General features: G+C 40.6%; 1 protein-coding gene and 1 pseudogene across 2 annotated transcripts; both read left to right on the top strand.

Moving 5' to 3' along the window:
* Window positions 11339-17103, top strand: LOC100622881 (annotated as a pseudogene).
* On the top strand, window positions 30313-95472 carry MAL2 (mal, T-cell differentiation protein 2). Of its 2 annotated transcripts, XM_005662876.3 has the most exons (6): window positions 30313-30399; window positions 46367-46434; window positions 47768-47846; window positions 85811-85981; window positions 90211-90366; window positions 93198-95472. In XM_005662876.3, the coding sequence occupies exons 3-6, from the start codon at window positions 47820-47822 to the stop codon at window positions 93267-93269; spliced, it is 426 nt and encodes a 141-aa protein (XP_005662933.1). In that variant the 5' UTR covers window positions 30313-30399; window positions 46367-46434; window positions 47768-47819; the 3' UTR covers window positions 93270-95472.

Raw genomic sequence — 143667 nt, 5'->3', positions numbered from 1 at the left:
CACATTACCATTTCTTGAAGAGCAACACTGACACATCTCTTCAAATAAATTTATACATTCCTGTAGGCTGACTAATTTTGATGTGAACAAGAAGTTCTCATGTCAGTGTGTGTTCTCACCCACACCACTTCCTCACAGGACAGAATATATCCCTGCGGTCGTGCATGGATGAGCGCTGACACCTAGTAAATGTTCCTTTGCCTTCTTTTTTTTCTGGCGCCCTACACCTGACATTCAGTGAAACCCAGATTTGCCATGGGTTGTCACTTTCACTTTCACAGGACAGGTAGGAGGAAGACAGAAGTGAATCAGATGTTTTATAATTTATTAAAATGTGAGAACGGGAGTTCCCGTTGTGGCACAGTGGTTAACGAATCTGACTAGGAACCATGAGGTTGCGGGTTTGATCCCTGGCCTTGCTCAGTGGGTTAAGGATCCGGCGTTGCCGTGAGCTGTGGTGTAGGTCGCAGGCATGGCTCAGATCCTGTGTTGCTGTGGCTCTGGCGTAGGCTGGCAGCTACAGCTCTGATTAGACCCCTAGCCTGGGAACCTCCATATGCCGCGGGAGCAGCCCAAGGAATGGCAAAAAGACACACACACAAAAAAAAAAGTGAGAATGATGGCCTTAAATTAATCACTGCGTTAGCATCTGATTAATCATGCAGATTAATGTGTGTCCACACAATGCTAAAGCTATATAATGCTTCGGCATATGTCTTTTTCACTTTGGAACCCTCGAATAGACTAATTCATCAAGAAGTAAGCCTTATCCTTTGTGTAAACCCCGTTAGTGGGCTTTGGGGGGAGGCGATAGAGATGAGAATGGTCTACAATGCACCTCTCGATGTATTGAAAGAATCTCAGGTGGGAAGAGTACTCATGAGCTTTGTCATAATAGGTGAAAAGCAAAAGCAGACACAGAAACATTTCTGAGGTCCTGAGAATATAAGGAATAAGACAAGATGGTTCTGGAGGAAGCTAACTGGGAGAAGCATATGTGTTTCATAAATACATGCTTTCTGGGAATATGTTTAAACTAATAAGATGTTTAAAACCATATTTCCCCAAACTCCCTGATTTTTGTGATCTTTTCTTTGATTCTGCTGACCTGGATACTTGGCAGGGACTCAACCTCCAGGAAGGATGAGGGATTTTCATACTGGCACTTAAAAGGCATCACAGTTCTCTCTTCCACAAAATAGGGATATTATCTTAGCCCTAAAGGACCTTAGGACTTAAAGAATAGAGTGAAGAAACAGGAAACTATTTCCAATAGAGTCCAAAATTTTGGCTTCTACATTTGAGAAAAAAAAGAGATCCAAAAATACCTTTTGAGACACTGGAATGAAATCTCAAAAAGCACCGTTTTTTTAAGAATCTTGAAAATATTCCATCTGGGTTTTCTAACCCTAAACACCCTTGCACAGAGGGATTTTATAAATAGAGTAGGGCAGAGGGTAAATATACATATATATGTTTGTGCCTCCTTCTTGAAAGTGCAAAAGAAGAAATACCTAAGCTCTTCTTTCCTCAGGTAAAATCTATGTTACTGAGGACAGGATGGGGCATTTCACTACTGCTCCTTTTAAAAAGTTATAAGTTTTCCTCATTCTTACATTTTCAAAAATTCGGTAGCTTAATGTGCATTAGTGTCCAGGCCTCATCGGCTCCTGTCTCTATGAATCATCAAGATAATATCTGCAAGTGAAATTAGACATGACAAAAGGATGTGTTTTAGGGATCACCACAAACAAGCCCACGGTTCCATGGGGACAGAAATAACATGATATCTGGGTCCTGGTGTGTAAACTCCTTACGCTGAAAATCTTTGGTGTCAGAGTGTCTGCGGGTACTCCTCATAATTTGCATTCTTGGGATTCTGAAACATCCTTGCATTTAGTGTAATCATTAGGCCCATTATGAGAATCCCTGATATAGTAGTTGGAAAATATCCTCACCCTTTAGAAAAGTATCATTATCCCATAGTTTATCGGTATTATTCCTTTAGTCTTAACATGGCTTCTTTCATTGGCACCTCATCATGAAGCATAAAAGACTGTTTCACTTTGTGCAAAGATCACTGGAAGTAACCCCACCCTCATTTAGGTTTATGTGCTCAATGGTCATAGAAATCTTTGGCTAAGCCTTTGATCTAAAGAATGTCCTTCCTCTCAGGTTCAGTAAAGTCCATTTAAACTCACCAAAACCAGTCAAATTGATTAACTGGTATCCCAGCATCTGGAAATATTTTTCCCTAGAAGAATGCCATTCCCACAGGTATACTGACTACCTTGGGTATCAAACACTTCTCTCCATTCTCCTACTGGATGACCTTGGCTGAAGCTGCTGTTTGTGGTAAAGAATAATGGGAAAAATATTCAGACGCCATAAGGAGGAGAAACTGGAACACCTACTGGACCTAGAAATCCCAGGGGATTAAACTTCGAGATCTTGTCGTATTTGATCATTTTCTGTATCCCATTCTGGCCATGGCCATCACCTCTGTGATCAGCAACTCCATGCGCTCTCTTGGTTTACTATGTGCTCTGGGGTGAGGTAGGTTTCTGCTCTCTGCTTCCACATTGACATTCTCGGCGTCCCACCTTTCCGCTAAACCTGATCGCTCTAACTGTTCTAAGACAATACAGAAGAGTTAGTCTCTAATCTACCTCCTTTTGAATCCATCCACATAAATTCCTCTTTTTTTCTCATTAATGGAATATGACCAATAAGACCTTGAATCTTTTACCACCAGAGGCCAGGCTGAGCGTTAGCCTACTCTGACGTGAGGAGAGTGCTGTATTATCCTTGCTTCTCTTCCTCGCATTGAAGCTCTTAGATAGTTTTTACCATCCAGCTTATGATGCTAAACACCTTAGACTTACATCAGGGAAATCAAGGATGAACTCAAGGACTGAAGAAATAAAAGCCATTGATAGTTCATGAATGACCAAGAGTGATATCTACCAAATTATACATCTGAGGAAGTTTCCTTTCTATTTATCACTAAGATTCACTCAAAACAAGGGCAATAATCAGCACCCCACGTGAGATGAGTCATACATTACGTCCAAGAAGTCCTGAGCAATCAAGCTTCCTTCTCTTCAAAAGACCTTGTCAGAAACAATTTATCATTATATACTACATATATTGTTATATATTAGCTATTACATTAGATGATAATTCTTCAACTCAATAAGCCATGCCATATGTGCCTAAAGACCAGGTTCCAGAACTTGAATTACTGTGTTAGCAACTTTATCATTTCACTTTACTTGAGTCTGTGTCATAGCATGGGAGACATTTCCCATTCATTTTATTTTAGAGACTTTCCATGAACAGTCCTGGCTGTAGAGTCCCACAGAAACTCTGGGCGTAGAGATAGGGTTTGAAGGTACCAAAAAAAAATGGGTGAGAATGTTGCTTAGGGTCAGATTGTTGAGTTAGGAGAGCAGATATCCTATCCTTGAGATCTGAGTTATTGTAATATTTGAAGGTTGGGAAAAATAGGAGTACGGTTCTTAAGGTACTTTGATAAAGAGTGGGAAGAGAATAATAATAGAATCAAGAACATTTCAAGAAGAAGAGAGCAGCAACTTTATTAAAAGTATCCTAAAGGAACTTAAAAGAAGTCTCAATGGTATGAGGAAGTCAGGGCACAAAGTAGAGTTGGGTTGATGGGGAAATAGCTGCAAAGATGTTGAGATTTTATATATATGTAATATTTTCAGAAAGCGGTTCTGTGAAGGAGAGTTGAAGCAATACAATCAAGAATGGAAGTTGGACATTGTCAATCAAATAACAGTAATAACTAATATGATCTGGGTGCTATGTTAAGCATTTGATATGGTTTCACTTTAATTCACAAGTTAACCCATGTGGCAGGCACTGGTATTATCTCCATTTTACCCGTGAGTAAATTGAGGCACAGAGATTAAATCACCCTGCTGATATTCCAGCGCATGCAGTTCAGTCCAGTGCTTTCATTGTTAAACCACTGCACTACCCTGTCTTACCATATGATAATCGGCACATTTGGAAAGTCCAGAGTTTCTGCGATGGCTTTGCTGCTTAGATTCTAGATGACTTCTCAAAACTCATGTTACCTCTTCTAGGCATGTTATCAGTGTGCACAACACACGTTTTGATGGATGTATGGAAAAGAGGAAAAAATATACAAAAACATTCCTGTTTCACAGCACCTCCATCAGTCACAAAGAGATTTGAAACTTAGGAACATAACGCCCACCATTCAAAAGCAACACATATATATTCCAAAAATTCTGAAGACCACTCTTTTCTTTCTGTCCCTCAGAAGGCAAAGAAAATTACAGTTTCACATAAAGGAAGTGACTAACAGAGACAGAGTGTTCCAGGGGGATCTGGTAGAAAATACTTAAAGTCCAACATGATAAAGTTCCTGAAAAGAACCTTGAGAAGCAACTGCTCTGACCGAGAGAAGGAAAAATGGCATAATTGAGGCTCCCCGGGCTAGTGATATGATCCCTGGGTTGGAGAGTGGCAGGAAGATGGAGAGCGTAGGGGTCCTCCAAGGACACGGTGGTGCCGCTGGAGTGAAGTAGGGCCATGTGGTCCCCTGTAGTGACAACACTGAGTCCATTGTTTGGGATTCTGGAAGTGTTCAGGTCCCTCTGCTGTAGAAATACTACTCTAGCCTAGAAAACGACTCCCTGGCATTTTTTAATGACTGCTATCTCCCTCTCTTACTACTGCGATGTATATAGTGGGATATGCTATTTTCATTTAATTTTAAGAATGAAATATCAGTTGTTCCATGATGGCAATGATGTTCTAGCCTTGGCAGTTAGACATCACAGAAATCTTGCCTCCAATCTTGTCTCCTACTCTTTTAGTCCTACATAAAGCCAAAAATTAATAATATACTACAAAACTTAGATACCTGATGAGCGAATATGCACTCTCTGTAATATGACTTCTGCCTAAACTTCCAGCCTTTCCGTTTGCCACCCCTTCTAGGTATACATCTCTAAATCTACACATGTACTAGAAGTTTCTGTGGCATTTTCAGCTCTTCTGTTTGTGTATGTTGCCTTTGGGTATTTTTCCCTGCTGTCTGCTTAGTAATTCTAATAAAAACCCAACACATACGTTGATTCAAAATTTTATTTTCTGTCTCTCTCTTTTTTTCTTTTTACTCCTGTACCTGCAGCATATGGACATTCCTAAGCCATAGCCGCAGGCCTACACCACAGTCACAGCAATGCCAGATCCAAGCCCCATATGTGACCTACTCAGCAGCTCATGACAACGCCAGATTCTTAACCCACTGAGCAAGGCCAGGGATCTAACCTGCATCCTCACGGAGACTAAGCAGGTTCTTAACCTGCCGAGCTACAACAGGAACTCCCCAAACTCTTGTTGTCAGTTGCAATCAGCTCAATCAAGAAAAAATCATTTGTGCAAGTAGTAGTAGTGGGTTCCCCATTTCGTCTCCAGAACTGCTTCTGGGCTCATAGCTCTCCCTTTGTACTGCTTCAGGCTAGAATATTTTAATGACATGCAAGAGAAGCTCAACTCAGACTAACTGAGCTGGGAAGGGAAGTGAGAAACAGAGGGCTATGGATTATGGCTCATGTGTATCCAGGACCTGAAAGGGCTCTGCCTTCTCTTGAGTTCTCTTTGTCTCCTTCTTACAGACTCTCATCCCATCAAGGAATGATGGTCACCTGGAATCCTCACACAGATTCTCATTCTTCCTTTTTACCAACCTCAGAGAAAATACAGTTTGTCCTTCTGGCTGTGACACAATGTCCTGTTGTTGTCTCCAAGTAGCTCAGGTTGCTTTTGTACCCACTACTCCATCACGAGAACATGTAGGATGGGGAAGGATTGAGTGTCAATTCCAAGTGACAACTCTTGGAATTTCTCTCTTTCTCTGGGTCTCTTTTTTCTTTCTCTATTTCAATCTATCTATCATCTATCCACCTAATTAGAAATACATCTATCTCTGTACAGAGATAGTGTTTTGAATTATGTTGATTTCAATTGAACTGAAAGGCTGAATGTGAAGAAGGGAAAGAAATGAAAAGGGATGAAAGACGTAGATGTGCCATTACTCCTCCTTAATTTTGCCGAGGAGACAGTGCACATCACAGTAAACCACAATGACTTCTAAGGAACACTCATCCTTCAAAGTCCTAGACCTGGATTTTGTTCTTCTATCCAGTGACTTAAGACCAGTGGGATTTTTAGATATAAATATCTTAAGGAGGCACCAATATCCATCCTGTTAAATTGTAAAATTCCTCCTACACTCCTCCTTTCCTTCTGTTCTCTCTCACCCCCCAGGGTCTCAGTTAGGCAGGCAGACTTGTCTCTGCCAAGTGACTCAGCCCAGGGATGCTGTAGTTTGCCAGTGCTGCAAAAATAAATTTATTTGCAGTTCTGTATCTCATCTCAAAAATTCATCTAAATGTCGCAATCTAATCTACAATATAATGTGTTCATTGTAATATAAAACAACATGCCTGCCGGCCATTTCAGGAAAACTGGCAGTAGAAAAATGCAGGCTGTATTTCTCCTTTGCACTTCTCTTTGTCACGGGGCTTGGAGTACCCCAGTCCAATAAGGAAGGACATGCTACTGCCTCCCATAGACACCCAACTTGGGTAAGAGCGTGGGGCTATGACTGCCAGCTGGAAATCAGTCCTGTTGTGCAGTATCACTTTCACATGCACCAAAATGTTTGTTTCTCTGGATGTTTTGATACTTCCTGGAAATTTCCCAAATGAGGAACAAGCAATTATGGCCATGGCCATGAGATATTTCGAATTGTTATAATGCTCATAATGATCTTATTATCTTTTTTTTAAAACCAAGTTGATACTTCTGAGGTGAAAAAAAAAAAAAAAAAGGCTTTTTCAATGCCTTTAAAGCAGCATATGGCTGTTAAATTGACACATTACACCCGGCAGCTTGACAGGGCCATCAGCCAGTTTGAGGATGGAAAGTTGTTCAGGCTGCAGGAATAAATGCATGTGTGCTCTTTTCTTCTGCTGACCTACCACTCTCATTCTACTCCTGGGACGGTTGAGGGGAGGGTGCAATGCACTTGACCATTGTTCTTTTCCACCCTTGGTTCCATCTGAGGGGAAGCTCCTCTTTGTTCATTATTTTTCTCTACCAGCTCCGATGTGGGTGTTAGAGACCACACTGTCTTTAGGGTTGAATAGCCTTTGAAGCTTGGCTCTTCCTCAGAAGTTTGAGACCTAAGGATTTCTTTAGGTCTCAACAGTCAAAGGACTTCTTAAGCAAGAGTATGGTTTCTTTAGCAATGCGACCCCTTCAAAAATTAGCAGCCTTCTGATCTTCATGCTTTAGGGTCCATGTGCCAGCACCCTGGCACATGGAACCTAAATTCTTGGACAGGAAGAATTGTCAACCTTGATGTACTTCTCTGCTTCCTTGCTCTGTGCCTGCCCCATCCCTTCGCAAGTCAATGGGTATTTCTTTGAGGAACTCTTGAGCTATGTGCAGAAAGTCTGCAGTCTTCATCTGATCTTCGCCTAGATTAATTACTCAACTGAGATGTTTCATTAGACCTTGCCCTTGAATGTCCTCTAACATCTCCTATTTAATTATTTGACATCTCCTGACATAGCAACACCCCAATTTCTGCACTCTATTATTCTCTTGCAAGTCTACTCATATATTGGCTCGTTCTTTTCCGACTGTTTTTGCAATAACTTTGCCAAAGGCAGCTAACAATAGCCAACAGACACTAGTGCTCTCATTCATCCATTTCTCCTAAGACTCCAAGTTAAAGGTACCTATTCTGTCTTTTCAGTTATTTCCACTTGCTCTTCCACAGTATAAAATAATGAATAGCTAGTTTCTCATATATCCTAGTCTCTGATATAGGCCTTCTTGATTCCTAACAAAGAAACCAATGCTATATATTACAACTTATTTTAAAGCAATCTCTTTCAAAATACCAATTTCTTTATTATTCAGGATACATCAAGGCATGTGTAAATGAGAACCTACTGTATAGCACAGGAAAATCTACTCAGTAGTTTCTAATTACCTACATGGGGGAAAAGAATGGATATATTTATAGGTATGACTGATTCACTTTGCTATACACTTGAAACTAATACAGTGTTGTAAGTGAACTATACTCCAATAAAATTAAATTCCAAAAAAAAAAAGTATGTGCAGGTGTTCCCGTTGTGGCTCAGGGGAAATGAATCTGACTAGCATCTGTGAGAACACAGGTTCGATCCCTGGCCTCAGTCAGTGGGTTAAGGATCCGGTGTTGCTGTGACATGGGGTGTAGGTCGCAGACATGGCTCAGATATGGTATTGGTGTGTCTGTGGCATAGGCCAGCCGCCACAGCTCCAACTTGACCCCTAGCCTGGAAACATCCATATGCCATGGGTACAGTCCTGAAAAGAAACAAAAAAAGATAAAAAAATAATAAATATTTTTTAAAAGTACGTGTAAGTAAATGTACTCTCAAATAATAGTTGTTTAATGCAATGAAAATTTATTTCTCTTTCGTATCACCATTGGAAACAAGCCAGGGACTCCTCCATCTCATAGTGGTCCCACATGGAACCCCTGGCTCCCTAGATTGTCACAGAAGAGAAAGAGAAATTTGGAGGGTTGATTTTTTTTAATGCTTCAATGGGTTTTATTATATTTATAGTTGTACAAGCCTCATCACAACCTAATTTTAGGATATTTCCATCCCAACCCCCCAGTCTACCTCTCCCTACCCCCACCTGTCCCCTTTGGTAACTGTAAGTTTTTCAAAGTCCATGGGTCAGTTTCTGTTCTGCAAATAAGTCCATTTGTACCTTTTTTTAGATTCCACATATAAGTGATATCATAGGATGTTTGTCTCTCACTGTCTGATTAAATTCACTTAGTATGATAACTTCTAGGTCCATCCATGTTGCTGCAGATGGCATTATTTCATTCTTTTTTATGGCTGAGTAATATTTCATTGTATACATGTACCACATCTTCTGTATCCATTCCTCTGTCAATGGACATTCAGGTTAATTTGTAAAGGCTAAGCCTAGAAAGAGGTCTACCTCATTATTACATACATTCCTCTGGCCAGAACTGAGTCATCAGACCCTATCTAGTTGCTGGGAAATTTAGGAAATGTAGCCTTTCAATGTGATCTTTAAGAGGAACATGGATATAATAAACACAGGTCATTGTCTCTGCTACCTACAACTATAAGCTGGTGATTAAGTGTACTGATTCTGATTTTACTATGTATTGGCCATGGGACATTAAGCAAGTTACTTAACCTCTGTGTGCTTCAGCGTCTTTCCCTGTAAAATTGGGATCATAAAAGGGTCACTACATCGAGGGTAATAAGTTTCAAGTAATTAGAACAAGCCTGGCACTAGTAAGTGTTCTATAAGATTACATAAGGGTTATAGAGCAAATTGTTGAAATGTCAGTACAGAGCACACCAGGATAATTAGCAAATGCACCAATTTATAATGTGTATTTGGCTAAAAAGACAGATATTTTAAAATCCAGTCCATGTGGCTCTAAAACCAAAATAATGCATACCTCTCATTCTGTGTTCTTTTATTTTAGCTCATTTCAATTTTGCATGATTTATTTTAGATTATGTGTTAGACCAATGGGCCAAGAAACCAGTGAAAGTTCTTCAGATTAGACTAATCTGGAACTTGCTCAAGAGATATTCTTCCTAAAGGCTGTAGAGTAATAATCTTATTAATAACTGCTAATTTTTCCAGGAATTGAATCAGTATGAGAAAATATTCTTTCATTCTTAAAACAATTTATTCATTTATCAAAACTTAGCTAAGTGTTCCATATGTGCCAAACACTGAGTTAAGCAAAAAAGGTATAAATAATGGATTTTCCCTATGGTGGTAGAAGCAGATTGGATGCCTATAGAGTAGAAGTCATTGTTAGGAACATTTTTATGAATAAGAAATTGGAGTGTTAAAAGGTACCATAGATGCTCTACTTTCTCCAGTTAGTACAGGAAATGATAGAGTCAAGATTTGCACCCAGGACTCTCTCACACAAGCATCCACATTCTTTTTCTTTAATGATTTTTATTTTTTCCATTATAGTTGTTTTACAGTGTTTTGTCAATTTTCTACTGTACAACAAAGTGACCCAGTCATATGTGTATATAAATGTGTGTTTATATATATATATATACACACACACACACATACATACATTCTTTTTCCCATGTTATCCTCCATCATAAGTGACTAGATATAGCTCCCTGTGCTATACAGCAGGATCTCATCGCTTATCCATTCCAAATGCAATAGTTTGCATCTATTAACCCCAGATTTCCAGTCCATCCCACTCCCTCCCCATCCCCCTTGGCACCCATAAGTCTATTTTCCAAGTCCATGATTTTCTTTTCTGTGGAAAGGTTCATTTGTGCTGTATATTAGATTCCAGATATAAGTGATATCATATGGTATTTGTCTTTCTCTTTCTGACTTACTTCACTCAGGATGAGAGTCTCTAGTTCCCTCCATGTTGCTGCAAATGGCATTATTTTGTTCTTTGTTATGGCTGAGTAGTAGATATATATATATATATATATATATATATATATATATATATATATCACATATTCTTAATCCAGTCATCTGTCAGTGGACATTTGGGTTGTTTCCATATCTTGGCTATTGTGAATAGTGTTGTAATGAACATACATGTGCATGTGTCCTTTTTAAGGAAAGTTTTATCTGGATATATGCCCAAGAGTGGGATTTCTGGGTCATATGGTAGTTCTGTGTATAGTTTTCTAAGGTACCTCCATACTGTTTTCCATAGTGGTTGTACCAATTTACATGCCCACCAACAGTGTAGGAGGGTTCCCTTTTCTCCACACCCCCTCCAGCATTTGTTCTTTGTGGACTTATTAATGATGGCCATTCTGACAGGTATGAGGTGGTACCTCATAGTAATTTGGATTTGCATTTCTCTAATAATCAGTGATGTTGAGCATTTTTTCATGTGTTTGTTGGTCATCTGCATATCTTCTTTGGAGAACTGTCTATTCAGGTCTTTTGCCCATTTTTCAATTGGGTTTTTTTTTGTTGTTGTTGTTGTTTTTGCTGTTGAGTTGTATAAGTTGTTTGTATATTTTAGAGATTAAGTCCTTGTCAGTTGCATCATTTGAAACAATTTTCTCCCATTCCGTAGTTTGTCTCTCTCCCACCCCCCAATGGTTTCATTTGCTGTGCAAAAGTTTGTCAGTTTGATTAGGTCTCATTGGCTTATTTTTGCTTTTATTTCTGTTGCCTTGGGAGATTGATCTAAGAAAACATTTTTAAGGTTGATGTCAAGAATGTTTCGCCTATGCTCTCTTCTAGGAGTTTGATGGTGTCTTGTCTTATGTTTAAGTCTTTAAGCCACTTTGAGTTTATTTTTAGCACCCACATTCTTTATCCTCTTCCAGCATATCAACCAAGGTGCTGGCAGAAAACAGCTGGTACACTCAAAATAAGTAAGTCAAGGTGAGTTTTAGAAAGGAACTGCAAACAAAAATGTGGGCAAACTATGGAGAAACACAAGGGATAATGTAGTACATTAGAGCTGGTAAAATCTGGGCCCAGTTCCCACCTAGGTGTGAAAGGAGAGAAGAAAGAATGACTACCAGAAGCCAGAGAGAGGAGGCTACCTGTCAGAAAATGAGAATTTAGGTCTAGGGATGTAGCCAGCCTAATGCAACCCCACAGGGAATGAACTAGGGCAATAAACATTCAATAAATACTCCCTTGGATCTCCTGCCAGTGTTTCTCATTGGTCCAAATCAAATGGAAGCCAGGGAGACTCCATTCAGCCTGAAAAGAAGGTGGAAAAAGGAGAAAGAGAATGAATTAGAGGGGAGCATTAGAAGGTACCCAAGGTAGTAATTGGGGAAGAATGAATCTAACATGGCAAACAAGATGGTCATCACAACCACTTTTATAAAGGATGCACTTACCCAATTTTACAGTCTTTTTTTTTTTCTTTTTGGAAAGTGGTATTAGTCAGGATTTTACAGTGGATTTAACTTAATCTTCACAGAAACAACCCTCTTTTACTGTAAATATTACCTCTGTTCATTAATATTTAATTATTATCATAATAAGTGAACTGGCAAAAACAGGTTTTGGAATGAACACGTTTGACTCAGCGAGCACACGTATCAATGGGTCATAGCTGGAGCATGCAGGTATAACCCTGATGCCCATTCTCTGCAAGCATTCAGTGGCAAGTAGAATGGATCATTGTGATTTATCAAATAATGAAATACATCAGTGATACCAGCAAATTGGATTTCAAAGGCAGAAAAGGAGTTCTGACTGTGGCGCAGTGGGTTAAGGATTTGGCATTGCCACAGCTGCAGCTTGGGTTTGATCCCTGTCCTGGGAACTTCCAAATGCAGTGGGTGCAGCTGGAGAAGAAAAATAAATAAATAAATAAATAAATAAATAAATAAATAAATAAAAGGCAGGAAAGAGAGCTTCTCATGTCCTATGCTGAGCATTTGGTGGTTTTGCTTGATACCTTAAATGGAGATGTATTTGTCATGCTAGGATATATCAAGTCATTTTTCCTTTGAGTATCAAGAATCTTCAATTTCTTATTGAAGTTGTCATTGGTGTTTAATTCCTGTGCAGTCCTTATGTCTGAAAATTTCATGAATTGGCATCCCCTCCCCGGCGTGCTTGATCCATTTCAACAGACCAGTTTCTCAGGCAACATCAATGATTAATGAACTTTGTGTGGTGAACCAGCAGCTTGCTTGGTGTTTCTGACCTAGGTGCTTTAAAACTCATTACTGGTACCTATTGAAGCTTTTCTAATGGATTTAAAATGGATTATACTGCTGTTAACATGATTCTACTCTTATGCAATCTTGATTTTTATGTTCGTTGTTTATGTGTTGTAACTTGTCATTGTTAGGCACTATTAACAGACTCGCATTAAAAAAAAGTCAATCTACAATCAGGGTAACAGTTTACCATGTACCATTTAGCAAAGAAAGGCATTTACTACAAAGTTACAGTGGCATTTACTACAAAGTTACAGTGGCATTTACTACAAAGTTACAGTGGCCATTTGACACAAGATAGCATTTCTTTAATGTAGAATTTGTGTGTTTAATATTACAAATAAAGCCAGGTCTAAGTCAGATGAGCAGGGAGATGCTTCTGGAAGTGACATTACAATGGCTGCCCAAGAACCCCAAGTTCACTTCAACTTGTGTTGGTTGGTAATGGTGGTACTGGGAAAACTGCATTCGTGAAACATCATCTGACTGGTGAATTTGAGAAGTATGTAGCTACCTTGGGTGTTGAGGTCCATTCCTTTGTGTTCCATACCAACAGAGGACCCATTAAGTTGGATGTATGGGACACAGCTGCTCAGGAGAAATTGGGTGGACTGAAAGGTGGCTGTTATATCCAAGCTCAGTGTGCTGTTATAAAGTTTGATATGACATCAAGAGTTACTTACAAGAACATACCTAACTGGAATAGAGATCTGGTACGAGTGTGTGAAAACATCCCCATCGCGTTGTGCGGTAATAAAGTGGATTTTAAGGACAAAGTTTTAAGTCAAAGTTGATTGTCTTCCACCAAAAGAAGAACCTTCAGTACTATGCTATTTCTGTAGAAAGTAACTACAGTTTTGAAAAGCCCTTCGTCTGGCTTACTAGAAAACTGATTAGAGATCCTAACGTGGAGTTCATCGCCATGCCTGCTCTTGCCCCACCAGAGGTGGTCATGGATCCAGCCTTGGCAGTGCAGTACAAGCATGATCTAGAGGTTGCTCAGACAACTGCTCTCCTGGACGAAGATGACGACCTGTGAGAAAACCAAGCTTGAGTCCAGCATCAGAAGTCTGGCTTTATAGGCAGCTGTCCTGTGATGTCAGTGGTGCAGCATGTTTTCCACTTTATTATATAGCTAGGCAGAATATGTACTTAATCTTTGGAATGCTGAAGGAGATGAATGGCTTCAAAGTGAATGTGGCAGTTAAAAAAAAATACCTTCATTTTTTGGACCTGTGTATTCAGCTGTTTTGTACCACAGTTGTTTCCTTCTTGGGTTTCAAATATAAGATTGCTATAGTTGTATCATACACACAAAAAAAGCCAGGTCTATACTAAAATAGTGTCTTGGAATACTCCCTATAACAGCTACTGGTCATTTGCTCAATCTTTCTTCTTCCATGTGGTTGTGTTGGAACCACACACTCTGTCTCTCTCCCTCCATGGCCAAGCAGATTAACTTCTTTCCCTGGCCACTGTGACCGGTTCAAGAACGTGACTCCAGCACAAGGCCAAGCACTTTTTGTCAAGGTTTAACATATGGATGATGGGAGATATGATGTATCTCTGTTTCTCTGGGATTACAAGCAATAAAGGTGTTGGAAACTAGAGCCGCCATGGACATCTTTCATTCTTGAATAAAAGGAAGTCATCTGTATGTGGAAAGAGTGGGAATAACTCAGAAAGATAATCACCTAATTTAGTGCATAAAAATACTTTCTCACCAATTCTTTCTCTGATGTAAATCATAAAATCTAGAATCTCTCTACCTTCCTACATGACTCATTTCTGCTAATTTAGACTTTGGTCTTTAGGGCTTTAGATACCTCTTGGCTTAAAGAAAGAAAATTGGGGTTAACAGGAGAAAGAAGAATGAATGTGAATAAATGCGAATGACCAGGAAGAAAACAAAGAAGAAGAAAAAAAAAATTATAAGCCATAGGCAATAAGCCACCAAATCCAAATTGAAAACCAAAACCAAAATGTGATCAGATTTGGTGGTTTCTTAAAGAAGTAAAATAGAACCATTTTAAATCAATTATAATTAAAAAAAAAAACTTTAAAAAAACTGTACTTCAATAAAGCTTTTAAAAAAGAAGTAAAACAGTTGAAATTGTGGCTTTTATATATGTGATTTATTAAGTCTTGTGCTGTTAAGTTTAAGATTCCAGAATGACCGATGATATCAACAGCCAAGATATATTTTATTCATTCAGAGAAACTGGTTGCATTTGCAAAATAGCTACAATGGAGCTGCACAGGGCAAATGGAAGATGGTAGGTTCTACTCCTATTCTGGACTGTGGAGCAACTTTGAAAATACAATATTATGGTAATAACTTCTAAAAACTTTGTCACTCAAGATGACAGAGAATGGCAAACTTAGAGCAATACTCAACTGCACAGTGGAGGAAAAACTTCCTGCTTCTTGATACTTAGGACATTTCATTTGTAGAAGGAAATCTCCTTATCCGAGGGAAACAATTAAATGCAGAAGATCCAGAAAGAAAGAAATGCATAGGATTAGATCTCTGGAAAATGAGTGACTGTCTTATTTACACAATTATTGGGGAATAAATTATTTCACAGAACAGTGTCTGGATTGATGGAACTTTGCCAATTTAGTGGTCAAACTCTTAAACAGTGTTATCTATTTTGAAGGAAAACTTATATACACGGAATTGTTACAATTGCATTCCTTCTTCAAAAGAACGTGAAAAGTAAAAACACTCTTGATAACTGAAGTGGTTATTATGAATATGAATTATGGTATTGTATTATAAAATAAAAATGCCTTGAGGACTTATAAGGTGTTTGGAGATTATACTAATTCAGATGTCTGCACTTTCAGAATTTTGGTGTCTAGATTTTAATATGATTAAAATCACTATTATTGAAAGTAATAGGAAGTTACTATTTATCCCTTTCTATTATTGCTTGAATACTTTCATGATCTCATTGGCTGGTCACTACATTTTGGTGCCCTTATTTACTACAGAAGAGGAATTGTGTATAAGCTAGAGACAATAAGTGCAGATTTTAAAATCATTCTTAGTAAATTTCATTGGCTTTCTAAGCTGTGCTATTTGCCAGCTATTTTAGAATCTCAGCAAATAGAACCCCTTCCCCACAACCTCACCCACTCATTCACTTTTACTCATTTTTGTGTATTTCACTGTGCCCTACATACAGAGGTGCCTCATGTTTGATGTTAAAATAATACTAGTGTGTGTGGTACGTAAGCACACACAGGAACACGCAGAGAATACGGTATAAAGAAGAAAAGATGTTGCTAATGACTTGGTAGTAGAAAATTGTAACTCTGTACTTAAAGATGTAGCAATGTGAGTGAGAGTAAGAAAGAAATCAAGATAAAGACTTTGTGACATGGACATTTTAGGCTGATGGCAATCCTGAAATTCAAATTCTAACATGTCAACTATAACGGAATTTCAGGGTAAAGACTGAAAATTATTTTAAGGAATATTCAGCCCACCCTGTATTCTGAGGTACTTCCAAATTACATGAACCAAATGGTTTCAGTCAAGAAAATTTTGTGTCTTTGAGCAAACGAGTGACTAACATAATATATGATACTTACATGATCTTTAGATAATAACTGTGAGCCGTTCAAAGCCAGGAACGAGTCTTGTTCATTTTGGTCTCTCTTTAACATCTAGACTAGCACTGCACACAGCAGATGCTCAAAAAAGGCTTATTGAAAGAGTGACTGTTACCTTTGCAAAAACTTAAAACAAATGGCTGACTTTCTGGCTACATAGGTGCACCTATGCATGAATATATAGATAAATGTAGTAGGAAACAATTGTTCATTGGTTGTTTAATTATAAACAAAAGCCCTTCATTCCTTGCAAAGGTTTTATTGTCTTTAAGTTAATCTTTAAATTTAATTAACTTTAATTTAATTTAATTAACTAATTGTCTTTAAGTTAATCAGATCACTGTCTCCCTCGAAGAAGACTGTCGTTTCTTTGAAAAATACAGTGTACATTGTTATATCTAAGACTTGTTTATTTCTACAATATTTGTCAGCATAGCTCTTCTAAATATCAAATAAAACTAAAATTTATAAAATTTTATAATGTTATTTTCACATGTATTACCTACTTTTATTCAAAGTAGTTCATGTAGTTTGTAAACTCTAACATATACAAATTTACTTCTCTTAATTTTCTGTTTCAAAAGGACAAAATCTTTGTAAAAGAGATAGAATATGGCTTGCCAAAGTTTATAAAGTCAATCTGGAGGTCAATCTGAAACTAAAGAATATATTTCAGAATTCTTTTTTTTTTTTTTTTTTTAGTTTTATGACCTCACCCACAGCATATGGAAGTTCCCAGGCCAAGGATGAAATCCAAGTCACAGCTGTGACCTACACCACAACTACAGGGCAACAATAGATCCTTTAACCCACTATACCAAGCAGGGGATCAAACCCACGCCTCCACAATGACTTGAGCCAGGAGCCACTGCAGTCGGAGTCTTAACCCACTGTGCCATGGCGGGAATTCCTATTTTAAGATTTTATATTCAGAATTAAATTTCTATTCTGCTTACTAAACTCATTTATCCATTCATTAAGTGCACTAGTCATTCCAGGGTATTACTTGCTGATGAGGAATTGAGTCTAAATTTCCTTCGTTAATGTTGTACATCCTGATTCTGTGACTAACTTGGTTCAAAACCTTTGTTCATTATTTCTCAGCTGTTAAATGTCTGATTACCAGAAGAAGTCCATGGGTCACAAGGATCTGTTTTTAGAATAATTTAGGCAAAACGAGCAAAAGTTTACTTATTTGGGATATTATTTCTGAGAAACGATTATCAAAAGGAATTAACTTATTCTATTTGTTACCTAGAAATTAATAAATCAATGGATGACAGTATTGCCCCAAACATAGTGTAATAAGTGTATTCGCTGCTAGACTCTAAACCCTACAGGAGCAGAGATGTATTAGTATTATCTGCCACTGGATGCCCAATGTCACGCAGAAGTATCTGACACATAATAATCAATCCAATAAATATCAGGTGATTGGAACAAAACTGAACAGGTAAAGTAATACAGAAGTTCTTCCAATCATTTATTGAAAATATAATGAGACATTTCTACATGCAAAGGAAGTTAAAACTACATCAAAGGAAATTAACTAAAACCTTTCTTATATTTCATATAGATGTTGTGTTTCATTCTAATATTGATATGTAAGTATGTATGTGTATGTGTCCATTTTGTTTTGTTTGTTTTGACCACACCCATGGCACACAGCGGTTCCCAGGCCAAGGATAGTACCTGCCCTATAGCAGTGACAACACCAGATCTTTTACTTGCTGAGCTACCAGGGAACCCCCTATGTGTCCATCTTGATATCATCTCCAGATGGTCATAGAGTTTGAATGCTGAGAATGCAATAATGGTAATAATAATAGCAATAATAAATAATATAAACATTTATCAAGTCCTTATCGTGTGCCAGGAACTATGTGCATGTATTTATTCATGTATTAATTCTTTTAATTCTCACAGCTGTTTACCTAGTAAGGCAAATGCAGTTTTATCTCTTTTTACAGAGAAAGAAACAGCCAAATTCTAGAGGTACTAAAAGATATATGGAAAGCAATGACACCCTTACAGTTTGACCAGCTTGTCATATGACTACAGGAAAAAAAAAAAAAAAAAAAAAAAAAAAAGAAGAAGAAGAAGAAGCGAGAGAAGAAAGAAGGTAATTAATTCATTAGTTCCTAATCAGAACCTGTGAAATACGTATCAATACACATGACTCAGCTAGAAATTAGGTGATGTCACATGTAGTAGAAAGAAAAGGCCGTTTAATTGGGTGTGGTTCTGCAGTGTATAGACAGCAGTACTTTTTATAGGTCACTGATTCTTTTTTTAAAAAACTTTTTTATTAATCCTACCCTTCACCTGTGACCACTTGTACTGGTCACCTTTTGTTGTAACAGAAACTCCCCACTGATTTCTTTTCATTGTTTTTGTTTTTATTTTTTGGCCACCCTGTGGCATATGGGAGCCTGGGATCCATCAAACCTGTGGCTGAGCACTCCAGAGATGCCACCAACCCCATTGCACCACAGTAGGAACTCCCTCGCTGATTCTTTTAAACTTCAGACTGGCTTTTTTTTTTTTTTTTTAACAGCTTTTTTTTTTTTTACACTATAGCTGGTTTACATTGTTCTGTCAATTTCCTACAGTACAGCAAGGTGACCCAGTTACACATACATGGATACATTCCTTTTTCTCACATTATCATGCTCCATCATAAGTGACTAGATATAGTTCCCAGTGCTATACAGCTGGATCTCATTGCTTATCCATTCCAAATGCAATAGTTTGCATCTATTAACCCCAAATTCCCTGTCTATCCCATTCCCTCTCCCTCCCCCTTGGCAACCACAAGTCTGTTCTTCAAATCCATGAGTTTCTTTCTGTGGAAAGGCTCATTTGTGCCATATATTAGATTCTAGATATAAGTGATATCATATGGTATTTGACTTTCTCTTTCTGACTTACTTCACTTAGTATGAGAATCTCTAGTTCCATCCATGTTGCTGCAAATGGCATTATTTTGGTTTTTTTTTTATGGCTGAGTAGTATTCCATTGTGTATACATACCACATCTTAATCCATTCATCCAGACTGGCTTTTTGTATTGTGCAGAGTAGACAGAAATAACTAAGTAGTTAGTAGCCTTCCCCCTGTTATACAGATTAAGTGGTGAGCTTCATCTGAATGAAGCCCTTCCCCATAACCTCAGCTTTAGCTCCTCTCTGAAGGACCTAGATAATAGTATCTGATGCACATTTCCGGAGTTACAAATGTGAAAATCCTCTCCCCCAGGAGGAAGATGTTAACTACTTGATGACTATGAGCATGTAGCCCCCAGGCCTCCTGGGGCCTAAGGATTGATAATGTGAACCCCTATGACACTGCCCTGTTACCACCAGCTAATCAGAGAATTGTGCACGAGCTGACCACTTACCTTGCAACCATCACCTACCTCACCTGGCTTTTAAAATGCTTTACACTTCTGTTCTGGGAGTTTGAGCTTTTGAGGGGGCATGAGCCACCTGTCTCCTTACATGGCCTGCAGTAACCTTCCTCTGCTCCAAACTCCTACATTTTGGTGTGTCAGGCCTCACTGTGCATAGGCCAGTGGCACAATGCACTAATTTGCACTAACACTTTAATCAAGATATGGAAAGGCTGCATCACCCTAGAAATTTTCCATATGCTTCTTTCCAAGTAGTACTTCCAACCCATGGAAATCTCTTTTGATTTCTATGACTATAGATTTGTTTTGCCTGTTCTAGAACTTTATATAAATGGAAGCCCACAGAATGTGTTCTGTTTTGTCCTGCTTCTTTTTAAGGCACACTGTCTTGGAGATTTACTCATATAGCTAATGTGTTTCGATACTCTACATTGCTTAGGAGTATCACAATTTGTTTATCCATTCACCTACTGGTATATATCTGGGTGTTTTTAGTTTGGGGCTATTCCAAAAAAAAAAAAAAAGCAACAACAACAACAACAAAAAAACACAAACTTCTCTAATCATGTTTTTCCAAATTCCATGAACATATGTTTTCACTTGGCTTTTAGAACTCTAAGATAATAAATTTATATTCTGTCATGCCACTGCATTTAATTTGTTACAGCAGTATTAGCAAACTAACACTTTTTAAAAAAAAATTATGTTCAGAACTGGCTTATTGTTATAGCCCATTGGTAGACACAGCACATCAAAACCTCTCTATATTCATTCTAAATTACCACTAAAATTCATGTTAATTTAACTAAAATTCCCAAAGATGAGTTACCTTGACTCAGATATCCCTTCTAAATGTAGTCTTCTGAAATTAAAAGGGCAAAACAGATGTGTCTGTGCATACATGCTTTAGAGGCAGGCATAAAAAACTACTAACGTGTATATTTTTGCTTTAAAACCAACACCTATTATTGACACAATTTTTCCAATAATCTGATGACACCTTGTGCTCTCGCACGTGAGTGGAAAAAGAATTTTTCAGATTCAAAGCAAGGTAAAGAAAATACAAGTTTATTGAGGCAAGAGACACTGGTAACATAGTGGGCCAACCTCCTGGCAATCAGGGAGAGTTGACCTTGGGCACATGGTCCTGACTGTTTTTATAGCCCAGAGCCAAAGAGAGAGAGGAGAGGTCTTACCATACACCTGTTGATCTGCTAATTGGTTGGGGAAGGATGGGGTCTTTTGATATACTTGCTGTTTGCTGGGGAAGGATAAGGTCTTTTGATATACCTACTGGTTGGTTGGAGGCATATATTGCCCCTATAGGTGCCGGGTAAGGAGTGGGCCACATACCTTTCCTAGTAGTGGGCAGGAAGGGGTATGCCAAGTTGCTGGGGTGGGCAGGTCCTGAGGAACATTGTAACAGTTACAGTGAGACAGTTGGGATGATAAGGGTCTGGTAATTCTTATCTGGGCTGGAGGCTTTTTGAGTTTTATCTCCTTGGAGAGGCCTTGGAATCCCACATATTTGCCATTGTGAAATATGCTCAATTTTGCAAAAGTTAGGGTACAGTTGACATGATGAGAAAATTGTTTGCTTTTTCCCCTGCTCTTCATGCAAATTTAAGCAACATGGGAAACTTCCCCTTCCACTGGCAATAAACACTGCACCTGTTACTTGGCATCCTATACGTAATTCTCTTGTGCGACAGTTTTCATCTATTCCCACTCTTACACAACGTAAAGAGATAACCCACAAACATTTCTGAATTGCTCCTTTTCTCATTTACAATAAAACTTTAACAGTGTTCACAGGTATAACTAGCATCTCCACTGAATCTCTATGTGGCTGATGAAAGAATATGGAAGATTAAAGAGGGAGTTTTTTGATCTTTGATCTCAAATACCAACATAAGCAGTAAGGCATATGGCCTTGATCCAAAACTTCTTTATATATATTATGTATTTTTACTTCCTTGTGTCAAGAAACAGGTAATGCTTTACCAAGAATGTAGACTAACTGGTTTGATTAGTTTTATTTATTTTTAAAACATTTAATGAAAAGGAACAGAAAGCAAATATTTTCTTTAAGTTTGGGTCTCATTAAAACCTGCATATCGAATGCTTCAGTTAAACAGTAAAAAATACATTCAAGAATGGTTAAAAAGAAAAAAGGTGGGCTTAAAATTTGACTTGGTTATAGCAACACAGCAAACTCTAGCTTAGATTAAGAATTGTTTTATTACCAAGCAATCACATTCTGATTCATAAAACTTTCTGGGTCAGTCTTGGAACTGAAAATTTCTCATACCTTTTTCTCCCAAAATAAATTTAATAAAGCATTTTCCATTGTCATGTAAATCTGAAAGTCAGGGGCCTGGAGGAAGGAAAAGCAGCTCTTACATTGTTCCATAGTTCTTCTTTTTTATTTTCTTGACAAATCACCATCCTATTAGATCATCATAAAGCGCCTATGGTGGACATTATTCTGAAATTTCAAGCATATAAAGAGGACAAGACACAGTCCTAGCTTGAAATGTGCCTTAAAAAGGACAAATAAAATCTATTTTTCAGATTTTTTTTTTTCTTCTTCAGGCCCTACCCAGGGCATATGGAAGTTCCCAAGCTAGAGGTTGAATTGGAGCTGCAGCTGTCAGCCTGCACCACAGCCACAGCAAGGCCAGGGATCGAACCTGCATACTCAGGGACACGGTACAGAGTTCTTAACCTGCGAAGCCACAGCTAGAATTCCCAGACCTATTTTTTAATCTTAGAACCAACAGATTCAACTTTAATGATTTTTAATGATCTTTTTTTATCTCCCTCTGGGGAAAATATACATATGTAAAGATAATACTCCCCCCAGGCCCCCGTTCAAGGGCCATAATTAACTAGACTCATTAAAGTGTAAACAACTCCTCCAGATTTGCCCGAAGAAGTCCCAGTTTTAAAATTTAAATGTCATGTGCTGAGAACCCTCTCAGTCCCAAACAAGTTGGGACAAGTGGTCATCCTACTTATACAAGACCAGATTCAAGCTAGTCAAATTTTAAAAGTATTCATTGGTTTCCTCCTGTGTGCCTAGCACTCTGCAAGGGATAACATATAAACTAATTATTGCTTAACCCAAGAGTTGGGTCTTTTGATAGGGTTAAGTAGGATGCATTAGCTTTATTTTTCTATTTGAAAAAGCAATAAGAAAATTCATTGCCTTTTATTATTTAAATAATAGGGAAAAGGAAACCGTCAAATCATCCAGTTCTCAGTTACAACCCCTCTAGCAATCATTTTACTCCCGTAGTTTCACATTCTACCTTAATTGTACTAGAAACATCAGCTGAACAGAAGCAACTTATAATTGCTGAGGGAACAATAACTTTGAGTTATTTCACTTTGGGGTCTTGTATCTATATTTTTAAGTGACAGTGTGAATGAGTATCTGTTTTTAAACTGATTTAGATTAAATGTTTTAGGACATGAGGCAAAAGTATTATATCATTTGCTTTTTCAAAAACGATACTATTAAGGTACTTTGGAACCTAAAACAAACACATTAACTAAATCCGAGAAGGATATATTTTCGTTTCTTATAGCTAAGATGAAAACTGAGACACTATCATTTGGCTTTCAAAATTGTACAGTTTTATTGACTAATATTATTAACTGGCTGGACTTAGCTCTCCATTTCAGTTTGGCCACACAGGATTTCATATTCACACTTTTTTTAACTTGCATGTTTTTGTAAATCATGGTTTTCAAAAATTAACAGATTTTGACATTATTTAGGACCCTGAATTTAATTTTGACAAAATTATATTAGCCAAAATAGAATCCCCAAATCTTTGAATAGTCACTTAAGATTATCATAGGTTCTCAATAATTGCTGAGGGGGAAGTTCCCATTGTGGCTCAGCAGCAATGAGCCCGGCTGGTATCCAGAAGGACACAGGTTCGATCCCTGGCCTCGCTCAGTGGATTAAGGATCTGGTGTTGCTGTGAGCTGTGGTGCAGGTCACAGATGCGGCTCAGAACTGAGGTTGCTGTGGCATCAGCCAGCAGCTGCAGCTCTGATTTGACCCTATCCTGGGAACTTCCATATGTTGCAGGTGTGGCCCTAAAAAGACAAAAAAAAAAAAAAATTGCTGAGGGGAATTTCCTGGTGGTCTAGTGGTTAGGACTTAGTGCTTTCACTGCTGCAGCCAATCCCTGGTCTTGCAAGTGAGATGCCACATCAAGCCATCGCATGCCATGACAAGGAAGGAAGGGGAAAGAAAAGAAAGAAGGAAAGAAGGAAGGAAGGAAGAAAGGAAGGAAGGAAGGAGGGAGGGAGGAAGGAAGGAAAGAAAGGGAAAGAAAGAAGGAGAGGAGAGAAAGAAAGAAAGAAAGGGAAAGGAAGAAAGAAAAATAACTTTACCACTTAAAAAAAAAAGGATTGCCAAGGAAACATTCTTTGCAAACTAATTTTATTCACTAAAGATATTAAGGTTATTATTAAAAATTAAAGATGATACTTGTTTAGTCCCATGTTGGTTTAGAGTATATGCTTGACTGTCCTATAGACATCTCAAATTTAACCTGTCTTAAAAAGAACTGCTGATTCGACTTGGTTGTTTCCCAAGTCAGTGCCCCTTCCTCCTCCTGTCCTCTCAACTCTGGAAATGGTGTGACCACCCCACTCAACGAATTAGCCAGATCCTAGATGATATTCACGACTCCAGTTTCTCCTCTTCATTCCCTCCCACCAACTGCCATCCGGGCCTCTCTATTCCGCCATAAATACGTGTGGAATCCACGTCCTTCCCCATCTTCACTTCGGCTCCCTTAGACCAGACCACCGCTGGTTCTTCCCGGGATCACTCCGCAGCTTTCTCACCACGCACACTCTCACTCTTACCCGCTCTCATCTCACTCTAAAGCCAAACAACATTCAAAGTATGATTTAAACACACCTCAGGGTCACTTAACTTATCCTTTTCAAAGCCGTGCAAGAGTTTCCTATTGCACTTGGAACAAAATCCACATTTCTAACCCTGGCCTAAAATATCCTTTATAAGCTGGCTTTGCATATCATTTCAAGCTCATTTTCTGCTGCTCATTGACACACTGCTGGCTTTATCCCCATGGATTCTGTCATAGTCTATTCAGGCTGCTGTAATAAAAACACCATGAATTGGGTAGCATGTGAACAGGAACTTATTTCTCACAGTTCTGGAAGCTGGCAAGGCCAAGGCCAAGGCTCCATCTGATTCCATGTCTGGTGAGAGCCCACGTCCTTGTTCAAATACGGCTTCTTTTCACCCTGACCTTATATGGCAGAGGAATGAGCAAGCTCTCTGGGGCCTCTTTTATAAGGGCCCAGCGCCACTCCCACGGGCCCCACCCTCATGACCTAATTACCCCCAAGGCCCCATCTCTTAATACCATCACATTGAAGGTTAATTCATTAATTATGTTAATTCTTTTTAATATAAGCATTTGGGGACAGACACATTTTAAGCTATAGCAGATTCCCCAAAGAAGACAGAACTCTTCCCAACTTTAGGATCCTCACACAAACATTCATGTCCCACCCAAAAAGTCCCCCTCTCTGAGTCTTCTTTATTTTTTTTAATTTTTTTTATTTATTTTTTTTTTGTCTTTTTGTCCTTTGTTGTTGTTGTTGTTGCTGCTATCTCTTGGGCCGCTTCCGCGGCATATGGAGGTTTCCAGGCTAGGGGTCCAATCGGAGCTGTAGCCACCAGCCTACGCCAGAGCCACAGCAACGCTGGATCCGAGCCGCGTCTGCAACCTACACCACAGCTCACAGCAACGCCGGATCGTCAACCCACTGAGCAAGGGCAGGGACCGAACCCACAACCTCATGGTTCCTAGTCGGATTCGTTAACCACTGCGCCACGACGGGAACTCCCCTCTGAGTCTTCTTTAAATAGCACCTCCTGAGAGGTGCCTTTCCTGACCATTCCGCTCAGAATGGGACACTTTCCTTCTGGTATTTATGAGGACTAGTAATCATCTGCTTATTTGCCTCTGCTCTGTGTTTGGTATTTTCCCACCGCAAAAATGTAAGATCCGTGAAGCCAGAGGCTGGGTGTCTTATCCACTGTCTATTTCTAGCACCTTGAACAGGGTCTATAATAAAACGAGTGTTAAGTTAGTGTCTGTACCAGAGTAGCTAATTAGTGCCTTTTTGTTAATGAATGTTAAACACTTTAGATCTTCTATAATTTCATCCTAGGGAGTGAGAAATACTATTCACAGCAACATTTTAAGGATAAGAAAATTAACACTTTTTTTAATACTTAATGAATTTTATTACATTTATAGGTGTACAACAATCATCACAACCAAATGTTACAGCCTGTCCATCCCAAACCGGCAGTGCCTTCCCCCCACCCCCCAATCCTGTCTCATTTGGACACCATAAGTTTTGCAAAGTCTGTGAGTCAGTATCTGTTCTGCAAAGAAGTTCATTGTGTCCTTTGTTTAGATTCCACATGTCAGTGATAGCATTGGATGTGGGTGTCTCATTGTCCGACTGACTTCACTTAGCATGATAATTTCTAAGTCCATCCATGTCGATAAAAATGCCTTTCTTTCATTCCTTTTAATGGCTGAGTAATGTTCCATTGCGTATATGTACCACATCTTGTCCATCGACAGAAGAGTGGATAAAGAAAATTAAAACTTAAATGTTCTAGCTCACAAGTAGAAAGTGGTGACACTGGATTTGAACCGCATCATTCATTTCCATTACCCAGGTTATTCTTGGCCCTAGAATGCTGTGGGAAGGAACTATAGGCTCTGAGGAGCTGGGGCAAGTCAAATGTGAGCCCTAAAGGCCCTTCTGCCTAATTAGGAATTAGAAAATTGTCATTTCTCTAATTTTACTGTTTTTCTTTATTTCTTAGTGGAAATTCTTCTGTTAAAAAGGGGGCTTGATACTGCATATGTTTCATGTACATCTTATTGTAACTAAAATTACTAAATAATGTGGATTCCAAAACTCAGATAGGAATTTTGAATACACATAACGAAAACTATTTTGAGAGTGACAGAAGGGTAAAAAAAAATGGCTACTTCTTCTAGTTTCCTTCCCTGCCATTGTGATCCAGGACTCTTATCTAGGCAATAAAGCAATTAATATCATCTCATGAGCTCAGTAATAAGAGAGATCATGCATTTTCTTTTAAAACAAATCATGATTATTAGAAATCTCCCTTCGGAACTATTGTATTGAAATATCATACATTTTCATGTTTAAGTCTCAGGAGCAATGGGTTTAAGGTGATTTTAGCATCATTGGTAGAATCACCACACCCTAAAACATCCCAAAATACCAAAAAAATGATTCATTCACTCACCCACCCAACTTTCCACTCTCTCCTTCATACCCTTTCTGGATGGTCTGCAAAAAGAAATTTGGGGGCAATAGTCTAGAGAAAGAAATAAGGGGGAGGTTTCTTTCCTATCTAAATCCTATTAGCATATCCATAAATTAAGTATAAAAAGAAGCAGCAATAGCAATGCAAATAAAGACTGATGTACCAGAGAAGCAGATGAGCCTATGGGCCTCAAACCATGGATCAGGGAGTGGGTGAAAACCAGAAATCACTCAGGATAGAGACAAGGAACAATAGCCAGAAGAAAAGGCTCAGGATTTAGAAAGAAGCACATACAATAGCTGCCTCTACTGCATTGGTTTGGGATTGGTGTCTGCTTATAGGGGGACTTAAGCAGATATGATTGGAAAGAACCGGGCATATAAGGGAAGTGCTGATTCTTCCGGTTAGTGAGTGGATATGAAGAGAGATATTGGGTAAATCCTAGATTTGGGGTTTTTTAAGTTTTCTTGTGTCTATTTCATATTACACAGAAATACGTATAGAAGACAAGTAATATAGGAGAATAAATAAGATAGAGTGTGTGTGTGTGTATTTTCTGAAGGGAAATAAATCAAGGACTCCACCTTTCCTGGTGTCATCTTCTTTCTTTAATTTTATTCCTATTCATTTTGATCATATAGTATCCCTTGCTCTTTTGTCCTTTCATTGCTTCTCCCTGGTAGATAACCAACCAATTGCCAAGAATCCAGCTATCCATATTTCTTACACTGATAAGTACAGCTGGGGAAACTCCCATTATTGGGTAAATTGACATCACTATGAATATGTGCTCAGCATTCTCACTGAGCCCTTAGAATGGATTGAAAGAACTACCTTATCATGATAGTCATTGTGCATGCTTCCTCACAATAATCATTTTTCTATTTTCCTCCAAAACTTCATGTCTCCTTACCCCCATTCCCTCTCAGCAGATCACCTCAGGTAACCCTCCAAATTCTCAGGAAAACAGAAGCCTTCAGATGAAATTGGTCTCAACTTCCAGTCTTGAAATCTACAAAAATACTCAGTTTTCTCTTTTCATCATTTTAACGACCTGCTTAGGAACTTAGCATGCTTAGTTATCTTTCTTCTCCATCATCAGTCAAATATGTGCACCTGTTCTTTACATGTATGTAGCAGATATGTATGCATGCATGCATGTATTATGTATGTATTCCTCCTTCAAGACTAACTACCCTTCCAATTACTACCCTAATGCTTTTCCTTTCCGCACCAAAATTTCACAGGTTTGTTCATAATCATTTCCTGTGGTTTCTCCCTTTTCATTCCTTATTTAACCTTCTTTTACCATTTCACTAAAATAGTTCTCACCAAATCACTATTAATTTAAACATTACTAACAAGTACACTTTTAAAAGTAAATATTACTAAAGTGTATTTTTTCAGTCCTCATTTCATTGTTATCTCTTAGCCTCATTCCACAGAAAGGTTTTGGTTTTGGTTTTTCTTGAAACAATCATTTCATTTGGCCTTCCTCTTGTTTTTGATTTTTTTTCTTGTATTTCTCTGACCACACTAGTTTCCAGTTTGGGGTCACGCTCCTCCAAACAGCAACAGGGAATTGGAGTTTCTTGGGCCTCTGTCCAGTAGTCTTTTTCTGCTCGCCTCCTGAACAAGCCCTAACATTCTCGAATCTTCCATTACTATGTGTATCTCCAGCCTAAAGCTATGTCCAAGTTCACAACGTCTAGATTTAACTGCCCATTCAGCCTTCCCATTTGGATTTCTTACAGCACCCAGAACTCTACTTTCCCAGGGAAGAATCCCTGATCCTCCTCTGTTTCTCGTGGGCATTCCTGAGAACATGTGTTCATCCTTGACCCCCACTGTCTCTTTATCAAATTGCACATCCAGTCACCCAGTCCCACTAATTCTACATCTAAAAGTCCCCATGGTTCCATCTCCTCCCTTCCTTCTCTGGTGGCACCACCTTGGTATATGTCTCCATCATCTTTTGTCTGGAATAATACAATCAATACACAATAGTCTTATAATTGGTCTCCTACATCTAATATTGCCTCTCTCCTGTCACCTTTGATCCATTATCCTCCTAGTAGTAGAATCTCTTGAAAACCTAATTATGAGTTACAAAGTTCCTCAACTAGGGCCCTTTATTAATTTTCTATTGTCCTTAGGATAAATCCCAAACTTCTTAATATTCTTTTAAGACCTAGTAAGAATTAGCCTAGACTTACTTCTTGTTCCTCTCATATCATAGTCTTCTTTTTGGCCCAATTAAGCTTTCTAGAGACCCTTGAACACACAAAGCCCTTTTCCTTGAGTCATCACACAGTTGCTCCGCCTACCAGGCTTCTGCTCTTTTTGGCACCAACACACTCTTCCTTCCTCAGATTAACAGTCTCCTCCTCAGGGAAGTTCTTCTTCACCATCACTACTCCCCAGGCATTATGTTCCCCTGGATCATAGCCTGGGTGTATAATCAGGGCTCAAAAATATTTGTTCACTGACTTTTTAACTCTTTCCCAGTTCATGAAAGCTCCTCAAACTTGATGTGATTCGGAAGCAGTAGAGGACTATTCACCTTAGCATTTGTCCACAGTCAGTTTTATTAAAAAGAGACATGAGGAGTTCCCATTGTGGCCCAGCAGTATTGAACCCAACTAGGTTCCATGAGGATGTGGGTTCGATCCCAGGCCCCACTCAGTGGATTAAGGATCTGGCATTGCTGTGAGCTATGGTGTAGGTTGCATGTGTGGCTCAGATCCTGTGTTGCTGTGTATGTGGTGTAGGCTAGGGCCTACAGCTTAAATTTGACCCCTAGCCAGGGAGCCCTAAAAAGAAAAAAAAAAGAAAAAGAGAGAGAGAGAGAGAGAGAGACATGGTAGGTGAAAATGGAAAACTCCCTACCACCCAGCTGTTGAGAAAGGCCCTGGTAATTTGCTTAGTGGCCAATTGCTGTCAAAATTCTCAGCTTCTCCCTCTCTTGAGACGTGGTAGCCAGGCAACTTTAATAACATTTGGATTCTAACCCATAAATATCTCACTCTAGACAGGACAAAGTGCCAAAACTGGTTGGTTTCTCTGAAGAGACAGTTTCCTTAATGCCGTGAATATGGGCCAAATGTCTGAGAAGAATTTTTTACGAATACCTATACCTCAAGCATGCACAGGTATGATGTTTTATTGACTTAATTATGTGACATAGACAGAGTGTCTGATTCAATACATGGAAGGCCTGGCTTTTCCTACTGTATGAAGTCCATATGGAAATAATTATCCTGTTAATATAGCATTTAGTTGAAAAACTGACTGCATATTGCAACACTGTAAATTAAGCAAAACGGTTATTCGAACGGACTTTTCCAAGCATGAAATCTTTGCTGCAAGGTTTGTCCTGTAAATAACAAATTTAAATGAAGTAATAAATCATATGTCCTATGCATACATACTTAGACTGAAGAAAAAGACCACAGCAGGCAAACTTACCAGAAAATGATTTTTAAGATGGAAGCAACTATTGCAACAGTATTATTCAGATAGGCCTTTATCTTTTCACAAATTCAAATCAGCAGAAGTTTGAACATTTCCACTAAGGGAGTCTCTGAATGTCACTATCATTAATATGATTGAGTTATCACAAATTTTAAAGATTAATGATGGCTACTTAATGTTCTACCCCTCAAAATTCTCTAGTGTGAAGTGACTAACAGCTGCCTTTTTTTTTAAACTTGTAAATGTGTATATAGAACCATAATGAGAAAATGTTAAGCCTAATGATATTCATTTTCTGATGCAAACAGTGTTTTAATACATAATTAAAATTTCTAATTTGGAAAAAAGAAGTGATATGGTATAACTGATTGACTAGAGAAGAATCATTTTCTTCTAGCTGGTTATTAAGCAGCCCGGCTAATCAACTATTTTTTTTTCTCTTTGCCAATGTTTTTCTTGACTGAAATTATAAGCACGTTTTAAATTTCCTTAATACTTCTGATTAATCCCAAAAAGCATTTTAGTTCTACCATGGGTATAGTATTTTGTTCTTTCCCAAATCTATCCATCAGTTAAACAAAGCAGTCTCATTATCTCTTGTGACTATCCATTCACTCTAATGAATTTTTAGCCTTGGATTTGTCCACAATGCAAACACATTGCTGTAAAAATGGCTATGTATCTCTCAGATTCACAAAAATAGATATTCATGGTTAATATATAAACCTCTGAAAGTGTAATAAAACCTCTAAAATGTAATAAAATATTCAAATATTTAAATACAAATTAAATTGTTACACCTTATTCTTCAACTTATTCATACAAAATTAAAAACCAAAAGTTTTCCTCTACCTTAGCATACTTCCACTGATTGAAGGATAAATATATTTTGCTAAATCAGTTTAACACTGACAAACAGTAGTCGTTAATTTACCAGTTAGAAACTGGGGCGTGTCTATCTGTTATTTGACAGCAGAATCAGAGTCAAGAAAATTTGATGCCAGGTAACTGAGAAACTCCCTGATTTTGATTTTGCCCTTTAATTTCTGAACAATTCTCAAGATATTCTGTCCTGGGCCAATTATGCAGTATCATGTTTAGAAACCAGGAATCTGCCTTCAGAGGAAGTTGTTACTGTCATTTGTAAGGTATCTCAGACAGCTCATTCAAGGGCAGATAAGGTATTCTGCTATAAAGCAGCTGTGTGGTACTGGAAAGCTAAATAGTCACAAGAAACAAAGCAAATGAAACAAAACAAAATGACAACAGATTCTTAGAAAACAAATTGATGATTGCCAGGGGGAGGGGTTTGGGGAGTTTGGCGAAATATGCAAAGGGGATCAAGAGGTACAATCTTCTAGTTATAAAATTCCTAAGTCAAAGGATGTAATGTGCAACTTAGAGAATGTGGTCGATAATCCTGAAATAACTTTGTAGGGGACAGGTGACTATTAGACTTATCATGGCATCATAATACATTTAAACGTCAAATCACTATGTTGTACACTTGCAACAAACACAAACTGTATGTCAACTATAATTTATAAAAAAGAAGAACAGATATGGATCCTGGCTCTTCCATGTACTACCTCCATGTGTAATCTTGGGCACGACATTTAATCTTCTAGTCTCAATTTTATCATCCTTTAAAAGGCTATAAACCTGCTTCAAAGGATTGCAGTAAGGCTCAAGTAAGATTATAAATGGAAAAATGCATTCCATTCTAAAAGGCACTCATCTAAGAGATGGTGGTTACTATTTTCCATACCATAGTCCTTACCATAGTATTAATGAATCTTTGTTGTGTTGTGTTCTAAAGAACCATCTAAATATGCCACAACCTTTTCCTCTTGATAGTAGGTATGAATGAGTCTGAGACCTGTTCAAAAGGTGAAGTATATTTAACTTATCTGCAATGAGATGAGTTGTGTCTAACCTTTGAATTCTTACATCATCTATAACAGATGATTATAGATGATGCAAGATTAAATATATCAGGCAGGCAATTTATTGTTCTTATAGGTTTGTCTTTCTTCATGTAAGAGATATATATCCAAGAATGTTACATACAAACTGGATCATATTTTACTATATTGGAAAGAAATTATTTATTTATTTATCTGTTTGTTTGTTTGTTTGTTTGTTTTTAGGGCCACATCAGCAACATATGCAAGTTCCCAGGCTCGGGTCAAATTGGAGCTAGGTACAGCTGCCGCCCTACACCACAACCACTGCAACGTGGGAGCCAAGCTGCATCTGCAACCTGCAACACAGCTCATGGCAGCGTCAGATCCCCAACCCACTGAGCGAGGGCCAGGGACTGAACCCGCATCCTCTTGGATACTAGTCAGATTTGTTTCTGCTGCGCCACAACGGGAGCTCTGAAATTTTTTATTTGGGTTAGAGAAAGGCTGTGGTAAGTTTTTGGAGAGTAAAATAACCCCTACAGTGTAGGAAAATGATGGTCTTGTAAATTTAGATTTTTACATATGCCTAATATCTAAAAGCGGGAATACAACTTCACTAGAATTTTTTCCTTGACTTAGGAGCCTCTGTCATGATCTAGAAGTACATGTATTGATCCAAGAGACAATACAAATGAGGAATTAAAACTCTATTATTTGAACAGTCTCCTATTGAAATTATTGACTTAGGTAGGATAACATTCTGTCCATATCCATATTATCCATTTACCAGCAAGCCCTCTGTGCTTCTGCAAGTGGAGTCACAGTCACCCTTTAATTGGAGGACTGGCCTCTGTCTCAGTACCTGAACATCAGCATTCATAGAAGAGATACGACCTCTATTATGATTATGTCCAGTCATAGGCTCTGGCTTTGGACTCCCTTTGTTTGTTGCGTATGTTTGATATTTTCCTTGTTTACTCTGTGATCAGGATCATAACTTTAGAAGATTCACTTCTTCTCTAAGTCCCCAACTTCTCCTTTGCCCCAGTCTCGGATCCATTGCAATTTAGTTCTTCTTGGACTCAGGAAGGGCAACACCTCAGGATCTCCTGGCTGGGAAGATTCTCAGACCTACTGGCCCTGGAGTGAAGTTTTATGTAGTCTTGATTTTTAAAAAAGAATTCCCTAAGTCAGGTTTATTTCTGGTAGAAAATGACAGCAAGCCAAAAAAATGACTAGTTAAGTCCAAAAAGGAAAATTTTTTGGAAGACTTACAACCACCAAAAGAGCAAATATGGCCCAGGGACCAATGGGGAATAGAAGTTCTGAGGTCTCCAGAATGTACTATACATCATTTATTCACTTGTTGGCTTCATTTTCTTAGGAAAGTTTTTCCCACCAGCAGGAAACATAGAATCTGGCAGCAACTCCATCTTCGGTCTTCTATTATCATCACCAGAAAATGACTGACTCCCGCTGTCTCTTTGCCCAAATCAAAAAATCAGGGAGAAGACCTCTAGTTGGTCCAGTCTGAGTGAAGAGTTCTTTCCTAGACCAGTCAGCGCAAGTCTGTGAGTGCTGTCACTCACGATTTATTATTTCACGTTGGGCATTCTGTGTGGCTGGGAATGGCAGCTCCCATCTAAACCAGGTGGCTCCAACAAGAGAAATGCCATTTCCCAGGCGGGAATAAGGATGGAGAAACAATTTCCAGAAGGAAGGAAGGAAGGATGACTGGACAGAAAAGGCAACGAGTGTTCACTAGAGTAGATATCCAGTTGGTATATTATCTTGAGATCTTCTGGTTTTCCTATATGCCCCATTAACCCCTGCCTTTTGTTTTATATCAAAATTTTCTTAAGCTTAAGGTGACTATAGGAAGAGGACATTAATCTGAAAAGGTTTTCATAGGAGAATTAACACTTTTCAAGTACTGGCTAAGCTCCAAAAATGTCTTCTATAATCTTTTATTCCCGCCGCCCCAAACAACCTAGATCTCCATTCCCAGATAAACAAATTAATTCTGAGGGATAATATAACTGCTTCAAAACTAGTAAGGACTAAGCTGAATTGAAGACCTACAATATATTCAGTTGGAAAGGGGAAAATGCATATTCAATTCATGATGACAGTTACAAGGAAGTAGCATTTCGTGTTCAGGGCTCACCTTTACACATCTACCCTACAAAAGATTTGTTGCTTTACAGGGATCAAGTCCAAGAACAACTAGGCCATATTGCTGGATTATTAGTACAAGAAATATGAATAAATCATTGCTTTCCTTTCTTTTCTTTGGGATCTGTTTTACTCATCATCACAACATTAAGATGGAAAGCTGAGATTAGGGTGTAGACCTAGAGAAATGAAGCCAAGCAGACCAGCTGTCCTGCTGACTACAGCCCATGCTAAAGGCTTTCTCACGGCATTGTATGATAAGACTCTATTGGGATTTGGTGGAAAGTCTTTAAAAATAAACAATGGTATTTTTCCTAGAATATCCCTTTGGCATAATGCCTTCTTGAATCCATGGAGGTGTTAGCCAGCTCTTGCAGGATTCCTGGATCTTGGGTTCTTATCAAATGTTATTATATTCCAAATAAGAATTGCTAAGAGATGACTATACATACAGAGTATGAAAGATGATAGGTGAGGCACTCTGTATCCACAGAATATGGTTTAAATTCTTCTTTACATCTGACTACACTGAATACTCACTACTATGTATAGGTCTTGACACCAAGTGTGCAAAGACAGATCTCTTCCCTCAAACTTGCAGTGCTGTGAATGCACTTTGATGCATTTCTGAGCTCAAAAATTTTAATTATCAAGATTATTTTGTGATGTAAGTACCAACTGGATCATAGTCTATTCAAACAACAGATTTATAAGGTAGCCGACTAATATTACTTCCATGTTGTAGACAAAGGAAGCATCTAAAAACCTGGAAGACATGGAGTTCCCATTGTGGCTCAGTGGTAATCAACACAATTAGTATCCATGAGGACACGGGTTCAATCCCTGGCCCTGCTCAGTGGGTTAAGGATCTGGTGTTGCCTTGTGCTATGGTGTAGGTCGCAGATGCAGCTCATGTCTGGCGCAGCTGTGGCTATGGCTGTAGGCTGGCAGCTACAGCTCTGATTCGACCCCTAGACTGGGAACTTCCACATGCCACACATGCAGCCCTAAGAAGACAAAAAATAAAAATAAATAAAAGGCTGAAAGATACATGCAACCAATGATTGATCAAGGCAGGATTTGGGTCCATCTGCTTGGCTCTGGAGCTCAAATCTGTATCCCATTTCTCCACGTTCCTATGCTGAACCTGTAAGTTGGTGATTAAGTCTTGTTTTTCTCTTTTCCCCTGTTCTCCTCTTATACATTTGGCAGAAAACTAGGAAATAATTCTGGGAATGTGCTTGCTGATCTGAGCACTAACACCTAATAGAATTAACTTGCTCTTGACACTGTACTCCATGTATGTTCAAGTATATAGTTAATTTAGGATAAAATTGGAAAAAGGCGTGGTCTGGAAAATTGGGATGAAATCAGAAAGTTTTTCCCTACCTAATTGCCAAACCTAGAATTCCAACCAAATCTAAAGAGTCCATTTGGTTATTAAAAGACTCTTAGATGGAAAAATACTGCTCAATTAAACAGTAATATGCAAAGAAATGGCTCTGATATGAGACCATTTCCTAATTTTATTCTTGAACTTGAAGACATTCTATTTTAACAGAGAACTCAAATTACACTGACTAGGTTTTCATTTTACCTTCCAATGTTTTTTATTACATATTTTCCATCTCTGGCTATCATTTAGTCAGGCAAAATGCCATCTACAGCCAATATCATCTTAGTTATAGTCTAAACCCTAACCAAAATAATACTTACTGAACGAACATATAATGAATAGAGGGACATTTGGGGAAACTTTGACTTTATGTTCACATTATTAAATTATCTTATTTAATCCTCGCTGAGACTATTTGGGTGAGTCATATTATTGACACAATTATACAAATGAGGAAATGAAGTGGTTGAGGCACCTGGTCAAGGAAGACAACCTTCAAAATGTGGGGCAGGAAAGTGGACCGAGAAGCCTGTCTCTTTCCCACGCTTCACTGATTTTACTGCCAGTCATCCTGGTCCACTGGAAATATGAAGCAGTTTCTTCCCCATCCTCTGTGCAATACTTTTCACCGTTCATTGATCTGGAAATTGTTTAATATTCAGTAATTATTATTTGAACTCCTATTTCATGAAAGGCTCAAAGTCAGGTATTGCTGGTACCAGAGACCAATAAGACCCAACAAGCTCTGCCCTTGTGGAGTTTAAACTCTAGTCTGTGAACAAATGCAAATACTCCAAGAGGCAGAATTCCAGGAAATAGACCATTTAAAAAGTGCCATGTGAGAGGCATGTCTTAAATGCCATGGGATTTAACAGAAGAGGGTGGTCATGTCTGGGAATGGTAGTGAGATGATATCGTGGAGGACTGGCACCTGGACAGCTTTTTGAGCCCTCAAGGATGGAGAGGATTTCCGAAGGAAGGAGTGGGAATCCCAGAAGGGGATGTTACAGGACCAGGGGCATAAACATAAGAATGTACTGGGGCTCTTGAGGAACAGTGAGGTGTCCAGTTCAATTTGAAATGTATAAGAAGATGGTGAGAAATAAAATAGAGCTTGCCATATCAGTAAAGAAAAGATGTCACCATCGCCAGAGATTGCAGCCACCTCCAAGGGTAAGCTGGTGAGCCCTGAGGGAACTCAGAAAGGAAACAAAGAATACCTGCCATCTAGCAGCCATCATATCTCAGCCACTTCCTAAGGTGAGCCCTGAGGAAAGTCAGGATGCAAAAACACAAGATACTGGCTCCAGACAGCTGAGGTGCACATCAAAGGAATGATTTCAGTGAGCCCAGACTTTTGCATCTTCCCATATGGAGAAAAGTGCTAAATTCCTTAACTTGAGGTATCTTGTTTTCCATTATTAACAGTAATCGTTTGTTTCTACTACCTGCCCTTTGTTGCAAAACTCCTGTATATCCTAGCTCCCCCCTCGCCTCCTCCGAGCATTTTTCTCAGGGTTCCTTGAGAAGCTGCCTCGAGGGCTTAAGTCCACAGTTTTGTCCATCTGATAAAACGTAACTCTCAACTTTGAGGTTGTGCATATATTTTCTTAGTACGTGATTGCGAAAGGTAAAATCCAAAGACTGAATTAGAAGTCAGATAACATGGGACTGGTATTTCGGTCTAAGAAGCCCCCTGTTGGGTCCATGTCTTTTCTATGTTAACTAAATTGCTAAGTTCATTCTTCATGAGCGCTGATATATGCAGCCAAAGTTACTGAATTTAGAACAATCTGCTGGCTGTTTAAAAAAACATAAAAATAAGAAGGAAATCAGTATAAAGAGCTGCTGCTGCACTGATGGTTACTTGTCATGAAATATTCCCATAATTACTTACCTAAAAATGATCTAGGTCTTTTGTTGCCATCAGGTTAATCTTTAATTCTTTGCCTACTCAGGAGACAAGGATGATGTACCCTTGGAAGAAATTTCTTTTTGTATTACCAGTCTCCTCAGATATAATATTACTCTGAAATAAAATGCAAAGGTTTTAATATATGGTGCTAAGTAAAAAAAAAGCATGTGAACAGACACAATAAACTCCAAAAGCATTGTGATTATTTGCTTTAGATATAGTGATTTATTTAGCATTTTAACCTTCAGTCTTTAGGACTGAAAGATTCACCTCCTAGACAATTCTAAGTTTGTTAGTAGCTTTCATGACATCCTTAGTCATAAAACAGAAGTCAGTGAGGAGCACATCAGAAAGAGGTCTGTGTCACATAGAGAGCAGACTTGTGGTTGCCACGGTGGAGGGGAAGGGGGTGGGATGGACTGAGAGTTTGGGGTTGGTGGATGCAAATTATTACCTTTAGAATACATGGGCAATGAGGTGCTGTTGTATAGCATGGAGAACTATTTCCAATCTCCCGGAATAGACCATCATGGAAAAAAAAAAATATATATATATATATATATGACTGAGTTACTTTGCTGTGCAGCAGAAATTGGCACAACATTGTAAATCAACTATACTTTAATTTAAAAAAATAATAAAGTGCTCAAAAGAAAGAAGTTTCTGTCAATGGCAGAAGTTACCTAGAGCATACCTTTATTGGGAACAAATATTAAGAGAGATGAGACTATGGCCTTGATTCATTAAAACTCTCCTAATATGTTGTTAATTAGCATCATTTATCTCAAATAAACTGAATAATCTAGAAAAGAACAGAAGGTCACAGAATATGAATTACTTAGAAAAGAATAGATGTAGATCTAGATTATGAGAAAAAACCTTAGATTTATATGGGACTCTGCCATATCAACAAGGTGATAGACATGGGACCATGCAGGGGTGAGGAGGAGGCAAAAATAGGAATAAGCAATTCAGAAGAGGATCCCCAAAGGGACCATAAGCATATAAAGAGATACTTCAGTTCACCTGTAGGATGAGTGATGCAACTTAAAATAAAATGGAACTACTTTATGTCCACTGGGTTGGTGGCAATAAGAAAGTTGGATAATTCCAAGTGAAGCTGTAGACCTGGAGAAAAGAAACAGGGACTCTTAGGCACTACTTATAAGAGTACATTGTTTTATAGCTTCTTTGAAGAGAAATCTGACAACACAGAGGAATTACATTTGCAATTTCATTTGTCGGCACCCTCCCCAGAGACAAAAGTCATCCATAGTTCCATAAGAAAACATGACAAGGATATTAATTGTAGCAGGGAGTTGAAGGCAACGTGAGTATCCATCATCAGATGCAAGGGTATACCATGCAACAGTTAAAAGTAATGCCCTAGAGACATATCCAGCAACATGAAAATATGTTGAAAAACATAATGCGGAGTGAAAAATAGAAGAAAAAAATGTATCTCACCAACAACATTATGCATTTTTACAGACACCTATATATCTGAAAACATAAGCCAGTGTATTTGAAAAGGCACCAAGCAGAGCAGGGAGGAACCAGTAATGGAGATCAAAAATAATGGGAAAATGTTAAAAAAAAATATTTTTAAAAGTAGCATCTTCCCCAGACCAACAATGAGAGGGTGCCGTGAATTGTGCAAAAGCTCAAGGGGAGAGAGGGAAGGAAAGAAGAAAGGATGGAAGGTAGTGTGTAGCCGAAACCCAGCCTCTGTACGCCAGTGCCGATTAAGTCACAGAGTCAGAGTTTTGGGTGGAGCAGAAAGAACAGCTTTGTTGCTCCGCCAGGCCAAGCAGGCTGATGCCCTCAAAACCGTGTCCTCCCGTGAGCTGGAATAGCAAGGGGTCTACAGGTTTAGCTCAAAAAACAGGGTTATCAGAGTTCCCATTGTGGCTCAGTGGTTAACGAATCCGGCTAGGAGCCATGAGGTTGCGGATTTGATCCCTGGCCTTGCTCAGTGGGCTAAGGATCCGGCGTTGCCGTGAGCTGTGCTGTAGGTTGTAGACACGGCTTGGATCCCGCGTTGCTGTGGCTCTGGTGTAGGCCGGCGCTACAGGTTCTGATTCGACCTCTAGCCTGGGAACCTGCTGCTGGAGCCAAGAAAAGGCAAAAAGACAAAAAAACAAAACAAACAAACAAAAAACGGGTTATTGATAAAACTCAGGTGTCTACATTCTTTTCCCCCATAGATCATTTCAAAGTCATCAAGGCTGGCCTCAGGTGGGCTGGTGATGGTTTCTGGCGTCTTTGGGCTTATGTTCCATGAACTTTTCTCTGGAATAAAGACTGGTTACCAAGGAAAGGGGGCGTTGGGGACTGTTTCAAGGGGAAAGAAAACACCAGGTACAATGTAACTCTAAGTAATCATTAGTAAAAGAAAGCCATGAAACAAGAAAGAGATCATTTGCGAAAAGCCGGTTAAAGTTACTGGGCCGAGGCAGGAAGAAAGGAAAGAAGGAAGCGAGAGGGAAAAGGAGGGAGGGAGGGGAAAGCTGAGGTATAATTATAAGAAATTATACTTTCATTTCATTCAACTAGTTTGTATTGAATGTTTACCAAATATCAGGCCCTGTGCAGTACCATTTATTCAACCATCAGGGTAGAAACTCAAGATTCGAAAGATTGCTATTCTTCAGAAAATCACCTTGGGAAACTATATGCTCATTTTTTCAAGCTGTCATTGTTCAGAATTGCCATACTTTGATGATTTCCAAGCCTATCTGAGTGTCATCAGGAAAAAAAATATAGTTACCTTGTTAACTTTGTAATCACACATTGTTTATATATGTGTGTGTATTTATGAGTGCATGCATAAACACATATATAAAATATACCTATTGTACTACCTACTTTGATCATTCACCTTCCATACAAAAGGTGATTCTGCATAACTTTTAGCAATTTCACAAAAAGGAAATCCTTCCCCAAAGGACTTAAGAGAATGTGTGGCTGACTCTGAAAGGGATATACAAACGCAGTAGCATTGCTGAAACGTCTTTGCCCTCTACTCACCCCATCCCCAAGGTGATTACATTAAGGAAAAACACTCATTTATCTGGAAACATTCTTGTACATTTACTTAAAAATAAAAGTGCGCAGAAATACAGAGAGCTACCCTAGTTTACTCTTCTCTGTTCTTATTCTTTTTGTCATAAATTTACTCATTCATTAAAAATGGTCCCTGAGTCTTGATGTTAGGGTCTGAGCACTGCCCTGAAGACGAAACAAAATACAAATAACAGCTCATGCCTAAGGTGATTCAAAGCCTGATGGGTTTGCTTAATAGTTTGTGGATTTGTATAAATATCCATGCGGATTAAAGTGCCTTAAGCCAGATTTCTGGCAAAAGTTTAACTCCTCTGTTTGAATTAAACTGCTTTATATTCTAGCGAGCTTCAACTCTCCACTGAAGGAAAACAATAGAAAAGGAAGATAAGCATGTTTCCCACACTGTTTTGTGTTCATATTCAGGAGTACGTCAGGGCCAGGGCCCCTCAGCATGTCTGGGGTAGACTCCCCCACCCCACCCCACCCCCAGGAGGGGCCAAAAGAAGACATTAGGTGCTGGGTGCCTCCCTATGCCCAGCTCTTCCCAGAGCAATTTAAGAAGGCATCTTTTTTTAGCCACCCTGTATTGTCAAATTCCAGCTATCCTTCAAGCATGCAGCCTAGTTACACACCTCATACCTTTACCAAATGTATTCTTTTATTTTAGAGAAAACCACACCGTTCCGGATGGTCTTTTCTAATCCTGTATATTTGGATGGTATTTAAGACCTTCACACGCTGCTTCAGCTGTATGAAGCACTGCTATGCTGCAAATTAACCTCCAAACTTCAGAGGCTTAACCCAACAATGGTTCACTGTAGGTCAGCAGAAGGCTCTGCCTCACCTGGTAATTCAGGGACTGTACCATCTTGGGTGTCAGAGGCTCATAGGGAGACATCTATGAATAGAGGAAGAAAGAAACATTTATAAATGTCAGTAGGGCGAGGGAAAGCCCAAGATACCACAGTATCTCACAGCTTGTAACAGTCAGCTGAACCCTAAGGCTTAATTAAGCTCGATCAGAGAGTAGTTACTGGAATTTAGAAATTAGAACTTTAAATCATCACCTGATAGAAACTGTGCAATTTTTGCTCAGCCAGCCTGCAGTAACCTCCCAGGGCAGAAGATGGGGATAAGTATCTTAACCTCTTTGTGCTCCTTTCTTCAATCTTCTACTCCAACCACAGCATGAAGGGAAAGGAAGGCCATCAAGGAGCAATTACAGACCTGCCTCCTGGAGGCAGAGCAGGGTGAAGGGAGAAACAGAGTTTGGAGAAGCAAATGAAAATAACCAGTGTTGAACATCGAGTTGACCAAGCCTCTGTAGTCTGGTATCTGCTTCTTTGTTGACTTTATTTTGTTGTCACATCTTTCTGCACTGGTTGTCATATGCATTTTTTGAAGCAGACTCCATTCCTGTGAATTGACTTCCCTATGCTCACCAGTGCCTGGTATATGACAGAAATTCTATAAATACGCATTGCATGCCCACTGAATTAAGTATGTGGCACTTGTGTCTCGAGACAGGCACAGAATAGTTACACAATAAATATTTACCAACTCACTCATTCGAGTGAATTCCTGAGCATGAACTCAGGCCCAGAGAAGCATACCTCCATTCACGATCCCAACCTCCAGGTATAAATGTTCACAGCCTGTCCTTTCTACTTTTGATGTGATCTAGAAGAGGTGGAATAGCCATCAATCAACAGCTTTTGCCATGTGTAGTGGCTCTCAATGTGTCTTGTAAAGAGCTGACTTTCAACAAATACTGTGCTTGACAAAATTGAATCAGAAATTCCACTTGCACAGTTATGCATATAGTAAACATGGGTCCTGAGTGCCCTTCACCCCCTGTCTCATTTCTGGAGTGATAAGGAAGGGAATGGCAAGTGAGTATTGCAATGAGAGTCTAAACATCAGTGCTTCCCTCAAAAAGAAAAAGGAAATTACTCCGTGAGAAAGCACACAGCAGGAGATGAGACACAGATTCCCTTACCTGTGGCATCATTCATTTGCCTTGTAAACGTGGTCTCTTGATGTTTAGAAACTTAACTAAATACACTATAGGAAAACATCTTAGGCATTTCTGTCTTCAAATGTTTACAAGGAGAAATGTACTGGTGTCAAGTTTTCAGTCTCATGAGACTAGAACAACAGCCTTAGAACAAAAGCCCTGAGTTCTCAATCAGCGCATTCAAGTTGCAAGTAAGACAGGGCTACATCTACCACTGCTACTGTTCAAAACCCACCAGGCATATTTTTGCTAAACCTTGTTTGATTTTGCAAAATGATAGAGCTCAAGAAATTATAATGTAAAAATAGGAAAACATTTATCATAAGTCAAAATGTATTTATCATAAGACAAAGAAAGACAAACACTGTGCAGTGTCACTTGTGGAATCTAAAAAGTCAAAGTCATGGAAACAAAAGCTAGAATGGTAGCTGCCAGGGGCTGAAGGTGGGGGAAATGAAGAGGTGTTGGTCAAAGGATACAGATTAACAGTTATACAGTGAAGAAGCTCTAGGGATCTAATGTATAGCATGAAAACTAGAGTTAATAATACTCTACACTTGAGATTTGCTAAGAGAGTCGATCTTAGGTGTTGTCACAACAAAAGTAAAAAAGGTAAGAGTGTGAAGTGATGGATGTTTTAATTAATTTGATTGTGGTAGTCATTTCACAATTACATGTATATCAAATCATCACATTGCACACCTTAAATATATGCAGTTTCATTTGTCAGTTATACCGTAATAAATCTGAGGGGGAAAATATCCTGAACTCAATGTTGGCACAATAATAGTTTAAATCCTTAGATGTACTCTAATAATGTATTAGGACTCCAAGAAGCTTTGTATACAGTTACTTTATCTTCAGACAGACCCATTCTCTTTGCCTCTTGTTTCCTGTGGCCTTTCTAAACTGTTTAAACTTACAGGTCTTATAAAATGTGCATTTTCTGGCAAGAAATATTAGCTTCAATGCTTGCAGAAAACATGATTTATTGCATTGCAGGAGAAAGAGTTATCAGCAGACCTGTGTCTTTTCCACAAAGAACGGGGTTCACTCTGCTCAGATGTGGTAGGTAATCCTTTCATGAACTTCAAGATATTAACCCCCCTAGCGTTCTGTGTCCCAGAGTCACCCACTGAGGAAAGGAAAGTCACACACACGTTTCTCATATGTCACCTTGTGCTGCTAATGCTTCTGCCACAACATGTGCTTCTCAAAGACAGTGGAGGGTACGGTTTGGAGTCATACTGAATCCCTGCACTGTCACTAGCAAGAAACATGACCCTGGGCAAGCTACTTCAACTCTTGTCTCAATTTCCTTGTCTATAAAGTGAGAATAAAACAGCGTTGACTTGCAAGGCTGTTGCCAGGATTAATGAGCTAATTCCTGCAAAACACTTTATATGACAAAGACCAGACTCCAGATCTTTGTCTTAGGGCTCTGGATTTGCTCATGTTCAGTAATTGGTTGTTGCTTTAATAGTTACAGAGCAAGAAGTCACAGGAGAAGTGGCTTCTAGCGGTGGAACTCCCTCACCCACATGATCTTTCTAGCTTCCCCCATTAGGGAACTGCAAGAGGAGGCAGTGGGGCTCAGCACCAGCCCCTGAGACTGAAAATCTCATTTAGTTAGTTGCATGTATTCAACACATCTTTATTAAGAATCTCTTAGGTTGAATCACATGCGATTGTCAATGGTCCAACATGGGTAATTTTATAGAACTCATTACAATAGTATGGCCCCAGGCAAAGGGTTAAAGATGCCAAGATTAACAAGACAAACATGAGCCCTGTCCTCACAAAGCTGTTGATTGTGGTAGTGAGGCAGAAAAATAATGTCTTAAGAGGAAAGGGAACATGAAGAGTGTAGGGCAGAAAAGAGTTCATGAGTTCTACTCATGGACCAAACTCAAAGATAAGGGTTGAACAAGAGGCCAGGAGCTTTCAAGAAAAATCTCTTCTCATGGAGACCAGAGGACTTGGCAGGAAGTGGATTTGGAATGTTTTAGTTTCTTATGGCTACTGTAAAAAATTAGCATAACCCCAGTAACAAAACATATTTATTCTCTTAGAGTTCTGGAGGTCAGAAGTCCAAAATCCATGTCACTGGGCAAAATCAAGGTGTAGATAGGGTCCAGCTCTGACTGGAGACTCTGGACAGGAATATATTTCTTGCCTTTTTCAGCTTCAAGAGTACAGTACTTATATCCTTGGCTCATGGACTTCTTCCTCTATCTTCAAAGCCAGCTGTACCTCATCTTGCTTCAGTAATCACCTGCCTTCTTCTTCTGTTTGTCAAATCTCCTTCTGCCTCCTTAAAAGGATGCTAATGATCGCATTTAGAATCCTCTGGATAATCCAGAATACTCTCCCCACCTCAAGATTCCGAATTAAACATCTGTAAAGTCTTTCACCATGTAAGGCCACAGTCACACGTTCAAGACATTAGGACCTGGGCGTCTTTGGGGACATTATTCAGCATATTGTACAGGGGCTGAAAGGTAATCAACTGCAGAAAAAAGCAGTTCAGAGTTGTGGCTATAGGACAAATGAAGATTCAGTCTCAGGGGCTCAGCAAAGAGATTTGGGAGAATATGACAACCTAAACTGAGATCAGCCAAATGAAAAGCAAGGACAGGTACTGCCAAGGCCACTGGTTCAGCTGGTGTGAAGGCAGAGAACATGCATATCTAAAGACCTAAAAAAGGTATTACCTGACTTGAGCATAGAGCTTAATAATGGTGGGAAAGGAGGTAAAAGATGAGTTGTGAGAGTGAGCAGGGGTTAGCTTACAAAGGACCTTTAAATTATGTTAAGTAGACTTAATCCTATGAGAATTAGAAGTCAACCATCGAAAGGCTAAAAGCAGGAAAAGAACTTGGTCAGTTCTATGTTTTAGGAACTTCTTTCTATTTGTCATGTAGAGACAACAATCAGAGGAGGACAAGATGGAAGATGGAAAAACCAGCTCAGGGGTAAAGGCTATCTTTGGCATCTGCACAACTTTAAATTAGTTCTATTCAAAAGTCGTTGATATTTCAGTATGTGCTTTATTACCACCAAAACTGCTTTGGGTTATTTTTGCGGTTATTGGGAAACTTTTTGTTCAAACTCAGTTCATTCTTTTATGTATGTAACAAATATTTATTGGAGATCTACTGTCTTTCAGATGCTCATGCTATGGAGCTGACCAGGGAGTTCTTGTCCCTTAAACATCCAGTTTTGTGGGAGAAAAAGGTTAGTAATTAGGTAATTTCTACACAGTGTGATTTTTTTTTTCTGCTTCAATATTACTAAGTACGGGTCCTGTAGATGCACATGGTGAAAAGGACAGTTGGCCTAGACTTAGATGATTCAGGGGAGACTTCCTGGAAGAAGTGACTTCCAAACCAGGATGTAAAGCACAAGTAGAAGTTTAAAGATAAACTGGGTGCAGGAAGAAAAATATAACAGGTAGGGTGAATACTACTTACAAAGATGCAGTGAGAACACGGGATACTATTGGGACCTTATTTAAATGGTTTAGTTTAGCTTCTGGCTAGTGCGGGAAGAGTGGAGAAGTGACCAATGCATGATAAGGGTAGATCATGAAGGTTTATCTGTCATGTTAAGGAGTCTGGGTTTTATCCTTGGGCACTACTGTGTGGAGGAGGGGCCGTGGGATCACTGAGGGTTCAAGGGAATAGCATTATCAGAATTTATTAGAACAACTTTTGTAGTGGAAAGTTATCTTCCTCAACCACCCCTTTAAAACCCACCCAGGGAGTGCCCATAGTGGCTCAGCCATAACAAACACAACTAGTATGCATGGGGACACAGGTTCTATCCCTGGCCTCACTCAGTGGGTTAAAGGATCCAAGTTGCCATGAGCTGTGGTATAGGTCACAGATTCAGCTAGGATCTAGCCTTGCTGTGACTGTGGTGTACGTCGGCAGCTGCAGCTCTGATTTGACCCCAGGCTGGGAACTTCCATATGCTGCACCTGCGGCCCTAAAAAGACAAAAAAAAAAAAAGAAAAAAAGAAGGAAGGAGGGAAGGAAGGAAGGAAGGAAGGAAGGAAGGAAGGAAGGAAAGAGAGAGAGAGAAAGAAAGGAAAAGGAAGGAAGAAAGGGGAAAAAATAAAAAGCAGAAAAACCAAGCCACAACACATGTAAAGACAGTATACTTGCTTTGCAAACACGTCTTCAAGACAATTCCTCTGTCTCTGCATCCTGTCCATTGCCTACGTATATAGATGCACTTCCCACCAGACTGTCATCCCCTCCTAAAGGAAACTTCATTGACAAAATAAAGTCAAGGGACCACAAACAGAAACTGACCCGGATTTTTTTTTAAGCAGGAGGTTATTTTAGTTCAAAATAGAAAACATTTTATAATCCTGTTCTAACAGGAATGTCCAGCTGGAAGTTGCTTCTGAAAGGTACCAACAATTTAAATATATCCCCCAAACCAAGCAAATTCCCATCCTTGGATCAGTATTAATCATTCTCTCTTGCTTTTCACTTCCCTTTCACTCCACGTGAACCACTTGCCTTTACCTGTTATCATTTTTTGTCACCCGCCCCAGCAGAAAGCAAATATGGAAGATCATTACTGAACAGAAGAAAGAGGAACTGGAATTTATGGAGCATCTGTTCCAGGCATGTAAGGTATTTCCTGATACCTTTCCTACGTTCATCTTGTTCTTGTAGCAACCCTGTGAAACAGGTACAATCCCTACTCTGCACATAAAAACTGGGTTCCAGCATGATTCATCTCTTCTTTCTCTATACCAGGCATCAGGGCACTGGGCTAGAAGTTCAGGGTCACAGGGTATGGTCAGGGAGGGATCTGAGGTCAGATTCTTTGGGCTCATGCCTTTCCAACGACATCATAAACAGGGCTTGGCCCCTGTTATCAAGGTGTGTAGTTACCGATGCCTGTGCTCACAGAGCTTGCCAAGTTTCTGGTGCCTGGTTTTCCATCCCCATGGCAGTCTCAGTTTATGACTACCTGCCCACCCAGACTTTGGAGTCCTATATTACTCTGCCTGTGGCTGTCTGTAGTCTCCTGATTCCTGACTGCTCACGGGTTTAACCTGTGTCCTCTTTGGCTTGTGCCCAGCTCCAGGCTACTTAGGCTCCAGCATCCCAGCTCCACTCTGTCCTCCCCAAGACCCGATCAGCCAAGCACCACCCGGGCAGAACCCAATTTTCTCTGTTTCCAAGCACCTATAACATTGTTCTCCAATCCAAGGCCTGCTGGTCCTTCTTATACCACCTCCCCCCCCCTTTTTTTTTTTGACTTTCTGATTAATTTTATTTTTAAATTATAAAATAATGATACTTTTCTGGCAGCAACAGGAGAGGGAGCCTGTGAAAGAAAAATAGAATGTCCTCCATCAATCTCCCCAGAGCATATTTAACATGTGTTTTGTTTATGAATAGCATACCTACAGAAAAGACCTAAGTCATGAATCTGTAATTTGATGAACTTTCACAAAATGAACACCAAGAAGTCAAGTCCCAGTTCAAAAAACAGTGCATTAACAGCAAACAGACAGCCTCTTATTTTTTCTCAGGTCACTTTCCCCCAAGGGTGATCACTACCCTGATTTCTATTGGATTACTTGGGCCTCTTCTGAGTTTTTTGGAATCATGCATTATTGTCTTAAGCCTTAACAGGAGACATCTTTAGACACTGTTTCTCCTAGCTCCTACGATGAGTGTTTATTTAAAAAGTGGCTTTATTTTTCTAAATTGAGTCATAAAGAACTTCATGATGAGATATTAATGCCTTCTGTTTTGATTAAAGCCTGAGGATCCAATTAGACCCAGTTATCTCTTACAGACTGAATGTAGACAGTAAAATCAAGCCTAGGAGTAGATTTGGTCCAAGGATATAGTTACAGAATCACAAGGTTATGAGATTTCCCAATGGCCATCTACCTTTTATCCTCAGGTAAGAGTGTGGCTAAGGTTTGGGAGAAAGATGGGGATGGGGGAGGGTGGTAGAAAGGAAAAAGAAAAGAAAGAAAGGAAGAAAGGAAGAAAGAAAGGAAGAAAGAAAGAAAGAAAGAAAGAAAGAAAAAGAAAGAAAGAAAGAAAGAAAGAAAGAAAGAAAGAAAGAAAGAAAGAAAGAAAGAAAGAAAGAAAGAAAAGAAAGAAAGAAAAAGAAAAGAAAGAAAGAAAGAAAGAAAGAGGAAGGAAGGAAGAGAGAGAAAGGGAGAAAGGGAGAGGGGAGAAAAGAGAAAGAATGAAAGAAGGAAAGAAAGAAAGAGAATGACAATCACGTTTTTATAAAAAAAAAAAACAAACTTGAGGGAATCATTTACTCAGGACATCCTTCAACTACGGCCATTCATACTGGAGATTTAGGACACCAGATTTAAAAAGATTCTTAGCTACAAAGTCTTAGTTTAAATAATGTTTAGAAAGGGAGAGAGTCTTTCCAGTGGCAGTTACCAAGGTGTAAAATTCAGTATGTAATGACCAAAACTATAGGGCATAGTTCTGGTTCGCTTTTTTTTTTTTAAGATGGATAACCTTTTAACTAATAATCATGTGTTTTCTGATCCAAGGTAAGCTATTAATGATCAAATCTCATGCTTCAGGCTACAGAGTAATTACTGCAGAGAACAGCTTCTCTTGCCTGTGTTTTGAACAAAACACAGAGAGACGGGGAGAGAATAGAGAGGGAGGGAGAAGGCAGGAGACAGAGGGAGGGAGAGAGAGAGGGAGAGAGAGCAGCACAATTCCACTGTGTAAACCCATCTGCCCCCCTGGAGCCCTCACTAAACACTCCAATTTCCCAACCATTGTGCCCTGACTTTGAAACAGAGGTGATCTAACTTGAGCTACAGTATACATAGCTATAATTCCTGCCAATCCTTTCAAAGTCTTCCCTTTACCTACCAAGATTAACCTCCTCTCTCTAAGTAAAATGCAAGTATTGTTTTGCTAGTTAATATAAAGAAAATGACACAATACCTGTGTTAGTGCATGACTCTCAGGTAATGGACGCTTGATACAGAGGTTCTTGCTTAAAATTGGCTGTATTGAACTCCTGGTAACGCATGCCCTCTGTCAGGTGGCTTTGCTTGGAACGCATGTTAACCTTAGATTTGTTATATTAATCGTGGTAATCCAATATATAGAAACTGTACTCAGACTAAAATACTGAAGCAAAACAACAAACACAAACACTGTAGGATCAAGATTTGAATTGGACAGACCCAGATTGATTGATTGATTGATTGGTTGATTTAAGTTGAGACTTTGCCTATGATTAGCTGGATAGCATGCCACAAGTAATTTAATCTGAGTTTTGTTGGCGAGATTAAAATAGGAAATATAAAAAGTAAAAATGATGATACTGACCTCCTACGATTAGTGTTAGGATTTAAAGAATTAGGCAGTGTCTAGTATATAAAATTCTTTTCAGCAAATGCCATTTTATCCTTCTGCCTAGTTCTAATGCTTTTCTCACACATGGATTTAGAAATTAAAAGAAATTCTTACATATTTCCACCTAAAATACATATTTTTTATGGGAAACATAGCAAGTAAGGCTCCTCTTTGTAGCCTCAATATAAAAATTAAAGAATGGGAATGGGTCTGCTTATTATTACGCAATTACTCTTTTTTTTTTCCAGCATTCCCAGGCCAGGAATCAAACCCGCCACAACAGTGAACCGGGGAGCCAATCCTTAGCCAGCTGAGCCACAGGGAAGCTCCATTACACACTCACTTTAAAAAGAAATATTCGGAGTTCCCGTCATGGCACAGTGGTTAACGAATCCGACTAGGAACCATGAGGTTTCGGGTTTGGTCCCTGCCCTTGCTCAGTGGGTTAACGATCCGGTGTTGCCACGAGCTGTGGTGTAGGTTGCAGACGTGGCTCGGATCCAGCGTTGCTGTGGCTCTGGCGTAGGCTGGTGGCTGCAGCTCTGATTCAACCCCTAGCCTGGGAACCTCCATATGCCGCAGGAGCATCCCAAGAAATAGCAAAAAGACCAAAAAAAAAAAAAAGAAATATTCCTGTACCGTTGAAATCATACTCCTTGGCTTGAAAGTAAGCTTTCTAGGGCCTTAGTTATTCAAATGAGGTCAGAGGTTTAGCAGCAATACCAGTACCTAGGAGCTTGTCAAAAATTTATAACTTCGGACATCATCCAGACTACTGAATCAGAAAATGCACTGAGAAGGACTGCTCTTATACAGTGATTCTCAGACATTAGCATGTGTCCGAGTACTTATTAAAACACAAATAGTCCCTGTTGTGGCTCAGCAGTAACGAACCTGGCTAGTATCCATGAGGACACAGGTTCGATCCCTGACCTCACTCATTGGGTTAAGGATCTGGCATTGCCGTGAGCTGTGGCATAGGTCACAGACTTGGCTCAGATCTGGCGTTGCTGTGGCTGTGATGTAGGCTGGCAGCTGCAGCTCCAATTTGACCCCTAGCCTGGGAACTTCCATATGCCGCAGATGCGGCCCTAAAAAGAAAAAAAGCAAAAACAAATAAACCCACACAAAAAGCCGGGCTCCAACCCAACCCCAGAGTTGCTGATTCAGTAGGCCTAGAGTGAGCCTGAGATTTTGGCATTACTAATAAGATGGTGCCCAGTTGCTAGTCCAAGGGACCACACTTGATGATGACTAGGGCACTCAGTAGAGCCTCCAGAAGGATCATATTTAAGTTGTAAGGACTAAAGCAGAGTAAAGACTACTCTAGGCCCACTCTAGCAAGACTTAACCATAAGCCTGAAAAGTATCAGATCCACCACAAATAACAAAACTACCTGTCACCACACCCTCCCCCCCCCACACACACACAAACCCAAACACTGCTTAAAGGCAAAGAACATCTAGCTAACGATATAACATTTAAAACGTCAACCATCCAGTCGAAAATTACTAGCTGTGCAAAGAAGCAGGAAAATGGAAGCCATAAGCAAGTGTCCATCAGCTGAAACAAACATAGAAATGAAAAAGATAATGAAATTAGCAGATAAGAGCATCGAATAGCTGCTGTATCCTCGGGGCTGCCTGTGCAGGCTGGAGACTGATGCATGCCTTGTAATTCAAAAGCCAAAATTGCAGGAGTTTGCATTTACTGAGCTCCCGTTCAGCATGAGGATGAGCTCAGCACTCTGGGTACAACCTTATTTCGGGCTTATTGAAGCCCCTAGGAGGAAGTCACTGTCATTATGCCCATATTACAGCTGAGGAAACTGAGGCCCAGAGGGGGGTGGTTAACAAGCTCGTGATGTGTGCCTCCCCCCTCCCAAAAAAGGAGAGTGACTTTACCATCAGGTATGCATTCTTAGCGCTACTTGAAATGTAGACTATTGTGGCACCTGAAGATAAAGAAACTTACCAAAGATACATAGTTTGGAAGTTGGTAGCATGGGCTTTTGCAGCCAGGCACTCTGCCTAGCAGCTCATGCTCTCAACCATGAAGTTATATTCCTTTCCTGAATGATTCATAAACAAGGAAGTGGGGCAGGCCTATGGTGACAGAAGGGTACAGGGCCACACCGAAGGCAGCAGCCATTCCTTACGTACAACCTACTCCTAATAGGCAAAAATGTGCACTTAGTGTTCCCAGATCATAGGACTTTTTTTTTTTTTTTTTAAGGGGAAGCTGAAATCTGAACTTGTAAGTAAAAACTCAATCTTTAAGCATGAATGATTTAAAAGTTGATGTATTTCATGACAAACTTGTCTATGGGCCAGTTATGGCCCATGATGAACTAGCGGGTGACCTCTGCTTTACAGAAAACTATAGGTTTCTAAGGTATCCAAGAGAAAGAGGGAGATACAAGCAAAATATGACGTTTGATAAGTTCAGAAGTTTGATATGTCTACAAATGGCTTTGTTAAATGTACAGTGTAAAGGGGAAATATGCACACATTAAGAAACAGGCAGTCCACGAGTTCCCATCATGGCTCAGAAGTAATGAACCCAACTAGTATCCACGAGGACGCGGATTCAATCCCTAGTCTCTCTCAGTGGGTTAAGGACCTGGCATTGCTGCAAGCTGCGGAGTAGGTTGAAGATGCAGCTGGGATCTGGTGTTGCTGTGGTTATGGCATAGGCGTGCAGCTGCAGCTCTGATTCAGCCCCTGGCCTGGGAACTTCCATATGCTGCAGGTGCAGTGGTAAAAAGAAAAAAAAAAAAATTGACGCGTAGGTGCTGCTTTAAGACATCAGTGTATTATCTCATTTACTGCACAATGTGGGGTTTTGTACTGGTCGATTTAGCTGGATATCAAAACATCACCTGTGTGTAACTGAAAATTGTGTGTATATATATATATTCTCGACTCTACACATTTGGTATCCATTAGTGACAACAGTTAAAAAACCAGTTTTTATAAAACTGTAGAGCTAAATTATCATTTTAAAAAATGGGTGAAACTGCTTCTTTGGGTAATATGGTGAATACTTGTGACTCTAAAAAACAAAAGACTCAGCTCATTAATGTTTGAACGAGGATGCTTTTGAATTGAGGTTAGTAAGTACTCGGGAGGCGTGGGAGGATTCCTGAGACAATTTAAGGCTGTGAAACAAATTCAATGTTTAGAAGAAAATGATAGCTAATTCTACTTAATGAGTACACAGCAGACTAATTACTGAAATGGAATATATTTAATTAAAAAGAAGTCTCTTTTCTAATGATTACACTGATGTCAACCAGTTTGGAAAACCCTAAAGATTGCTAAGGACAATCCATATAAAGCCTGGAGGGAAAGTTTACACAAGGAAGGTAAATATGTATATTTAGGATTGTGGTTTAAAGTTAGCATTCTGAGATAATAAGGTTCTACTGTATAGCATAGGGAACTATATTCCATATCCTGTGATAAACCATAATGGAAAAGAATATTAAAAAAGAATGTGGAGTTTCCTGGTGGCTCAACCGGTTAAGGATCTGGCCTTGTCACTGCTGTGACACGGGTTCAATCCCTGGACAAAAATAAAGTTTAGAAAAAAAGTATGTATATATATTCGCACATGCACATATTATATAGTAATGTATTATATACACATATGCACGTATGTGTATGTATGTGTATAATGTATATATACAATATGATTATAATATTATATATGTATTTATGCACCACATATACATGTATGTGTGTGTGTGTGTGTATGTGTGTGTGTATAACTGAATCACTTTGCTGTACAGCAGAAATTAACACACCATTGTAAATCAACTCTACTTCAATAAAAAAAAAAATTAGTTAGCATTGTAGCACTCCTGGGCTCTTTTAATATAATGTTCTTGGATTCCTTAAGACAACACTCAGTTGAACAGAGAAGAGAGTACTTGGAAATGAAAAGAAAGTCGTAGGGAAGTCATTCTCTACATTTTAATATGAATTTGGAGAAAATAAATTTTCATGCAAATTTGTAGAAAAATGTGAAATTCTAAGAAGTTTTGTTCCGGATATTGGCTCTAAAATCCATTTATGGAATCCAAAGATCACCCAGCCCATACAGCTCCAGTCAGTGGAACTTAGGAATGACATGAAAATCACATTTTCTTGCCTACCTGAGACCCACCACCACTGCTGGCTCAGTTGGACAGGGAGCACTTAAAGCAACTGGGGGAGAGTCGAACTTGTGGGGTTTTAATCCAGAGCTGCAAAAACGGAACCCTTTCCCCCATGAGTCCTATGAGTTAATAATAGTGTGTGAGTGAGGTATTGGTAGTGTTATCAGACATAGCTTCAGGAAAATTTTAATATGAGGGGCATTCCATCATGATTCATTTCCTGAGCGTTTTCTGCCCTTGAACCACCCCCTTTTTCTATGTCTTCCTGAATCATTGGGTAGAAGCAGTAGTGTTCTGAAAGCAGTGTGTTTGGGTCAGCCTATGATTGCTCATCAGAGCTGACTGTCAAATTTTTAAGAAACTTGCAGGCTGCTTATTACACACAGCTGTTATTAAAATTTAACCTAGATCAGAGTTCCCTTGTGGCTTAGCGGGTTAAAGATACAGCGTTGTCACTGCTACGGCTCTGGTTATAGCTGTGGGGTGAGTTCAATCCCTGGCCTGGGAACTTCTGCCCGCCTCAGATGCAGCTGAAAAAAAAAAAAATCTAACTTAAATAAACTTACAAGTCATACATTATATTGGACATACAGATAACAAATACTGAACATTTCCTAATTATTTTGCTATTTTTATTATCTATACTCTTGAGGTTATCTCCACCTATTATACATGCCATAGGTATGCTATCTACTGCTACACGCCTCTTTATAACCCCACTTCCAATGACTTCATCCTGGTAGCTTGAAATTGACCACAGTGGACCTATTTGCACCAGGGAAATCAGTATGTGCTACAAATCAGAGCTCCCCTGTGCCCTGGATGGTTGTTAAACCCTTACCAGCACACCACTGGATAGAGGCCGTTCCAGGAACTGAGTCATGCTGAAAAGAGCCTCGGTTTGGAAGATGGCACTTGAGCTCTGGCTGCTGGGCAGAGCAGCAGAAAGTGATAATAGGAGAGTCTGCAGAAGAAACCAACTGTGATCTAAATAGGTTGTCGTTCTGCAAAAGCTAGACAGAGAGAAATTGAGATTCTGGCTAGGAGCTGTTGAGATGAGAACTAAGAAAAGCAAAAAAGTCTAAAGAATTGGGTGGGTGGTGAAACCACAGAAAAATGATGAAACTAAGTCAGTTAGCAGGTTTTATAAGGTGAATCCTAGGCGCGGACAGGGAAGAAGCGTTTAAAAGCAGGGACATTGATTTCCACATTTACCCTAAATCATCTCACACAAAACCCTATTTTTCTAAAATTCTCTTCTTCCTGTATCAGAGCTCTTAAATGTTCAGTGTTTGATCTCACATGAAAAAAGAAAGAAGCAGAGTTCCTGCTGTGGCTTCGTGGGCTAAAGAACCCAACATAGTCGCTGTGAGGATGTAAGTTCAATCCCTGGCCCACTCAGTGGGTTAAGGATCCTGCATTGCTGCAGGTTGCAGTGTAGGTCACAGATGAGGCTGGGATCTGGTGTTGCTGTGGCTGTTGTATAGGCCGGCAGCCGTAGCTCCAACTCAACCTCTAGTCCAGGTACTTCCATATGCCGCCAACTGTGGCCAGCAAAAGTAAAAATATATATATTTGATAGGAAAAAAGAAGCTAGATTAAAACAATTTATGTGAAGGTATGATTATCATTCTTTAATATTAGAGCAGATGTTACACACACATACACACACACTCTTGAGTGGGGACACACACACACACCCCTACTCACACATACCTCATATATAGGTCAGTTAGACAGCATTCATTGGGGCAAATTATTGGAGATAGACTTAGCAAATGGGTAAGTTCCCAGTTGCTCATTCATTGCAACTAGGCCAGATATAAGACCCAGAAGACCCCAAACTTAAGCTATGAAATTTTTTTTTGGTCTTGCCCGGGGCATGCAGAATTTCCCAGACCAGAGATCAAATTGGAGCCACAGCAGGGACAACACTGGATCCTTAACTGCTAGGCCACCAGGGAATTCCCTGAGCTATGAACTTTTAAGCTGCATGAATAGCATTGATTGTATACATTTTACACATTTTTAACTGTTAAGCGCTGGTCCTTCCTGGTCTGATTCCCTGCTGTAATGTGGCAGAAATGGGCTTCAGCTGCGTCCTGCCAGTGTAGTATTCACTAGCGGTGTGGGCAACAGTCTCTGCCTCAGGTGCTAGAGTCCAGACCTTATAGTTCCAATTACATGGTACCCCTAACTAGCAGTAGGAGCTGCAATGTCAGGGGTTTTGACTGGGGAAGCATTGGTCCTTCATGAAAGCAGAAGAGCAGCTCCTTTGCTGAGAGGTAGCTCAGGGTACTGCTCTTAGACACGCCGTTTGTTTGTTTGTTTGTTTGTTCTTAGGGCTATACCAGCAGCTTATGGAAGTTCCCAGGCTAGGGGTCAAATCAGAGCTACACCTGCCAGCCTATGCCACAGCAAGATGGGATCCAAGCTCCATCTGTGACCTATACCACAGCTCATGGCAACGCCAGATCCCCAACCCATGCAGTGAGGCCAGGGATAGAACCCACATCCTCATGGATTCTAGTCAGATTCATTTCTGCTGCACCACAGGAGGAACTCCCTAGACTCTTTATTCTCCTTTCTCATGAACATATAGCCTGGATCCTCCAAGAGGTTCCAGGAGTGTAAAAGATGAGTTTATCAACACATTACTTAGTCTCTATCTGATGGAAATTTCAAGAAGTTTTTTGAAAGCAGAAAGGTCTTCTACCTGTTTCCTAGTTTTTCTAGAATAGCTCGTTCTCCTACCTAAAGAACAATTTTTAGCAAATCAATAACCCTTTCATGAACCCCTAGAACAAGAATAAAATAAAATGTTTCCCCAAGTGCCAACTGCTCCAGAGGGAAGAGTGCTGATTTATCATGGATATCTGTCATGGTACCGAGTAATAGGTAATGCAGCATATGCCAAATATTTGTCATGTTACCTAATGTTTCTGCCAATTACTTTTCTCATCTCAAGAAATGTATTTTTGTAGGCATCTGTCTGACTGCTTAAAAACCACAAGCTGCTGATTTCTGTTATGATCTTTCGAAAGGCTATGCCTTCATATGTGCATCAATTAGAGAAAAATGAGCTCGATAGGCTATATCTATCCTTGGATAATTTTCTAGTAAGGTCAGATCTGATTATAAGGTTGAAGAACATTGATGGTACAAATACCCTGGGGAAAGATTTCTTTCCCCCTTCTGGTGTGATGAGGTGCTCAATGCAAAATGGCCATCCAAAATGGGTTTTTTTTTTTCAATAAAATATTGGCAACATCTGTTCTCTCTTGCCTTTGTAAACACCAAACCATTTCTCTACTTTATGGATTGTAAAGTCACTTTCTTTTGGATATATTTAAACAATTACCAAAATGAAGAGCCAACATTATACATATTTCAGAAATAATTTCTATGATGCATATATTACTACTAATGATGTTTAATACTTATTAGGTACTACAACAAATGCACTGTATACCTGTACCAGACAGTCTGCAGAATAACTCTGCCTTCCCATAGAAGTATAATTAAAAATATAGAGACCAGGAACTCACAATAATAAATGATATTCTGTGAAACATAGAATATTTTCCTGTACATTTAAAAAATGTGTATATCCTCTACTATGCATAGCAAAATAATTGGCTCTCCCTAAATATTTATTACAGTATCGTATTTGTGAGCATTCTATAATTAGAAATCACATTTTCGATATCATCTTCCCTTATAATAACCTTGAAGGTGGATCAATAAGGGAAAATAATCCCCATTTTATGGATGAGGAATGAGCCTCAGGAAAGTTAATTGATTTGTTCAAGATAAGCAAGTCTCTTCACTCCAAAGTTTCTCATTTTACCCCCTCAACACAATGCTTTTCCCTTCACTGTTGCACGGTTTCAACATTTGAGTGTCAATATATTCTTCACCTAGAGCCCTGAGTTAGCTCTTTAAATCTTGCGCTTTCTAAGTTTATTCCCATGCTCTGACTTGCACTATCCTTATAGAGTTATTAGGATAAAGTTCATAGACTTAAGCATGACACAGAAGGCCCTGGAAAGAAGCCAAACATTTTCTTAACTCCCTGGCTTCATCTCAAAGTCCATGGATTTCACTCCATTTCTTAACACCAAGTTCCATCTTGAATAAGGGTCTTCATTTATGCTCTTCCCTTTGTTTATAGCAGCCTTTCCCCCTTCACGCTTCAGTCGGGCCAGCCTTTCGGGTTTATGATTAAGCCACTTACTCATCAAAAGTTTCCCCAACGTCCTACATTAGGTAAAGACTCTGTCATTTACTTGCATACACTCTATATTTAGAGAAAATATTTGCCAAGGGCTTTTTGGCTGTGCTGCAGATGAACCAGTTCCCACTTTGGTCAATTTCCCCAAGTGTGAGTTAGAATAAGAGGGCGAGCAAGAGAGAGTGCACCCCCCGTGGTCGAGGGCTAAAGGTGGAGACTTAGGTTCTCAGATTTCCTTTCGGCTACTGTGCACATGAGTGGGTTAGGCCTAGCAAATTAGATACACCTGCTTCCAGATTCAAATGAGACACTAACAACTCAAAGAAGCATCAACAAAAGAGGAGTTATTCCCAAAGTGTTGAGAGTGGCTGTGCTGACATCCAGTTCTGAGGGATCACAGAGGCATCAGCAGCATTCGTGCTGATGGCAGAATCCTTGATCAGGTTCTGGCAGTGGAAGGAGTGCCCAGTCAGGGATTCCAGTGACTAATGGAGTGGCAAATAGTGCCCTCACTAGACTAGTTCTGCAGCTTAATTTTGGGCATGGCTTTGGCTCTGCATCCGCTTTTAGTCCCATCCACTTCCTGAGCTTGGTTTCCCAAACCTCCTGCCAAATTTATCAACTATCACACGTCTTTTTGGTAAATTATATTTCTGTTTAAGCCACCCAGGTTCATTTCTGTTGCTTGAACTTAGAACGCTAGAAAAAACATCCTTGCTCTGTATGGAGTTATGTTTTAAGTACTTATTTCAGTGATGTCTGCCTCCTCCTCCTCCACTGAACTAGAAGTTTGAAGAAGACTTATACTGTCTATTGTATGTGCCACTCTATCTCTAATGCCTAGTAAATGTCGATCACATAGTAAATAGAAAATAAATCTGCTGAATAAAAGAATGAATTAACATATGCAAAGCACTGTTCCTAGAAGATGGAGAGGGTAAGGGACAAAAGAGCATTGAAAGGAAAATCACAAACATGATCCTCAATAGGAAAGATAGGTTTATAATGAATTAATGTGTGTGCGTACACAGACATATATATATATGAGTGTGCATGTGTATATATGCATATGTATATGAACTAATGAATGACTATTAGGTCAGATAGAATATGGAAGCTGTTGGAAAGGTAGAAAGGTCAAAAGGAGAGCTGAAGGCACTGTGAAAGAGGTGAGTATAGGAAGAACCTTGAAGCATAGGTTGAAAGGCTGTAGAGGGATTATTCAGAGGACTGGATAATTAGAGGTGTGAACAAGGCACAGAGTTTTGAATATACGGAATTATGAGCAATTTGATATTTACCTAAATCTTTTTTTTTTTGCTTTTTAGTGGTACACTTGCAGCATATGGAAGTTTCCAGGCGAGGGGTTGAATTGGAGCTGCAGCTGCCGGCCTGTGCCACAGTCATAGCAACTCAGGGTCTGAGCTGCATCTGCAACCTACACTGTAGCTCTGGCAACGCTGGACCTTAACCCACTGAGCAAGGCCAGGGATCGAAGCCACATCATCATGGATGCTAGCCTGGTTCATTACCACTAAGCCACAAAGGGAACTGCCCGTTTACCTAGAATTTAATAGGCAGCCGTCAAATGCTATTTGGCAGGAAAATGATATGTCTAGGCTGGGCCATGAGAAAGTCCACCTCATGGGATTATTTAAATTTTACTTACGGATAGGGAGTTCCCGTCGTGGCTCAGTGGGTTAAGAGCCCTAGTATTCGTGAGGATGTGGGATTGATTCCTGCCTTGCTCAGTGGGTTAAGGATCCAGCATTGCCAGGAGCTGTGGTGTAGGTTGCCGATGTGGCTCGGATCTGGCATTGCTGTGGCTGCGGCATAGGCCAGCAGCTGCAGCTCCCATTCAACCCCTAGCCTGGGAATTTCCATATGCTTCAGGAGTGTCCCTAAAAACAACAAAAAATAAAAATAAATAAATACATAAATAAATATTTTTAAGTCACTTAAAACCTTTAACTACGGGACAGAAAGTCTAGACATATAAGAAAAGTCTATTAGAAACTATTCATATAACTCAAAGGAGAGATAAAAGGACATTGTCCTGAATGGTGGAAATAAGTGAACAGGACAGATGATGAGCTATCAGAGAGGTGGGACTACAAAGATTTCAAAATTCACTGGATATGGGAAGCATACTAGAAGAAAAGTTTTTTTAAAAGTGAAGCTAAAGCCTGAATAACTGGGAAATTGATGGCACCAAGAACAGAAGGAAGAAGCCAAACAGAAAAGCAGCATTTTTAGAGAAAAAGAGGAAGTTCCTCATGGGATATTTTGAGCATAAATTACAGGTGCCTCCAACAGACAATTGGAAGTAGAGGTCTGGATTTCAAGAGAGATACCAGAGATAGGGTCTAGATCAGGAGGTGAAGCAGATGGTGTCAGCACTCTCCCAGGGCCCCTCAAATCCCCTTATGCCATTTCTGTGCACCCTTCTCCCCACTTTGGTGTGGGTTCAATCCAGCAGCACCCGTGGCCCATTTTTGGAAAACAACCGTGAACTACAGGAGGCCCAGCCTGTGCAGATTGCTGGAAAAGTCTGGAGTTTCTGTGCCCTGCTTGCTTCTCTCCTTGGCCTTTCCTGGGGGTGGGCAGCTGAAGAAGCAAGAGAGCCTTGCCTCGAATTGTACAAGGCTGAGATGTAACTTACTCGCCAGTGGTTCTGCCAGGTCAGGCTGACCTGCGCCTGTGGTCCTACCCTTGCCAGGCTTCCTTGCTGTCCCTGTTCTGCTAGACTCACTCCTCTCCCAGCCTCCCTGCAAATGCTTCACAGAATCACCTGCACAGGAATCCATATCAGTGGGTCTGCCTCTCAGGAACTAGACAGAAAACAGGAGGGGTTTTTATGTTGTTTTATCTTTTCTTTTCTTTTTTCTTTTCTTTTCTTTTTTTTCTTTTTTTTTTTTTTTTTTTTGGATGCCCCGGGGGCTTGTGGGTTCCCTGGGCCAGGGATTAGATCCAGGTGCAGGTGTACCCTGCAGCACAGGTGCTGCAAAGCTGGATCCTGTAACCCACCGTGCCAGGCTGGGGATTGGACCTGCCTGCCAGCGCTGCAGAGACACCACAATCCTGTTGCACCACAGTGGGAACTCTAGGAGTTGTTTGACAGCATTGCAAGGTCTTCTGAATTGTCACTGATTTTCTTTCCACAACCTTTCATCCATTACTGAGAGAGGGGTGAAGAAATATCTGACTCGTCTTTTTGTCCTTGTATTTTATTTTTGTACCACTGTTATGACGTGCACAGATATTTAGGAGTTTTAAGTCCTCTTGATAAATGGACCTGTCTCTCATTACAGAATAACCATCTTCTGATAACTTTTTTGGCATGAAACCTATTTAGTCTGATGTTAATGTAGCTCCTCAGGCTTTCCTCTGCTTACTCTTATCATGAGATGCTTATATTTGTTTTTATATTTAAAGTAAGCTTTTTTTTGTAGACAGGGCGCATATAGTTAGATCTTGCTTTATATCAGATCGGATAACCCTTGCCTTTTAATGAAGATTTTAAGGAATTTACTGTGATTATTGCTGTCATTGAATGTAATTCTACCATCTCTCTATTTGTTTTCTATTTGTTCCATATATTCTTTGTTTTCTTTTTCCTCTTTGCATGATTTCTCTCTTTCTCTTTCGTTCTTTCTTTCTTTTTTTTTGCTACACCCACGCATATGGAAGTTTCTGGGCCAGGGATCAAACCACCTACAGGGGTGACAACCTGGGATACTTAACTGCTGGGCCACAAGGGAATTCCATTTGCCTGAGATCTTTTGGATTAATTGTGTATCTTTTAAATCACCTGTATTGACTTTTAGTTGTAATTCTTTTTTGTTTTTTGTGATTTCTGTAGGGTTTATGTATACATATTTATTTTTCCATAGTTAACGTCACATAATATTACACCACTCCAAGAGGCGTATAAGGACTTTATAACATTATGCTTGACATTTCCCTCTCACGACCTTTGTGCTGTTATTGTCATACTTTTTATTTTTACCGACAGTATAAACGCTAAAATACAGTTACAATTTTCACTTTAAAAATCATGATAATTTAACATATCTTAAAAGCAAACTTTGTCTTTACCCATATATTTATCCTTTCTGGCCATTTTCATTTTGTGCACTGATACAAATTTCCTACTGGCATCAATCTCCTGTTTGAAAGACCTCCTTTTTCATTTCCTGTACTGTATTTTCTGCTGCTATCAAATGTTTCCAGCTTTACCATATCTGAAAAAGCCTATATTTACAACAAAAGAGACACAATCCATGAAGGAAATAATTGAGAAGCTAGACTTCATTGAAAGTAAAAACTTCTGTTCTGTGAAAGACACTATCAAAAGGGTTAGAAGACAAGCCACAGACGGAAAAAATAGTTGTAAAAGCCACATTAGATAAAAGACTGTTATCCAAAACATACAAAGAACACTTAAAATTCAAGCATAAAAAAAGCAATTCAATTAAAAACAGGGCCAAAGACCTGAACAGACAGACCAAAGAAAATGGACTGATGGTAAATAAGCTTGTGAAAAGAGACTCCACATCCTTTGTCATTATGGAAATGCAAATTAAAACAACAATGAAATACCACTACACACCTATTAGAATGGCCCAAATCTGGAACATTGGCATCAACAAATGCTGACAAAGATGCAGAGTAACAAAAACCTTCTTTCATTGCTGGTGGGAACACGTGGTGGTACGGCCACTTTAACAAACAATCTGATGGTTTTCTTATGAAACTAAATATGCTCTTACCATATAATCCAGCAATCGTGCTCCTCGATATTTACCCAAAGGATTTGAAAACTTACATCCACACACAAACACCTGAATGCACATGAGTGTTTATAGCAGTTTTACTCATAATTACCAAAACGCCACCAAGACACCTTGGGGTACATGAATGGATAAACTGTGGTGCATTCATACAATGGACTATTATTTAGTGTGAAAAGAAATGAGTGATCAAGCCATGAAAAGACCTGGAGGAACACATTTTTCCCTTTTGGTTGCACCCTCGTCATGTGGAAGTTCCTAGGCCAGGGATTGAACCTGTGCCGCAGCTGCAGCAATGCCAGAGCCTTAACCTGCTTGCAGCACGCGGGAACTTCCTAGAGGAACACTAAATGCATACGACTAAAGGAAAGGAGCCAATCTGAAGAGGCTATGTACTATATGATTCCAACCAACTAAATGACATTCTGGAAAATTATGAAGACAATAAAATGACTGATTGTTCCAAGGGTAAGAGTTGGGAGGAGAGATGAATAGGCAGAGCAGAGAGGATTCTTAGGACAGTGAAAATGCTTTGTATAATTTTATAATGATGGACCTACATCATTATACGTTTGTCCAAACCCATTGAATGTACAACACCAAGGATGCCAACTATGGACTTTGGGTAACTGCATGTTCCAATGTAGGTTCCCCCTTGCTGTAAAATGTACCATTCTAGTGAGTGACATTGAAAATGGAAGAGACTGTGCCTGTGTCTTTTATGCTGGTTACTTTGAAGATTTTTCTCTTTATTATTAAGAATTTTGATTATGATGTGTTTCGCTGTAGATTTTTTTTTCATGTTTCCAAGTCCTGGGGGTCATTGAATTTATAGATCTATATGTATAATTTAGATAAAATTTAGAAGTTTTTCAACCATAATTTTTTCAAAAGGTGTTTCTCTCACTCTCTTCCCCCTGAAACTCTAATTACAAATGTATTAAAACATTGCAAAGTATTCTGCTGCTCATTATGCTATTCATTTGGGGGCCCTTTTTTCCTCTATGCGTTTCATTTTAGTTTCTATTTCTGTCTTCATATTAATTGATATGATCTTCTGTGTCTAACCTGCTGTTCATCCTGTGCAAAAAGTATTTTGCATCTTAGACATTGTAGTTACTATATCTAGAAGTTCAGTTTGGGTCCTTACATGCTCAATCTCACTCAGTTTTTTAAAATTTGGAATACATTTACAATAACTGTCTTATTGTTCCTTCTACTAACATAATCACCTATATGTCTTAGTGTTCTTTCTGCTAACATAATCACCTATATCATTTTTTGGTCTTTTATAGTGGTTGATTACAATCCTCATTATGACTCATATTTCCTGCTTCTTTGTGTGCCTGGTAATTTTTAACTGGATGCCAGACATTTTGAACTTTATCTTATTGGCTACTGGACATTTTATATCCTTAATATTCTTGAGCATTGGTCTGTGATTCAGTCGAGTTAACTGGAAATAGTTTGAGCATTTTGAGGCTTTTTAAAAAGCATTGTTAGGCAAGACCAGGCAGCCTTTTGTCTAGGGCTGACTTTGCCCCAGTACTGAGGCGATGCTTTTTCTGAGAATTCTATGAAGTGCTGAACTAATGAGGAGATTTGACATGAACTATTCCTGTCCCTGTATGAATTCCTAGGATTATTCCTCTGCTCCTTTGGAATGCTTTGTCCCTTGATTCAAATAAGTTACCATCATGTGCTGATAAGCACTTATCCGAAGATCGAGGGGACCCTTTGCTGACTTTCTAAGCTTTCTCTGCATGCAACTCTTTCCTTTCTAGTACCCTGTGAACGCCAGCTCCCTTTGCCCCCCTCAAATTTCCAGCTTCACCACCTCAACTCATGGCGATATCTGCCCTTCACCAGGGTCTCCCATTCCCTGAGCTCTGGAAACTCTTGAAGCTGAAAAAAGCATATTGCTTATGTCATTTCTTTCCCATTTCTATGGGATCTCTATCTTGCATGCTCTGGTAGGCAGTATTTGAAAAAACAGTGTTTCACATATTTTGTCTGGGATTTAGCTGTTTCAGCCAGGAAAGTAAATCCAGTCCTGGTTATTCTATTTGGAGCAGAAGTCAAGTGTTTCAGGTTTTGATAAGAGAAACTTGCATGTGTTTTTTGGGGATTGGGGGATTTTGAGTATAAAGTAGAAATAGAAAATTGAAGAGAGAGAAGGGAAAATTAATGGATTAATTTCCTAAAAGAAGTACAAAGGGGAAATAATGAAAAGCTGAGATGGGGCTCAACTTTGGACAGAGATAAAAAACACTTCTTTTAAAACAGGAAAATAGGAGAGTAATGGCGATAAAGCTGAGAAGTTTAGATGCAGAGTTCATTTGGCCAGCTGATATTACTCGAACTCCTATTATGTAACGTGAATGAATCTCAGCTACTTCCTGCAATGCGGGAGAGGCGTTGGAGGAGGTTGGAGGGGGAGTGTGATTCCCAGCATAGCGCCCCCAATTCACTCTCTTTCCAAATCCTCATTCCTGAGCTTTCCACGTTCCTGATGGAAGTGAGGGGGAGCGCCTCATCTCTTGGTGCCTCCACTGAACTTCGCATTTTTCTTTTGGCTGCACCTGCCTTACATGAAAGTTCCTGGGCCAGAAATCAAACCCATGCCACAGCAGTGACCCAAGTCACAGCAGAGACAATGCTGGATACTTTACCCACTGAGCCACAGGGGAACTCCACCACTGAAATTTTCAATTTAGTATCTTATCACACAGTGCTACCTAAGGGATATGAGACAAGTGAAACTATAGTATCAATTAAGAGGAGCATGTGTTCTATGTGGAATAAGCACATCAGATTAGGGAAACATACCGGGTGGGAGGGACTCTACACCATCTTCAATAGCCAGAGAAATGCTGTCATAAAGAATTGCCCTGGAGGTGTTCCCATTGTAGCTCAGCTGTAATGAAGCCAACCAGTATCCATGAGGTTGTAGGTTTGATCCCTGGCCCTGCTCAGTGGGTTAAGGATTTGGCATTGCCATGAGCTGTGATGTAGTTGGAAGATATGGCTCAGATCTGGTGTTGCTGTGGCTGTGGCATAGGCCAGCAGCTGCAGCTCTGATTCCACCCCTAGCCTGGGAACTTCCATATGCTGCAGATGTGGCACTTAAAAAAAAAGAATTGCCTTGAATGTAAACTGGTACAACAACTATGGAAAACAGTATGAAGTTTCCTTAGAAAAGAACTACCATATGATCCAGCAATCCCACTCCTGGGCACATATCCAGACAAAATTATAATTCGAAAAGATACGTGCACCCCAATGTTCATAGCAGCACTATTCACAATAGCCAAGACATGGAAACAACCTAAATGTCCATTGACAAAGGAATGAATTAAGAAGATCTTGGCGTTCCGATCGTGGCTCAGAGATTAATGAACCTGACTATTATCCATGATGATGCAGGTTCAATCCCTGGCCTTCTTCAGCAGGTTAAGGATCTGGAATTGCCATGAGCTGTGGTGTAGGTCACAGACGCAGCTTGGATCTAGCATTGCTGTAGCTGTGGTGTAGGCCAGTGGCTGTAGCTCAGATTCAACCCTTAGCCTGGGAACCTCCATATGCCGCAGGTGCAGCCCTAGAAAGACAAAAGACAAAAGACCAAAAAAAAAAAAAAAGATGTGGTACATATATAAAATGGAACACTACTCAACCATAAAAAGAAAATAATGCCCATTTGCAGCAACATGGATGCAACTAGAGATTATCATACTAAGTGAAGTAAGTTAGAGAAAGACAAATGCCATATTATATAGCTTTTGTGTGGAATATAAAATATGGCACAAATGAACCTATCTACAAAACAGACACAGACTCAGACAGAGAGAACAGATTTGTGGTTGCCAAAGAGGAATGGGGAGACAGTGGGATGGACTGGGAGTTTGGGGTTAGTAGATGCAGACTATTACATTTATAATGGATAAACAATGAGGTCCCACTCTATAGCACAGGGGACTATAGCCAGTCTCTTGGGATAGACCATGATGGAAGAAAGAGGATGTATATGTACGTACGACTGGGTCACTTTGCTGTACAACAGAAATTGGCACAACATTGTAAATCAATGGAATAAAGGAAGAAAGAAAAGAAGGAAAGAGAGGAAGGAAGAAAGAAAGAAGAAAGAGTTCCCATTGTGGTGCTGGAAATGAATCCAACTGGTATCTGTGAGGATGCGGGTTCAATCCCTGGCCTCACTTAGTAGGTCAGGGATCTGGCATTTCCGTGAGCTGTGGTGTAGGGCGCAGACATGGCTTGGATCCTGCATGGCTGTGGCTGTGGTGCAGGCCGGCAGCTGCAGCTCCGATTGGATCCCTAGCCTGGGAACTTCCATCTGCCTCGGGTGCAGCGCTAAAAGGGCAAAAAAGAAAAAAAGAAAGGAAGGAAAGAAGAAAAGAAAAGAAAAAGAGAAGAGAAGAAATTTCCCTTATGACCCAAAGGAATTATCCAGAAACTAGATATGGGGTAGAGGGGTGGTAAGAAGAAAGGCTGTTCCATTAGAGGGAAAGAATGTGAAGGCCTGGAGGGAGGAGAGCTATTGGAACTGTAGGGAGATTGAGAAGACTTGCGGAAAATGAGGCCAAGGGAATGCTAAAGGAATTTTAAGTAGAAGAGTGTTTAGAAATCATTCTGATAGCAGTGTAGAGCACATGAGGGAGGGAAATGAGACCGTTAAAGTATTCATTGTGAGAGGAAATAGCATCCTGAGATAGACTGAGAACATGGGAATGGAGAGAAGTGGACATAGCCTGGAAAATAAGATGGTAGAAGCATCAGACTTTATAACTAATTAAATATGGCACTACTAAGGGAAACATCCAGACGTTTGTCTTGGATCACTGGGTTGATGGTCCTACTTTCATTGAAACAAGTATTACTAGTTAGATATCATAAAACCCTTTATAAAGTAAGAGAAAGCAGGGAAAGCTGGAATGGCTTAAATTTGCTTGCATACATTAAACTAAACATACTGTCTACTTGTGCCAAGCACAATCACAGGCACAGTTTAAGAAGCTATGAAAGAATAAATGAGAGAAACGGGGCAGGGGTGGTGGAAGAAATTGATACCTTGAAATCTCTAAGGCCCAGACAAGGTTAAATAATATGAGTTAGTAATGGAAACAAGCAGTGACTATAATATTCCTTCAGCAGCCCTGGGCCGCGTGAGAGCATGGTCAGAGCAGAAGCAGATGGTGGGCTGAACTCACATTGCAGAATATGGGGCAGAGCAGATCAATGTACAGTAAAGTACAAAATGGGAGGCAATATCTGGGACTCATACCAACATCTCTAAAATGCCTTCCCACAAGCACAGATGCACAGGGAAGCCAGAAAAGTCAGAAAGGGGCCAATGAGAGGAGGAAGTGAAAGGCTGGCAGCCAAAGGACTGAGAAACAAAGAAGAGTTCAATGGATAGGAGATGTCAGCATGCAAGGGAAGAGCAGTCGGGAGAGGCCAAGTAAGAAGTGGGTCCAGATGTGATTTCAACTCATTGAAGGTAGCAAATCCTTGTGAGACAAAACTTGAAAGTATCATGAATATGAACGATGACATTCCAGACCACAGGGTTCCAAGGAGGTCTTTGAGCAAGGTAAAAGTCAGGCTGAACGTTAGTCAACTATGGAGAAATGATGGGGAGAGAGCAGAAAAGTGAAACTGCAAAGAGCTCCCGATCATGCGGAAGAAGAGAGAGATCCGGGTAGGGATGGGATGAGTGCTTCTCCTCCTTTGATTCCAGAACTGTTGCCTTCACTGTTGCCTTCATTAGAAGGCAACTGGTATTATCAAGAGCAAATAGGTTTTGGTGGCGGTCCTGAGAGGGGACAATCATTCCAGGGAGGAATTCATTTTTTAAACAAATAATATGTTACAAAAATAGAAGAGGCCTCGATGACAATTTCTTAAATTCCACGGTAGGAAAGCAAGTGTACCCTGGGGTGGTGGGAACTGCATGGTACAGCAAGGAGAGTCCTGGGAGGGACACAGGGGAGGGGTTTCCCCTGGTTGGCCATTTTTTTAAAGATGCACAATTGAGGCTCTTCTGAGTTACTGAGCACTTTTCAAAACTTGCGAGTCATGTTACGCTTATTCATTGTCATCTTGGGGTTCCATCACTGTAGCTGAGCATCTTTAGGATGAAGACTTTGAAGAGGTCATCCTTTTGAAAGTACTTTAAATATTTATTGAGAATTGTTAGGCAGAAAATAAAACAATCATGAAAGATCATTCCATGACAATCTAGGTCTGGACGCGGAGAGGGTTCTCTGATCAAACAAATGAAAATTCCTATTAAGTAAATACCATACATTAATATCAGGAAGTGACAACGTTAAGAGGTGGGAAGATAGGAGATTTACACAAAAGGTTTCACTCACACCCTGCTTTGTGGTTTCTGCTCTGCTGCTGCCACCACACCTATGAGTTTCGCTTATTAAAATAATAAAGAGGTAGAATGACTTAAATCTGCTGACCAGCGCATACAGCTAAACACAGTTCCTCAAAGGCTAAACCTGACAGACAAGATCAGTATTCAATCTGGAGAATGTCTGATGACATTGCTTAATATTTTTTTCCAAACTGCTCTACATGTATATGCTGCTGTGTGTAGATGTGTTTATCTCAGCTGATCTTTGAGAAAATTAACCTCATCTCTTTTATTTCACTTATATAAGGTTGACATTAAAACCAACTATAAAATGGGGATAAATTGAAGCAAGGAATCCAAACCATACATAGAATCCCCCCCCAAAAAAAAGTCCTTTCAAGTGTTTAAAAAACAACATCGAGTCATAAGTTTCAGGCAGGTGAAATCAAGTAAAGTTTTAGTCGAAAATATAACCTATGTAGCACCGTGTGTACACAACAGCCTGATGTGTGTAAAAATTAGTACAACACTAGTCACATCAGCTATCATTAAATGATCGCGCTTACTAGGAGTTCACTCTTTTCACGTTTTATCATGTAATTTGGACATCCTCTCGGAATAGATTTCCTCAGCCCCATTTCGCAGATGAGCACACCACGGGCACGCAAAGCATCTGGTTACCTGCCAGGGCATCCACTGCCAGTGGGTGATGGAGCTGACCCATCTGACTCAAACACAGGACACTGTCCTACTGGTGTTTTTAAAATCCTACAAGAGTCCCATTTAAAGCTGACCCACTCCACTTTTTAGGTGTGACTGATGACCTTGATTTTACCTTCTGCACAGCAGCTCCAAGACCTGTGTCACCGTTAAACTGAGAAAAGTGAGATAGGGGAGCTATGAGAATTAGTGAGAGGACACTGGGAAGAGAACAGGTGCAAATGAAGGGCAGGGGTGGAAGGAACACGAGCAGGGCGTTGGGGCTGGCCTTTAAGACCCTCCAGGAGCGCTGGGCGCTGGCCGGGCAAGGGAACCAGGAACCAGAGCAAAGCCGGGCCAGGTAGCCGCCACACCTGCACACGTGACCCAGGCGGGCGCCAGGGCGGAGGCGCGCTCACCTGGGCCCATGTGATGGGGCGGGGCCCCGCCGGGCCCAGGGCAACGGAGCCACGCCCCCCCACCCGGCGCGGGCGCTCCCGGACCCCGCGGACCCGACAGGCGACGGCGGCTTCGCGAGCCCGGGAGGCGAAGGCGGGCGGAGGGAGGCGGCGGCGGTGCGCGGAGACGCAGCAGCGGCAGCGGCAGCATGTCGGCCGGCGGAGCGGCGGTCCCGCCGCCCCCAAATCCCGCCGTGTCCTTCCCTGCTCCGCGGGTCACCCTGCCCGCCGGCCCCGATATCCTGCGGACATACTCCGGCGCCTTCGTCTGCCTGGAGATTGTAAGTGGGGCAGCGAGGGTCGCGCCCCGATTGGCAGGGACTGGCAGCGCCATCCTGGCCCCCAGGATGTCTCCCTCTGCGCCGTCCCCAGCTCTTGTCCCTCCCGGGGTCCTCTCTGTGTCCAGCACAGCCCGCACCTGGGCGGCGACGCTGCCCCCCGGGCCCTCTCGCCTGGCACCTGTTACACTGGCACCTCCTCCGCCGCTGGCGACAGAAATGGTCCTGGGAGAGGGAGCCGGCGGCCCCGCGGGGCTGAGGATTGGGGACTTTGAGAGGACAGGACCATTTGGGCTTGGGGATGCCGTCAGAGACCCCCCACCCCCACCCCGGTGGCTTGGCCTGGGGCCCGCGCTGGACTGGAGCCGGAGGCGGCGCTCTCGGCCTCGCCTGTTGCTACCTGCCATTTTGTTGGGTGGTGCAAGGTGTAGCTGAGGACTGGGTGACCAGGAGGCCGCCAGGATGTGGAAAGCGGGGGCGGGAGGTACCAGGAAGAGGAGGGGGAGGGCTAAAGATCTAGAGTTTTTTTTCCCCTTTGCCATTATGAGTGCCCTTTGGATTGGGGAGAGGAGCAAGGCTCAGAAGGCAGGGAGGGGAAAAGGTGAAGCTCCTATGGTGCCCTTGGCAGTTTCTAATCAAGTGGGCGTGAGAATGGTAGGGGAGAGGAACAGAAGTGGCTGTCAAGTTCTTCGCTGCACTGCCTCTGCGCCTTCTCCCTTCCTAGTCTACCTTTGCAACCCCAGACCTTCTCAGCGCACTTTGTTGGGCCTAGGTGACAGTCGGGGCACCCGGCCTCTCTTGTAACCTCCTTGGGCTACAGAAAAACTTTTTAAAAGGAATTTCATGGAGTTGGAAGGTTTTGAAGCTCTCTGGGGAAAATGTGCAAATATAAATTGGGCAACCTGGGTTGCATCATGCCCAGAGAATGGCAAATACAGAGTGAAACGTTCTCAAGTCAGGGCCTTTCCTGCGGGCTGATTTTGTTTGCTTGGTTTGGGTTTTTTTTCTGGCCGTCCCCCTCACCCCCTCCTTTGAGTTTGCATAACCTGGATTTGGGTCGCTTCAGTTTCACTTTTGTGCTAGTGGGGCTGGAATGCCTTGTGAGCATTGGTTTTCCGCCCTATTATGCTAAGGCACCCTAAGTTAAGTTTAGCTCTGATTTGAATCTGAAAAAGGAGACAAGTGAGTTACGGGCTGTGACATCAGTAATCGGATCATGACTGTGAGGCTAGAAGAGGCTGGTTTGAGTCTGAGCCCAGATCAGAAGCACCTGAATGCTTGGGATGAGGTGCAGGCATCGAGGTGGGAAGAGGGGGGCGGAAGGTGGCTTTAAGCAGCCTGCCCTGCTATGCAGAGTGACACATGTTTAGAGCAGAAAGGGCTGGGGAGAAAGATTTTATAGATTCTGGGCTACTTTAGTTTGGTGTTCCCCAAATTCTTGTTGTTTGCATCCCTCTGTCAGAAGTTATTGCCGTATCCACCTGTTCTAGAATTTACAGATTGTGCGTTTAAGTGCATTCTCTTTCTGAATTTCAGTACCTTACCTTAGCCTCATCCTAAGCAGTCTCCTAAGCATGAATTCTCAAATTTAATATGCTGGTTATATTTTTCCGATATTTATTCAAATAGATACTTATGTGTTCACATATGTATATATGTATGTAAAGATATGTGATGTACATATATGAATAATATACAAAGAAGGCTTATTCATGTGCCATCAAATCAAATACCATCTCAAGAACCAATGTGGTCATGTGACCCTTTTGGAAGTTCTGCCTGATTCTGAGGGCAAAACGTAGAAGGTGATTTTTCTGTTTCCTCCTTCCCACTCCCATATCTCTTTGTTTATCCAGCTCAATGGTTAGTTCTCAACTCTTGCTCTACTTACATCTGTGGGCAGCTTTTTAAAGTATTGTGGCTAACCCAGACTAATTAAATCAGAATCTCTGGGGGAACACCCTGCATCCCTTAGGTTTTTAAGAAAGCTCCCCAGAGTTCCTAAAGTATAGTCATGACGGGAAACCACCAAGGAAGGTCTTTTCAAGGCTCCGTGGACAAGACTGCTCTCTCTTGCCAATGAATCCTCACTCTCTGCTAGAACTTCTGTCACTCCCCATTCTAGGGGAAATCCCAGACTCACAGAGTCCCTTCCTCTTGTCTCTTCATTTTCTCTGGCGTCTTAGTCCTAAAGCACGACTAGGGCCCTTATCTAGATAGACTAGCATCATTTTCAAAAGGCATTTCCGTTTACTTTTTCGCTTTTTATGGCCAAACATCTGGATAGGCCTTCATGACTTCTTTTTACGTGACTATCTACCTCTCTCTTCCCCTACCCATCCCCCCAAAAATAAAAGGACCAAACTATTCCAATGGAACGAGTGACCTTAGAGAAACAAGAGACCACACTGGAGCCAAACTGTAGCTCCTCCTTGGCCCTCATCCTTCTGTACCACTTAGTGTTATTGGATTATATGCTTTATGAGAGCAGAGATGGAGGTCACCTTGGTACCCCTCTCTCTACTTCGAATATCAACACTGAGCAGATGCACAGATTTGAGCCAGGTAGACAATTCTGAAGCATCTTTGGTCCCTGCTTTCTTAATCTCTCTCTAAATGTTCTGATCCCTTTAAATATTCAGTCTCCTATGGCTCCTCTTCAAAATTTCTCAGCCTGTAAATTTAATGTGAGAATTCACCAGAAGCAGTTCTAAAACTCTAGGTGATCTCGTTTCTGGGAACCCCTTATATTAGCCTCTGCCAGTGTTTTTGAATATGCCCAAACTCCTTAATTTTGACTTGCTTTCAAATCGACTTTTCTTTGTGATTTCTTTGTCCCATTGCTGTCTAAAACCAAAGACAGGAAAACTGCATCTGACAAAGATGGGCTGGGCCATCAATAGTTGACTAATAAAAACCACAATCTTAGAGTTCATTTCTCACACTAATTAGTAGTTTTGTTCAAATAATGTAATCTCTGTTCCCCTTATTGCACCACACTTAGAATCTCTCAAGTGTAAGGCATTTGTTGGAGAGTGAGTTCAAAAGATACAAACAGTGCCAGCCTCAAAGTACCAGGTAAAGCAGTTTAGAGCACTGGCTTCACTGGTGGAGGATGTTGCAACTTCATGTGCATGGTGTGGCCTCTTGAGATCAGTGTGTTCCACTCCTATATACCTAAGTTGCCAGCCCGTTGGTTTTTGTACTCAGCTATATTTATGAAGGTGTGCTTGCCTCAAAGAGTTTAATACTAAGTTAGGTCTGCAAAGTGAAGCCTTCTAGTTTAGGATGGAAAACATTACCTTCAAAAGTTATCACCTTCAGGGAGTTCCCTTTGTGGCTCAGCAGTAACAAACCTGACTATACCCATGAAGATGTGGGTTCCATCCCTGGCCTCGGTCAGTGGGTTAAGGATCTGGCATTGCCATGGTGTAGGTCGCAGTCGCAGCTTGGATCTGGTGTTGCTGTGGCTGTGGTGCAGGTGGGCAGCTGCAGCTCCAATTCCACCCCTAGCCTGGGAACTTCCACATGCCACAGGTGCGGCCCTAAAAAGTCAAAACAATTTTTTAAAGTTATCACTTTTGGAATCTATCAATATCTCTCCTGCATTAATATCTTCTAAATGTTCATCAGGTATTTATTGAATAGATTTTGGGTGCAAGACACTCTTCTGAGAACAAAGATGTTTAGACCCTGCCTCACCGGAAAGGGCTTATAACCTAGTTGAAAGAATATGCTCAAAATTTAGTACCGTTCAGGGAAGAAAGACACAACAGTGAAAAGTGAACAACAGCTAAAGATTTTCCAGGCAGGTCTGTCCACAAGAAAATGACACTGGAGCATCTGTACTATTGGGCTGAACAAGCTATTTCTGATTCTTGTCCTCAATGAGCTTGGCTTGTATAATGCACAAGAAGAACGAAAATAACATTATTGGATGTGGAAAAGAATAGACATCATTATGAAATTCAGAGCATTTCACTGTGTCAGAGTTTAGGAAACCACCTACATTTCCCAAGAGATATGTTTCTCTTTGCAGAAGATAGTCCAGGACTCAGGTACAGGCTTCTCACTGCAGTGTTTTGCATGCCACAATAATTTTCACTTATTTGGCAACTAATTAAAAACCTGCCATGCATCAAGCCTTGTTTTATGCCATGGAAATAGGATAATTAACATAGCTCCTGCCCTTAAAAGAAATTCCTATACAGTGAAGTATAAAGCAAAGAAAGAATCATAGTGCTGTATTGGAAGTGATAAAATTGGTTTATGAAGAACGACTGTTGCAAAACAGAGTGGAGTACATCTGGCCGCTGGGGAGGCCAGGACAAGCAGCTTTAAATGGGAGGGTGACATTTGAGTCGAGCCTGAAATGATGAGTAGAGGCTCAATAGACAGGAAAGGCGAGGAAGAGATTTCCAGGTAGACACAAGGGCGTGTACAAGACCCAGATTCAAGAAGGAACCATTGCCACGAAGGTTCTGGCAATGGTTAGGGGGTTTTTTTGGTTGTTTTTTTTTTTGTTTTGTGTTTTAACATGCTTCATGGGAAGGTGGCAAATGAAGGAGAAAGAGGAGGTAGGTTCAAGATGTGGTTTGCTGAGACATAAGAGGCCAATGCATAGCATTTATTCTGTCTGTGATAGGGAGGCCCTAGAGGACACAGATCAACCTGACCAGACTTGTGCTGTCGAAGTCTTCGCGCTTAAAGTTTGGTAATAAAGCAGAGAGACTGAAGGAAGAGAGATGAGCCAAGGAGCTCACTGCAGTGGTTTGGATGAGGGGCCATGAGAACCGGAAGTAGGACAAAGGGAAGAAGCAGAGAAGAAGAGACACGGATTTGATATTGAGAAGGCCAGCCGAGTAGGTAACGTTTGGCATGGCCTGAAATGATCCTAAACCACACTTAAAATATAAGATGTAACGCAGGAATTATGCCAGAAAAACAAAATGTTAATGAAAGGATGATGGGGAGGGAGCGGCTGGGGAGCCGGCATGTGCAGTCATGCAGATAAATCTATGGCAAGGATTTCAGGTTGTTTTCAACCCACAGCTTTGACTGTAGATGCACTGACACATAAATGTTGGCAGTATAGAGTTTTCTTTTCTCGCCCAGAAAATAGATTTTGGTTGCTAAGGGATATTGTGCATGTGCAGGGTTGAAGACGAGGCTATCTGTGGGTATGTTTTCCTCCCAGAAGGGGTTTCAACTCTAAGATTTTCCCTTTGCCTCTGGGTTTAAAATCTCCATCCAGATGAAAAGAGCCTTTCAGACTTCCTAAGAAAGGAGTTCCCGTCGTGGCTCAGTGGTTAACGAATCCAACTAGGAACCCTGAGGTTGCAAGTTCGATCCCTGGCCTCCCTCAGCAGGGTAAGGATCTGGTGTGGCCTTGACCTGTGGTGTAGGTCCCAGATGAGGCCTGGATCCCGCGTTGCTGTGGCTGTGGCGCAGGCCAGCGGCTACAGCTCTGATTAGACCCCCAGCCTGGGAACCTCCATATGCTGCGGGTGTGGCCCTAGAAAAGACAAAAACAACAACAACAAAAACACTTCTAAGAGAAAAAAAGTGCCCCTGCCAAAGATTATTTTCAGCAATTGTTTACCCTGACTGGCAGTCCTGCAAGAAATATGAGAAATGAAATATGGAAAACTTTAAACCAAGTTGCTGAAAGCCTAGACCTTGAGGTCCAGAGGAAAAGGTTAAGGAGAGGAGATTGGGCTTGCAGAGGCTGATGGAAATGTTATATCTGGTGGTGGGGGCCATGGGCATGGAATACCTGCGTTGATAGAGCTGAGAAGGAAAGACTGTAATGAATGACAGGGGACAGGAATCAAGTTGGCACACCCGATGCCATGCACGTGCAGTGCTCAGCAAACGCTGTGTGATTGTCCTGTAGGGCAAGCTGAGCAGCATGTGAAAATATTCTAGAGAAACTGACTGGAGGAGGGAAGGACAGCTTTGGCATATGCCCTCTTAAGTTGTTTTTTTTGGCCAGTTTGTAAAATGTCATGATTCATCTCTGGGAGTTTCTAGTTGTTTTTGTTTGTTTGTTTTTAGTTTTTTGCTTGTTTGGTTTTTCAGGGCTGCACTTGCAGCGTGTGGAAGTTCCCAGGCTAGGGGTCTAATGGGAGCTGCAGCTGCAGGCCTACACCCCAGCAATGTGGGATCCGAGCCGAATCTGTGACCTACACCACAGCTCCTGGCAACGCCGGATCCTTAACCCACTGAGCGGGGCCAGGGATTGAACCTGCGTCCTCATGGATCCTCTTCAGGTTCATTACCGCTGAGTCACAGCAGGAACCAGGAGTTTATTATAGTTTGACCTGAATTTCCTGTGTCCTATTTTATATGAAAAGAGCCATGCCCTTTCATAGTCCCATGGATGACATTCCTGACTTTTGTGTAATAGCTTTCAGAAGGAGGGAGGTAAGAAGAAAGAGAAGAGTCAGTAGCTTGTACAGTCCTCGCTGATGCGCAAGCATTGGCACGCATGAACATTTAAAATTAGGTGATAACTAGTTACCTACAAACATGAAAAGAGGATTTTTAAAAATCAGGGGGGAATTATAAATCAGAATTTAAAAGGGGGCCAGAATGTATTTCTCCCCTGTAATATGTGCTTTCTGTTTTAGGGATTAGCATTGACGGTTTAAGAAATTGAAATGTAAATTTAGGTCAGACGGGCAAGGAAGAAGTGTAATTCTTTATAGTATCCTCAGACATATTTTTAAACATTTCAAATCTAAATCTAAACAGCAAAACTTCATTTGCATTAGTATATTTTGTACCACCCGCCTTTTCTATATATGTCATTTTCCATTGCTTCCCAGAATTTGTCTTGTTTTCCTTTCTCTGATTAAAAACAAGACAAACAAACCAAAAACCACCTTGACAACATATGCCTCTACTTCAGAACCATACCGGGGCTGGTCCAGGACTGGTTTGGAGGGAAGTCAGCCTGGTGAGAAGGCAGATGGAGATCGATGGAGGAGAGCCAGAGGGGGTGAGGCAAGGCTCAAGACAAGCCCTACCCTTGTCTCTAGTGCCAGTGACAATTGCAGTAGACTAGGTAAACTGAACAAAATTGGGGGCCTGGTTGAAGAAGAATTGAAAAGAAGGTTGAAAAAAAGTGTTATGAGCCAGATTCCCAAAAGGTGCCAGCTTCCCCATAACTTTCCACCCTAGCCTCCTAAGATCTTGTACTAGGTGGTGGGCATTGCCAATAATAACTTAAAAATTGAGAAGTACATGTTCTTGCTTCACGAGTCTTCATGCCTATTTTTTTTTTTTTTATTTTCCCACTGTACAGCAAGGGGGTCAGGTTATCCTTACATGTATACATTGCAATTACAGTTTTTTCCCCCACCCTTTCTTCTGTTGCAACATGAGTATCTAGACATAGTTCTCAATGCTATTCAGCAGGATCTCCTTGTAAATCTATTCTAGGTTGTGTCTGATAAGCCCAAGCTTCATGCCTATTTTTTTTCTTTGGCCACACCCACAGCAGGTGGAAGTTCCAGGGCCAGGGGTTGAACACCTGCTGCACTACAAGGCAGCTTCCTTCATGCCTATTTTTACACACTCACCATGTACCAAAGAATGAGCCAGGCTCCAAACAGCACTGTGCTCCTAGCAGCTAGACCTGTACTTCTAGAACCATACATCATATCCATTCATTTCTAAGAGAATGCAGTTGAGCATCTTCTGTACAAAACACTGGCCTGGGTTCTGAGCATACAGAGGCATTTAAGGCAGTGTTGCCAACTCTGACCCCACAATACAGTGGGCCAAACAGGCATGTGAACCCATGATTTTAAACCAGTCCTTGTAAGCGCTGCAGTGGATACATGCACCGGAAACCAGTGGATACATGCACCAAGAGGCGGCATCCAGCCAAGGAGGTCTTTATGGAAGACGTGGTTACCAGAGTGTAGTTATCCAGCCAAGATTCTGATGCAGTGTGCAAGGCAGAAGCGTGAAACAGTGTAATGGACTCTGTGTGTAGGGAGCGAAAGGATGAAGGCTGGAGGTCAGAGCTACCTCGCAGGGAGCGGGTGAGCGTGGAGAGGCAGGCAGCTCTTGTCACCAGGGCTGTCACCACGGGATTGTGGTCGGATGGCGAATGAATTTACACTTTCGTGGGCTGCCTTGTAAACTTGTCTATCCGTTGTTATATCTGTTGACCAAATTCCCTTCCCGCTTAAAAACATTCTTTGGAATACAAGTTGCGCAGACAGTGGAGTTGTAGGTAAGATGTTGACTAGAAGATAAATAGTCTGAACACATTAAACATCCTTTAACCACATTGTTTCATTTGCAGTTAGTCGGCAGCCATTGAAACAGGAGGGGTTATCAAAAAGACAAGGTCTTCTGAACTTTTAGAGGCCACATCCCCCTTTGTGAGCCTGATGGATATTGTGGAGCCATGTCCTCAAAAAAATGTATATGCATTTATCCATTTTGATATGATTTTGGGGAATCAGCACTGCCCCTGCCCCCAAACCAATCCATAGCAAAAGAATGGAAACCCTTCTCTAGAATGAACACTAAACTTTGATGGGGACAAAATGGCATAATGTAAGCGCATAAGGTCTGGAAGCCAAATCCCAGGTCTAATGTGTATTAACTATATAACGTAGAGCACGTTACTCGTGGTTCTCTGCCTTAATTAGCTTATCTGTACAATGGGAATAATAATAGTAATTATCTCTCAGTGTCTGTGAAGAATCAAGTGGGGCAAATGAAACCCTCAGAAAAGTGCTTGGAACACAAGGGCTCGATCAGTGCTGGCTCATATTTCTGTTATCCTCATCAGCTTCCAGGTTGGGAAACATTTTTTTTTGTCCTCTAGGCTTGCTCGTTTGTTCGTTCTCATGGGTACAAAAGGATGGAATGTCCACTACGTAAATAGTAGGAGAATTGGAAAGAGAAGGTTATGTGTCATATATACAGAAAGTTCTAAATAATGAAATATGTCTCCTTAGGAGCCGTCTCGCCAGGCCTTTATACCTTCGGCTTGACTTTCCTTTCCCTGTTCTCATTCCACACATTGACTGAAAATAGGTCGGAGTAGGAATCGGCCTGCTTACATAGTGAATAACAAGAGTTTACTACAATGAAGGTGTCAAATGAGTTTGAAAATTATTAACTAAGACGTCGGAGGACACGTTTAAAAGCACGCTCTTGGGAAATAAGTGATATTTGAAAAGAAAAAAGGTATTTGCAGAAGGAATCCTTTGGGGATATGCAAAGACCATCCAAGTAGGAGACAAGTTGAGCAGCCTGTAATCCACGTGGCTGCAATTGCCACATGCTCAAGGCTATGCTTTCCCATGGGGTTACGTATTTTCGCCAGTCCACAGTTTCTAATGAAAACACGTTTAAGCTCCAACTCTGAGGGCTCAGTATGGTGTGATGTGTGGATACGTACTTGCGTGGTTTTCTTCTGGGAAGGCTTCAGCCAGGTCACACCCTGCTGGCCTGCAGGAACCAAGCTGAAGCCAGGAGCATACAGTAAGCCACCAAGGACAACTGGGGGTTAGGGGTGGGCAGCCCCCTAGTCATGGCAACTCAGGATACATTTGAGCACCTGCTGTGCATAGCAGGGGCATCTCGCTTTGAGCTCAGGGGGTGAGGGGTAACAGGAGAAGACAGCTGTCTACCTGAAGAAATGTTTCCCTTTGCGTCACCTGAAAGCTGGGCTGCCTTTTTGTCAGAGCTTGAGATTTGAAGTCATTGAGCCCCGACTTAGTTCCTGAAAGCAATTTCAAAAGGTGGTGCCGTTGGGAGTTTTGTATGTAGTTATCAGACGTCTTAGGACACCAACAAGCAGGAAAAGACCATACTAGACAAGAGGTCAGAATGCAGATTCAGATCCAAGCTGTGCACACCCCGGGCGTGCCACCCTTCTCCAGGATGTGTGTACTCTGCAGTTGCTCCGAAACTTATCAACTGTTCTCCCTCCGATTTTAACCATGTTCATGCTCTGCTTTCCCTTCTAAAAGCAAGGCTCCCTCCAGGGTCACCTCTGCTGAACAGGGATGCTGACCATTAACATGCCTGTAAACACTCCGAGCTTAGTAATGCCCCGAATTAGGTGAAGGGAATATACTAAGCATTGGTCATGTTATTAAAAGCTCACTTTTGAAAGGTAGAGCCAGATTGGGAAGCTCAGGAGACAAGGTAGCTTTTGGCAAGAAGAAAAGGTAGCTTATCGTGAAGTAAGTGTGTCAAGGCCCTAGGGACCCGTTCACTGTGACAGGTCTTACTGGGAGGAAGGTGCCTCTCCAGAGTGGGCTTAATTCTCTCCTCTGGCCCATCCTCTATCTTCCAAAGCTGCCATAGTGAGCAGGACTTCAATCTGGATTTCACAGAATCTCTGATCCGGGGTTGGAGAGAGAGAAGGAGAGAATGAGAAAGAGAGAGAAAAAAAGGGGGGGGGCGGGGAAAGAGAGAGAGAGAGAGGGAGTGTGTGTGTGTGTGTGTGTGTGTGTGTGTGTGTTTAGCAGAGAGGCATTCATGCACCTTCCTGTCTCCCCCTACTCCCCCTCCAGCCACACACACCACACATGGGGAGATGAAATCTGTTCTCTTTTCACATACACACTTGGGTCCCTTTCCCAGCCTTGGAGGTTTGGGAAGGGCTATAATTTTGAGTCTGACAAGAACAGCTCATCTCTGCTGTTTCACATTAGCATCCGCTGTCACAGCCCTCGTCTGCCTTGAGAGCCTGCTTCAAAACCTGCCTCCCCTGCCTACCTTCTCAATTCCTCCCCTCCTCTCTCTCCTCCCCTCTCGCAGGCACTCAGAGCACACTGTGTTGAGGTCTTTTTATAGCACTTGCCACAATCTGCTCCTGAATCAGATTTGATGGTGTCTGTTTCCCCCTTATTTAGAGCTTCTGGAGACAGAACCTTGCCTTTTTTCCCCCCTTTTTTCTTGGTGTCCTTGTCCAGTGCCTGGCAGCAGATTTGAAACCAGTCCAGGTTTATTACATATTATGTTTAATTCCAAAGGATCATATAGCCTCTTCTTCAGAGGTGTCGAATTATCATAATCTCTGTATCATATGATTATGCTTATCTATTTGAGTTCCCTGTCCCCAATAAACAGTGGCCAATTGTTCTTTATTATTCTTTGTACTGGCACCTAGAGTCTCAATAAATGATTCTTGAATTAATAGAAGTTTAATATATCATTATGTATATATCTCTAATGATGTTTATGTATCATTATGTATGCCTCTTCAACAGTATTTAAAGTTACATAGCTGATTTGTGGTGGGAGAGTAAGGAAACTCTACCAAAAAGAGGCTGAGAAAAAATTAAAAAGTCGGAGTTCCTGTTGTGGCTCAACGGAAAAGAATCTGACTAGTATCCATGAGGACGCAGGTTCGATCTCTGGCCTGACTCAGTGTTTTAAGGATCCGGCATTGCTGTGAGCTGTGGTGTAGGTTGCAGACACGACTCGGATCCTCCGTTGCTATGGCTGTGGCGTAGGCTGGCAGCTACAGCTCCAATTTGACCCCTAGCCTGGGAATTTCCATGTGCCACAGGTACGGCCCTAAAAAGACCAAATAAAATAAAATAAAACAAAGTAAAATAAGATAAAAATAAAAAGGTATCATCACCTTCAAGTTTATTAAACAGTATGAAAGAATAGAGAATCTTTTGCCAGAAACCTTGTTTCTTTCATAGCTACTTAAAAGGTTGTGGTTACATTTTTTAAAATATGCATCAACATTCATGACTTAGATTTCCTTTATAAAACCTTCTGGGTTGATGGCAAATGTTTGATTTGGAGTTAGGACTTGAGCTGTACCGGCACTATTATCAATGTATTAGCATGGGTGCTTTCATTGTCATTGTTTAAGTGATAATTTATTATGTTTTCCAGAATGTTTTTCAAAGTACTAATGAATTGTATGACTGAGCTTTTTTTTAAGAAACTGAAGTCAATATTTGTATTTTTCCCCTTTAGTGACTTGTACAATTGGGATATTATCTAGCAAAATACATATGATTATTGGTTTTTAATATTTGGCACTCCAGCCGTTCTCATATGGGAACTAGGAATTTGTTCACCAAGTAGATATCTGAAAGCCTTCTATTGGCCACGCGTGTGTGCCTGCCTGTCATATAGGTGATATCACCTATACGAGTGGGGGGTTTGATTCGCACTTGTGGTGGATGTCTCCAGGACAGGTGGATAGCCTAGGTCTCTGTGTTGCCTAATATAGCACAGTGCCTGTCTGAGAATTTGGAAAGAATTATTATGTAGATTAATACATTTCAGGGGATGCATAGAAGGCAGCAGTAGGCTGCCAAGAAGATCTGACAGTCTAGGTGGACTGAAAGCCAGGGACATTCAGTTATAGTGTTTCTTATCAATGGAACACATCCACAGCAGGGAACTGGCCCAGAGGAGGAGGGCTGGGGCCCTGAGCACGGGGCAGAACTCCAGAAAGACCTTCTGGTTGATGCACTATTCGGGATGAGCTATGCATGGGTGTTTCTCAGATACCCATGGGGAGGGAATGACATTCTGGGCCAGGCCATTCAGTTGTGAAAGAGTTTTGTCTTTTTTTTTTTTTTTTTTTTTTTTAACTGCATAATGTAAGGTGTGAGGCGTGTGGTGACAAGAGACAAGTGTGAAAAAGATTCGTCATAAAGGGCCTGCAATGCCATGCTACGCCTCTCTCTCTCTATAGTGGAAATAAGAAGGATACTGTCGCTGGTAGATTCCTAAAACTGACCGTCTCCAGCCCCTAAGCATTTCTCTCTGGTGTGGTCTCACTCACTCCCAGCTGTCTCAGCCAGATATCTGGGTATTTCCTCACCTGTTCATTTGCTCTCATGTCCCACGTCTGATCAGTCACTGACCACCATCGCAGCTACTTCTGAATTCCCCTGTGGTCCACTCAGATCTCTGTGTCCTTAGTGTCTTGAGTCCAGCGTATGCTCTGTTATCATAACAGTCTCCTCTGTGGTCCCTCAGCCCTCCGTCCTTTCCCCTCCAGTCCGTTGTCATACTCAAGCCAGAGAGAAGCTTCTAAACACAAGTCCGATCATGCTTGTTCCTGCTCAAGGTGATCTCTGGCCCCCCATTGCCCCAGGGTGAAGTTCATCTCCTTTGCTGACCTTCAGGACCCTCCAGCTCAGTCTCCCGTTGGCATCTCTGGCCACGCTCCGCACAGTGCCTGCTGCTTCTGTCATGCTGAGCCCTGCCCTTCAGCTCTGCCAGGCTGTCTCTTAGCGCTGCCCGTCCGCATCTTCTCAAGACTGACCCCATGCCCTGGACCAGCCTTCTCTGCCTCTGCTCCTCCCCCAGCCCTGTCCTTTGGGTTGTTGCTTCTAGGGAGTATTTTCAGACTTTTCAAATCTGGATTTAGAGCCCTCACCGCGTGGACTTGCAGGGCCCAGTATTTGCCCATTTGTGATGTGTGTGAAGCAGCGGTTTTGTCCCTTGGTTCATTTTCTCTTTCCTATAAGAGACTGTGACTTCTGTGATGGCCAAGGCCATTGTTTACCATTTCCTTCCTAGCACCTGGCACCGTAGGTATTTAGGGAATGTTATATCTGTGACTATCTGAAGGGCCCACGCCTGTGCCCAACACACAGAAGAGTATCAGCAAATGGTGGAAGATTTGTATTGTTTCTGATCATGTACAGTGGCTACAGCTATTCTGTATATGGGCAATCATCTCACCTGTACAAATAGGTCATAGTAAGGACGGAAACATGCTCACTAGAAGTGACAGGTTAGAACGTCATGGCTAATCTTTGCTAAGAGCCTTTCTGAGGAGTGGTGAAAGCAGAAGCCAGTGGACAGTGGGTTGAAGCGTACCAGCGAGGGGAGGAGGTGGAGAGCAAGCAGAGATGGATTTGTAAAAATGGTGGGCTGAAAAAAAAACATCCTTAGAGAGGGCAGTGGAGATTTTCAAAAGAAAATTGTGTTGGACGGTGAGAGAGTGCTGGACCTGTCATGGGTGGAGGGCGAGTCCCACGGAAAAGCAGGCGTAGAACTAGGTGTAGAGTCAGATCAGGCCCAAGAGCAGAAGCGCTGGCTCGCACCTGCGAGAAGGCATCTCGAGTGGTGATGGAGAAAGGTCTCTGGCCAGCTTGCGGGAACACATGCAGGGGTCCGGGAGAAGCCAAGGCAGCACCCAAGCATGTTCAGTTCTGTGGCCCAGACTGATTACTGTCTTTCTCTTTTCCTTTAGGTGTTGGGGGGACTCGTGTGGATCCTAGTCGCCTCCTCCAATGTTCCTCTACCTCTGTTGCAAGGATGGGTCATGTTCGTGTCTGTGACAGCTTTTGTCTGCTCCCTCCTCTTCCTGGGCGTGTTCCTCTCTGGCGTGGTGACTCAGATTAATGCCAACTGGAACTTCCTGGTAAGGGATTTTTAAATGTCTTTCAGGAAAATGGGAGAAACTTATACATATCTCATTCCTTTTTTTTTTTTTTTTTTTTTGGCTTTTTTAGGGGCCACACCTGCATCATATGGAAGTTCCCAAGCTAGGGGTCGAATTGGAGCTTTAGCTGACAGCCTACGCCACAGCCACAGTAACTGGGGATTCAAGCCATGTCTGCGACCCATACCACAGCTCACGGCAACGCCGGATCCTTAACCCACTGAGCAAGACTAGGGATCAAACCTGCATCCTCAAGGATCCTAGTTGGGTTTGTTAACCATTGAGCCATGAAGGGAACTCCCTATGCATATCTCATTCTGTCCTGAAAAGCCAGACAGAATGTCCCCTGTTCTGTCTGTTGCCTCTAGTGGGAGAGGAAAGCTGTCCCCTATTCTTTCTGTTGCCTCTAGTGCGAGTGGAAAGGTCAGGCCCCGGGGACCGACCACAGTGCTGACATGTGGCCGGCCTTGCTGGACAGCAGGGTCCCAGACTGTAAAATGCCTGTGCTGACAGAGCTGAGCAATCTCTCTGTTACTCCTTTATGAGTTAGATGACCTTTCTGCAAAGACTGTTTTATTTCATACAACAAACGAATCTCATTACAGTTATTGAACTATCGAACGCATGCCTTTGGGAGATGGATGCTGTGATGTATCTTAACATTTTCCATCGATTCCAGCTTCAGATATAAAATACATATATTCTTTTCAGAAAACAAGCAGCTCCATATTCTACCCTCCAAATCCTTAGAAAAGGAGAGGGGATATTTTATCTTTCAGTGCCTGTTCTAGATTAGCAAGAATTGATACGTTTTAAGAATAAATTTGCAATCAACACCATTTTTCAAACTATGACACCATTACATTGGATCAATGTATTTTCCCTTTTTCCCATATAATATAGGGAGCCTCTTTCACGCGTGTGGTTATTCACTGGCCCTATGGAGCATGAATTCCAATCCGTGGTGGAAAGCGCTTTAATGGAGTTCATGAAGAACTGCCATTAGGTGGTTAGAAACTTAAATCAGACCTTTATTCCAACTTTATGGATGTTCCTTTCAAGTGTGGTAGCATTTTATTCAACATGGAGGAAGGTATGTGTTCTTGACTGACTTATAGAGCGTAAGGAGAACCATCATCCCAAAGGGTATCAGCAGTGAAGTCTAGAGCGTGGCTGCCCATCCATCAGCCCACAGCAGGTGGCGTGGGTGAGAGTACAGCCAAGGAGGAAGCATAGTGCACTGGTTACAACCATCCACAGGCCTTGGGGTTAATCTGGTTTGCTTAATAACCCTGTAGCCTTGGGCAAAATGTTAAACCTCATTTCCTCCTCTGTAAAATGGTAGTAATGATACCAACCTCACCAGATGCTATTAAGGAATAACGGGATTCATGTTTTGTAGAGATGCTCGGCTTGTGTCTGATTTCAAGGAAGTGATCAGTAATCATCATAGCTCTTTAAACACACTGAGACTTGCAGTTTCACACTTTGAAAGTTCTTCTGTTTCTTAGGCTGCTGATGCAATGTATGTCTACATTTTGGCCTCGATTTCTCATTAGCAAGGAGAAAATATTTCTAATAATTGGTCAAGTGACAAAGGTCAAAGATCCCTGTTTAAGTTACACATAGTTGCTTTATCTCTTTCTAAATGCCTGGCTTTCTGATAATAATGCATGAATGAATCAGTCAATCCCTGATGTTGGTAAGTGCCACCAGGTTCTTTTCCTTTCAGGCTTGAAGATGGTATTTGGCCCATATGTACCAGTAGCACAGCCCTCTGATACTTTGCCAGTAGTTACTACATAGCCATGGCCCCAGCCTACTGCCTCTTTCTAAGTCCTCTGCTCCCCCTTCCCCTGGCCCTTTCTTGGAGAATTTCCTGGACCTCCTATAGCTCAGGAACTAAGGCATTCATGTCTGTAAAAGTAACAAGTCTCCAGGATCCTGCCATCCTCAGTATTCTTTCTAACTGGTTGATGTATACCCATTACCAATGTTTAAATATTCTTCTTTTTTTTGTTTGTTTTTTTTTTAGGGCTGCACTCATGCCATATGGAGGTTCCCAGGCTCAGGGTCCAACTGGAGCTGTAGCTGCCAGTCTACACCAGAGCCACAGCAAGGTGGGATCCAAGCCTCATCTGTGACCTAAACCACAGCTTATGATAACACCGGATTCTTAACCCACTGAGCAAGGCCAGGGATGGAACCCGAGTCCTCATGGATGCTAGTCGGGTTCGCTAACTGCTGAGCCACGATGGGAACTCCAAAATATTTTTCCAAGTATCACTCCTGGTTTTACTACATATATCTGTATCCTCTTTTTTCCTTCTATTTATGTTGAATCTTATCTACAGTATTGAGTCCAAGCATTGACATTGACTTTTCTAAATTTATAGGTTTAATTGGGTCTTCTAAATTTGTACTTCTTCCCAGTTTGTGGCATTGTATCTGATGTACAGACAATAACATGTAGAGATTTTTTAAGAAATTAAACCACTTTATGAGAGGGACTGTAGAAACTACCAGTTTGTTCCATTGGTTACCTGCAAAGTTTATCATATGGATTTTTTTTTTTTTTGCCTTTTTTTTTTTTAGGGCGGCAGGTGCGGCATATGGAAGTTCCCAGGCTAGGGGTCGAATCAGACCTGTATCTGCCAGCCTACACCATGGCCACAGCAATGCGGGATCCGAGCCACATCTGAGACCTGCACCACAGCTCACGCAATGCTGTATCCTTAACCCACTGAGCAAGGCCAGGGATGGAACCCACATCCTCACGGATGCTAGTCAGATTCATTTCCACTGCGCCACAACAGGAACTCCTTATCTTATGGGTTTTTTAACTAGAGTAACTCACTCTTACTGAGGGAAAAATGGTGACAGCAACACACAGGACACAATACAATGGTTGTTACAGCACTATCTTGTTGTATGGTGGGCATAACTTCAAGGAGCCAACTCTTCCCTTCAAAGAATTTACTTATTTATATACTTACATGGTATTTGGAAAGGGCTCCGTTTTTCCCCCTCTTCTTTTGTGATTTTCTATATACTTAGTCATTTTTGCCCACATGGTTGCTTTTGATAGGTTTTGCAATTTATCTTGTACACTCTCAGGCTGGAAAATTTTTGAGCCATGCATGGAATTGTCACCATCTGGTGACAGTTTTTATTTGCTGCATTCTGGAATTGTTAGGCATTAATGACTCAAAACTTATCGTTTCGCCCTGTGGTAACAGTCTTAATGTCTCCTGTATGCCATGCATGAAAGAAGGAAGTGTGTTTTAATAAAGAATTTATTTTCTAGAAGTATTCACTGTGGGATATTAACTACAATAGGTAGAGTGTGTCTCGTTTTTATCGATCATGCGATTAAATTAACGTTTATGGCTGAAGTCTTCAGTATTTTTTCCCAAGCTTTCTAGCTTTGGTGTAAATGGTGAAATAAAAATATAGTATGTAATAATATACATATTAAATGCTAAAAACTTGCCCCTTGGATAATAATACATGTGAAATGCCCACTGTAGAAGCTGTTAACAAAAATATACTGCAGGGTGTTGATGGGATATTAACTCAGGTAAGATAATGCCAGTGACAGAGGAAATAACTTAATAACAATTGAGTTTTGTACGAAAAGTTCCTCTACTTTTTGTATAGGAAGTATATGTTTGTGTTTTAGTATATCAGGAGATGTTCTTCTGTACCTTCTGTATCTTCTCTATCTTTCAGTATATGAAGTGACAATCTAATGGATAAAAATAATAACTGCTCAAAAATAAAATAATTATAAAATGTATATAATTAAAAATATATAAAATATACAATAATTGTATTATAATTGTATTACAATAATAATAAAATAGTTACTATATATTTAATAAGATGGAGTTTAAATGTTATTTTACTTGAATTTTAAAGCCAGGAATTCTATGGTCCCTTAATCTAAACTGACATTATGTATTTTACTATAAAATTCATTGTATCCAAATGTTTACCACTGTACTTATTACAGTGGATTGATTAGTTCTCATTGGGATTCTAACAGCTTGACATTGCTAAGGGAGCCGAAAGAAGTGGCAGAGGTAGTTCAAGACTGCTTGATTAAATGTTCTAATTTTCCCGAACCTAAACTTTATTTGAAATAAGAAACAGCAAAAGGAAAGCCTATGCTTTTTAATTTTTGCATCTCTTCCATCCTCTTTCAGGATTTTGCTTACCATTTTACAGTATTCGTCTTCTACTTTGGAGCCTTTTTACTGGAAGCAGCAGCCACATCGCTGCACAGTCTGCATTGCAATAGAACCACAGAGCTGCAGCCGCTCTTGAATGACAACCAGTATAACATCAACGTAGCAGCCACGGTAAGTGTTTGATGAGTACAGTTTACCAGTGCTCTCCTTCCTCTGTCAAAGTCTCCAAGAAACTCATCTGGCAGCCAGAGTTTTCCTTAATAAGAGCCATCAGCATTAAGCATATACGAGCTGTTTATCTGTACAATAACCTTATGAGCAAAGTTCTTATCCCCAGTGCTGTGGAGGATGAAACTGAAGCACCAGGAGGCCGACATCCTTGTGAGGTCATACTGGTCCATGGTAGCGGTCAGCTTTGCACAACAAAGTCGACTTTGTGAAAAGAATTAATTGTGCTTTTTACTTCTTGTAGCTTCCAACACACGTAAGAAGCGTCGTTCTCCCCTTTCTCTCTCTGCCTAAGTGAGGCTGCCTTAATAAACCTCTCCATGCTTTGCCTTCTACAAGCCCCAGTTCATCCACACCCTCCAATAGAAGTAATTGTTTTAGTGTCTCATTGCTCTTTGTTCTTTAAATTGTTTTTTATTTTTTATTAAAGTATAGTTGATTTACACTGTTGTGCCAATTTCTGCTGAACAGCAAAGTGACATATATATATATGTGTGTGTGTGTGTGTGTGTGTGTATATATACACACACACATTCCCTTTCTCATATTATCTTCCATTATGTTCTATCCCAAGGGATTGGATATAGCTCCCTGTGCTGTACCTTAGGACCTCAGAGAAGTAAATATTTAGTTTCTGAGTTTTAATGACTCTTAAATATGTGAGCCATTCATTTGTGACCTTGAATCCCTCATTTTTGTTTTTATTTCAATATACTTGAGAGAAAGGACAGTCTTTCACTGAAAATAGATATCAAAAGTGGTCGTTCATGCAGTGGCCAGCCAGCCTAGCATGCATGGGTGAATGCAATCAGCTGAGCTGACTCACAGCAGGGGAACCACCTCACCGATCAGATGATCCGATGTACGAAAGTATAAGCAGATTCCTGGTCAAAACAGAAACTTCTCCTGTCAATGTCAGGTATAGACCTGATGATCCAGCTTATATCATTAAAAACACACCAGGCTGGAGTTCCCTTTGTGCCTCAGTGGTTAATGAACCCAGCTGGGATCCATGAGGTTGCAGGTTCGATCCCTGGCCTCGCTCAGTGGGTTAAGGATCCGGCATTGCTGTGAGCTGTGGTGTAGGTTGCAGACATGGCTCGGATCCTGCATTACTATGGCTGTGGTGTAGGCCAGCAGCCATAGCTTTGATTCAACCCCTCGCCTGGAAATTTCCATATCCTGCCAGCGGGGCCCTAAAAAGCAAAATAAATAAATAAATTAAAATGCACCAGGCTTTTTCTTTTTCTTTTTTTGATGGGAATCATTATTTGGGATCACATTTATCAGAACACCTGTGCTTCTAGGGCATAAACTAGAGGAGTACTTTAAATAGAATGGGGGGAAGCTACAATGTATGCAGCCCCCCAAGATTCTGATCTCCATGAAAATAACATAAAATTCCTAACCTGCCACTACAAAGAGGACATTGAGGACAGCTGGTCACTACCTGTTATCAATCAAAGTCCATTAGGATTTATACTTTCCAATTTATAATTTGAATGTATCATTGCTCTAAAAAAAAGTGAACTATCCTGAACTTTTATAAATCATGTATGAGATGTGAGAGAGGGTTCCCAAATTTGACACACCTGCACAATTTGCATATCATCACAGATAGGGTATAAAACCTAAATAAACTTTAAGGTATTGAAACAAAGCAAATTTTATCAACCATGGAAGAGGAAACACTGGACTCTCTCCAAGATGATAAAATCTCTCTAATTCTGTGGTCTTAAGAAGAGCACCTTGTTTCATGAAAAGAATATCAAAGAAAGCAGATCTCCCAAATTAGGATGTGTCAGGCAGTAATAAAACAAAAATAGTTGTCTTAGATTTGGGAATATTTGTGACATTTGTAAGCTTTTCAGAATTCATAGTCATTGAGATTTCTTGTTCTAATTAAATAGTCACATTTGTACTTTAAAGAGATCATTCTCATTCAGCAGAAAAAGTCTATATCAGAGATGTATCAGAGAGACAGTGAGCAGAAGACGGGTGGGGAGAAGAGCAGAATGGTATAGTTACTGTGTTCTGTAGGTGAGTCAGATATTCCTTCTGAGAGCTCCGGTGTCCTGGTAAAGGATCCCTGCACCACATCATCGTATGTTAGTTTGTTGAATGGCGCTGGTAGTTCTCTATGGCTCCTAAACCCCCAAAAGGTGAGGACAGTATCTATTATTTGTTTATATGGACCAAACGTACCCACATACACTCAGCAGGTGGTAAAGAAGTAAGACGTACTAAGAACAGTAATTCGGAGCTCAGTGCAGACTTGAGGATTATCTTGCACGCCAGCCTGATGGTTCATTTCTATGGGTTTTCTCTGTTCAGCTCTAAAGTCACTTTCCATTGTAATAGCAATGATTTGCTACCTCCTCAAGTCCTGATAGTTGCACCTCGCTTGGCTGTGAGGTCACAGTCCAAATAGTCAGTCCAAATTCCATTGTGAATTTTTCACATATGTACCACGTTAGGAGTACCACCAATACTTAATAAGTGAGTCCAGCGCGTGAACCAAGGCTCAACCTAAGGCTGTCCTCAAATGAGAAAATTATTAAGGGCTAGAATATTTAAAAGATGGGTTAGTGGTGTGAGGGGATAGTCATCAAAAAAAAAAAAAAAAGAAAGAAATGACCATAAATCATTTTGTTTAGGATGGATGTATCTTTAGATGGGTTGGTCAGCCTTCAGACAGTTGTTGCCTTGGACGAATGTTTTCTTAAAGTCAGTGTTATCCATCTGATGTGAATTTGCGTTTTCTTTTTTCTTAGATTTTCGCCTTTATGACGACAGCTTGTTATGGTTGCAGCTTGGGTCTGGCTTTACGACGATGGCGGCCGTGACACTCCTTACACACTAACTCTCGGTGTGTTAGTTTCATTTGTGTACTTTCTATGTCTGATTTCAATTTGGATACCATTTTGTCCAGATACAACAACGTCCCCAAAGTAATTTTTTTGTTTTATGGAGAGAATTTAAGTTAAGGTTTATTTCATGGATGGAATTTTAATTTTATTATGATGTTAAGCAGAGAAATGACCTTTAGTTTTACATCTGTTTCTTTCTCTTTCTCTCTCTTTTTTATTTTAAAGAAAATTTCCCATACAATACACAGCTGCTATTCACGAAAAGGGGGTATCTCTCGTGTTTGGTCACTGAGTCACCTGAACCTTAATTTTAAAAGGTAACTAAAACTCCCTAAAAGACACATTTCAAATAGGCTTCCCATTGAACTCTGTGTTTTAGTGTAAAAGAGGGATGGGTATTTGTTCTTTTCTCTAAAGGTCCAAATAGTAAATGCTTTAGACTTTGTGGGCCATTCAGTTTCTGTCACAGCTGCTCACCTCGGCTGCAGCTTCATGAAAGCAATCACAGACAGTACGTAAGTGGGTGAGTGTAGCTGTGTTCCAATAAATCTTTATTTACAAAAGCAGGCAGCAGGCTGGATTTGGCCCGTGGGCTAGAGGCTGATTGGCTATGTGTTCTGTATTTTATTGAGCTGATGCTGAAAGGGATAAAGCAAATTAGACAACCCACATACTATTTAATCTCATTATGCAGTACTCACATCGCCTTTGGGTTAATGGTCAAATGCTTACCCTTGAAGAGACATGTAGTTTCTCAAGCTTATTCAAGCAGAGTCTTGGGTACAGGAAAAAAGTAATTTACGAAGTGAACCGTAGTTGCTTAACCAACCTACGGGTTTGCTAACCACTGAGCAAAACTCTCATCTGGCATCTTTATTTAATACGAGAGCCTCAGAGACCACTAACCACTCCTGGAACTGGTATCTAGCTCCTCATGTCTTACTTTGGGTTTATTTATGCTTCAAATACAGCTGTTTGCCACGTGCATGAATATACGAATGTTTGTGTGTGGTTATGTGAGGCTTTACCAAACAGAGTTCTCTGAAGGGTGAACTTTTTACTTCTGATGCTTTTATATGACTCAGTTAAATTTGAATGGAGGATGAGATATAACTTAAAAGTCCTTGCCTGCTTAAAGAATAGCCTGATGTCCACGTTGTTTTTGCATTGGTGGCAAATACACAGAATTGGTTTTAAAGCTACAGCTCTCATAAAAGCTTTCTCTGGCTGAGTAGCACAGAAAAGTATTTTAACCCACCTCAGAGACACTGGTCATAGCAAAGTGCCAAAATGGCTTGAATGGGAGAACGAGTTGGGCCCCACACTTTTCACGCACAATACTAATCTCTTGCCCCAAGAGAGTAAACTCTTGGAAAAGGGCATTTTTTATTATTTTACACTTTCAACCCTTGGCTTTTGGGCTGAATCATCCCTTATAAGTGCCATGTAAAAGTTAGACTGTTAGAGTTCATAGAACACACAATGGGCCTGAATGAATAGCCTAGTCAACTCTCAACGATCAAATACTGTTTATGTAATAATCCCCTGGAAAGAAGACTCTTACTAGGGTTTGGTTTGTGATATAATTATGAAGATTAAAAGAGATGTTTAATATGTGGCAAGAGGAAATCCATCTTATGACTTACACTGAGGTCATAGCTTTTCTATAATACCCAGCTTCCTTGGTTTTTTGAGCTCCGTACCACACACGTAAACCTGTATTATGAATTGTATATTACAAAGTCATAAATGTGCCATAAGGATATGTAGCCTATTCTGGCTGGAATTGTTAAAAGTTAGTCTGCTAGATTTAGTTGTGAGATTTTATTTTTGTTTCCAAAGTCTAACAAGTCCTTGCTTGGTGGCATTAAATTAAATGATTTCTTGAAACTGCTTTGGTGGCACTTTTGTAAATGGATTGCTTCTAGATCATTAAGAACCAAGCCTAAAGCTCATCTAACTGTGAATACTTAGAATTGTAGATTAATCATGATCTAGATTTGTGAGTTGACTGACAAAGCACTTGAACAAAAATTAAACGGCATTTGAGAATTTCTTTATGTAACTTAGCTGTAAAAAATGAGAGTGTTGGTTTGGTTTTAAAATCTGGTAACTCCATGATGAGAAGAAATTTATTTTATAAGTGTTATGACTCTAATAAAGTATTCATTTGATAATCTTTTGGGGTCATCTAATTTTTATACATTTCACTTTGAAATTCAGTTAAAGGTTTGATATAAGCTTGACAGATTTGGAACTTCCAGACTCATATATAATATATAAGAGTTCTGCTTTAAACATTTCTGCATAAGAGACAATCTCTCAGGAAATGCCAATAAATCTTTTGTCTTTGATGAAGGTTCAATAGGTAAGTCTTTGGAGGTAATATTATAAAGGAAGTTTATTTAAAATTTTTTTCCATATAACTGGGTATTCTTTTTTTATTTTATGATTTTTATTTTTTCCGTTATGGTTGATTTACAGTGTTCTGTCAATTTCTACTGTACAGCAAAGTGAGACGGTCATATATATATGTATTTTTTTTTCTCATATTACCTCCCATCATGTTCCATCACAAGTCACTGGATATAGTTCCCTGTGCTGTACAGCAAGAGCTCATTGCTTATCCACGACAAATGCAATAGTTTGCATCTATTAACCCCCTACTCCCAGTCCATCCCACTCCCTTCCCCTCCCCCTTGGCAACCGCAAGTCTGTTCTCCAAGTCTAAATTATACTCTCTTTTATTTAAAAAGTATTTGTCCAGGCTTCATATATGCCAGGCGGTGTTCTAAGTATTTTGTCAAATATTCGTTCATTTAATCCTCACTGTGACAACTCTTTGGAGCAGATGTTATCATCACATTTTAAAAAGGAGGGAACTAAAACACAGACCTTCAGAAACACCTCGGGTCACATACACAGAGAGTGGGAAAGCTGTGGTTTGTTTGTTTTTGTTTCTTAAAGTTTGAAGTATAGTTGGTTTACAAGGATGTCATCATTTCTCTTGTATAATGAAGTGATTCAGGTTGCACGTCCATTCTCTTTCAGATTCTTCTCCTACATACATTATCACAGAATGCTAGGTAGAATCCGCTGTGCTATACAGTAGCATTGGCCAGTCATTCCATATATTCACAGTGTGCATATGCCCAGCAGTCTGGCTGTAAAGTCCAGGCCCTTCATTGTTGTGTATGCCTCAGTTCTACCAGATTTTACCCTTTTTATATATCTAAAAATATTACCCTCCCCCCAAGCAGTTAGAATGGTTAATAACATTTTATGTTTATGATGGATGTCATCTTTTAGAACATTTTTGTCATAACCAAGGGCTCGTGAGTTTAGCTGTAAGAACTTAGGCCAAACCTGCATGATAGGGAAAGAGTTAGGCAGCTTTGGTCTGCAAAGTTCCCCGAGGTGCTTGGCTGCCTATTTCTCGGGTCCACTAATTCTAGTTATGGACCATGTGGCTTCAGTCTGCTCCTTTGCCTCACGTCACGTCAGCCCGTTCCTGAATCAGCTCGGCTTTCTGATCACCCTGGAACTGACGTCAGAAGGGTTCTCTAGTCTGAGACACACTGTTCAACCTTTACACATAAAGTATGAATTTCACCTCCGCACATGCCAGAACCTGGAATTCCACGTCATCGTCATGAAGATTCTGTCTTCAACCTCATGCTTCAAGTTTGTTACTAAGTGATCCAGCATCTCGGGTGGCAGCTTAATGTATTTATGGGGAGAAAGACCAGGGTTACGGGGCAAGGTGGTCATCTTTATATGACCTCTCCCTCACTTCCGGTGGTGACTGGCAATCCTTGAAGTTTTTTGGCTTAAAATTTCATCAAAGGAGTTTCTATTGTGGCTCAGCAGAAATGAAGCTGACTAGGATCCATGAGGATGTGGGTTCGATTCTTGGCCTCACTCAGTGGGTTAAGGATCCGGTGTTGCTGTGAGCTGTGGTGTAGGGGGCAGACACACCTGGAGCCCACATGGCTATGGCTGTGGCGTAGGCCAGCAGCTGTAGCTCCAATTCAACCCCTAGCCTGAGAACTTCCATATGCCACAGGTATGACCCTAAAAAACAAAAACAAAACAAAATAACCTGCTTTTCACTCCAATTTCTTCCTCTGTCATCGCATGGCCTTCCCTCTGTATGTTTGTCTCTTCTTATAGACACCAGTTAGGAGTTCCTGTCGTGGCGCAGTGGTTAACGAATCCAACTAGGAACCATGAGTTTGCGTGTTCGATCCCTGGCCTTGCTCAGTGGGTTAAGGACCCGGCGTTGCCGTGTGCTGTGGTGTAGGTCGCAGACGTGGCTCGGATCCTGCATTGCTGTGGCTCTGGTGTAGGCTGGCAGCTACAGCTCCGATTCGACCCCTAGCCCGGGAACCTCCATATGCCGCAGGAGCGGCCCAAGAAATGGCAAAAAGACAAAAATAAAAAATACAATAAAAATAAAGACACCAGTTAACGCGTGATTAGGACCCACTTTAATGACCTCGCTCCACTTGATTACATCAGCAAAGACTCTGTTTCCAAATAAGGTCCCATTCACAGGTACAGGAGGTTAGACCTTCAATATAACTTTTGGAGATGGACACAATTTACCCCCTAATAGACATGTCAAGTTTGTTCTTAACTTTGAGCTGCCTTAGGTGTCTATGTTGAGGAGGGGTTGCACATCCAAGTCTGGAGTTCAGACGTAAGCTCCAAGTTAGAAATGTTGCCAACTCTGGCATCCACCTGTCTACTGAGTAAGCCTGGGAAAGCTATAAAGCAATCAGAGTTTCCTTTCCTAGAAGACTGGAAAATATGATCCCCACTTGTAAGGGGCTGTTGTGAAGTAAAGGGACCATGAATGAGAAGCCCTCTAAGGCGTTTCAAGCACTACTGGGTGAATGAATCAAAGCCCTCATTCTGCAGCTAGCTCTGCGTGCAGCTGGCATGTGTTTGGAACAAATATTTCTAGAATATCATATGCTTTAGTATGTCACTGGTATTTAAAGCTAAAATGCCGGCTTGCTTCAGGGCAGTTGCTGTATACAAAGAATGATAAATTATACATTAGTGGCAATTCTTAAAAACAAAAGATAAGAAGGATTCTAGAGTGGTTGTTTGACTTAAGGGCTTTGAAAGTCTTGACACTTCCTTAAGCAATGCCCAAAGGGTGACCTCACCTCGGAGGTAAAATCAACCACCAAGTGAATTTCTCAAGTAGAAATTCTGCATTATGGCCAAGGAAAGTAAGAGAGGCTTCTCGATCATTCAAAATACATACTGAGAAACCGTTGTAGGACAGGCACAGTACAAGAGAAGGAACGACGGCGAAGACCACGACCCCATAACATCCATAAGGAGAGGGATTTATAAATAAACGTGGAATAAAAATGGAAAACACTAGTTTTAGAGATAAACATAGGATGCAATGGAAGCACCAGGAAAGGCTAGCTAACCTGGCTGGGAAGGGGAGGGATGTTCAAATGCTTCTTAGTGGAAGGGATATGAACGTGATCTGAAGGATAAATTAGGTTAGTCAAAAAAATAGCAGGACAGTAAGGAGAAAGACTTTCCAGGAAGAGAGACCCACTTCTCTTCCAGCAGAAGAAGAGGGGCTGTGTTCAGAAAGCCAAGGGTCCGGTGTGGCTGTAGCCTGGAGTGAGAGATGATGATGGACCCAGGGCTGATGCGGGACCTGCTAGCAGGCTCTTGTTATGAAGGTCCTTCTGTGTCATGCTGAGGAGTTTGGGCTTTGTCCTAAGAGGCTCAAAGTTTAGCTTGAGCTAAACCAAATTACACCTGCCCAGTTAACTTCTCAGAAGTTTTCTTCCCCTTATCTGTAGAACCTTTTTCTGTCTCAAGCAAGCACTGAAATTCTTCCGGTTGCCTTGAAGAATTTGTCCAAAAGTCTTGGCAATACCACTTTGGTCTGAGAATTACAGTGCTGCTTTCTAGGAACATAGGGCAGTGCATCCTCTGGCCATCAGAGGTAGCAGGTCCCATTTGTTAAGTCCACTGTCCTTTCTCTTTCTACCAGCTCACTCTCGTAATCCCCCAATCAGCTGCCAGGTGTCCATGGCAATCTCACCTACCCCACGAGCATCCTTTTTTTTTTTTTTTTTTCTGAAATGAAGACTGGCCAGAAGTCCCTCTCTCTTTTCAATGTTGGCTAAAAGATTCAAGAGCAAAGGTGCACATCTGATTCCAGGTACACCTGCCGGAGGGTAATGTTGCCTATTTTCTCTGCCTCCTGCCCCATCAAAGAAACATTATCGTTCCCAGGATCTGTAGAGTGTTTTAAAATCCTTGTAATTTTATTCTCCAAATATTAGAAGTGTTAATGTTAAGGAATGATTTTATGGCTCCTCTGTAAATGAAGAATTTTAACAGAAGGTCCCCCTCTTTTGACTGTAGAATAACATTAGCAGTTAACATTTATTAAACATTTACTATGTGCTAGTCACTGATATAAGAAGATTGAATGTATCACACTTAGTCCTCCCAATAACTCAAGACATACCCTTACGATCACCATTTTCCAGATATGGAAACTGAAGTCCCTGAAATTTGGGGACATGTATAAAGTCATGCAACTAGGAACACAGCCACCTTTCCAACCCAAGCAATATGGTCCAAGAATCCCCAAAGTATTGGTATCTAAAACATTTTTAAGGTTATGAATCTGGTTTTTTTCAGAACTTTTTATAAATTTAATTTAATTTACTTTTTAATTACAGTATGGTTGATTTACAGTGTTGTGTCTGTTTCTGCAAGGTTACAATTCTGAACCAAGTGCTGAGTAAATGTCCACTTTTTAGGAACTGAGTAAATGTCCACTTTTTAGGTTTTATTATGGCCCTGAATTTGGTTGATAAACACTGGAGAAACGCTAGAGTGTTTTACAGTGAAACGCAGAACACTTTCCATGGACCTCCAGCTGCATCCGTTTTTGGGCTCCAGCCTAATATCAGCCTTTTCATCTGCCACTGGGGTTCAACAAAGTGCACCGGGCAATGAAGTGCATAAATAAATGGAAACAAATGCAGCATCGGTGTCCCCAGCCTCCACTGCATCCTGTCCTACAGTTTAGGGGATCTGAGGCAGATCTATCCAGAACTCAGATGAGCTCTGGTCACTCATAGTCCACAGCTGCGGGACAACCCTACTGATCAAATGACCCTAAAGCAAGATTTAAGTCCAATGGTGAGACGCTTTTTCATGGAATTTGTTTAGTCTGGATTTATATTTCACTGCAAAGTCACAAGTGAGAATTCTTTTTCTGTTGCACTGTCTTTCCCTCTTGATCACTTAGTAATTTCCATGCTATTCAATTCAGATTAATCAAAGAGCATTCCATGCTAAAACCAACATTCATCACTTTTCTTTTAGCTGTTTATTAATCCTACCAGCAGAGGGCAGTCCAAGTACATTTTAGAGACTTGATAGGCAGCTGCTCAAGAGTGGAAGGCCTCAGCAAGATCTATTTTAATAAGAGGTACTTTTGAGTCCCTTGCTTCAGGGTAACCTGCAAACCCACAGTTTAAGGCCATATGTAACATGCCATTCTAAGTAATCGCAGAGAGTCAGGGCTCCTTTTCAGTCACAAAGCCAAAACTTCATCATTAAAAATAAATGAACAGCAATAAATGTAATCATAATGCCTATTTGCACGGATGGGGGGAGGGGAAGACACTAAAAACATCAGCGCCTTTCGTGTCCTTGCGACATTCACTATATTACAATTCAAAGTCATCTTTTCAACACTTTTCAATACCCTCCACTGCTATTCAAAATACGCACTCGCTGGGATCCCTGTGTGCAAATCTTGGCCATTCTTTCTATGACGTTAGGTGCTGCTCTTTCAGCCTTCACTGACTACCTTAGCGGTGATTGAATTATTAAGAGCAACCCACATCTAAGGCCATCATGCAGTTCATGCAATAATCAAGGTAAAAAAGAAAAAAGTGCCGCATGGTGTGGGGTAACCTTCCGTTTTCAGTCTTTGCCGTCTGGATTGAAGTCACCGTTATTTTCTTTTTTTTTGGGGGGGTATCATTTTGCCTCCCACAACATATGATTTTTTTTGTTTTGTTTTGTTTTTGCTATTTCTTGGGCCGCCCCCGCGGCATATGGAGGTTCCCAGGCTAGGGGTTGAATCGGAGCTGTAGCCACCGGCCTACGCCAGAGCCACAGCAACGCGGGATCCGAGCCGCGTCTGCAACCTACACCACAGCTCACGGCAACGCCGGATCGTCAACCCACTGAGCAAGCGCAGGGACCGAACCCGCAACTTCATGGTTCCTAGTCGGATTCGTTAACCACTGCGCCACGACGGAACTCCTCACGGTTATTTTCAAAACCAGCTTGGTCTGGTGGCGCCATGAAAGGAATAGAGTTGGAAGCCAGGTAGAACTTGTTTCGTATTTTGGCTCAGTTGGGAGATTGGGGACCAGTCTCTTCATTACAGAGTCAGTTTTTTCTACAGTCTGGAAGATGAGTGAGCAATGCTCTGAATTTACTGAGTGGTCAGAACTGAAGTAGGAGCTGCTGCTGCTGCTGCTGTTTTTGTTGCTGTAATTTGACCAAATTTGTCCAGTACCGACCCGTGACATCCCTCCAAGGGGTAGTGGAGGCTCTGCATTGTCCTGGGAAAGCAGACCTTAGCCCAGATAAATCTGGTTCTTAGCAAGCCACTCGGTTTTCAGTTTAAGGAAAAAAATTCAAATTTTGTTTTTGCTCTCCCCCCCCTGCCCCCAATAGTCACATTTCTCACATTTCCTCTTCTCTATAAATTCCCTTTCTTCTAAATGCCTTCTTTCCCTTCAGGAATACCAACACCCAAAGTAATAAGAAATAATAAAACCTTCTCGATCTTACTTGCCGTTGGCTGTGGGTGTAATGGTTACTTACCTCTTAGAAAGGAACTTAATTTGTCTTAAAGAAACAATGTTTTCTGCAAATACCACCAGTATAATGAAAATCTTTCTTGTATGCTTTGCATATTACACTGTGTTTTATATGTCTACATTGCCGACAGAAACCAAACTATCAATTTAAACAAGACATTTTCACAAATGTAACTTGTTCTATACAACAGTCTTCTAAGAAGACAGATATTATTCATGTTCTACTGAGAAATAAGCGGATATTAATGTAATGGATCACACCATTAGCTCCAAATAGGTCTCAGAAGAGAGATTTTCAGATTCCTAGTCAGTACTTTTGCTTCAGTCTAGCATTGTTTTTATAGCTTGATTCCAGGCAATTTTTTTTTTTTTTTTTTTTTTTATCTACACCCTTAGCATATGAAAGTTCCTGAAGGGACTGAATCCCAGCCAGAGCTGCAACCTATGCTGCAACCACAGCAACCCTGGATCCTTTAACCCACTGCATCAGGCCAGGGATCAAACCTGTACCTTGGCAGTGACCCGAGCTACTGCAATCAAATTCCTAACCCAGAACGCCACAGCAGGAGCTCCTTGGGCAATTTAAATAAGGGTATATTTATAAACAATCAACAAGTGCACCACTCCTGTTCCCCACAAAGGAACCCCTGGTTGGTGTGACATCCTTTGACCACCTTGATACTACACAGTATATACTCCAGCAACCTCACTCCTGGGCATATATTCAGAAAAGACAAAAACTCTAATTCAAAAATATGCATGTACCTTCATGTTCATAGCAGCACTATTTACAATAGCCAAGACATGGAAACAACCTAAACAATGTCCATTGATGGATGAATGGATCCACAATGGAGTATTAGCCATAAAAAAGAATGAAATAATGCCATTTGCCGCCATGTCGATGGACCTAGAGATTATCATATTACGTGAAGTCAGAGAAAGACAAATATCATAGGATATCACTTATATGTGGGATCTAAAAAAATGACACAAATGAACTTATTTACAAAACATAAATAGACTCACAGATACAGAAAAAAAAAACTTATGATTACCAAAGGGGAAAGGGAGGGGATAAGTCAGGATTTGGGGATTAATAGAGACACACTACTATGTATAAAATAAATAAACCTACTGTAGAGCACAGGAAACTATATCAATATCTTGTAATAAACTATGATGGAAAAGAATCTGAAAAAGAATAGATACATTTGTATATATAATTGAATCACTTTTTTGTATACCTGAAACTAACACAACATTGTAAATCAACTGCAATTCAATTAAAAAAAATACTACATAGCATAGTGGATTTATAACACTTCATCCCTGGCAGCTAAACAAACAAATACACAAACAAAGCACCCCACATTCTTTGCACTTCCAAAATAATAACACCTTCCAGTGGCTGATTAACTGTAGACAGTCACAGTGAAACTCCGCAAGACTGAGGACTAAAACATGCCTGCCATCATTTGAATGATAAGATCTAGGATTATTCACTGCAAAGAGCTAAGTCAGGACAATTTATCTAGTTTTTCAGTATGAATGATTGGCATGTGTATGTTGGTTGGAATACTCTTTATTCTCAGGGAATCCTACGGGGTAAAGAGAAACACCAGCACACTATATAGGCATTGATAATTAAAAAAGGATTGCTAACGAGCATCAAAGGTGTCATATGTATTTTTAACCATGTGTCACAATAATATCAGGAGCCAGCCCTCTGTCACAGGTGGTGTGCTAGGGCTTTTCCTATATTGTTTCATTCAGTCTTCATGACAATGCAATGAGATAAGGACTGTCGTTATTAGGCCAGGACAGATAAGACACAGAAGACTCAGGGAGGGCCCTTTTGCATGAGCCAAAGGCTTTCCCAGGGAGATAATGAGAAAATGAGGTCACCGACAAATTGCAACAAGCCTTGGATGCTAAGCTATATGTTTAATATTTTATTCTGTAAACTCTGGAAAAACACTGATATGCAAAGGAGGGTTTTAACAGGATTTTTCTAGCAGCAATGTGTAGAGACACACTGAATGAGGAGACAGAATAGCCAGCAAGCTAGTGCTATAATCCAGATGTGCAGAGGTGACGGTCAAGGCAACAGGAATGGAGAGAGGAGGGAAGGAGTCCTTAGGTGCATGTGGTGGTCCAGGGAAGTTTTCAAGATATGGAGGCTGAGAGAATCAGGGCTTCAGGTGCCGATGGAGAAGGAGAAATTGAATGAAATAAGTTTCTATTGATATAGAAGTTGCTTTTCTAAAACTCAACATGTTACATTAAACTGTGTGCTTTTACTCATAAATCTGAAGTTCTAAGTGTGGAAAGACAAACTAAATGTCTTCATATCTCAAATTCCGCTGGTCCTCACATATTCCAGATGTTTCATGATTTGGGCACATGGTGGCCCTGCACTGCACAGTATTTTTTTTTTTTTTAGTTGAAGTATAGTTGATTTACAATATTGTGTTAGTTTCAGGTATACAACAAAGTGATTCAATTATATACACATATGTAGCTATTCTTTTTCAGATTCTTTTCCATCATAGTTTAGATTCGAGATTGTTACTGCAGAAAAACCCCACCTACCCTGAACCATGTACTAGTCATCTGAGCCATGAAAAATCAAAAAAGCATGTCCTAGATTTAACAGGCCAATATTTAACATTTTCGGAAAGTAAAAGCACATATTGAATGTTTTATAGGAGCTTTAGTATGTGGGGTATGAGCGTGTGTGTGTGTGTGTGTGCGTGTGTATTCATTCATTCCTTCATTCAACAAAAATTTATTGAGGGATATTATGGGTCAAGCATTTTTCTAGGTAATAGGATATGAATTTCTTGGCCTCTGCTCACTAAAAGCTAACAATCCCATGAAAGAATATAGACATTATAAAGTGTGTTGTGATAGGATTATAAACAGAGTGTGATAGCTGTGCAGAGGACATGATCCCAGCTGGGCGTGATCAGAGCAACTTCCTGGAGGAGTCGGTCTCTCAACTGAGTCTCAGTCACCTAATTAATTAACATCAGTTAATTAGGGATGCACGGCTTTAGAAAGTGAGGCTATCTTGGGCAAAGGAACAGAGCAAAACAGCTTGATCATATTGGAAGAATTATAAATACTTTCTAGGACTGGGGCGCAATGTAGGAGCCAGCAGGGAGCCCAGAAATCAAAAGCTAGGTCACCAGCAGTGCCATCTGTAAAGAATCTTGTGCATGAGGAAAGCCACAAGATTTGAAACAGAGCTGTGACTTGATCAGATTTTTGCTTGAGAAGGATTTCCCTATTCCGGATGGAAGTGGTAACTGGAAACGGAGAAGTGAGTTCGGAGACAACTGAGTCATCCAGGCAAGAGAGATGATGACATTCAGAATGGTGACAATGGCAGAATAAATGATGAAGAAAAAGAAAGAAATAGGCAACAACAACAACAAAACATATAGGGGACATATGAACTAGGTATACTTGATCCCAACTTAACAGCTCTCAGGTTTCTGTCTCCAGTATCTGGATGGTGGTACCTTCCACTAAAGCAAATTGTGTGTGTTGAGGATCTGGGAGGGGTGCAGAGTTTCTACTGAAACTCATTAGCACATTTGAATTTAGAAATGCCTTCTCAACTGAAGGTTCTGATCTCAGAAGAACCATATATGCTAGAGACACAGTTTTGGAGATATGAGCATCCAAGCGGTAGGTGATGCCTTACTTACATGATCTGTTAGCTCAACGTTGAGAAACATGCAGAAGAAAAAAAGGAAGAGAAATACCAACACATAAGGATGGGTGGAAGAAAAATAGCCCAAGAAAGAAATTGAGGAGGACTAGCCAGAGATTTAGATACAATATGGCTGGACACAAGTCGATGAAAGGAAGACCCAGGGAAATTGATCAGCTTGTCCAGTGCTGTAAGGGCATGGCCTTGATGTGGCTCATTCAGTAGAGAGGTTGGGGCAATGGTCAGAACACGGCCAAGGGTCCAAAAATGGCAAGTATTTATTTCACAAATAGTTATTGAATGCTTCCTGGAGACTAGGCACAGAAGAAAAAGAAAATGATGTAACTTTTATGTCCTTGATGTTAATAAAGGAAAAAAAATTTGATTTATTCATTAATATTCCTGATTCCACCTCTTTATCTTATCCAAAGTGATCTCAATCAGCTCTGGTTATTTGTAGTTTGTTATCCATAACTCTGAAATGTAAAAAAAACCTCTGTATTTTTTTAATATGACTTGACCTAATGGGAAACTATTGTTATTCATTATTTATCTCTCAGTGTGAACATTGATGATATGTTTTACTGCAGAAATATTGATATAGATGATTATAAGGTGCTGCACTCTATCCCACTTTTGGTAACATAATATATGGCACACATTCTGTGTTTGCTTTTTAAATTTTTTTTTTAAATTGGGTTCCAAAACACATATGACATCAAGGATTTTATTTGAGAAATTATGTACATCTAGAATTATAGCACTTCATTAAAACACTTCCAAAAATATACATATTTTTTTCCTTTCCGTATTAGGCACTGCTGATGAGAGCCATATATAATATTTATTTTGAGTGTGAAACTTTCTGGCAGATAGCAAGTTATTGCACTAAACAACAGTCTATTTATCCCTCTCTATGGCAACTATCACCACTGCTCGAGTGCGCTCGCTCCCAGAGTACTTAGCGGGGCCTGGAGGGTGCTCCTGAGCTTACAGAGAGATGTCTTGTCCTGGAGTTGACCCTGCTCCCCTGGGCATTCTCTTTGCTTCCTTTGTTCTATGGCCCAGGGTCTGCTGGCTCCCTTTTCTGTCCTGCACCTGGGCCTGCTTCCGTTTTCTTTTCCATGAAATCCTAGGCTAGAAGAATCTTCCCATTCTCATTTGGCAAGCTTGGGGGTCATTACCATTTCAGAGCTGGAAGAAAATTCAGAGAGAGCATCTAGTTCAATCCCCTCCTTTTAGAAACAGGATACTGAGGTGCGGGGAAGTGAAGGGACTTGGCCCCATCACCCAGGGGAGGACTTTGATCCAGGCTGCTACTCCACCTTCCCAGTTCACGGGATTCAAACATCAGATGCATGGGGATAGGAGGTTCGATGGGGGATATTTTTATTTGGCTCTGTTTGTTTGTTGGATAGTTTATTTGACTATCTAGTTTTCCTCTGGACTCTCACCTCCCGGTTTCCATCCCTGTAGTTCAAGCAAAATTCACTCAGATCCCTAGTTCCACAGATCACAAACAACTGGAACAGGCTAATCAGAGAAGCACAATCTTCAAGCACAGTGACTGGCTCAGAAAGGAATTGCTGACCCAGTCAGAGATCTGGGGAGTTTTCAGACAACTACTGAGAAAGGGGAATATGTGTGTCTTTGTAATTCCCCATTGGACCTCAGTGGAGCCTAGGATCATGTCGCTTCAAGCTACTTAAAGCCACCTTGCTATCACATGAAGCCAAGAGAGAGGAAGCCACAGCTTGGAGGTGGAAGGACACAGAATTCTGAAGCCATCGTTGGAGTCTCTAAATTCACCGCTGCCTGAAACCCCCTTTCCCTCTGGCTTTTTCAGTCTCATCAACCAATTAATTTCTTCTTTTGTTTAAAACCAGTCTGGGTGGATTACCTGCCATTTGCAACCCTGAATGTCTCAACCAATAAAATAACCTTTTATAAAGTCTCTTCAAACACTGTCGGTTTATGACTTGATACTTTTCTTCTGAAGGTCTGGTATTTCTGGAATCTCTGAAATTCAATAACTCACTGAACTGAGGTGAAGCGGGGAAATATGCAGAGTGAAACTCTTGCATCTTGATAAACGCTGTAGTTTTCTACTCTCGGTAGAAGACACCATTGCTCATTTTACCAAAGTCAGATTTTCTCATTAGAGTGTGGATGTGTGAATCTATTTGCCTAGTTTGAAACTTACACAAGCACCATCACTTTTTATGTTGCAAACTGAACTCCGGCATCAAGCTTTGTTGTTTATTTGAATTTATAAAGACCATAATTTCCTGTTCTTAAGAACAAAAAGCTAAAAGTGTTTTTAAAAGTTAAGTAGTTGTGTTTTTTTTTAATAAATAAGTCTCAAGAGTTTTCTTAAACTTCAAACCATTGTAAAAGAATACCATGGTAATGAGCTAAATGTAAATGAAACAGAACCTTCCAGATTACATTTGCCTTCAAATCCATTTGAGTTTATAAACCAAAGGGAAATGATTTGATTCCTAAGAAACCCCATGGGAGGATGGATAATATTTAACATGTTCGTCTCTACTAAATTAGACCATTTTTATTGAATGATGATCTTATTTGCATATGAAAAGTGTCTTCCCATGGTTTTCCCAACAGGGAGTTTTCCTGAGTAAAATCAACAGAGGAAGGTTTAACTTAAAGAAGACAAGTCTTGCACTACTGCTCAGATGTGGTGAGCCAAAGGTTAAAGGCAGTTTCAGGTTCAGGGGAAAAGGACCTGGGTTGCTTTATGACATCAGCAGTAATTGAAGAAAAGAGACTTCCCCCCTTTTATTCAGCTGCCTGCTCATTCCTATTTTCACCCCTGCTTTTGGCCACCTGCTTCCTCAACTTCACTCCATGCCTCTTTCTCCTTTCTTTCTCCTATTTAGCAGTATATCACACCCCCCTTCCTGTATCTTGAACTTGTCAAGCTCTTGCATATCTCAGGGCCTTTGCACTAGCTGTTCCCACTGCCTAAAAGACTCTTTCCAGGTCTCTTTGCAAATTAGTCCATATGCTCCCTCTGCTCATCCCATTGCACATGGCCCACACCCCATTATTTTCTCTCATCTCATCCTGTTAACTCTACATAGCTGTTATAACAACTGTATGTATCTTATTTATGTATTTTTTTACTGTCTCTACTTTTAGAGTATCAGCTCCTCACATGAAGAGGTAATTTTCTGTTTTATTTATTCTGTAACTCCAAAGCCTTAAATGGTGCCTGCCACATAATACACAAACAATAAATAGTTGTAGAGTGAATAACAGGTAAAGGACTGATGGATGAAATTGAACAAGTATGCTCTTTTTCCATTTTTTTTCTGACAAGATTGCCCCTTAGCCTAAAGGGTTGTTTATAGAGGAGGAAGGTTAATGTAATTAAAAAGTAGCTAACACAGGGTGGAAGGACAGAGACTTTTCTGTACTTGGTTAGCTTCCATTAAATTCCATTAAGAAACAGAGCTTGGAGAGTTCCCATTGTGGTGCAGTGGAAATGAATCGGACTAATAACCATGAGGATGTGGGTTCGGTTCCTGGCCTTGTTCAGTGGTGCAGATCAGACATGGCTCAGATCCCTGTTGCTGTGACTGTGGTGTAAGCTGGCAGCTGCATCTCCGGTTCAACCTCTAGCTTAGGAATTTCCATATGCTGTGGGTGCAGCCCTTAAAAAAAAGAAGAAGAAGAAAAAGAAAAAAAAAAAAAAAAAGGAAACATAACTTGTACCATGATTTCACGTCCCACAGCCTAATCTAAGAATAAATACATCATAGTGAATTTTTCTACCCATAACCACATATAGTTTAATTATCTCTACAAATTAGGAAAAATTAAATATCTAAAATGAGCTCTATGATTTTACCCTTGGACTTTGACTTAGAGATGAGCCAGTTGTACAAATGAAGCTGTCTACAGCACAGAAACAGACTCACAGACATAGAGAACAGGCTTGTGGTTGCCAAGGGAGAGGGGGAAGGAAGTGCAATGGATGGGGAGTTTGGGGTTAGCAGATGCAAACTGTTACATTTAGAATGGCTAGTCCTACTGTATAGCACAGGGAGCTATATCCAATCTCCTGATACAGATTTGATGGAAAATAATGTTAAAAAGAAGGAATGTGTATATACATGTATGACTGAGTCACTTTGTTGTACATTGTAAATCAACTACACTTTAAGAAAAAAAATTTTAAAAGAGAAATGAGCCAGTTGTACAGGTTACCCCTCGGTTTGAGGATAAATACCAGTGGCCCAGAGTAAAAGTGACTCAATTAACCACAGAAAACAAGAAAGGTAGCAAGCTGGATATTTTTCATGATGAGTGCAATTTTTAATAATATATTAACTGACCTTCCATCTAAGTTCAATCACAAAATAAATTCAACATAAATCATAATACGTTTTTTCATTTGACATGGTGACAACTTGGAGGATGGGCATAATAGTATTTCATACCCAATTTTTCTATGCAAGAAAACAACTTCTCCCAGGTTCCCAAACAAGGAATTCTGATGACTGTATCACAAGGTTCCTACTGAGAGACCAGAACACAAATAGTATCTGGTAGCCGAGTGAAAAGAAAAGGCTAAAAGGAAGAGATAAGAAGGAGTTATTCTTTCTATTTCTCATGTAATTAAAAATCTCTAGCTTATGTGTATAAAGTTTATACCAGGGTTGGTGTTGATATAAGATCAGAGAAGACAAAAATCTCCTGACCAGGAGCTGTCAACGTAGTTGATAAGACCAGGCATGCATGTCTAAAAGGAAAGTTTTATAACAGTACAGAGTATAATTGCATACCATAGAAAGAGAGTCAGATCACTGATGTTAAAGTAATTGGGAGAAGGTGGGAGAGGAGGCGACCACTCAAGGCTGTAGCAGAAAATGAAAGCACTTCCTGGAGAAGATGAATATTCAGACCAGCAGAGTCGAATCAGACCCAAAGCTCTGATGCGTAAAGTTTCAGCTTAAACAAACACAGTGACACGGGGAAATTGTGCCATGCTTCAGGAAAAGTTCACCTTGGTGGAGAAAAACTGGGTTACAAAGGACCTTGAAGCCAAATAACAGAGATCAAGTTCCCCGGGCGGGGTGTGGTGGGGTGAGCTTAGAGGCAAACATGTATACAGCAGAGGAAGAGGAAAGTGAGAAAAAGGAAAAGACATTGACAAGAAGTGAAGGAAGAAAAGAAGACTGGGAGGAGAAAAGGAGACGAGAAAAGGAAGAGCTGTTTATGGTAGAATGTGAAGCTGATTTTTAAGAAACAGCCATCTCGGAGTTCCCTGGTGGTTCGGTGGGTTAAGGATATGGCATTGTTACTGCTGTGGTGCAGATTGATTCCTGGCCTGGGAACTTCCATAGGACATAGGTGCAGCCAAGAAAAAAAGGCAAACCAAAAAAAAAAAAAAAAAAAGCCATCTTTCTTCAAAGACACCCTGTTTTCTAAACCCAAACTACCAGGAGAGGTGACTGAACTGTTTTAGGAAATTCTGTTACACAGTTACCATGTCCAGAGGTCACACTTCTGAAGTGTGTAGACTTCAAGGTATATGATTTGAAGTTAGAGCCTGGTGGAGTTTTTGCTGTTGTTAAAGTTGTTTTAATAGGTATATGCATTCTTCACGCAACTATAAATCTTAAGCATATCTTCCAGTAATTTAGGCTCTTCTCAGAGACATCCACCTGGTATCTGAGCATTAAGGGATTGTGAAGAGGGGGGACAGGCACTAGGACTTTGGGAATGGGATGGGGGCCACTGGATTTGGGAAAACGGAGAACTGAGCATGGGAGAAGGATCTGGGGAAGGTGCTATAGAGATGAAGAGCTTGGCTGGCAGGGAAAGGGAAATCAGTCATTGAGGGCTTCATAGGATGGGTGCTGGGTGAACTCAGTCAAGACCACATGTCAAGTGCTCAGTCCTGTCCGAGTCTTAGTATTTGAGGAAGCCATCCCTTTCTGCTCCCTCCTACTGCCATCATCTTGTTCAACCCACTATCATCTCTTGCTAAGAGGTCTGCAACGTTCTGTCAAACACTATTCCTGACTTCAAGGCTATCCCTTTACAATCTCTTCTCTATACAGCAGCCAGCATGAGATTGTCCAACCAGAGATCAGATCAATGTACTCCCCTTCCGAAACCCTTGAAGGGTAACATATCTTCCTCTGGCCAAAATGCCAGACTCCTTAGCATCAGCTTTGATTGGGCCAATAATACAATGTGTCACCCAGCCATAAGACGCATCAGTTGTGAGAGGGAAAGGAGAGTCTACTAAAATTAATCTGGGACAACAGAAATCAACCAGGACTGCCCCAGGTAGAGAGTTATATGAGATCATTCTACTACAGAGTCTTCAATGACCTATTCTTAACTCTCCCATCTTACCCTTCACCAGTTTCCTTATGGCCTTCTTGTACTCTTGTTGTATTAAGCTACTGAAAATCTCCTCTCCATCACATTCTCTTCACTTCTGGGTCTTGGCCCACACTTTTTCATTAGCTCATCCCTCTTTACCAATTTTCTCCACCCATGTAATTCCTATGATCCTTTAAATCCATGGTAGGAGTTTATTTCCTTTGAACAACATTCCCTAACTCCTCAAAGCTGGATTTGGTGCTGTTTTTCATAGGTTCCATTTCACCATGTGCATGCCTCTAGCATTCATTATATTTAATAAACTACACCATCCTTGCCTATTTTCCTGTACGTCTTCTCTATTAGGATGCCACTTTAGGCTTTGAATATATATTATTACAATTAGATACCAAGCATATAGTTCCATTTTTAACATACAGCAGGTGTTTCTATAGGGAGATTTAATAAACAAATATTGAATGGACAGATGGGTGGATAGATAAATGAAAGGATGAAAAAAGAAAAAGTAGTTTCCAAACTTATAACCCTCTAGTAGGATTCAATCTTTGTATCTTTCAAGGTGATGTTTACCTAGCCTGGCCACACATCTGAATCACTGAACCGGGGTGTCAAATATTGGGGCTGAAGAATCAGTATTTTTAGCAAGATGGCTGGGTACTTCTTATGCAACCTTAGTCCAGTTGGTCTGGATTTAAGAAATTGCCATCTCTTCCATGATCATCTTATAGATTTTGTTCATTCCTAAAGACTTTGGTCTGATGGAGGGAAATATTAAACTTTTATTGGAAAATTAGAAGAAATTTGCCTTGAAGTTAATAGGTTGCCAACACCTATAGTCTCAGAAGCCTTGGTACACTAACGTAGTTTTCTTAGAAGAGTTCAGTATACCCAGTTGACATGAAATGAACAAAGGTAAGTTGTTCAGATGTGTATTCTAGAGTTCCCACTCTGGATATCCACCTCTTCAATCTGGAGTAAGGTCCTACTAGCTCACTCTTAAGGTCAACATTTTTAAGATAAGAAAGATTGCTTGGAGGAAGCCAGCAGCTAAGAGTCGGAAGAAGGCAAGCGTTCTCGTTGGGGAATACATTTGCTGAATTTTTAAAAATCACCGCATTTCCTATCTTTAGCATTTGCAAAATATTGACTGGACTAAAAAGTTTTAAATTTATGGCAGGTTACTAGGGATTTTTCAGTGTAGCTTGATCCAACTATTCCCTTTGAAGTAGTGCCTATAATATAGTGTACTTGACCAAAGAAGAGAAAAGAAAAATAGCCGGTCTCCTTGAGAACAAGAACAAACAGCTTTCAAACATGAATTGAAAAGCCTGCTTTCTGAATAGAGGAACAGAGCTGTACAGAGCAGTGACCAGCAAATCCATAACCTGCCTCCATAGCTCATTCAACTTCAGCTGGGAGACAAAGTGGGGCAAAGACCTTTTTGTGGACTCCTCAAAATTATTAGTCTCTGGTCTATCAACCTGCAGGTAAGAAATCTCAAGAGAGTGAGGTTGGAGCTCTTAATGAAAACAGCAGAGTGAAGGTCGGAGGACAGGCGACACCACCTCTCCGGCAGCCAGTTTGTTGTAAGTGTTGGAAGAAACACCCAAGTTCTGGGCTCAGTATTTTATCCCTTCATAAAAATAAGCCTTCCAGTATTTGCCCAACATGCCAGGCCTAATTATCAGAATTCAATGCCATCAAATGCTTTGCATTCCTTGGTGAAAGCTGCTATAAAAAAAGGTCAGGATGCCAGCCTGGGCTTGTTTTGTTCTTGCAATTCAAATTGTTGAGATTAAAAATTTGACATTATTATTTTTAAAGGCCTCTCCTACAAGCCTAAAGATGGATAAGTAACCATCTAAGGCTTTGGTGATTTCGCCCATAGGCACTTGAGTGTATCCTAAGTAAGGATAAGGACAGGCTTTGTATCTCCATGGAGCAGGAAACTGATTGCACATAAATCAGGAGAGTCTCTATGTAGAGAATAAGTTAGAGGACCATTGAAAAATGAGTTGCTGAACATCAGAGGAGGAAGCATGGGTAGAAGTTAGAAAACAAAAAAACAAACAAAAAAAAACCATGAGTGCATTTAAGTGGGAAATCTAGGCTAGAAAAGGGAAAAATTCTGATGCATAGAACATGGAAGAAATGATAGGTATTTAAAGATGTCAGGCAAAAAGATCGTATTCATCCGTCTGACTAAGAAGATTTATTACGGAGTTCCCGTTTCGGCTTAGTGGGTTAAGAACCTGACATAATGTCCATGAGGAGGTGGGTCCCATCCTTGGCCTTGCTCAGTGGGTTAAAGATCAGGAGTTGCTGCAATCTGCGGTGTGGTTTGCAGATGCAGCTCAGATCCTGTGTTGCTGTGGCCAGCAGCTGCAGCTTTGATTCAACCCCTGGCCCAGGAACTTTCCATATGCAGCAGGTGCAACCCTAGGGGGAAAAAAAAAAAAAAATTTTAAGCATGTATGTTTCTTAAACTGTTTTTCGAAATAATTTTAGATTTACAGAATAATTGCAAAGCTAATAGGGCAAGTTCCCATATATCTGTTATCTAGCTTCCTCTAATGCCATACTAAACAATAGTACAATGATTGAAATGAAGAAAATCACTATTAACTAACATACAGCCTTTATTTATATTTCCCTGGCTTTCCCACTGTGTCCTTTTTCTGCAGGACAGGATTCAATTTACAATCCTATATTGAATTTCATTGTCATGTCTCCTTCTCTAATCTATGAGAGTTCTAGAGTTTTTCCTGCCTTTCATTACCTGGTCTCCTTCAAAGAGTACTGGTCATTTATTTTGTGGAAGACCCTTCAATCTGAGTTTGATATGTCCTCTTGTTAGCCAGGAGAGATTGAGAGTATTCATTTGGGGAAAGGAGAGCTCTGTCCTCAGTGCATCAGATGGGGTCCTTTATATTGATATGTCTGATTCGTGGTGATAAATAAACTTTGAACAAACTGGTTACCATGGTGTCTGTTAAGTCTGAAAAGTTACTCTTTTTCCCATTGTAATTAATGGATAACAGAAATATCATTTTCTTTTTAAAAAATTGGTTTTTAGGGCAGTTTTAGGTTCACAACAGAATTGACAAGGTACAGATTTCTCGTATAACCCCCACCCCCACACACGCATAGTCTCCCCTGTTGTCAACACCCACTACCTTGGTTTCAATCAATGAACCTGCACTGACACATCATAATCACCCAAAACCACTGAAGTTCACTCTTGGTGCTATACATTCTATCGTTTTGTTTTGTTTTGTCTTTTTAGGGCTGCCCCCAAAGCATATGGAGGTTCCCATGCTAGGGGTCGAATCGGAGCTAGAGCCGCCGGCCTGCTCCACAAGCACAGCAATGCAGGATCTGAGCAGCGTCTGCAACCTACACCACAGCTCATGGCAATGCCAGCTCCTTAACTCACTGAGCAAGGCCAGGGACCGAACCCACAACCTCATGGATATTAGTGGGGTTTGTTAACCATCAAGCCATGAAGATTACTCCCATTCTATGGGTTTGGACAAATAATACAATGACATGTATCTAACATGACAGTATTATACAGACTATATTTACTGCCCTAAAAATTCACTCTGTTCCACTTAGTCATCCTTCCTGCACCTAACCCCTGACAACCACTAGTCTTTTTAGTCTCTATAGTTTTGCTTTCTGCAGAATGCAGAAATCATATAGTATGTAACATTTTAAGATTGGCTTCTTTCACTTATGAATGTGCATTTAAAGTTCCTTCATGTCTTTTCATGACTTGGTACCTCATTTCTTCTGAGTACTGAATAATATCATATTGCCTTGATGTACCACAGATTATTTATCCAGTTACCTACTGAAGGACACCTTGGCTGCTTCCAGTTTTGCAATCATGAATAAAGTTGCTGTAAACATCAGCGTGTAGGTTTTTGTGTGGACCTAAATTTTCAACTTCTTTGGGCAAATACCAAGGAGGGCCATTGTTGGATCATATACTAAGAGTATATGTTTTGTAGGAAACTGCAAGACTGTCTTCCAAAGTGGCTGTACCCTCTTGCACTCTTTCCAGCAATGAATGGCAGTTTATGCTGCTTCACACCCTCACCAGCCCTGGGTGTCGTCAGTGTTCCAGAGTGGGCACATTTTAACAGGCATGTAGTGATATCTCATAGTTGTTTTCATTTGCATTTTCCTGATGACATATGTTGTGGAGCATCGTTTCAAACAAATATCTTTTTCATGATCTACCTTTGCCCACTAATTGTAGCATGTATCAATTCTATAAAATGATGGCTACTATTTTGTCTAATGATAATTTTTCTATTTCTCTCATTTCTCCTACATTTTATTCGTTCGTTCATTCATTCATTCATTCATTGTCTTTTTAGGGCTGCACCTGTGGAAGTTCCCGGGCTAGGGGTTGAATCACAGATGCAGCGGCCAGCCTACACCACAGCCACAGCAATGCCAGATCCAAGCCACATCCTTGATCTACACCACAGCTTGCTGCAACACCAGAACCTTAACCCACTGAGCAAAGCCAGGGATTGAACCCACACACTTATGAACACTAGTCGGGTTCTTAACCCATAGAGCCACAACAGGAACGCCCTCTCTTACATTTTAATATTTGATAATCACACTGTGGAAGAATGTAATATTATTTCAGTGAATCTTAATGAAATGACTTTCTGAGATAAAGAGCTAATGCTTTACAGCAAGAGCCTTATCCTAGCCCCACGGTACGAAGCTTCACATTCCCATTTCAATTTTTTTCACCATAAATGGAATTTTCACTCTCCTAATACTTGATGTAAACACGATTCATGATGCCTGTTCTCTTCTCTTCACCCTGCCCTGCCCTGATCCCAACTCATAGACAATTGCTTCCATCTTCGCTCCAAAGTACATTGCAAAGCCACCCACTTTTCTCCATTTCAACTGCCACCACCCTAATCTAAGTGCTAGTTACCCCCAGGACTCTTCACCACCTCTAATGTTTTCTTTGTAAACCGGTCAAAACAGACATATAAAAATCTAAATCAAATCATGGCACATCCTTCAATGATACATTATTGCAACTCAAGTAATTCCAAATTCCTTACCCCAGGTTTCAAAGACACAAACCATCTGATTCCTAGCTACTCTTTTAAACCTATCCTTCTCACTTGCTCTGCTCCAAGAACACCACCCCTCTTTCAAATTCCTAGAACACCTTAAGTCTTTTCTTTCCTTTGAACCTTCAAAGTTTGTTCCCTGCCCGTGACGCCTTTTCTCTGCCTTGGCACATGGTTTAAGTCTTTTTCAGATGTCACACTCCCTCCAGTCTCCTTAAATATGCTCCCACTTTACTCCAAGTTTCCTTCTTAGCATGATTAATCACAGTTTTCACTTAATTTATCCTGGAGAATCTACTTCCTCTTGCATGGAATGTGAGCACCATGGGTCAAGTCCACAAATATTTTTGAAGTTCTTACTATGTTTCTGATATTTTTCTGGGCCCTAGACTACAGTGATCATTGCCCTCCCCTCTGGAGGTGGCATTTTATTCAGATAGTCAAGCAATACCTGAATGCAACAAGGCGAATCCAACTTCATGTAACTCCAAGGAAAAATAAATAGCAGAGCCTAAATCTGGAGGGAAATTGTCCATCTCACCTAGATTGCTAAGGATCTTTGAAAAGTTTCTGCAATGTAAACTTGGAGCAATGATCGAAGGGGCTCTGGTGAGCAGAAAATCATACGTGTGAAGAGACTGAACTTCTGCTGGCATGTGTACATCGTCCATTCTGCTTTTAGCATAAAAGGCGCCAGTGGCATTTATGTGTGTTCTTTAGTCATTCTTCCTGTAGATTCATGGAAGTGTCTCCATCTGGAGCTTTGGTTCAAATCTGCTTTGAATGGCATCCAGAATTTGTAGAACACTGTGAATCTCTTTGATAACAGGCTCATGGAGCATGGTCCCTGGGAGGGGGAGGAAGAGCTACCCAGGCTTCCAGGCATGTTGAACCCCAACCCACTGAAGGCTCCAGAGGATAAATGAGAGATTGAGTAAGAGTGGACACACCCTGAACAGAACACAACCTGGGGCAATGTGTGATATAGACATTCACATTTTCTTTAAACAGATGGAAGGATAGAACGTTCTAATTATTTCTGGTCTTTTTTTTTATTTAGGGCCTCATCTGCGGCATATGGAAGTCCCCAGGCTAGGGGCTGAAGCAGAACTAGAGCAGTCGGCCTGCACCACAGCCACAGCCACCTGGAATCTGAGCCACATCTGCAACCTACACTACAGTTCACATCATGCAAGATTCTTAACCCGCTGAGCAAGGCCAGGGATCAAGCCCCCGCCATGTCCTCATGGATACTTTTCAGGCTCGTTACCACTGACCCACAATGGGAACTCCAAGAACTTTCTAATTTTTTTAAAGCTATTCTCCATAAATTACCTGTCTACAGAGTTGACCTAGATTAAAAAATCAACCTAAAAATGTCAAAAAATCTACATTGTGTCCCACTGAACCTTAGAATCTTAGACTCATTGTACCACGTAGCATCATGGGTGGTAGATATCCAAAAATCAAAACCATGATTTCCGTACTTAACATCTTAGACAAAGCTGTCTTCCAGATCATGTAATATACCTGTAGTACCAAAACGCTCATTGCTTTGCCATCTCAAGACACTTTAGGCTGTGAAAACCCTCTTACTTAGGCATATTCAAGTGTCCCTAAGTCTCTCATATGAAGCACTCTGGGTAGCAATATTCACTAATGCAAAAGCAAAATGACTCAAGGCTCCTTCTTGTATACTTGGGAAGTTTAATTTTCCTCCAATATTCCAGGGGCTGTTTTGTGAACACACCCATATGAGCATGTAACACAATGTATAATATGCAGTATATTCATATACTCATATAACAGGAACAATTTTAGATATTAATTACCAGGTTAAATATTAATATCTAAATATTCATTTTCCAATATATGTCAGTATTCAAAATGTGACTGAGTGAAAGAGAGTCTCCTCAGGTGCTTTATACATTGCAATTCTGTCCAGAAGGAAAGCTCAATTACTTGGAAATCATTTCACCATCTGCGGTACTTACAACGGCAAAGCTCAAAAGAGAATAGCTTCCTCCTTCCTTGACCTGGATTGAAAGTGAGAGTCAATTTAGTGTCGCAAAGGTTAAGCATACTGACCTCAGCTGAGAGCTCTAAGAAACTGTTATGATGTATAAGAATGTCAAACTCTAACATTTTGACTGTTGGCATTTTTAATGATACAATTTAAATTTGGGCATTTTAATATTTATTCTTGTGTTCCAAAAACACATTCCATGAGGTGGCGTTAGTCTTCGACTTCAGTTTTGGTCGAACACTGATTTCAAGCCTTGGTCCCTTCGCCTTCAGCCAAAACCTGTAGCTCGGGACGCTGTCCCTCGTGTTTCAGAAGATTATCCAGAAGAATCTGTGATGTCATAGGTTTGCACTGTGGTGAATTATCAGGAAAGGGCAAGATTCTTGACAGGAAGGTTCATGTGTTTAATTAACATAATTATCACTCCAGGATTTCTGAACTATGTGTAAGAAAACCATCTAGGGAAGAAAAAAGCCCAGAGAAAGCCCCTGTATCAAGCTAAAGTGCTAGTCCCTTCTATACAGAGAAGTATTTTTGTAACATCCAATGACAAGAAAAAATCCCTCTGAATATATGGCATGGTACATGCCAAAGGAATAAGGAACATTGGAATATGGGAGTTCCCATCATGGCTCAGCGAGGTAAGAACTCAACATAGTGTCCATGAGAATGCGGGTTCGATCCCTGGCCTCCATCAGTGGGTTAAGGATCTGGGATTGCTGCAAGCTGCAGTGTAGGGCACAAATTCAGCTCGGATCTGGCATTGCTGTAGTTGTGGCGTAGGCCAGTAGCTACAGCTCTGATTCGACCCCTGGCCTGGGAACTTCCATATGCCACAGGTGCAGTGCTAAAAAGAAAAAAATATATTGGGATATGAAAAAGCAATATGGTGTGGCTACCAGTGTAGGAAAGACAGTAATGACCACTAACAGAGACAGATGGAAGGAGATGACTAATAGGGGCCTTGGAGGAAGGCTTGGTCTTGGGTAAAACAGAGGTCACTTCCTTCCAGTTACTGATGGGAGAGAGAGATGGAATGGCTCTGACTTTTATCTTGTTTTGCTTGGTTTCCATTTTGAGATTGAATACATTTGAAGCTTGGTTTGGGTTTCTGTCTTTTGAGGACTCATCTGTGTCTTTTTTTTTTTTTTTCCTTTATTCTTTTGAGGGCCACACCTGCAGGATATGGCAGTTCCAGGCTAGGGGTCAAGTCGGAGTTGGAGCTGCTGGCCTATGCCACAGCCATAGCAACACGGGACCCAGGCCATGTCTGCAACCTACACTACAGCTCAGGGGACTGCTGGATCCTTAACCCACTGAGTGAGGCCAGGGATTGAGTACACATCCTCACGGTTACTAGTCAGGTTCATCACCACTGAGCCGCAGCGGGAACTCCCGGACTTGTCTTTTTCCAGTTGACCCTCACATCTAGGATAAGGCTTTGTAAGGCTCCAAATTACAATGATTGTCTTTCCAGCCCTATTTTAGCCAAAATCTCTGCTCAGTTCCTCAACCTCTCTGCTGCTTTCAAATTTACAAATGCCTTGGGGAAAAAAAAAAGGGGGGGGGATGCTCAATATGTTGCTTTCTGCCCTTCCTTCCTCTCTTGGATCTTAGGCCCATCAATCTTGGCTGGCTTAGAAGTTCTCAGACATATTTAGTTTTTTTTTTTTTTTCCATGATTAGGCTGTTCTCAGAGAAAGGTTTGAGAACAGCTAGTCAGTTAGTTTGTAGCAGCCTAACTGCAATTTTCCCTAATATTACATGTACACATCCTTTTTCCATGTACACATATACAAAGATTCTTATCTGTGATCATAAATAACTTTTTAAATAACCCATAGGAGATTCTGAACGGAACCACCTGCATCTACTTCCTGCTGTGTTGATGGTCTTGGGTTCAGAGATGGTTTTCAAGAAAAAGACGGAGACACAGACTTCGGCAAAGACTTAACATAAAGCCTTCACAGAAGCTAAACTTCCCCCAATCACTACCCCTTCTCCGTAGGCCCCAAAAGTTTGCAGATCACACTGACCACCTGAGAGTAAGTATTTCTAGGTAAAGCCAGGTTTTAAAAGAGCCTCTAAAATGCAGGATAATTTTTTTATGTTAAATAATTTATTTTTTCTTTCTGTTTCCCCCAAATCTCCAAGATTCGTGTTTTACACTTCCCCATGTACTTTATACATTGACTCATTTATCTTAGAGTGTTTTTGCTACAGGGCAAAATAGATTCTTGGATTTGCAAAAACACATGCCTCCAGCATCACTAAGTCTGAAAACACCCTGTTCTCTCACGGCACCTGACAGGTGACTGGAACACATCTTTCATTTTTTCTGATGTGTTCAGAAAGGAAGGACGGGGCCTCAGGAAAAGGCCAACTAGTCCGTTACCGAGTAGGAAAATAAACCTTTCTTCTGAAAGATAAAGATTACGATTTCTAACGTTCCAGAATTTTCCTGAGCAACTACAAAATAAGAATTATTGGAAAATATGATTTTTAAAATATATACTTTGAGAAAAATCCCTTGCAACCTTATCAAAGATACATACTTGTTCTGTCCTAAACTCTACACCGGAGATTTCCTGTCTTAATGCAAGAAGCTAAGGACAAGGCAGACCAAAGCAATCATTCCTCCAAGGAGCTGGGCTGGGGTTTTTTTAGGTGCAGGGGGTGGAGGTACAGCACCATTCTGCTCATATTTTCTGCTGGTGTGTCACATACCACACCCCCCAGAATAAAGCCTCAGATGAAAGGGGATCACCATAAACCCTTTCTTTTTCAGCCAATTACTGAATCTGAGGACTTAAGCCTGCTTTTCTAAGATGAACAGCAAAAAATTTATGTCATGTTGACTTAAATTTCAGAGTGTACCAGGGGCGGGGCGGGGGGGAGCCTTTTCAACTTAACCTCTGAACCATACAGGATCCATGAAAAAAAGTCTGTGAAATTGTCTCTCAAAGTAATCCATATTTTTTTCATGAAGCTGCACATTTCAAAGAAAATCTAGAAGATGACAGCATTGGAACTAGAACCATCTATTGCTGGAAAATATTCTCACCTTTATACTATACACAGATCTCTATATCCTAATTTTTTACAATAACCATTATTTTACATTTATAATATGAAAAGTTATATTTAAGGAGCCTTTTACAGCTTTGAGCTTTTCCTCCTGGCTCTGTGCTAACAGTTCTTATTGGGTCAGAGTGAGCTTGGCAAGCTTGACTGAGAAGCATTTATCACCGAGTTATCATTTGAAGCTGCTTCACCATGTCCTGTTCAGCACTGAAGGACATCCACTGTGAGTTAATTGCTTGTCTAAAACTTTAAAATATGTGATAACCTCACCCATCAGCAGGGCAACTCTTCTTGGTCTCTCGAAGTAGGAAAGAACTTGGACTCTAGCCTACTGGATTCTGAACAAGAGAAAGAAGCCAAGAACGCTGCTTGGTCATCATCGTAGGAAAGAGCTCATTCCAAAATGATCCTCATGCATATTATCCATAAGGTGGATTAACCTGGACCCAGTCTATACATAGGAGCCAAGGGGATGATGTAACCCCAAAGGGTTCAGGCAAAAACTTCTTTCCAATAGCCTTTCATTCATATGAGTCATTCCTACGTGTTATCCTAACATTCAACCCTATTGGTTCACAGAAGGGCTTTACAGGCGTCACCTCATTTCTCTTCACAAAACCTCTGTGAAATCAGGTGCTTATTATTATTGCCACTTTCAGTGAGGAAATCGAGAATGAGAGAGATGAAGGAACTACCCAAAGCCACGTCGTTAGTAAATGGAAAACTGAAACTGAAAGAGTTTAAGATATGTCATTGCTGTTTAATCCATTCAGAACCAAACTAGAACTAATTCTATGCAAAACCTTGAGTACAGTTAGCTGGATTTCCCTTTTAGTCCACGTTTCTCCACCAGGAACTTGGAAGAACATGGGGAGCTTCATTATGTTCTTTACCAAAGTCTAGACATGCTCTGTCAAGGTCGTTCATTTTCATGGCACATCTAACCAATCTAGAAAACTCATTAAAAAATAAAGACATGGAGTTCCCGTCGTGGCGCAGTGGTTAACGAATCCGACTAGGAACCATGAGGTTGCGGGTTCGGTCCCTGCCCTTGCTCAGTGGGTTAATGATCCGGCGTTGCTGTGAGCTGTGGTGTAGGTTGCAGATGCGGCTTGGATCCTGCGTTGCTGTGGCTCTGGCGTAGGCTGGCGGCCACAGCTCCAATTAGACCCCTAGCCTGGGAACCTCCATATGCCGCAGGAGCAGCCCAAGAAATAGCAAAAAAAAGACAAAAAATAAAAATAAAAAAAATAAAGACATGAGGAGCGGTTGCTCTGGATAGGGTGGAAATACACTTTAGGCTTATCAAAATTAATATATCCAGGGAGTCCCCCTTGTAGCACAACAGAATTGAATCCAGCTAGTATCCATGAGGCTGCGGGGTCAATCCCTGGCCTTGCTCAGTGGGTTAAGGATTCAGCATTGCCATGAGCTGTGGTATAGTTCACAGACATGGCTCGGATCCCACGTTGCTGTAGCTGTCGTGTAGGCCAGCAGCTATAGCTCTGATCAGACCCCTAGCCTGGGAGCTTCCATATGCCATGGATGTAACCCTAAAAAGCAAAAAAAAAAAAAAAAAAAAAAAAGAGTATATATATATATATATCTCCAGAGTTTATATAGGAGATATATATATATATATATGTATATATATATATATATACAAGCTTAATTCATTATACTTGCTTAGAAATCAGTCCTTCTTTGCTTCTGTCACAAGGAACTATATCCCCATCACCCAGGCACTCAGATTAGGAATAGCAAGTCACAAAGTTTGCTTTTGTTCTTTATCTCAAATTAGATAATGAAAATTTTCAAGCACAGTTTATAGAGAATAATTAAGAAACACTGTGTACCTCCTCCCAAATTTGCCAAATATTAATATTTTGCAATTGTCACTTCAGTTATTTTTCTAATTTTTTCAAAAAAATACATTATAAATACGATAAAGTTTTCTGGGCCAAATTTCTTTTTTTTAATATAATGATTTTTATTTTTTTCCATTAAAACTGGTTTACAGTGTTCTGTCAGTTTTCTACTGTACAGCATGGTGACCCAGTTACCATACATGTATGCATTCTTTTTTCTCACATTATTAGGCTCCATCATAAGAGACTAGACATAGTTCCCAGTGCTACCCAGCAGGATCTCATTGCTTATTCATTTCAAAGGCAATAGTCTGCATCTATTAACCCCAAGCTCCCAATCCATCCCACTCCCTCCCCCTCCTGGGCCAAATTTCTGATTTCATTCTTTTCTTATTCTTCCCTGAGCTAATTTTCATGCTGAACTGATGTTTATCACTGTATGCTTGGTAAATTTTTGCTACATTAACATATAGTATTTATAGATATTGACATTTTTTGCATGTTATATAAACATCATCATACCATACATATCTTTGAACTTATTTTTACACTTTATAGTACAGTCTCCCTATTTTTAAATTTTGTAATATCTTTTATGTATATTATATACTTGATCATTCTCTTTTTCCAGTTTTCACAATGAGTTTGTTTTCTTGCACGCTCCAAAGGTGGACCACTGGTATTTTTTAAAATATTTTTATAAACTCATGAATATAACATATTTAATGCTTTCACCAATTGCAGATTTTATTCCCCCTGATACTCAGATTGGTATCATACTCTTGGGCACCATTGTTTGAAGAAAAAATAATGGCTCAAGTCAGTCAATTTAACAAGTCATCATGTAAAAGTCAGAAATCCTCTTTAACAACATCTAAGAGAAGCAAAACAGCAAAGAAGCAAGAATTAGCAGCCCCACCAAGCTCCTAACCAAAGTCAGAGGCTGATCAGAAAAGAGTCAGACCCAAAGACTTAGGAGAGGACAACAGACAGGGTGGATGTACCTGAGAATATTCCCTTGAACTCTCTGTGTCTTATAAGCAGCTATTTCCTTTTTCTAGAGGATAGCACTCAGTCCTACTAACACCTTGCCACCTTCCTACCTGAAGGCTGCGCAAAGACCTCAGCTAATGCCTTGCTAGGTAAATCCAAAGTCCATAGAGTAGGCCATCAGTAAGGAAGAACTGAACACTTGGACACAAGCTAAATCTCCAGTAGACAGAATTTCTTCTGTTTCCAGGAAAAACCTCAATTCTGCACTTAGGGAATTTCAATTGATGGAATCAGGCACATCCAAATTATCTACAATAACCTTTACTAAGCCTACTGATTACAAAGGTCAATCACACCTACAAAATGTCTTGACAGCATTAGTGGGGGGGGTTTATTTTAATTTTTTAAGATTTTTATTTTCTCTATTATAGCTGATTTACAATGTTCTGTCAATTTCTGCTGTACAAAAAAGTGACTCAGACATATATATGTGTGTGTGTGCATGTGTGTGTGTGTATATACACATTCTTTTTCTCACATTATCCTCCATCATGTGCCATCACAAGTGACTAGATATATTTCCCTGTGCTATACAGCAGGACCTCATTGCTTATTCACTCCAACACAATAGTTTAATGAATAACTGAGTACTATAACCTAGCCAACGTGACACATACAATTGGCTTTCATAGGGATCTGTGAAGTTTCGACTGTTCCACATTCGTATCAACATTGGAAGTTGTCACCACGAGGTCATATGTATCATATTGCTGAATGATCAAATGACCTCTCACAAACTCTGTTGATGCAGTTTCTCTTCTATCGCTGAATTCACCCAGCCCTAAAAGTTTTCCCCCATCTTCCATCTCATCCTCATCTTCACTATCCTCTCCATGATCCTAAAAGTGTATAAGCAACATCACTGACTTCATGTTCTCCTCTGCCGTCATCACTCCAACCTCCTCCACCAGGCATCAGTCCATCTGGTCAAGTCACCTTCTTATCAACCTACCTTATTGTCCTCTCTTTCTTCATTTAAAAAAAAAAAAAAATTCCATGCCTCTTCTGGCTTTTGAGGTTCCTTATTAAGTCTCCTTCCTAGATAGTAACTCTGGTTTGGTCCAGGAAGGATAATGTCAAGTAATACTCTTGGGATGGAAATTTCAGAGGCTTAATTGTAATGCCAGCAGTCCAATTTGGAACCCAGAGGGTCAGGAGTTCCATAGTTGGGGCATACTCATCACTTCGCTGCCTTGAATTACTGGTGCACATCAGATTATAAACTTTTTAGGAACATGGATCGTGTTTTATTCATCTTTGTATCTTTCCTAGTATCTGGCACAATGTTTTGCTCAATAAAGGACTGGTAAATGGAAATAAGTAGAATAAAATGGAACTTAATGTTCTTGGAAACTCACAAATAGTTTAATTGACTACCTACCCATTAGTTATTTTCTTTCTGTTTGAATAACATTTTTTATTTTTAATATAGAAAAAAGTAGATATAATAAAATTGTAATGCCACAATCCAGAGATAGCCACTGTTATTTTTTTAGATTTTATATGAATATTTTGACACATTTTTACTTAGATATTAATATCCTTTTTTGTATGCCGTAGAGGTTTTTTAAACTGAATTTATTTTCTATTATTTATCTTAAGAAATAATATTGGATATATCATCAGCTCTAGCTTCTTTAATTTGATGAAGCTTAACTGTCAGAAACCAACTGTGACTCTCCTACAATTGGACAAATACCAGATGGGTTCTATTTTTTATCTAGAACAATACAAGAACATAAATATTATTCATTCAACTCTTCATTCATCTGTCATTTTCAACAATAGTTTCATTCATCTGTCATTTTCAACAAATAGTTTCAAAAAACTATTTCAACAACTAGTTATAGGTCATCTTCCATACACTGGACACAGTTATATGCATTGAGGATATAAGAGTAAATAAAATAGACAAAAGTGTTTGCCCTTATAGACATTATATCCCAGTGGGAAAAGAGAGAAGTAAAACAAAAAATTTAATATGTGTCACAGACTGTGTTAAGTAGTTACAAATACTGCAGAGAAAAATAAAGCAAAAAATAGGGATTAAAGCGTGCTTACAGGAGATCTCATTACAAATGGGACTTGTAACTAGCAGGTTACAAACCCGACTAGTACCCATGAGGATGCAGGTTTGATCCCTGGCCTCACTCCGTGGATTAAGGATTGGGGGTTGCTGTGAGCTGTGGTGTAACTCACAGATGCAGCTTGGATTCCACATTGCTGTGGCTGTGGTATAGACTGACAGCTACAGCTCCAATTCAACCCCTTGCCTGGGAATTTCCATATGCCACAGGTGTGGTCCTAAAAAACAAAACAAAAGAAAAAAAACAAAAAATAATAGAGAGCCCAAAACAGATATATGTAAATATGGGAAACTGGTTTATCATTGAGCTGTCACTCAACAGCTGTTGGAAAACGTTGAATTGTTGAATAGACAGCATTGGATAAAATGACTCATTATATTAAAATAATGGGATTGGATTTCTACCTCACACCATAAATAAAAGCACATAGGGATTTAATTCAACCTTGAAAGGGAAAGCTAAGTTAACCCAAGAAAATGTATGGGAATATTTTTGTGAGTTTGAAATGAGAAGAACTTCTGAAGTAAACTCCCCAAAACACAAACAATTAGGTGAAAAAATTATATGAGAATTAAGAATGTCTATTAATTAAAAGACCTTATTGATAAAATCAACCCATGAAGATTTATTGGGATAGACACCTACAATATGCAAAAGTATCATGATGTTAATATCTAGAACATTCAAAGAATTCTCATAAATGTACATTAAAAACCACTAAGGTGAGTTGAAAAAGGGGCAAAGACTATAAAGAAACAATTCACAGACAATGAAAGCTGAAAAGCTAATAGGTATAAAATGAGATGCTTAATATTAATCAGATGCTTAATTGATACAAGTAATCAGAGAAATGTAACTCAGAATAATATTAAACTACTTTGTACCAATTAATCTGGCAAAAATTAGAAAGAGGGTTATGTTTAAGTACCTGACAATTAACATACAATTGGTATTAAAGTTTTGGTTCCTGAGGCATCCTTTTCTTTCCTTTTTTTTTTTTTTTTTTTTTGCTTTTTAGGGTCACACCTGGAGGTTCCCAGGCTTTTTTCTTTTTTGCTTTTTAGGGTCACACCTGGAGGTTCCCAGGCTAGGGGTCGAATTGGAGACATAGCTGCCAGCCTGCACCACAGCCACAGCAACGCCAGATCCAAAGCAAGTCTGCGACCTACACCACAGCTCATGGCAACACCAGATCCTTAACCCACTGAGCAAGGTCCGTGTTAGAACCTGCAGCGTCATGGTTCCTAGTCAGATTCATTTCCACTGTGCCACTACAAGAACTCCAAAGCATCCTTCTCAAAGATATCCATCTCAAATACATCTTGATGAAGAGCCAGGGGGCTCCACCCACTGAGTTCCCATTTTAGAAAGCCCCTTTTAGAGACCTTGAGTGACCCTCTTCCCCTGCTTGCTCCTTAATTGTTTACTCCTCTGTTTGAAATTCACCAATAAAGAATGAACTCACAAAACCTTAGGTACCCCCACCCTTGACCCTAATAAAAGCAGAGCCCCAAATCCCCTCATGCACCCCTCCCCCCACCATCCCCTCACCTTCACTCTTGTCTCTGGGTGTGGGGTAACCTCCAGGCCTGGTGACTAATAAACCTTGTTTTTTCAAGGTTCCCTGGTGGTTATGACAGAGGTGCATCTTGCAATCCTAAGAACTGCAAGAGCTGGTCCAGCAACAACCTTGTTTGTGTTTTTTGTCTATGAGGCTTGTCACAAATGGTATAGCCCAGGTGAGTGCCTGCAGGCATTCCTAGTTTATAGCATCACTTTAGGCCAGCTGAGACCCACACAAAACAAGGGTAACAACGCATTTGATATGAATGTGGGTGAGAGGAAACATACCTGCAGGGGGAATTGTAGGCTAATGCAGTTACCTGGAGAGCAATTTGAAGTATTTAATGAAATTAAATATTGGTAAACTCTAGTAATCTCCTCCTTAATACATATCCCAGAGCAAATCATCCTTAGGTCCACAAAGAGGCATATCTAAGAGCATCTCAGTATTGTGTATGGAAATGGGAAATTGATGAAAACCCACGTGTGTGTCTATAGATAGAAAGATATGTAGCGTGGTCAGTGTGTTCAGAGTTTACTAAGCAGCTATCAGAAGCAGCCCAAACAAGCATACAAAATAAAATCTTTTTTTTTTTTTTTTGGTTTTTAGGGCCGCACCTGCAGCATATGGAAGTTCCCAGGCTAGGGGTTGAATTGGAGCTACAGCTGCTGGCCTACACCACAGCCACAGAAACACGGGATCCAAGCCTCATCTGGTCTGTGACCTATACCACAGCTCACGGGGTAATGATGGATCCTTAACCCACTGAGGGAGGCCAGGGATCAAACCCGCATCCTCATGGATACTAGTTGGGTTCGTTACTGCTGAGGCACAACAGGAACTCCCTAAAACAAATTCTGATGGAAAAAACAACAACAACAACAACAACAAAAACCCTAAGAACCATAATATATAAAGGACCTTGTATTTATGTGAAATTGAAACACATATAAATAACATTTTTCAAAAAAACCATACATGTTTAAGGGTATGAGAGTGAGTGTTCACACAGGGAAGAGGAGAATGGAGAGATGAGTGATACAGGAGAAAATACAAACAAGAAATAAAATAAGAGCAAGGTATTGCAACTAATGCTAACATTGAACTACTTAGGAAATATGATTCACTCAGTGCTTTATACTTGAGGTCTAGAAGGAAGAAAACAATTTAATTTAAAAAGTAGGTAAAATCAGTGAGGGGAGGTGACTAGATCATCTAGTAAACTTACTTCTCACTCTAATATTCTGGTTTTCTCTGAGACATGAGATCCTGCTGCATTGAGTAAGCCTCGGGAGACCATTAGCGTCATTTTCCATTAATGGGACGGTGAAGCCAAACACCTGCAAATCTAGTAAATTCAGACAAAGGAGGCTCAAGGGAGCGGGTTTCACATAGTCTGTCATCAGGGACATCAAAGAGACGGTGGGAAATCCAAATCATCTATCTCTGGGCCACAAGCCCTGGCTGTGATTCCCCAAACACCCCTCATTGCAATTCTCAGGGTCCCTATAACCCTCAGCATCTGTTAATTGTTTGGGACCACACATTCTACCCTGGAGGCCTCTTGGTATTTCCAGTTCAGTTAAGGGGAGAAGGAAAGTGACAGACAGGTAAGTTAAAAGCATGGAGTCCCTGACAAACATTCTGTCTCAGCATCCACAGCGTGGTAGGCAGACAGCCACAAAAACTGAATTTTGATAGATGCTTTTAATCCAATAAGGTTTAATTAGGACCCCAGAGAGGGGTTCATGGGAGGATGAAATTCTGCTCAACAGGATAAAACACAAAGTATCCTTGACAACTGGAACAGCCAAAAAAAAAAAAAAAAAAAAAAAAAATGAAATTGACAACAGTAGAATCCAGAGGATTGAGGTAGATTCCTATCCGTGTGCATCTTTCTGGCAGCACCAAATATAATGAAGGGTTAGAACTGGTATGAAAGGAATCGATCACTGGATGAGGCTTTCTAGGCTACACTTACCTTTAGAGTCCCTTCACACGTGGAGTGCCCCTGATTCCATGATGTATGTTTTCCGTCTGTGTGATGCACACACTCATGATGGAAAATTATATGAGAAAAAGAGTGTGTGTATATGTAAGTCTGGGTCAACTTGCTGCACAGACTCTTGATGAAGGGGTGATTATGCAGCAAGATACATGAAGATGAATGAAGTCCCAAACTGCTCATCTTCTTTTTTAGAGCCACACCATCAGTACATGGGCGTTCCCAGATTAGGGGCCATATCAGAGCCACAGCTGCCGGCCTACACCACGGCCTCAGCAACGCCAGATCCAAGCTGCAGCTGAGAAATACGCCGCCGCTTCCAACAGCGCTGGATCCTTAAACCACTGAGTGAGGCCAGGGATCGAGCCTGAATCCTCATGCATGCTAGTCAGGTTCTTAACCCACTGAGCCACAACGAGAACACCCTGGTTCTATAATTTTTATAGAAAATTTTATCCTTCACAGAAGCTTTGGCAGCAAAAAGAAAAAAAAAAAAAAAAAGATCAATATACATAGAAAAGTACTGGGAAAGGATGAAGAGTAAATGTGATTTGCTGATTCTATTCACTTCTACGCAGCTGCTGTTAACTCCAGAATAAAAGGAAACAAGGCTGCAACTGAAATAAAATTACACACGATGAATATTAACATCAGTGAAATTCACTTGTACATTCACCCAACAAAAAAATCACCTCCTCCCAGGGGTGTGGGATGCAGTGGAGAAGCCTCCGGATATGAAAGTTAAAGAAAGCAGACCAAAACAATAGACATTCCCTTGGTAGGTTTACAAACCTCAGAATTTAACTTCAACATAATTGGTTATCTCAGGAAGAGGTCGCCTGTGGGTTCCTGTGTGCCTTAGCTTCTAAGTGAAGGGGAATGTGAGACTGAATTTATTGCTTCGTATGAGTCCTTTATAGTTTGTTGTGTGTATGGGTGTAAACAACATACTGTCTCTTAATTGAGTGTTGGGTTAGGCATGTCAACACATATGTACGTCATCTTTTAAAATCCTTAGCTAGGAGTTCCCGTCGTGGCACAGAGGCTAATGAATCCGTCTAGGAACCATGAGGTTACGGGTTCGATCCCTGGCCGTGCTCAGCAGGTTAAAGATCTGGCATTGCTGTGAGCTATGGTGTAAGCTGGTGGCTACAGCTCTGATTTGACCCCTAGCCTGGGAACCTCCATATGCCGCTCGAGCAGCTCAAGAAAAGGCAAAAAGACAAAAAAAAAAAAAAAAAAAAAAAATCCTTAGCTAGAAGCCTTTTGAGGCATCACTATGGATACAATCCTAAATAGCCCTGATACTTAGAATCAGTCCTCTAGGGTCCAAAGAGAAGCAAGCAACATCCATTATTTCCAAGATTCTCTCTCATGATGTGCTATGCCCTCTACTAGTAACTCCATAGTCCTTGAGTCCAGAGGGCAGACAGAGGGTAGCTTTCTGAACTTGGCTTCTTGCTTTTCTTCTCAGCATTTCCTGAATGCTTCTCTGAATCAGCAAACCAGAGTTAACCTGCAGACCCATGAGTATGAATGTTATTCTTTTTAAAATGGTTTGTTATACAGCCAGACAATTCATCCCTTAGATAGTTTGTAATTTCTACACATTCGAAACTTCCCCAAACACAACATCTGTTTGAGAGTTGGGTGCTGAGGGTTCTGTACAGTTGTTGTCACTTCACACTAGAGCAGAGCAGCTGTCTTTGCTGACAGAGATCTTAAACTCCAAAGTCTCCTTCAGAAATCAAACAAGGTCCCCCCTGCCCATATCTCCATGAGGGGGAAAGAAAGAAGAAAGGAGAATCCAGCGGCTTCATTACAAGGTCAAGGAGCATCAGGAGTTCCCTGGTGGCAACTTGGTTAAAGATCTGGCATTGTCACTGCTCTGGCTTAGGTCACTGCTGTGGTGCAGGTTTGATCCCTGGCCCAGGAACTTCCACATGCCACAAATGCAGCCAAAAATTTTTTTTCACGATAAAAGAGCATGATACAAGGGGGAGGGGAGAGAGAATGGGATGGACTGGGCGTTTGGGTTAGCAGGTGATAAACATTACAATAAAAGTGAATAAGCAATGAGGTCCTAATGTGTAGCATAAGGATTTTTAGCCAATGTCTTGAGGTAGAACATGATGGAAAATTATATGAGAAAAAGAGTGTGTGTATATGTAAGTCTGGGTCAACTTGCTGCACAGCAGAAACTGGCAGTACACCATGGAAAATCACCTATATATATGTATGTATGTGTATATACCTCTAATATGTGTATATATATATCTACAGCACACGTATATACATGCAGCAGTTCCCTGGTAGCTCAGAAGGTTAAGGATCTGGTGTTGTCACTGCTGTGGTGTGGATTTGCTTTCTGGACTGGGAACTTTCATGTGCCTTGGGTACTGCAAAAAAAAACAAAATAAACAAACAAAGCTGCATAGACAGATGCGGGAAAAAAGCACATGAAAGAAAAAGGACATCCTAGTCTCTGAGAATATGCCCTGCTCTATGATTATTGTTTCTCGACAGTTCTGTGTGGTCATAAGAATGGTAACCCTGCAGGAACTGATTTTCTGCATGTCCCCATTATTGGAGAGAAAGCACAATCTCCCCTTCATAAATGAGACCCTTTGAAAAATCCAGTCTAAATAAAATGACATAAAATTCTTCATAACTTCATTGTCAGTATAAACATAAAAACATGGAGGCTGGGACCCTGTTGCAGGAAGGAAGTGGAAATGTCACCCATTAGGGCGTCCTCTGAGCACAGCAGAGAGATTATAGTGAGCTTGGAGTCTTGGGGAAAGAAAATAGCTCACCATAAATTAAAATCTATGCTTCAATATCAAAACCATGTGTTTACATAGGACCACCAACACGGGGTCAGCCTGGAAATTAGATGTAGAGGAAAGCAGGGACATTGCTTCTGAATAGGTGGGTTCAATGAATCTCTTCAACTCTCTGAGTTACAGTATCTTCAACTGTAGCTTGAGGATTATGTCCTTAGAATATTGGACTGACGATTGAAGCACATGAGATTTTAGAAGACAGATCTGAAAGCTGCAAGGAACTCTACAAATTAAAGGAAACAGGATAGTAATGCTTAGAATATTTTATAGCATATCTATTTCAGCACAGTTCTATTTACTCATTGTTCTCTATTTAAAGGCTAACATAGGTTGGTATTTTGAGGGAAAACATTCTTATTTGGAAAAAAGAAAAAAATGAAAACAAACGTTAAAAAAAAATGTTATCCAATGGTTGAAGTGTATGTGGTGGAATTGGTTGACTCTGGTCTTCTCCACCTTATTTGGGTCAATCTGTAAATGGTGTAAGACAGCGCCTGTAAAACAATGCCATAAAATCCAACTTTGTTTCATTTCCACTGCAAATGTAACTCAAGCGCCTTTCAACAAAGATTGATTTTGAAGCCAGCTCCTTCACATCCCATTAAGTTAGTGTATTTTATTTGCACGAACATCCAAACTGATTTGCTGTTGCTGTCCAGCCACTCTATGAGGAGGCGGCAGAAAAGATCTTTTAAAGATAAAAATTGCCAAAGGGAAAACGGACATAATTTTGGAGATTTAGCTGTAAACAGCACTCTTTTTCCATTATCAGATTGTCATTAGAATTTCCAAAGAGCTGCTGAAGGACCGGCCTGGGTCCAGCTTAGATTCCAAATGTTCACCCTGCTTGACATCATTTTCTGGGTGTATGTCCTCCCCCCACCAAAGAGAAAAAAATTTCCATCTGCTGCCATCAATGAAGGAAACATATTATTAAGAGTATATGGAATGTTCCACATATCACATCATTTAAAAGCTTAGAGGGTCTCCCAAGTAAATTCAGTGATTTTCCTGCTTTTTGCTTTGTTGGAATCTAGTCCCTCAATGCCACTGTTTGGGTGTACAATAATGTAGGAGTTTGGTTTTTGTGTTTTTTTAATTTTTTTGCTTTTTAGGGCCACACCCGCAGCATATGGAGGTTCCCCGGGCTGTGGGTCCAATCGGAGCTACAGCTGCCAGCCTATACCACAGCTCACTGCAATGCCAGATTCTTAACCCACCAAGCAAGGCCAGGGAACAAACCTACATCCTCATGGATCCTAGTTGGGTTTGTTAGCAGCTGAGCCATGACAGACACTCCTTGGTATTAGAACATATAAATAAAAGGCTAAAAACTATACTTGTCTTCTTATCTGCCTGCTTGTTGAATAACTCAAATATTCCTCAAGATCCCAAGCTGTAAATTAGAAAATGGTTATAAGACATTGAGAAAAACCTAGAAAGAAGATAAATGGAGTTCGAGATAATAGAAATCAACACTTATTGAGACATTAGCATATGCCAAGTGCTTAACTGGACAATTTATCTACATATACTCAAATAATCTTCATAATTATTCCTTAAGGTGGAAGCCAGCCCCATTGTGTGAGGACAAAAGGGGCTCAGAGAGGTTGTGTCTACTAACCAAAGTCACACAGCCATTAAATGGTAAAGCTGGTATTTAAAACAGGTGGGGTTTTTTTTTTTCCCCTTCAAATTTCATTTTCGTTCTACTGAACACTCTACCCTCAATGATCAATAGTCCAGATTCAATGATATAGCAAACAGAGGTCTTACCAGAGAGCCAAATAGAGAGATTGGTAGAAAAAGATTATGCTGTAAATTGCACTTTGAATGCTTGGGGAAATTTCTTTCTTTGTTAGAAATGAACTACCAGCGACTTCAGCTAGGGAAAGTGAGAATGTGAAGGTCTGAGTTAGAGAAAAGAAGCTTAACAGCTCTGCTTAAGAAGGAAACAGGAATTTGGGTCTGGGATAAATAATGGCAATGGAAGGAGAGGGAAGAGTAAAGAGAGAGAGATGGACAACAGTACCGTGTCTGTAGCTGCCAAGAAATAGTGTCCATGAGAAATTTCTAGTGGCAAATTGTCCAGAAGATTTTTCATTACAAGGGATTGCCTAAATTCAGCATTCAAGTTATTTGCTATGTGTCTCTAAGAAAGCACTTCATCTTCCAGTAAAATCCACACTCCCACACTTCTCTCACAACACCTGTAGGAGAAGAATCCAAAAAGAAGAAGAAGGAGTTCCCTGGTGGCTCAGGGAGTTAGGGATCTGGTGTTGTCACTGCAGTGGCTTGAGTCACTGCTGTGGCACGGGTTCGATTCCTGGCCCAGGAACTTCCATATTCCGTGGGTGCAGCCAAAAAAGAAAAGAAAAGAAAAGAAAAAGAATTACTATTTCACATCTGCATCAGAAAAGGCTGCTGAGAGATAAGTAAGATACGGTGTTCAGAAAGCACAGGAAATCGGAAACAGAGAAGTCCATAAGACTGAAGGGAGGCCACCGTCCCTCTCATGGATATGGAAGAGGGAATAAGTTAGTTTATACAAAAATCAGGGAAAATACACACCTGCATTATATTTAATCGGTTAGATTCTATTGTCCTGATATCAGTTTCCTCAGCCCACTAGCTCTGTGTTAATGAAAGAAATGCCTAGAAAGTTATTGACATCCTATCTTTTCAATAGCTTCTGACACATGGATGTGTTTGGAAAATGGTAGCCAAATTCCTTCCCCATACACCCACTATTCCTGTTGATGTAACCATCTCTCTTCCATATCCTTTATACTTCCCAAGGACCATAAAGAATTCCAGAGAATCTCCTAAGATAAGGAGCTGGAGATCCATGGTCTAGGAACCTGGAGTTTAGCCAACGGTTGTGCTGTCTACCATCAATGGTATCCCCATTTCTTAAGTAATAGCCCCTTTGCAAAGAGTCACCCAAATCATTCCCTACGCCAGATAGCCTTAGAGCATAGCCTTCCTCTTTCTCAAAGCCTCTGAACTCCCTAAGGATACTGGCCACATAGCTTACTTATAGAGCCTCTGTTGTAACAATAATAGAGTTGAAGAAAAAAGAAGTATCTAGTTTGCTTTTCTAACAACTGAAAAAATCCTTCCTCCAATAGCCCCAGTGGGATTGTTACTCATCCTTTGAACACATCTAATGACAAGAATATTTCAGAAGGAAATTCTTTTTATGTCGAATAATATGAATCATTAAAAATATTCCCTTATATTGAGACAAAATTATACTTCTGTTTCTAGATTGGTGTGGCCCTCTGGAACAGCAAAGGTGGTATTCTTCTTCCATCTGTCTGTTCTTCAATTCTTTGATGACAACGCTCATGTCATCACGTAGGTCACACTAATTGCACTCAGTTCTTTCCATCATTTGCAGATGGTGTGTCATACCAGGAACTGCTTCTGGCTGTATTCCATTGGTCCATGTTCCTTGCAAATACGTGGTGTGTAGAAGGGAAACCTATGCTCTGGGTGTGTTCTTAACTAAGTAAAATCCATTGGTACATTTCTGCAAATAGGTCCTGTTACAAAGCAAACTATGATGACTTTAGTCTTTCATGACCTCGTGTCAGACTTGAATCATGCTGAGGTTGCCATTGCCTTGTTGTTCAAAATGACTTTTTTCTGATGTCTTTAGCCTTCTGTTGCCGTATGTACCTTGTTCACTCATTTGAGAAGTTGAACATAACTCATTCGATAAAATGTCCTATTTGATGATGTAATGGGTACCGGGATTTGTGTCATAACACCCTGTAATCCTGGAGGCAATGTAAAAGAGTCAAAGATTATGTAAGTAGTAGAATTTTTCAAGTCATATACAATATTATTTTTAGGCTCGTGGCTTCAATCCTGTCACAGGGGTCGCAGGACGCAAGGGCAACTTGGAAGAGAAATTTTTACAAAGATGCTATATGTCTTGTTAGGATAATATATTACTGATTTTATGCTCAGTTTTGCCCTCTTGCTTACCATGATTATTCCCTCAAGAAAAGGGCAGAGAAATAGGAACCTAGCACTTATCCAGGACCTTTATCTCTTCCTTAGAGAGTCTTGTCTAATATCACATCTGGTAGTAAGTTTGAAATTGCTGACTTAACTGAATTTTCAGTATGAGAAAAGTTGCTCCTATCAGAGGGATATTGGGGTGGGGGGTGGGGGAGAAACTATAGCATTGTCAAGAAAATGACTAGGAAAAATAGAAAAGACCATTATTCAAAAACATTATAATACATAGACTAAGTGACAACATTAAGTAATGAGGGACGAGAGAAATACAAGCTTCTGTGGTTTGCTTCTAAAACTCCTTTAGTATTAAACCTCTAAATAAATCAGACCTCTGAGTCACCAGGCCTCTTTTCAAAACATTATGCTTCTTTTTGTAACAAAACAAGCCCCACCTCTGTCATAAATGTTAGACTAACTTCCCCAGTATCTCTTCCAAGTAATCATCTAGATTCTGCTTAAAAGACCTAATGGTAGGAAACTGACAGGTGCTAAGTCAGCCCAATGCATCACTGCAAAGCTCATACCTCATGCTCTCAGAAAGCCATTGGTTTCTTGTCAAACCCAGAAAGTAAAATACAGCAATGCGTCTGGTCCCTATAACCACTGCAGAGATTGCATGTCCATGTGAACAAAGTCTATGAGAGAACAGGGACCGAAGAAAGGAGCAGTGGAACTATATTTGAAGTGATCATTAAGAATTCTGGGAGTTCCCGTCATGGCTCAGTGGTTAACAAATCCAACTAGGAACCATGAGGTTGCAGGTTCAATCCCTGACCTTGCTCAGTGGGTTAAGGATCCGGTGTTGCCATGATCTGTGGTGTAGGTTGCAGCCTCGGCTCAGATCCCTCGTTGCTGTGGCTTGGTATAGGCCGGTGGCTACAACTCCAATTCAACCCCTAGCCTGGGAACCTCCATATGCCATGGGAGCGATCCTAGAAAAGGCAAAAAAAAAAAAAAAAAATCTATCTATACTCAATAATGTTGATTGTGGAAGAGGGAGAATGGCCTTCTTTTTATTTCACCAAAACTCTATCTCACAGCCCTTCCGGTCCCTAAAAATCTACCTGCTTCATAACACTTAGTCTTCCTGTTAATATTACATCAAACCATTGAGATTTTACACAGCAGGTGTATTTCCTCTTCCACACCACACGTACCATGTCCTCTGAGGACTTCCCTTGTCCAAGATGAGCTTTTCTGGTTCTTTCAATTGTTCCATTTTATGGGACCCTTTTATTGATTGTCCCTTCCTCCCAGTATGTGTCACTCTGAAGGCAATGGAATAAGTCAGGGTCTGGCCAAGGTAGGTGTCGGGAAGGGGAGGGGAAGGGGAACTGCCATAAAGAGAAGCCAAAATTTTCCATCCTTTGCCTGTCATGCTTTCTCATAACCTCCTGGTAGTGTTTTATGGTATCGTTCTTCCAGATGAATTCTCCACATTCTTTTTCCACCCCCAAAGCAATCACATGAAGACCTTCTGCACCCCCCCACCCCCTGCTCTCCCCTGCCACAGAATTGGATGTTCTTTCCAGATTCACACAGGATCGCTGTTTCATCAAGCCCACATATTCTTTGTCCTGATCTCCACTTTGAGTGTTCTATGATGCAAAAGCACATGAGAAAAAGGTGACTGCCGTTTCAAACACAGATTTTTCCTTGTTTACCTTTTTATTTTTAACATCTTCTTGACACTTGGAGAAGAGTAGAACGTGAGGCTTCTTGTGTATCTCCAAGATGAATTGAGCAAATGAATCCTTTGGAGACCTAGGCCTCCCCCCTCCCCCCAACGAGAGTGAAATACAGCTTAATGCTTGAGTTATGTATCTAAGAATGTGGTTTAGCAAGATAAAAACTACAAGAAAAACACTCTCATGTCCATTTCAAACTACAAAAGCATGGCACCCTCAGCATCATGTGGGTAAACTCTATAATGGCAGCTTTAATGAATTTGGAATTTCACCAAGACATGAATTTGCTCATACCTATTTTTAAAGACAAGAATATTGATTTTGGATCAGCCATAAATTCCTGCAATATCTGTCCTCAGGAAAAAGCCAAGACAATTCTAGTCCATTTCTTCTCGTCTTGAAAACATTGTGCCAAAACCATCACTTTGTTGGCAGCATACATTCTGATTTATATTCAATGAGAGCTGTAAAAGGCTTTTATAGAAGAGACAGCCGAGTGACATTTTCCTATAAATTACGACCATTTTTTACTGCCACAAAGTTCTAGGGTTGAACTTCAAATGTAACCGTGCTGTAAACTCTGTGGATGGAACCACATTCTTGCTGAATGAGAAACACGTTTCCCCTTCCACCGTGAGTGACTGCACATTCCAATCAGTCTCTGGCAGATGAGAGCATCAGAGAAACCCAGGAAACCATGCTTGCCTGTGATGTATCAGCCCACGAAATGCAGGTCACCCCGGCCACCTCTGGAGACTGCTAGGCTTTCAGCTTCATGACTCACTCAAATTGGTACAGAGACCAGGTGTGGAGCTGAAATACACCAGGCATTAAAGGTAACAAGAGTGAGAGGGGGCTCACTTTGGCAAACATCAGTATTGTGGATCAGAACCACAACCCTGGGGAAAGGAATCCTATTTCATTCAATATGAATCCTCATGAGAATTTCCTCTGGCCATGGAAGTGTCATTTTTGTGCATAATTCTCCTAAACCCTCCAGTGGCCACACCTGTTCAAGTCAAAGGTAACTCACCTTTGTAAGAAAGCTGGGCAGACCAGGGGAAAGGGCAGCGGGGGGAATACCAGAGATCAGAAGCTCTGCATTTTCTTTCAACCCATCTTAGTGGAAAGAACCTGTGTTTGGAAGACAGAAGCATGGCTTGTGTGATGTTGGAAAAGATATGAAACCCCTTGGTGTCTAGATTCCTTATCTATATGAAACACATGTTCTATTAGAAACGTAGGTGGAAGAAATGTCACTGTATGTTTCCCCCTTAAGTGAAATTAACTCCAAATTTGAGTAGCCACTTACTAAGATTAGCAAAAGCTTCGGTATCACTTTGGGGAGTTCTCAACCCCACAACTTGTCACGGACAGAAGCATTTGGTCTTCAGTCCAAAGTTGTCCCCCCTGTGCCTGCTTCTTGCTTAAGACTGTCATCCATTCAAACATATGTAGCTTTGCTGGCAGTCCCATGCTCTTTGTGCCACCTTCAGAGACAAAAGTCTTCACCTAGGCACCTGCAGCTTGGTGCCTGCGCTGCCCTGGAACAGCACAATCCCCTCCCCTCAGATCAAAGCTGTTCTTACCTTCCTTGCATCATTATGACCAGGAATCCTCCAAAGCCTTTACCCTTCCCCACATTTGCAGCCTGGTAACACTACTGACCTGGCTTAGACCAGACTCTATTTCATCCCAGGGAAACCACAGCCTACATTCCCATTTTCTCCCTGATAACCCAGCTTCATCATACAGAAAGACTCATGCATGTGCGTGCATACGTGCACGCGCACACACACACACATACCCCCCCCCCACACACACACATACACATACACACAGGGAATTCACTGGCTCTTGGGGATAAGGAAAGCACAGACCCACTGAATTTTCCTGGAAGAAACGAGAATAGAGAGGAAGATGATTTCATTTTATTTTTTGGTAAATCCATAGCTAGAGTGAGTGTGTTTTGCAGGGCAGAGGGGAGGGGAGAAGGGGGTAATTACCTCTTATTCATTATGTGAAAATCTCATCTGCTCCCTTGGTATGAATCACCCATTAAAAACAGTCTGTAACTAGACCACCAATCTGTTTCTCTCTCCTGAGCTCCAGATCTGTGTGTTCACACCTGCCCAGACTCCCCTTGGAAACACATGGTGAGCTCCAGATCTGTGTGTTCACACCTGCCCAGACTCCCCCTGGAAACACATGGAAAGCCCATCATCATCTCTACCCCACCCCACCAACTTGCCATTTCTCCAGTGTTTCAGAATCTGTGAAGGGCACCGCCACCATCCCACCAGAAACATAGCTATCATCCCTGGGGCCTCCCCCTTTCTCCATCCACATAAAATCAACCACAAGATGTGTTGACTTTGCAATCTTAAATTAGCTCAAATCTTTTCATCCCTCTTCTCCCACTCCCGGTGAGTCCACCATCATTTACTTTCTGGGATGCTAGCATAGCATCTTAATCCATCGTCCTGCTCCCGATACTGTTCTGGGCTTGTTCTTATCCAAACAGTGTTATAGCCAAAAGGTTCTCCCTAAACTGTAAATAGCGGCAGTGTGCCAATTTTAATCTCCCTATAATGCTTTTTATCCTCCTCTAGGTACTTTTAGTTATCTTTTCCTATGACTCTCTCCATTAATACTTTTTAGGACAAGCTAAGATAATGTAGAAAATATTAAATAGACCAAAAATATAATAGTTCAATAGCATCAAAGCTCTTCTTCCACCCTCCCTAACTGTCCTGAGCAGGTATCAGTTCTCTGGGAATGATTCTATTCCAGGCTGTTATTCAGGGATCTTGGCTGCTTCCAGCTGTCAAATCCTATGGTCTACTCCAAATCTGAAGCCAGCCTGATCAAGGGAAAAGGGATGGTGCACAGCACAGAAGGATTGACTTCCAAGCCTGGAAATTGTGGATATTATTTCCGCTCACATGATTCTTGGCCATGCCCAGCTGCAAAGGCAGCTCAGCAAGTGTCCAAGAAGAAAGGGGCATGGATTTTTGTGGACGTTCATTTTTGCACATGTCCTTTAAGTTAAGTTGTTTAAAAAAAATTCCTTTGGAGCAATAGATTCTCAGGTGTCCAAGTGACAAATGGTGACAGTAAAATTAAGAACATGGACTGTTGAGACATATTTAAGTATAAATTCTGGCTCTGGTGCTTACTAGTTGGGTGATTTGGAGTAAACTGTGTAACATTCTTGAGCTTTAGTTTGTTCATCTATAATTGGAAAAAATAATAATGTATGAACTCTTTGGGAAGTTAAACATTTAAAGCAATTAACTCAGTACCTGTCAAAAGCAATCTTGCTAAATGGAAGTTATTACCATTAGTTATTGAGTGAGTGAAATGGACGCTAGAAAAAGAGATTAGAAAGAAAGACTTTGGGATCAAGTGGATTCTGCTCTGTGACAGTTGGCAAATTATTTAACATTACTTAAATTATTATCTAGACCTTTTTTTTTTCATCGATAAAATGATTGTAATTTCTTATGGCTTACAGAATAATGTGACAATTCAATGAAATACGTACATAAAGTCTTTTACATCATGTCACACACATAATAAGCCCTATACACTGTAATTATGGTGACAATTATGATTAAGAAGGAAACAGTGTATACAGGAGAAGAAATCTTTACATGGGAAAATGACTTTTCCCTTTCTAGAAAGAATAACTGACAATTTTAAACTCTTCTCTCTCTCTTTCAACTCCTGTTAACATTTTCAAAATTTTCAAACCACAAAACTCAAGTATGCAAAAAATGTAAGTGTTTTTCCTAGTTTCTGTCCAAAACTCCTATGGTACCTAGAACAGATTGAATTTTGCAGTTTCAAGGGAAATTCAGTCACTGAAGGGCTTTCTCAGTCAATTCTAAGAAAACTCAATCCATGTGTGGTTCCACACCTGCCCTGCTTTGAGGTGGCCTCCAAGAATCAAAACTAACTTAGCTTTCAGGGCAAAACACCTCATTCTCC

This window comes from Sus scrofa, chromosome 4 (genome assembly GCF_000003025.6).
Source record: "Sus scrofa isolate TJ Tabasco breed Duroc chromosome 4, Sscrofa11.1, whole genome shotgun sequence".
Taxonomy (NCBI): Eukaryota; Metazoa; Chordata; class Mammalia; order Artiodactyla; family Suidae; genus Sus; species Sus scrofa.
This window is presented reverse-complemented; position numbering and strand designations above follow the sequence as displayed.

What these genes read in the sequence shown, in the direction of transcription:
- MAL2 (XM_005662876.3), top strand. Translation starts at nt 47,820, where the DNA reads ATGGAGCATCTGTTCCAGGCATGTAAG. An exon ending in ATCTGTTCCAGGCATGTAAG is followed by an intron (nt 47,847 to 85,810) that starts GTATTTCCTGAT and finishes CTTTTCCTTTAG; the next exon opens with GTGTTGGGGGGACTCGTGTG. An exon ending in ACATCAACGTAGCAGCCACG is followed by an intron (nt 90,367 to 93,197) that starts GTAAGTGTTTGA and finishes CTTTTTTCTTAG; the next exon opens with ATTTTCGCCTTTATGACGAC.